This window comes from Suricata suricatta, chromosome 12 (genome assembly GCF_006229205.1).
Source record: "Suricata suricatta isolate VVHF042 chromosome 12, meerkat_22Aug2017_6uvM2_HiC, whole genome shotgun sequence".
Classification (NCBI taxonomy): domain Eukaryota; kingdom Metazoa; phylum Chordata; class Mammalia; order Carnivora; family Herpestidae; genus Suricata; species Suricata suricatta.
Genome location: NC_043711.1, coordinates 20,145,814 through 20,285,092, shown reverse-complemented (window position 1 = coordinate 20,285,092; position 139,279 = coordinate 20,145,814). Strand labels below are relative to the sequence as shown.

The 139,279-nt window shown below is 52.5% G+C and overlaps 3 protein-coding genes and 2 long non-coding RNA genes across 12 annotated transcripts in view; 3 read left to right on the top strand and 2 right to left on the bottom strand.

The window, feature by feature from the left end:
* LOC115273135 (twinfilin-2) overlaps positions 1 to 9,761 on the top strand; it is an 18,070-nt gene extending 8,309 nt beyond the window's left edge. The window contains exons 7-9 of one of the 3 annotated variants that reach the window (XM_029916042.1): positions 1,004 to 1,154; positions 1,296 to 1,417; positions 6,530 to 9,761. In XM_029916042.1, the coding sequence (XP_029771902.1) occupies positions 1,004 to 1,154; positions 1,296 to 1,417; positions 6,530 to 9,622 (3,366 nt within the window). In that variant the 3' untranslated portion in view covers positions 9,623 to 9,761. Of the gene's footprint in view, positions 1 to 1,003; positions 1,155 to 1,295; positions 1,418 to 1,815; positions 2,418 to 4,148; positions 5,645 to 6,529 lie in introns of those variants that run through there. The other 2 variants (XM_029916041.1, XM_029916040.1) reach the window with 2 other exon arrangements.
* Positions 9,762 to 11,683: 1,922 nt separating this feature from the next.
* On the bottom strand, positions 11,684 to 14,761 carry LOC115274619. Of its 2 annotated transcripts, XR_003901199.1 has the most exons (4): positions 14,163 to 14,761; positions 12,429 to 12,578; positions 12,068 to 12,200; positions 11,684 to 11,846 (listed from the first exon to the last, which is right to left on the bottom strand). It is a non-coding gene; the product is annotated as an uncharacterized LOC115274619 (long non-coding RNA). The 2 variants fall into 2 exon arrangements; XR_003901198.1 differs by lacking the exon at positions 14,163 to 14,761 and having other exon boundaries at positions 12,429 to 12,864.
* Positions 14,762 to 15,537: 776 nt separating this feature from the next.
* ALAS1 (5'-aminolevulinate synthase 1) lies at positions 15,538 to 29,124 on the bottom strand. Of its 2 annotated transcripts, XM_029917317.1 has the most exons (11): positions 28,998 to 29,124; positions 27,807 to 28,026; positions 24,477 to 24,704; positions 23,554 to 23,703; positions 22,920 to 23,142; positions 21,579 to 21,763; positions 20,845 to 21,024; positions 20,368 to 20,532; positions 17,751 to 18,019; positions 16,931 to 17,093; positions 15,538 to 15,846 (listed from the first exon to the last, which is right to left on the bottom strand). In XM_029917317.1, the coding sequence occupies exons 2-11, from the start codon at positions 28,003 to 28,005 to the stop codon at positions 15,686 to 15,688; spliced, it is 1,923 nt and encodes a 640-aa protein (XP_029773177.1). In that variant the 5' UTR covers positions 28,006 to 28,026; positions 28,998 to 29,124; the 3' UTR covers positions 15,538 to 15,685. The 2 variants fall into 2 exon arrangements, with proteins under 2 accessions (XP_029773177.1, XP_029773178.1); XM_029917318.1 differs by lacking the exons at positions 27,807 to 28,026; positions 28,998 to 29,124 and adding an exon at positions 26,881 to 27,089.
* A 79-nt stretch (positions 29,125 to 29,203) lies between these two features.
* Positions 29,204 to 31,873, top strand: LOC115273045. The gene is made up of 3 exons (XR_003900634.1): positions 29,204 to 29,439; positions 31,099 to 31,189; positions 31,761 to 31,873. It is a non-coding gene; the product is annotated as an uncharacterized LOC115273045 (long non-coding RNA).
* A 21,479-nt stretch (positions 31,874 to 53,352) lies between these two features.
* Positions 53,353 to 127,346, top strand: POC1A (POC1 centriolar protein A). 4 transcript variants are annotated; one of them, XM_029918514.1, is made up of 11 exons: positions 53,361 to 53,735; positions 56,973 to 57,057; positions 57,978 to 58,149; positions 58,524 to 58,703; positions 59,587 to 59,694; positions 60,613 to 60,728; positions 68,645 to 68,778; positions 79,331 to 79,399; positions 81,805 to 81,903; positions 106,435 to 106,578; positions 110,905 to 111,049. In XM_029918514.1, the coding sequence occupies exons 1-11, from the start codon at positions 53,718 to 53,720 to the stop codon at positions 110,911 to 110,913; spliced, it is 1,134 nt and encodes a 377-aa protein (XP_029774374.1). In that variant the 5' UTR covers positions 53,361 to 53,717; the 3' UTR covers positions 110,914 to 111,049. The 4 variants fall into 4 exon arrangements, with proteins under 4 accessions (XP_029774376.1, XP_029774374.1, XP_029774373.1 ...); XM_029918513.1 differs by lacking the exon at positions 110,905 to 111,049 and adding an exon at positions 126,624 to 127,346 and having other exon boundaries at positions 53,368 to 53,735; XM_029918516.1 differs by lacking the exons at positions 106,435 to 106,578; positions 110,905 to 111,049 and adding an exon at positions 84,347 to 84,535 and having other exon boundaries at positions 53,353 to 53,735.
* The last annotated feature ends 11,933 nt before the right edge of the window (positions 127,347 to 139,279 follow it).

Genomic DNA, 139,279 nt, shown 5'->3' with positions numbered 1-139,279 from the left:
GGGATTCTCTCCTCTCTTTGCCTTTCTCCTGCTCAAATGTGCTGTCTTTCTCTCTCTTTCTCAAAATAAATATATAATCTTAAAAAAAAAAAACGGGGTAGGGGGCCTGGGTGGCTCAGTCAGTGGAGTGTCAGCTTCAGCTTAGCATGACCTTCAACTTAGGTCATGGACTCACAGTGTATGAGTTCGAGCGCCGCCTGGGGCTGTCTGCTGTCATCACAGAGCCTGCTTTGGAGCCTCTGTCCCCCCTCTCTCTGCCCGTCTCTTTGCCCCTCTCCTCACTTTAAATAAAACATTAAAAAAAGAAATCAAGAGTAGGATGCTTGACTGACTGAGCCACCTAGTCACCTTTCTTTTTTTTAGTGTAGACTCTGCTCGGGGCGCCTGGGCGGCTCAGTCAGTTGAGCTTCTGACTTCAGCTCAGGTCATGATCTTGCAGTTCAAGAGTTTGAGCTCTGTTTTGGGCACTGTGCTGACAGCCCGGAGCCTGGAGTATGCTTCAGATTCTGTGTCTCCCTCTCTCTCTGCCCCTCCCCTGCTCATGCTCTGTCTCCTTTCTTCTCAAAAATAGATAAAAACATTAAAAAAATTTTTTTAAGTAAGCTGTATGCCCAATGTGGGGCTTGAACTCACGAGATCAAGAGTCACATGCTCCATTGACTAAAATCAGCCAGTTGCTCCTAGACTTCCCCATTCCAAGCAGAATGAGGTGTCCCCCAAAAGGCCTCTCCCTCAGATTGAGTCCCTCCCCATTGTCCTGTCCACTGCTGCTGGTGGGACTTCCTCCTCTCGCAGAGCTTTCAAAGCAGAGAGATAGGGGCCCAGGAGTGACCTCTTCACAGGGACCCCCATGGTGGCCAACTGGATGAGGAGTCCTGGGAAAGGGAGACCACAGGCAGCCTCTGTCCTGGTTCCTGCCTGTCACCTTGGGGACTTCTTGTTTGCTAGGGTGGGTCTGGCCCTCCGCTACTCAGGTCCTCACATCCCCCTTTGACCTTGGTAGAAGCTGGACCTGGAGCGGGAGACCATCGAGCTGGTGCACACAGAGCCCACGGAAGTGGCCCAGCTGCCCTCGAGGGTGCCCCGAGATGCCGCCCGCTACCACTTCTTCCTCTACAAGCACACCCATGAGGGTGACCACCTTGAGTCTGTGGGTGAGTGCCCATAGCAGGGTCCCCCACCCATGGCTACATAGAAGCAGCGCTGGCCTATGGCTGGGCGGGCTTGCTGCAGGGGGCGTGGGGGGCACGGGCCAGCAGGTCCCCAGCCTCAGCTCACTTCCCCATCCCCTGCAGTGTTCATCTACTCGATGCCAGGGTACAAGTGCAGCATCAAGGAGCGCATGCTCTATTCCAGCTGTAAGAGCCGCCTCCTCGACTCCGTGGAACAGGACTTCCAGCTGGAGATCTCCAAGAAGGTGGGTGCCCATTCCCCAGAGCCTCACCTCCCAGGGGCCTCTCACACCGCCCTCCACATGGGTCATTGGAGTCCCAAGAACAGTGGCAGGGTAGGGGTCATTGTTGCCTTGTGGGATGGATGTGGATGAGGCCCGAGGGCTAACACACATTGTCCAAGGTGCCCAGCTGACGGGTGGCATGGACAAGCCCTCATCTTGACCGCCCATGACTCTCCTCTCCCAGTGTCTAAAAAGCATGCAGAGCAGTGTGTTCTGGAGGTGGCACTCCAGGTGGGGGATCTGGGAGGAGGCCCCCGGGCTGGAGTGTAGGAGTTCGAGGGGCTGTCCCAGGAGTGGAGGTGACCAAGGGTGGTGTGTGTCGGGGGCCCCCCACCAGACAACTGCCTTGCCCCACGCAGATTGAGATCGGAGATGGGGCGGAGCTGACAGCCGAGTTCCTCTACGACGAGGTGCACCCCAAACAGCACGCCTTCAAGCAGGCCTTTGCCAAGCCCAAGGGCCCAGGGGGCAAGCGGGGCCACAAGCGCCTCATCCGTGGCCCTGGCGAGAACGGGGATGACAGCTAGGTGGCCGGACCTGAGCTGCCCCGGCATGCGGACTGTGGGGCTATGCGCCCCACCGCTCCCGGCCATCTGCCTCCTTCCCAACCTGGGCTCCAGGGGAGGGTTACTACTTGTGGGGCAGGAGGGCTGCTGACAGAACACTCTTGCAGCTTCCAAGGGCCACTGAGCTGGCATTTCCTGACCTTCCCCTGTTGCTGTTCTTGCCTCTCATATGTGTGCCCAAGGGGTCTGGGGACCCTGCCTGTCTGACTCAAGGGGGCTGGGTAGGGAGCCTAGAATGAGCTTGGCCCCCAGGGGAACTGAGACTAGGGCCCCAGCACATCCCAGAAGCCTTTGGCCATGGGGGTGGGTTTAGTCAGGGCTGGGGTAGGGGGTCCCTACAGGATAAGATGGTTGAATGCTGTATTTTTTAAAGAATAAAATATTTTTAAATCAAACACCTGAGTCTGGCCCTGAGGGATCCATGTCTGACGCTGGGAATCGGGTATATAACTGTGCCCTTTCATCTTTGAAGGGGCCCGTCAGCCTGTTAGGTGCGCTACAGGTGAGTGGGAGAACAAATGTCTGTGTGCTCGAGGACTCAAACCTCACACAGGTCCCCTTGATGACGGGAATTCAGCCCAAAAGACAGGCACACCTTCACCATGATGGAGCATCTGGGTGTGTTAGTGTCCTACGGCTGTGGTAACAAAATACCATAGGCTTAGCGGCTTGAACCCCCGCATAGTTAATGTCTTAGCGGTTCTTGTGAATCTAACAAGGTCAGAGTCTGACAGGGCTGAAATCCAGGTGCTAGCGGGGCTTGCTCCATTTGAAGGAGGGGCAAGCATCTCTTACCGTGTCCACCTGGGAAGCCTGCATTCCCTGCTCCCATCTTCAAACCAGAGAGGTAGCATCTCTGATTCTGCTTCCCGGTCACATGCCTTCTTCTGTCAGGTCCTCTGTCTCATAAGGATGCTTGTGATTCTTTTCACCTCCCCACTTTCCAGATACTCTCTCCACTTAGGATCCTATGCCTCCTCCCACCTGCAAGGCCCCTTTTATCATGTACAGAAACATACTCCTAGGTTCCTGGGGATTAGGGTGTGGATCTCCTTGGGATATTCTTCAGCCTGCCACACTGGCTGTGCTCTGCCCACTAGGTTTCCTGGCCTCTTTGGGGCTGTGGCATGGATCTTGGACCTGTGGATCTTGGTGGCTCTGGTTTGTGCATGCATGTATGTGTGTGTACACATGCGCATGCACACACATGCATGCAGACCTGTCAGCTCATTGGCCCAGTCCCTCATATTTGGATTTCTGCCCACAAGGGTCTGACTCCTTGGTCCCAGGGTCTCTGGCAGGGTTTCCTGTAGGCTTGGGATCCAACAGGAGCCAGGAATTCAGTCTGTGCCTCAGAGAAGTGGATGGGGGACCCCTCCTATGCCAGAAGGGAGCTGTGTACAGATGGGGATGTGAGGGGTCAGTGGCTAGGATTCAGCTGCTGAATAGGCACTGTCCTTTCTTTGAGGAGCATGTCTTGGGCTAGTGCTCAAGGGAGTGTCCCATTCCTGGGGCCTTTCCCAGCCCCTACTAAAGACCCTGGAAGTACAGAGAGGAGAGCTGGAACCCTCGTCAGGATCCAGAGTGGGCTGTCTGTCCTCATTCACCCCCAAACACTGGTTCCTAGGTGGGCAGGAAGACCATGCCATCACCCCCACACTGCTAAAGCCCTGGGCCTGCATGCCAGCTGGATGCCTGGCAGCTGGGGGCCTGCCTATCATGATAGCCACCCAGAGGAAGGCATGGAAAAGCAGGGTGGTGGGTGTCTAGCCCAGGCCAAAGCCCTATTTGTTCATTCATTAATCCATCCAGCCATGATTTAGAGACATTCTGTGCCTGCCCAGAGCTGAGTGCTGGAGACTCATGGATGCAGCAAAGAGTGACCACTTTATGATGTTCTGGGCACTCTGGGACCTGGGTATACAGACAGAAAGACTATTGCCATTAAGAAGCAGACATTCCAGGGGCGCCTGGGTGGCTCAGTCGGTTAAGCGGCTGGCTTCGGCTCAGGTCATGATCTCACGGATCATGGGTTCGAGCCCCACGTCAGGCTCTGTGCTGACAGCTGGCTCAGAGCCTGGAGCTTGCTTCAGATTCTGTGTCTCCCTCTCTCTCTGACCCTCTGCTGTTCACGCTGTGTCTCTCTGTCTCTCAAAACATAAATAAAAGACATAAAAAAATTTTTTTGAAGCAGACATTCCAGCAGGGGAATAAGACAAAATACAATAAACCATGGAAAATCAATGATATGATGTGTTAGCAAGTAAAAACTTAGGACAAAGAAAAGTAGCAGGTACAGGGGCTTAGGAGTACCAAATCCACGGTGGGAGGTTTAAAATAAGGTTGGGGAAGGCCTCCAGAGGGTAATGTGTGAGCTGAGATATAAAGGGGGCAATGGGAGGGGCCATGTGAATATCTAGGAAAAGAGCTTCCAGGCAGAGCGAACAGTAAGTCCAAAGGCCCTGGGGCGGAGACTGCATGGGAGTATTCAAGTCAGAGCAAGGAGACCAAGGTGGCTAGAGACTAGTCAGGGAGGCAATGGGAGGCCAGATCCCATAGGACCTTTTTGGCCATTATGTGGACTGTGCCTTTGATTCCAGAAAGGGTTAAGGAGGAGTCTGAGTAGAGGAAGGACCTAATGTGACTTAGGGGCTGAATGTGAATAGGCTGTGGGGTTATGAGAGCAGAAGCAGGGCAACTCATGAGTTGGTGGCAACTGCACTGGTCTAGGCAAGAGATGATGGCAGCTCGGGCCAGGCTGGTGAATGTGGCACTAGTGGGCAATGGGCAGATTCTGAAGGTGGAGCCAACAGGATTTGCTGAGGGGCCCAAGTCCCCTGTGGCTTTGGGCCTGAGCAATCTTATGATCTGCTGGGTCAGAGGGAGTGTGGGAAGATCTGCCCAGCTGGCACAGCTGTGAGGTGGGGTGATGCTCAGACGGGGCCCCAGACACACTAGGAATGCAGATCAGGAGGCCCTGCTCCTGGAGGAAGTGGCTGGCTGTGGTGCAGGCAGGTGTAGCCTGACTGGGGCCAATGCTGCCGCACTCCCTGGTATGTCAGGCCCTGCAGAGCTCTGGGGACAGGGCTGCAGTGGCAGCAAAGGGCAGATGTGGGAACCACTGGCCCGAGAGAGAGCTCCCTTTGGGGCAGGGGCCGAGGGGCTGAGGTGTGAGGGTGAGAGTCCTCTTGGGACAAGGGGCCCTGACACGGGTGTCAGCACGCCCAGCCCACATCCGGCACTGCCCTCAATTCTATTTCTCACTGGCCTGAGCCTGGGCTCTGGGCCTCCGCCTTTCCCTGATAACAGGCGTGAGACCCTCTGCGGTGGCAGATTGTTGGGATAGGGTTGGGGGCAGTGGGGGAGTGGAAAGAGGAAGGAGGGAAGGGGCTGTCTACATCTGCCTATGCAAATGGCCTCTGACTCACCACACTGCCACCCCCCTCACTGCGGGCAGGGTGGGGGTGAGGGAGGGGGCTACTGTGTTATTTCTAAATTCTCACTTCCTCTGTTCTCTGAGCTAACGCTGTGGGAAGGGGCTGTGAGCTCCAGGCATTCTTCCCTGCAGTCGCTGCCCAGTCTGCCATCCAGACCCTCTGGAGAAGCCCTTCTCCCTGTCATGGTAGGTCAGCAGCCCTCAGCCCCCCAGGGAAGGGGGGCAGTGGGAAGTGGGGGGGGGGTTGGTGGCTACAAATAGTGAAAGGGGTTATTCCTCAAACTGGCCTTGGGGACATTCACGGAACACTGAAGATTTCAGAGCAGGAGCCTTTCTCTAGGCAATGAGACTCAAACCCATTATGCAGATGAGGAGGCTGAGGCCTAGGGCTTCACTCAGTGGTGGCGTGGGGACTACAAGCAAAGTGGACGCAGCAGGACTGGGCCATGTCTGGCCCATTGCTGCCTACCCCCTCTGATCTGTTCCGACCTACAGTGGGTTGAGTGCTTGGGCTGGGAGAGGTGGGGAGAGGGGGAAGAGCTGGGCAGTGCCTGTCCCAGCCAGGGTCCTGGATGGTCCTCAGCCTGGACCCCAGCAGAAGACCCTCATTCCTTCCTGAGACTCAGCCAAAGGGAGGAGGAAGAGTTGGGAGAGGCTGGTGGAGGACACAGAGCTTTTCAGGGTGGCTGCACGGAAGGGAGCCAGAGGCCTCCATGCTCAGGAAGGAAGAGAAATGATCTCTGAGGAAGAAAAAGGGAAAGTCAGGGAGAACCAGGAGGGCCTGCTGCCTGCCTGCCTGGCTCTCCTGTCTGATGGGGATTTGGTTTTGAGTGAGAGTTCTAGATTGTGAGTCTGGATTCCAGGTTTCAGAAGCAGTTCTGAGTTGAAGGCTGAGTCTGAGACCTGGGTCTAAGTTCTCCGTGAGGCCTAGAGGTGGGGTGGGTGCTGGACAGAGAGGCAGGAGCCTCCCCGAGGAAGGCTTGGGGAGAGGGTTTGGGAGCCCTGTTGGGAGACCCCAGGAAGGGGGGGCAGGTGGAGCTGGGCTGGGGCTGCAAACTCACAGTCCCGCAGGGCCCCTGCGGTGGTGCCCTGCACCCCCTGTCTCTCCTGGTACAGGCCGCCGTGGTGGCTGTGGCGCTGGCCCAGGGCGCCCTGCCTGCCTTCCTGCCCTGTGAGCTCCAGCGCCACGGCCTGGTGAATTGCAATTGGCTGTTCCTCAAGTCTGTGCCTCGCTTCTCGGCGGCAGCCCCCCGCGGTAACGTCACCAGCCTTTCCCTGTACTCCAACCGCATCCACCACCTCCACGACTCCGACTTTGTCCACCTGTCCAACCTGCGGAGTCTCAACCTCAAATGGAACTGCCCGCCTGCCAGCCTCAGCCCCATGCACTTCCCCTGTCACATGACCATCGAGCCCCATACCTTCCTGGCCGTGCCTACCCTGGAGGAGCTGAACCTGAGCTACAACAGCATCACAACCGTCCCCGCCCTGCCCAGTTCCCTCATGTCCCTGTCCCTGAGCCGCACCAACATCCTGGTGCTGGACCCTGCCAACTTCGCAGGCCTGCATGCCCTGCGCTTCCTGTTCTTGGATGGCAACTGCTACTACAAGAACCCTTGCCCGCAGGCCCTGCAGGTGGCCCCGGGCGCCCTCCTTGGCCTGGGCAACCTTACGCACCTGTCGCTCAAGTACAACAACCTCACCATGGTGCCCCGCGGCCTGCCCCCCAGCCTGGAGTACCTCCTGCTGTCCTACAACCACATCATCACCCTGGCACCTGAGGACCTGGCCAACCTGACCGCCTTGCGTGTGCTTGATGTGGGTGGGAACTGCCGCCGCTGTGACCACGCCCGCAACCCCTGTATGGAGTGCCCCAAGAAATCCCCAAACCTGCACTCTGACACCTTCAGCCACCTGAGCCACCTCGAAGGCCTGGTGTTGAAGGACAACTCTCTCCACACATTGAATCCCAGCTGGTTCCATGGCCTGGGCAACCTCAGGGTGCTGGACCTGAGCGAGAACTTCCTATACGACTGCATCACCAAAACCACAGCCTTCCAGGGCCTGGCCCAGTTACGCAGACTCAACCTGTCCTTCAATTACCACAAGAAGGTGTCCTTCGCCCACCTGCATCTGGCGCCCTCCTTCAGGAGCCTGCTCTCACTGCAACAGCTGGACATGCACGGCATCTTCTTCCGGTCCCTCAGTGAGACCACGCTCCAGTCGCTGGTCCACCTGCCCATGCTCCAGCGTCTGCACCTGCAGATGAACTTCATCAACCAGGCCCAGCTCAGCATCTTCGGGGCCTTCCCTGGCCTGCAATACGTGGACCTGTCAGACAACCGCATAAGTGGAGCCACGGAGCTGGTGGCTGCCACAGGGGAGGCGGATGGTGGGGAGAGAGTCTGGCTGCCATCCAGGGACCTCGCTCCGGGCCCACTGGACACCCTGAGAACCAAGGGCTTCATGCCAAGCTGCAAGACCCTCAACTTCACCTTGGACCTGTCACGGAACAACCTAGTGATGATCCAGCAAGAGATGTTTGCCCGGCTCTCGCGCCTCCAGTGCCTGCTCCTGAGCCGCAACAGCATCTCGCAGGCGGTCAATGGCTCACAGTTTGTGCCGCTGACCAGCCTACGGGTGCTGGACCTGTCCCACAACAAGCTGGACCTGTACCACGGGCGCTCCTTCACGGAGCTGCCACGGCTGGAGGCCCTGGACCTCAGCTACAACAGCCAGCCGTTCAGCATGCAGGGCGTGGGCCACAACCTCAGCTTTGTGGCGCAGCTGCCGACCTTGCGCTACCTCAGCCTGGCGCACAACGACATCCACAGCCGCGTGTCCCAGCAGCTCTGCAGCGCCTCGCTGTGGGCCTTGGACTTCAGCGGCAATGCCCTGAGCCGGATGTGGGCTGAGGGAGACCTGTATCTGCATTTCTTCCGAGGCCTGAGGAGACTGGTCCAGTTGGACCTGTCCCAGAACCGCCTGCATACCCTCTTGCCACGCACCCTGGACAACCTCCCCAAGAGCCTGCGGCTGCTGCGTCTCCGTGACAATTACCTGGCTTTCTTCAACTGGAGCAGCCTGGTCTTCCTCCCCAGGCTGGAAGCCCTGGACCTGGCGGGAAACCAACTGAAGGCCCTGAGCAACGGCAGCTTGCCTAACGGGACCCAGCTCCAGAGGCTGGACCTCAGCAGCAACAGCATCAGCTTCGTGGCCTCCAGCTTTTTTGCTCTCGCCACAAGGCTTCGAGAGCTCAACCTCAGTGCCAACGCCCTCAAGACGGTGGAGCCCTCCTGGTTCGGTTCTCTAGCGGGTGCCCTGAAAGTCCTAGATGTGACCGGCAACCCCCTGCACTGTGCCTGCGGGGCGACCTTCGTGGACTTCTTGCTGGAGGTGCAGGCTGCGGTGCCCGGCCTGCCCAGCCACGTCAAGTGCGGCAGTCCAGGGCAGCTCCAGGGACGCAGCATCTTTGCGCAGGACCTACGCCTCTGCCTGGATGAGGCCCTCTCCTGGGACTGCTTTGGCCTCACGCTGCTGACCGTGGCCCTGGGCCTCGCTGTGCCCATGCTCCACCACCTCTGCGGCTGGGACCTCTGGTACTGCTTCCACCTGGCCCTGGCCTGGCTGCCCCGGTGGGGGCGGCGGCAGGCTGCGGATGCCCTGCTCTACGATGCCTTCGTGGTTTTCGACAAGACCCAGAGCGCGGTGGCCGACTGGGTGTACAATGAGCTGCGGGTACGGCTAGAGGAGCGCCGCGGGCGCCGGGCGCTCCGCCTGTGCCTGGAGGAGCGTGACTGGCTACCTGGTAAAACGCTCTTTGAGAACCTGTGGGCCTCAGTTTATAGCAGCCGCAAGACGCTGTTTGTGCTGGCCCACACAGACAGGGTCAGCGGCCTCTTGCGTGCCAGCTTCCTGCTGGCCCAGCAGCGCCTGCTGGAGGACCGCAAGGACGTCGTGGTGCTGGTGATCCTGCGCCCCAACACCCACCGCTCCCGCTATGTGCGGCTGCGCCAGCGCCTCTGCCGCCAGAGTGTCCTCTTCTGGCCCCACCAGCCCAGTGGCCAGCGCAGCTTCTGGGCCCAGCTGGGCACCGCCCTGACCAGGGACAACCACCACTTCTATAACCGGAACTTCTGCCAGGGCCCCACGACGGCAGAGTGACAGCCCAGCACCCCAACCCCCGACGCCCGCCTTGCCTGTCTGCCTTCACCTGCTGGCCCTGCAACACCACTGCTCTGCCGCCCCCATTCCCACCCCTGGCATATAGCTGGTGCTCAATAAATGCTACTGGTAGGCTGAATGGCTAACCATGAGCTCACTGGAGGTATGGGTGGGAGAAGGGAAGAGATAATTCGCCAGGCTTTCCTTCCTAGTGTGAGGAGTGACAGAGGTTTTAGGGAGAATTAGGGAGAAATTAGGGAGAAATTGACAAGTAGAAAAAGGGAGGGCCCACAGAACACAGGTCTGCAGGGGAGGGAAGCTGCTAAGGGCAGCTGCTTGGTCCTTCGCTGAGAACAGGCTGGGTTTCCGTTCCTTTCAACCCCTCTGGTTCCCAGGCTGGGTCAGCACCTCTCTGTTGGGCAGAGAACTTTTTATGTCTGTATCTATATCTATCTGGATATAGATATAGATATACAAATATATAGATATAGACATATATAGAGATATAGATATACACATAAAAATATTTACTTTTGAGAGAGGGAGAGCACAGGGTGGGGAGGGAGCAGGGGGGACAGATGGGAGCAGGGGAGGGGCAGAAAGAAAAGGGGAAGGGGAGGGGCAGAGAGAAAAGGGGACTGAGGATCTTAAGTGTGGCTTGAAGAAGCACCATGAGATCATGAAGGAGCACCACAAGATCATGACCAAAGTTGGACGCTTAACTGACTGAGCCACCCAGGTGCCCCAGGCCTGCTTTATTTCTGCCCCCTGGCAACGTCCAGAGAAGCAGCAGCCCTGGAGTGGGGGGGGGGGGGGGAAGCTTTGTGGGGAGTTCAGAGGGACCTTTGCACCCTCTTGTGGCCATGCGTGTGCTGTGCCCAGGAGGCTGGCCCAGGTTGGGGAAAGGCCCCTGGGTAGCTCCCCACAGCAAGGAGCTGGGAGCCACAGAAGATTCTGGAGTAAGCTCACAATCGATCCCCTTCTGTTTTCACCAGAGTGCATGCTGGGTCTCTCTGTTCTGACATCAGAGGGACACCTGGGTGAGCCACCACCTGGGTACAAACGTGGGCCTGCCTTCCCTGCCCTTGCCTTTCACAGCTGATTGTGCTTAGGCAGGAGACACAACCACATCTGATGAAGGTGAAGTATGTGAAGTATGTGTGTGAATTTCTAGTTCTGATATTCAGTGTAGAGTTCCAGACATTACTTGAAGCACCAATGACCAGTGTTTGACGACAGACTGATAGATGATACAGTCTGCACTCATGTGTGTGGGGAGTTGTGGGTCATGTCAGGCCTGGAGCCTTGGAGGTTGCGGCCTCACTGCCCCCACAGCTGAACCTGCCTTTTGAGGATCAGAAGGGACTCATGCAGCTGGACAGTTGGAGCTGGGGCCTAGGGTGGCAGGAGAGTGGAGCCAGCTGGCTCAGGACAGTTGGAGCCCAGCCCAGCTGCTCTGGGACTCTCAGGTGGAAGGCTGGAGCTGGCCACAGACTTGGCTGATCTTGCAGCCTGGTTATGGGCGGCCCTGAGGTGGGGGGGGGTGCTGCTTTTGCCCCCCTCCAGGGTATAGCTGGCCAAGAAAAATGGGCCACCTTCCTCTTTCTGACTTGGTCATAGGGCCTCCTACGGTAGGCTGGTGGCCCCTGTTATCTGCTTTCCGGACAGAAAGACAGAAAGGTCTGATCCACCAACCAAAAATCCCACATAGGGGTGCCAGGTTGCTCAGCTGGTTAAGCAGGTTATGATCTCACAGTTTGTGGAGATTGAGCCCTGAATTGGGCTTCACGCTGACAGCATAGAGCCTGCTTGGGATTCTCTCTCTCTCCTCTCTTCCCCACCAGCTCCCCCTCCTCAAAGTAAATAAATAAACTTTTAAAAAAGTCCCGTCTGGGCTCTATCCTGCCTCTTTTTTTTTTTTTAATTTTTTATTTACTTTTGAGAAAGAGAGAGAGAGACACAGTGTGAGCAGGGGAGGGTCAGGGAGAGAGGGAGACACAGTATCCAAAGACAGGCTCCAGGCTCTGAGCTAGCCGTCAGCACAGAGCCTGATGCAGGGCTCGAACCCACACAGTGAGATCATGACCTTAGCCAAAGCCAGATGCTCAACCGACTGAGTCACCCAGGCGCCCTGGCTCTGTCATGCCTCTTTAGAAGGCCTCTTCGCTTCTGGAGGAGCAGGCTGGAGGACTGGCATGGCTCTGGGTACTTCCTTGGCCTGTGCCTGGGGAAAAAAGAAAATAAGAAGTTTCCCTCAGGCTGGAGTCTAGGGGAGGCCCCTGCTGAATGGCTCTTAGGCTCTTCCGACCACACCGAGGAGCAGGAGCAGAAAGCCAGGCCCAATCACTCGGCATGTGGGAGTGGGGGCACAATTTGCCTGTATCTCAGGACAGCTGAGTCTGCCCCCAGGCAGTTCCCAGACAGAACTCTCCTGTAGCCACTCACCCACTGACACTCACAGTCCTGGTTCTTTTGGGGCCTCGGATTCAGAAGAGCATTTTGGAGATGAAGCATGGGGGCTATGGTAGAATGACTACTGGCTTAAGTGAGTCTGAGGGTCCGCAGCCCTTGGTTCAACCTGCAGAAAAAAGTTCTGCTGTTGTCCCCGGGATCGGAAGGGGAAGAGTCTCCTTATCCCAAGTCCTGGGCTCAGGTGGGGCTGCTGAGAGGGGCTGCCAGTGTGCTGTGTTCAAGAAGGGCGCCCGTGACTGGCTCCAGGCCCCATCCTCCGCCGGGGAAGGAGCGCGAGCTCCAGCTGAGGCCTGCTCTGCAAGGCTGGGGAAGAGTGGCACTCAGGTCAACTTACCTGGGCTAACTACCAGCTCTGCCCTTTGGATTGTCTCGGGCAGGTGATCTCTCCTTTGGAGCCTCAGTTTGCTCATCTGCACACAGGGGTGGCCAGGGTTGCTCTGCAGGCTGTTAGAAGGCTTGGTGCTCATGTGAAGGTTGGAGAAACCTAGCAGTCCCCAGTCGTCATTATTAGGTAAGGGGCTTATGCTGATGTGGATTTGCTTTTTCATCTGCACCCAGAGACTGACCCTCCACGCAGAGCACTGAGTGGGTCTCGGAGGCAGATGTGATTGGATCAGGGGCACAGGAAGCTGGGAGCAGGACCCTGGTGTTGCCTCCTGTGCTTTTTGCTGTCGCGGGGCAGTGAGTACTAGACAAACAGGGCACCAGACATAGGGAAATCTGATAGGAGGAAACGTAAATGTAAGGAAATTCTCCCCACTAAGATTGGAAACAACTCACTCTTTTCCACCTCATACATTTCTACCCTCAAGTCCTTGTTAGAAGCCCCGCTTCTCATTTTTCTGCAGTTCACGAATCCCATCCACTTCCTGCAGATCGTACCTTCATCCTTTGTTCCCATAACCCCGAGTAGCAGGGAGGAGAGAAGGTGGGTGACCAACCTCGTTGACCCAGGTGGCTCTGGGTTTTACGAGGAAGGGAGGTCTTGCTGAGTGTTCAGAGAGAAACATGACCCACGCTAGAGGAACAAGTCACACTGGGAGGAAAAGAGGTGGAGGGATTTCCCGGCGTGGGAACACGGGGGGAGTGGGGGGACAATGGGAAAGCCCCGCCGCTCACATGGAAACAGGGCTTTGAAAGCGAGTGAGGCGTATTTCCTGAGCAGAGAGGAACCGTGTGGTGATTGTGAGGTGACGTGACTCCCATCATGCTCAGCAGCTGCCTAGACGTGTGGCTTTATGTGATAGGACCAGAACGCGGCCCTTGTCTCCGGCCAGTCCGGAGACAGCACGCCGGGCAGGTGTGCCAGCACAACTGTGTCCAGGGAGGAGAGAGCCACAGCTGCCCTTCTGGAGCTAAGAGAGGGGAGCAAGCCTGGGCATTGTCATTGTCCTCCTGCTGCTTGGAGTTCCTTCAGCTCCCCTATGCTTTCCAGTGAAGTAGACTTGGTTGTCACCTTTGGTCCCTGTTATGGGCTGAATTCCTGTGTCAGAGCCCTGATGGCAGTGTGCTGCCATTCGGAGGTGCAGGCCTTTGGAAGATAATTACATTAGGTTACGAAATGAGGCCCTCATGGCGGGACTAGTGGCTTGAGAGAAAAAGTCTGTAAGCCAAGAAGAGGGGTCCCATCAGGAACTGAATCTGTTAGCACTTTGATCTTGACCTTCCCAGCCTCCAGAACTGTGAGAAATGGATGTGTCCTGGTGTCTGGGGTGTTTTATGACAGCAGCTAGAGTGAAGAAAGCCTCCTTCTATTCAGCACACTCTAGCTCGGTGCCTGCTGTGTGTCAGGTACTGTGCTGGGCACTGGGGATATAGAAGTGAGGAGACAGAGCACATGATCAACAGGGGAAAAGTCACTGAGGGTGGTGACCAGGGCTTTGAAGGGCAGCACAGGTCAAGTGGCAGTGAGAACACTAGAGGGGCTGGGCTGCCTTACCCCGGGGCTCAGGAAAGGTCTCCTCAGAACTCTTGTCCTATATAGAGAGGCAGCCACGCCGTGACCCAGGCTAGAAAAATCTAGGGAAGAAACAATGGCTAACAGCAAGTCCCAGAAGCTGGAGAGTACCTGGGAGGTCTGAGGCCTAGGAGAGTGCACCAACGCCTGGAGCAGAGGGAATGAGTGGAGAATGGCGGTGGGATGGGATCCCGACGGCAGAGAATATGGTCACCCTGTGAGAGCAAGCTCGAATTCAGTCCGAGTGCCACTGGAAGGCCCAGGCAAGTTTTCTGCAGGGGAGGGACATAATCCGATTTAATTTTAAAAGCTCTCTCTCTCAGGCTGCCGTGTGGGGTCAGGGCTGGGGCAGATGCCAGGGTGATGGCACGCCTGGAATGGCAGCAGCAGAGGTGACAGGAAGTGGGCTGGCCTGCCATGTGTCTTAGAATTTACAGGACTGCCAACAGTCTCCTGTGAGGAAAGAGAGCTGACTTCCCCATGAGGGACCACAGTACGTGGGCAGGCCCAGGTGTCCCCTGGACCTGTGCAGTTCGAGGTGTTTGTCCGACAGCAGCCAGCAGTGACCCGCTGGCCCAGAAAGCCCAGGGCTGGGAGGGATCACATGGAGCAAGTGTAAAATGCTAAGTGCAATTAGAGATGAAGCTGGTGAGGGCTCAATATTCAAAAAGGGACCAGTTCATGAGGAGCATGCTGTGAAAAGGCCAAGGACAGCCACCTCAAAGACCACAGGGAGAGCCAATGAAAGGGAAAACACTGGATTTGGCAAGATAAAGGCAAGACGTGGCAAAAAAACCAAAAAAACCCAAAACAGTAGCCTCCGCAGGTGCAGGACAGAGGACCAGAGGGAACCGCAGCAGCTTGAAGAGGATCTAGACTGAGGGAGAGCGGCTTATTTGTAGGTGGGCGACAAAGCCTGCTGTAGCCCAATGGGGATAAATGCATGACCTCATGACCGAGAAGGTTAGAGGTGGTTGCAGGAAGGTGCTAGAAACCATAGGACCCAGAAAAAAAAGCGGAAGGAGTCAGAGGGAGGAGGACGGACATGTGCACTGTCTCTGGAAGGGACACGATCACAGGTAGAGGGGGCAGACGGGTTGAAAGACTCAGCAGGGACAGACAAGCGGTTCCCTTCTGACTGCCCTACTTTCACAGGGAAGCCGGAGGCCAAGGCAGTAGCTGAGAAGGGAAGGCAGGGAGGGACACTGCTGTGGCAGGACAATTAGAGGGGGAGGAACTGGAGTGACAGCCGCTTCGGGGCCAGCCTGCTCAGAGCCCCTTAGCTGCAGGGCTGTGGCGGGCTGGCGGGCAGTGGAGATGAGTTAGGTTCACGCCGTGTGGGAGGGTCTGCGGCCCCAGCAGGGTCCACAGTCACTGCCAGAGGGCTAGGACACACCCATCATTTCACATGTGTCAGCAATACAGACCACAGCGAAAGAGATGAAGAAAAAGGTTTTTCTGATTCAGTGGCCAATAACAGAACCCATCACTTAAACAAGAATTTATTTTCAGGACTGTGCTTTTACTATAGATTAAAATTTAATATAACTTAATTCACATATAAAGACAACTCTGAAGACTATGTGGATACGACATGGCCTGGGGTTCAGTGAGTAACTGAGGTCACGACACACTCAGGCCTGGGCAGATACCAACTTGCTCATGCCGGAGAAGTAGGATCTCTCTCTCTCACTCATCACTTCAAAATGCAGTGGCCTCCTGCAGAAGTTGCACTCAGCTGAGGAATGTGGCTTGAGTTCCAGACCCACTCGCTTCCACGTGGCCAGCAGATTCTCTGTGAGGAAAAAGTTTTTAAAAATTGAAAGGAGTATGTATGCAACAGAAATGCAAACATCGGCCCAAAGAGTCAAACGAAAATGTTGGCAGTGGCGTTATTTTCGGAATAGTCAAAAAGCGGAAAAAACCTAAATGTTCATCAACTGATGGATAAACACAAAGTGGTATGCCCATACAAAAGAAGATTATTCAGTATAAACAGGAAGTGAGGATTCGGGCTGTACCACCAGTGAAGCCTGAAGACGCTGCGCCCTGAAGGAGCCATGCATAAAGAACCATGTAGGGTTCGATGACAGTTACGTGAATGTAAAGCATGGGCAAAACCACAGAGGCGGAAGGTGCCAGCAGCTGACAGAGGCCGGGGAAGTGGGGTGGCATGGCTGCTCACGGGTATGGGGTTTCTCTCTGGGGTGATGAAAATGTCCTGGAATCAGATAGTGGTGACGGTTGTACAGCATCATGATGGACCTAAGACCCCCAGAACTGTATACTTGAAAAGGGTGAAACTTGTGGTATGTTATATCTCAATAACATGGTTTTAAGGCAGCAGGATCACCTGAGGTGGCTCAGAGGGGCAGAGGCAACCTGGGGCTTAAAGCAGCCCCCCGATCTCTGCCTTTAGACTGGACAGGGGGTGCTGGGTTGGGTTGTACAGACCCACAAACAGTATAAAAACACTGAACAGTTACGCTTATCAGAAGGCATTAGGCGGGGTGGTGGAGGGGTGGCTTCAGGGACGGCGCCTCGGGGGAGAGAAGCCCCAGGCTGAGCTCCAGAGGGCCAGGGCACACAGTGCCTTCAGAGGCCACTCTCTGCTCCCCATCACCATGCATCTTAGAGTCATCGGACAAGGGGGCACTGGCAACACTGGGTGGATGAGCGGGCTCCCTCAGAGCTTCCAAAAGCATGTCTACATCCCCTAAAGCAAATCAAACACCTTTTACAGTTTTATTCTATCTGTGAGCATTCTTAATTACCTACAGAAACAGTTCTGAATGCCTTTGAAGGGCTTCAATCATACACACCACCATGACCACTCTACACAAGTCTCCAGTGAGGCCCCGGCGCTCTCCAGTACTCACCAAGGAAGTAGTTCATCATCTGTGGTGTGTGGTGAGGAGTGGGGGCAATCCGCAGGAGCTCCTCACCCCGGGGCACTGTGGGGTAATTGATTGCTTGGACGTAGATGTTATGTCTGCTCATTAATTCATCACACACTTCGGTGTTTTTCGCGGCATCTGCAACCTAAGTTTGACAGCAGAAGGTAAGGTCACAACGGCACGGACCTCCTTTTGGCAGCAATTCTAATGGGCTTTAGAGCACTCAGGAGGCTCGGGCTCCAGCAGCCCTGCAGGCCTGCAGCTTAAAGGGCCCAGTTGTGCTTAGTATGGACTGGGGAACCAAAACTGCCTACGAAGCAAATTTCACAGTGCTTACCCTACCAGGCATCATCTTCAGTTGATGCCAGCAAATTCCCAGATCCAGAGATGTGTGTCCCATGGGAATAAAGCAGCTCTGATTGTACCAGCTATATTAATTCTACTAATTCAACTGTGACACCACAGGGCTACCATTTACAGTGGAAAGAGCAAGACCTATTTCAAAATTAACTGAATAAAAAAGTCACACTTCAAAGCTAGGTTCCCGGAACTTTCCAGACAGAAGCTCTGTGTTTACCCTTCTAAGGCCAGTGTTGTGGAGAAAGAACCTCTGCTCCCCCCTGCTGGGTTCAAAGGCTTTATTCTCACTGTAAAGTCAGCCAGAGGCAGAAACGAGCAGAGGGCCACTGACTAGCAGCCCCCCTGCCCAGCTCAACTTCAAGAAGGCATGAAACAGAATGTCTCACGCATCATGTGCAAGAGGCACAGCCCCCAGCAAGTCCAGTCACGGACAGGTCATTACCCGGACAGGGATGATGTGGCTGGGGCAGTGGACAACCGGGAGGCCTGCGTCCATAAGCATCTGCCTCATGAGCTTGACATTGCGTTGGTGCTGGCGGCGAAGCGCCCGCCCCTCGGCACTCTTCAGGATCCGCACAGACTCCAGGGCTCCAGCCAGCAGCATGGGTGGCAGGGAGGTGGTGAAGATGAAGCCAGCCGCATAGGACCGTACGGTGTCGATCAGAGAACTTGTGCTGGCGATGTACCCTCCAACACAGCCAAAGGCTTTGCCTAGGAGGAGACAGCCTTGTTAACCACAGTGACTGCACCTAAACGTACCAGCAAGATGCCGCCAAGCCTCAGAGCATTTTTCTTTACCCCTTCAATGTGCCCTAAGACTAACGTAAAGGGATGCCCCTCCGTTTCTGAAAGGGAGAAAGTTGAGGAGGTTATGAAGAGGTCCTCCCAGAATTCACATGGCCACACTGGTATCTGACTAGGATCAAAGTACAGGTCCCTACAGCAGGCCTAGCACTGAGTGACCCATCCCGTGCACCGGAAGAGCACGCTGCCGTGTCTCTTCCCATCTGCCTTTCTCACCCAAACTGGCTGCTCTGCTGTGGGCAAGGTGCCACCTCCCACGCTGTGTGTGGTGCGTGCTCTTTGGGATAGGATCAGAATCGTGCTGCTGGCCATGTCCTCTCACTGTTAGCATCCCCCTGGAGACTAGAATGTAACCCAGCTAAGATATGAACTGTTTTGGTGTGACCAGAATGATCTCTTACCTAAGTAAACACTGAACTCTGACAAGCAGCATTGCCCAGAGAAGTGTGAAAACTCAGAACCTGTTAGGGCTGATTTAGGGCCCACCTCATTTTTTTATTCTCCTTAAATCCCTTTGTATAATCTGTAGCTCAGGTTTCAGGATTAAGGGCTCCAGAAGAGTCCTTCTAGATGGTCACATTGTGTTCTGGAATTAACATTCCTGCTTGAACCCCATGCGGGGTTGGGCTGCTATAAGCTCTTACAGTGGAAAAGTTCCCTCTCCGGCCTGTTCCAGCTCACAATGACTATCCCTTCACAGAGCCCGCGTCACAAGAGTTCTTTGAACGAAAATGGTTGTTGGAATTAACACTGATGAACAAGTGCCCTTCTCCTGGCAGGGGCTCGGCCCGGCAACCCGACCTCTCCTGCTTTGCCCAAGGATCTCAGCCCCTTGACAGTGCTGATGGACACTCTTTTCGGCCCACCCTTCCTTTACGCAGGCTGTGAACTGGCATTTTAGTGGAGTGCTACATGGGTCTCCAACTGCCTTACTAACTTTTGGAACCTTCAGATTTTTATAGTTCACATTTTCATCTCCTTAGACTCCTCATAGGCAAAGAGAAGGTCTATGGTAATTGCTTGTACACGATTTATTTATCTTCTCCACAAAAACTGAGGTAAGGGCCTGTTATCTCCCTTATATAGGTATCCCTACTTTTCAAAAGTTGTTATGCCACTTTGGTTTTATGAAAGACCTACGTTAGTACTTGGTTTTCATTCACTGGAAGGGAAGAGGGAAGAAATCTGAAGAGGGCTTTCACTTTTACAAGGAAAAGTGGAAAGTGAAAATAGCCTTCAATGCTTGGAAGTGTGCACCCCAAGCAATGAAAGCAGCCCTGCCCGGCCCCTTTCCCGGGAAGCATACTCAGCACCCCAGCGTCAGGCCGCCACAGCTTTGACCTGGGTCTGTGAGTACCTGTGTCTTTGCTTTATGCCATTTTGTTTTACAAAAGGCTTCAAAAGGACACTCTATTTTCAGGTAGTGGAGAAACCTATATTGGTGAGGAAACTGAGGTGCAGAGAGATTAACTACCAGCCCCAGGCCACATAGCCAGGGAGCTACGCAGATGGGATTTACACCCAGCGGGCAGCATGGCCACAGTGGCCAGCCCCATGAAACAATGCTGCTCAGCTAGGAGGAACAGGCACAAAGCAGCCAGAGTGAACTGCAATGGTCTCCATGTAGTTAGTGGGCACAGAGCTCCGTGTTCACAACACCTGAGCCTGTAGGTCCCAACAAATGCTATAGGACATCACTAGAATTCTTTAAAATAATGGAACACTCTGAAGTACAGAAAGGAAAGGCTGTGGCCATGGCATGTAGCTAGAACCACAACTATGTTTGGAATGAGCTTGGATGGCAACCAATGGTATTTGTCATCTTAGGCTGTAGGATTTAATTCTGGGAATCATGCCTCTATGATTCAAGGGATTCTGCTAAGCTGTGCCACCACTGAGAATACACAAACCCATCCAGAAAGTGGCCCAGACCTTAAACGCTATCACACCGTCTTCTCACCTGACCCCAGTTAGTCCTTGAACCTTGATAGGAAAATATAATTTTATTAAAAAAATTTTTTTTTAAGTTTATTTCTTTTGAGAGAGAAAGAAGGGCAGAGAGAGGAGAGAGAGAATCCCTAGTAGGCAGGCTGTGCACTGTCAGTGCAGAGCCCGATGCAGGGCTCAAATTCAAAAACCACAAGATCATGACCTGAGCTGAAGTAAAGACACGGGATGCTTAACTGACTGAGTCACCAGGCACCCCAAGAAATACAGTTTTGGTGCAGATTACAGAAGGTGCAGAGTATACATACCAAGTGTTCCAGAAATGATGTCCATTTTGGGCATAACTCCGTCCCGATCACCAATCCCTCCACCTCGAGCCCCATACAGTCCCACCGCATGGACCTCATCCACAAAGGTGATGGCCCCAAACTCATGCGCCACGTCACACAGCTCTTCCAGTGGACACACTGCCCCTGAGGAAAGAACACAGACGGCCCTCAAGAGCTTGCTACTTTACAAACTTCTGTTTGGTAAGAGTCAGTCTAAACAAAATAGCATATGTTCTAAAGATGTCATTTTTAATATTGGGAAAGAATGAATTTCCCCCAGTTCTGAGTTTATCTTAGAGCCTAGTAAAAGCCAGAATAAAAAACCTACGTTCACCCAAACCTATACAATGTCCACCAAATACAAAATCCTAGCATAGTGAAAAGAAACTGCAAAGAAAGAGTCCAGGCCCAGTTTTTTTTTTTTAAGGGTTCAGACTGGCCTCTGCTTAGACTTACCGTCCATTGAGTGAACAGTTTCAAATGCGACAATCTTGGGGACTGAGGGGTCAGATCTCTGCAGCAGTTCTCTGAGGTGGCTGACGTCATTGTGGCGGAAGATGTATTTTGGCACTCGGCTGTTCCGAATCCCTTGGATCATGGAGGCATGGTTCCCAGAATCGGAATAAATCTCACAGCCTAACAGGATACAAAAAACCCACTATTTATCAAGCCATCTGCATCAAAGACAAATTATTTCCTAGACAGTCAGGGACAACAGACTCTGCCCTGAAAGTGCTGCTCTTCCCAATAGGAAAGACACTGCTTGCCAGTTTCTCCCTGGGAAAACCATGAACTAGTGCTTCTCTTTTGAGAAGGCCCATCGATGTACAATAGAATTACCACTGGGCAGACAACCAGTCTGCTCTTAAATCTGGCCACCTCATTCCAAACTTTATCAAAAGATAACCACAAATGATTAAGAGAATTCTCCAAAGGATTTTCCTAGTGTACAAAGCACACTTGAAGCAATCAGTTTAAGGGCAAGTCCTTCAAATCTGCTTCTTTGTTAGAATCATTTGCTGCTGGACTTTTCATGTGCAGTGAGCACTTCCTGCTCAATTCAAGGAAAAATGTTCCCAGATACTATCATTGCTCTTAACTGTTTTTGGTAGCCTGTCTTTGTTGTCAATAGCCCTGCTATCACTAGGAAACTCAAAAAACTCTAAGGTGCCCATGACAGGCTTCCTTACCTGGCATCATCCTAGCCAGTGTGAACAGGGTCGAGTCGTTGGCCACAAAGCAGGAGGAAAACAAGAGTGCTGCATCTTTCCCATGTAAGTCAGCCAGCTCCTGCTCCAGGTCCACGTGGAATTTACTCGTTCCTGAAATATTTCTAGTACCACCTGCTCCAGCACCATGCTGTTTCAAAGTTTCCCTTTTATTAAAAAACAAAACAAAACAAAACACAAAGACGGGGGGCAGAAAATAAATCTCATGGGTCGGGATACTATGTGAATCATTCCTCTCTCCAGGAGCTAAGATGCTGAACCTTAAACATTGATCTAGCGACTCTGTCATGGTGAAACCAGGGGCCAGAGGTTTCAACTGACTTTATCTTTAGACTAGGTGGCATTTCGTGTCAACACCAGGGTGATGATACCCTGATGATACCTCTAGGGATCAAGAACAAGTGTTTGTTTATCAGTCACTAAGTACTTAGTATTAGCTGAGTTAATTTACTAAGTCTTCTCTACTCTCCAAACACAACGCCAGTCTCTACAGGGACGTCTTGGATGGCGGTTTCCTGAACCTAAACCCTCTGAAAACCAGTCACGTAATGCTAGTAGTTACCTATCACTACACCTCAGACTGGACTCTCTTTAGCAAGCTTCCTTGGAGACTTTGGCAAGCAACTCTCTCAAGTGCCCCTAGCCAGGCAACCTCCTAAAGAACATGAATGGCAAGATCTACCATTTTTTAAATGTCTTTCTGAAGCAGCTTTTTCCTCCAGGGCTGCTAGATTTATAGCTCTCCACTGAGGCTTTGGCAGGGATGCCTCTGTGCAAGGCTGCCTGGTGTTAAAGGCACACACACTTTTAAAAAGTGGTGGGAGTGAACGGACAGAAGTAGTCAACGAGCCAATAAACTTGAACCCTCATACACAAAGGTGCTCTACCAACTGCTTGTGCATTAGAGTTCTTTTAAAAGTAATCCATAGAGGGGCGCCTGGGTGGGTCAATCGGTTAAAGTATCTGACTCTTAGTTTCGGCTCAGGTCATGATCTTACAGTTCATGGGTTCACGCCCCACATCAGGCTCTGCACTGATGTTGTGGAGGCTACTTGGGATTCTCTGTCTCTCTGCCCTCTCCCCCACTTGCATTCTATCTCTCAAAAATAAATACGTAAACATTAAAAAATTTCTTTTAATTAAAAAGTAATCTGTAGATATTATCAAAGGCTAAGAATGATATTTTGCTATGGTACATTTTCAGCTGCTAAATTATTACCACCATAAAAGATCCAATCCCTCTAAATCATCAATGTCTTGCCAAATAATATTAGTGGCATCTGAAAGCCGAGGGCTACTTACATGACTGCCCCACACACTCGTGGGTGGCGACTCATTCCTAGGTAGTCATTGCTACACCAGACCGACACCTGCTTTTTGGTGATAAGAGAGTCCGAATAGTCATCCGCCATGGGAAAGATGTGCGCCCTCCGGTTCACAGTTTTAAAAACTCGATAGGTATGGTCATTTTTTTTCTCATCAATTTTCTTCTCAAAGAAACGATCATATTGAAAAGTGGAAACAGCTAAAAACCAAAAAAAGATGGGACAGTCTGATGGTTAGGAAGCACATCTGGGCTTTGGCAAAAGACCTGGGTTCCAATCCCAGCTTGGTCACTGAATAGCAGGGAGATTCTGGATGAATTAATGAAGTGCTCATGCGGGCAAGTTACATGACATCTCATCTTGAGATCATGAAGGTCTCAAATGACACTGTATGTCAACCGCACAGTGCTAGGGCACAGAAGGTAGGTATTAAGGGAGAGAAGGCGGGTTACCAATAAGATTTGTATTTACTATGGCCAAGAACACCTACTTGCATCAAGAAAACATAGGTCTTTTAAATCCTCAACTCACCATGCAATCTTGTATTTAGTCTAATGTATGTTTAAGTTAAAAACCCTCTCCTGTATCAGGTAAGTAACAATGAGACTTACATTTTGGCAAGTTATCTTGAAGAAGATGGGACACTCTTTCTGGTCTCTGCTTTCGCATGATATCCTGGAAGTTCTTCAGCAACCCACTCGGCTCCCCACCGTCGGTCTTCACGCTAATCACACTAGGGTTCACTGAGGTTTGGGCAACCTCTGTAACAAAAGTAACAAGTAAGGGGGACCAACATTCTATTGTGAATTCACGATACTTTCTAGAAATATTGTCAAAAATGAATTACTGCCTAGTTTGCCAAAAAAAAGTTAGTAGTAACTGAGTGTTTTCTCCCTCCCTTTTATTTTAATGTCCAATGCCTGGTGCTGTTTCATTTTCAGAGCTGCCAGACAGCTTTAATAAAAATTAAAGTCCAAAGATTTCCAGCCGGTTGGCGTGCCTTCCTCTCCTTCCCACTCCACCCAACCATAATCTCAATATTCTTCCTGGAAAACAATCCCAGTCACATGCATCATTTCTGCTGGGGAGGGTTCCTGGGGACGCTGGGTGCTCTGTGGATAGAGCCACAACTGGGATTAGGGTTGCTTCTTAGTCACCAGCAGTAAGACACACAGCCTGGGAGTCCTAAGGCCATCAATTATTGTAGCAACACTGGTTTTTTACCTTTTATCCCTCCAGATAGTAGGAAAGAAAGAGGGCAGTTTGGTAACAGCTTACGCCATCAGGGTATTTTCAGAAATGAAACAATTACTATAAGAGGTGGTCACATCCTACACGCACACACCAGAAAGAAAGTCCCACGTTTTGTCATATGGTTCTTGGACTCCTATCTTGATGACCTTCTTCCTTGGCCCTAAAAGAGGAAGTGTCTATACAAACACTACCCTAATAATAGCTCATACATAAATCTGGAGGATCAAAAGAACCAAAAGGACCTCTGCACTCTTCCTAATGGTTCCAGTCCTCTGTTTACCTTTCCTCACGGCATGCATTTCCTGCACATCCTCCTGAAGCTCTAGACTGGCTTTGCGGAAGACGCTGCTGCCCTTCTGGCTCATCTGGGCTGCCAGGAAAGGGCATTTGCTCGCAGTGCCCTGGCTTGTGGCAACAGAGGGATGTCCAGACGGAAGCTGGGTGCCATCTGGAGTCTGCTGGGATTCATCAGGAATCTGCTGACCCTCGGCTTTGGCAGTTTTGTCCTCTGGGGGATGAAATGGAAAAACTGAAGCATCAGATCTGGTTGCATAATATGCAAGAAAACCCCTTGTTTCTTATTGCTTCAAAGACAACCTTTATACTTACTCTACTCCTACACTTTACGCACAAGTTTACTATTATTAGATTCTGCTAATTAAACCGTTTTCTCATCTGCCTCACTGGAATCAATCACTGTTCCTGTGAGGAGTTAATTGGCATGATCTAGCTACCTTTCCAATCCACAGTACTTCTCCCTTACAAATCCACCAATAGTAGTATTTTCTAGTTTTAGACAGTAAAGAGTTCTTAAGTTGGATTTCAGTAAATCTATCCTAAAGACACACAACATATTTCAGGAGAGGACACACTTTTGCCAGAACCTGATGCAGGGCCCGAACTCACAAACCCCAGATCATGATCTGAGCCAAAATCAGATGCTCAACTGACTAAACCACCAGGTGCCCCTCTCTGCTTATATTTTCAAAACAAATTCTTGACAAAAAGGCTTGCTGTTGCTTAACATATATACTGGTTTTCTTCTTAACAAAGAAATTAGGCTAAAAGTGAAGTCTTTATATTTTTGTCTAATAGAATTCAAATTATTAGTATGCCAAGAAAAACCACATAGGTATCACATACACCACATCTAGCTGCTCATCTAAATGCATCAAACTAGTTCACAGACTTAACACAGTAGGCTGCTAACTGTGCTTCTAGTCACAATGAGTCTCCTTTCCCCTGAAGCAAATTCATTCACCTTTCTTCTAGTAAAGTCTTATTCTGCATCATCTTGGAATACTGTGAGTCAGAGGCTAACTTCTACTGTTATGCCCAAGTTTCAATATCGTCCCCCCAAACCAGAGACCGCCATGGAGACCGAGTCATGCATGCAAAAGCAAAGGCTCTGCCAGCCTAAGCACGGGCTCACAGACTTCACCAACTGGCAGTGGATCCAGGCTGAGAGCCCCAATCAAAGTGGGGACAGGGCCTTTATGGGTTTAGGAAGGGGGAGTTACAGGAAATTGTGATACAGGTAGTGATCCAATCACAACCTTTAGAGTATTAGCCAATTACAGAGTGGACTCAGGACCCAGGACCTCCAGGGTGTAACTAGCCTTAAGCAATAAGTTTAAGCTTATATAATACTAATAAGCTATAGCTTCTATCTCTAGGCCTGCCCTTAGAAATGTTAAGGGTGTTACAAGGGTGGTCCCTCCTGCCTTGGGCAATGTGTGCCCTTTATTGTCTAATGATTCTGAGAAACCAACACTCAGGCCTCCAAGGTCAGAGGGAAACTTGAAGCCTGTCATGGAGTCAGTTTGATTCAGACCTGCATCCTTACACAACAACTTGGTAAGATGTCTCAGCACAGTTTTCATTAAAATTCTCTATAACATAAAATATTGCTTTGAAGTTCATGTCATTCATTATAAAAATAATACAGATTCACTGTGGGACATCTAGGGGGAAAAAGCATTCTATCATTCAAAACACAACCATTGCAGGCATCTTGGTAAACTATGTTTTTTTTACATATGTGCCAAGTTAAAAAAAAAGTTTTACTTATTCTGTATGTGCTTGCTTATTTTGCCATTTTTTATTACAAAAATCGGCAGCTAGATGTGGTGTATGTGAATATCATTTGCAATGGCTGCAATGTCTGTCAAGGGATTAAGCCACGTTTTACTCAACTTCCTGTATACCAGGGACAGAATAGTAAAAGAGGATTTTGACTGTTCAGTAAAAAAAATAAGTAACTCCTAAAAGAGTAAAGAGGAAAAGAAATCCTACACAGGATTATATCCTTTCTGCTTACAGAAAAAATACCACTCCCTTCTTACAAGAAACACATCCAAAGAACACACCTAACAGAGCTTACAAGGTAAATTATTCTCTAGGATTAAGTGAAACCTGAAAAGCTACCACCTCTCCTGGTAGAGACAGAGCAAAACCAAATCCAACGCTGATCTCTCTATTAAAAACAATTTAGGGGCACCTGGGTGGCTCAGTCAGTTAAGGATCTGACTTCGGTTGACTCAAGCTCCGCGTAGGGCTCTGTGCTGACAGTTGAGAGCCTGGAGCCTGCTTTGTGTCTCCCTCTCTCAAAAATAAATAAACATTTAAAAAATTTAAAGATTCATACATAAAATAAAGATAAATGTATTTAATAAATCACTTACTGAATTCTATATGATTCCATTTATGTGAGGTTCCTAGAGCAGTCAAATTCAGAAACAGAATGTAGAATGGTGTTTGCCCGGGGGTTGGGGAGGGGAATTAGTCTTGAATGAGAACAGAGTTTCAGTTTGGGATGCTGAAAAGTTCTGGAAATTGGATAGTGGTGACAGTTACACAATAATATGAATGTACTTGGGGCACCTGGGTGGCTCAGTCAGTTAAGTGTCCAGTTCTCGGTTTTGGCTCAGGTCATGATCTCACAGTTCCATGAATTCGAGTCCCAAGTTGGGCTCTGCACTGTTAGTGCAGGGCCTGCTTGGGATTCGCCCTCTCTCTCTGTCCTTCCCCTGCTCATGCTGTCTCTGTCTCTCTCAAAATAAATAAACTTAAAAAAATTTTTTTTAAATATGAACATACTTAACACCACTGAACAGTACAATTGTTAAGAGATGGTAAGTTTCATGTTAGGTACATTTTACCACAATAAAAAAAAAAAGTTTAAAAAAGAAAAAAGTCACAACTTCAAAAGTCAAAAGCTTCCACTCAATTTTGCTGCAAACCTAAAACTGCTCTTAAAAAAATAAAGTCTATTAAAAACAAAAGATGAAGGGTCAAATATTTAAGGAAGGAAAGGTTGAAATAGAACATTCCAACTTTATATTTGTGAATGAGGTACTACTGATGAACACTAAAACTCCAGGAGACATTGTATACAACCCAGAAAACTATAAGGCGCACACTTTCCCCAGATGGGAAAAGTGAAAGTGTGTACTTGGTTAGGAGGACAGTGATGAGATAGTCCATGCAAAGAACCGAGCCTGGCACAGAGGAACCCCATCCCTCGCCACCGCAGTGGACTAGAAGTGCCTCTAGTCTGGTGATGAATGCTAACACTGCCACCTCCTACTTTACTGACAATGACACTTACTCTCGTTAGCCGGAGGAGTTTCTTTGACCTGCTGGCAGTGAACTGCTGAAGTGGACAGGGCCCGAGGGGCTGGCTTGGCCCCAACTTCCATCATCTTAGGGCAGTTTTGGGCATAGAACAACAGAGATTTGCCTGCCTTCTGCAGAAAGGCCTGAGGCACTCGGGATAAGAATGGGCAGCGACGAACCACAGTCTCCATGTCCGAGAGGGTGCACTGATCCTACAGAAAGACAATGAGTGACATCAACACTCCTTAGTAATCAGACAACTACTACTGCATGGTCACTGGGTTCAGGTGTTGCCCACAGTTTATAGCAATGGTACCCTGGGATACAACAAGTCTCACTCAATAAAGTCTAAGGGCAGCACTCATGTGGGACTCAACTAATTAGTGGTGACCATACTCTACCCAGGTCACCAACTTCTTTCATTCCCCAGCTCTACACAAAAGCACCTGCAAAGCAACTTTACCAAATGAAGTAAACGCCGATGATTAACCACCAAGGGGCTGAGACAACAAGGGACAAGTCAGGAACAGGTTTGGGAGGTCAGAGGCTCCTTGAGGAAGATGCACAGTGCAGATAAAACATGCTGGCACACACCCAGGTGGAGAAGTAAGGCTAGGGAAGACACTGTCCTCCATCAGGCAGAGGACTCGCAGGGATCCTGAACTTCTCCTGGTCCTCACATCCCCAGACCTGAGGAAGGCACCCAGCTGGGCTCTAGGTCCCTGAGACAAGGACTTCCATGAGGTCATCCCCCACAGCTCTAACAGGACTTAACTGAGAAAGGAGAGGACATAAAGAAGGGCAGGAGTGCAGGGGAAGCGCGGCTGGGGCTAACTGGGGAGAGGCAGGAACTATATATTTGAGGGCGTAGGGTCTGGAGTTAGTAGTCCTGGGCGGGGAGAGGTCAGAGGTTATCCGGGGGTCCAGGGCTTGAGGATAACGGAAAAAGTATGAGAAAGGAATTCTAAAGAAGCGGCCAGTTAAATAGGAAATGTAAGGAGAGAGCTGAATGGGGTAAACTGAGAGGCAGCCCAATGGGCCAAGGATCTGGGAGATGAACGTTGACCCCGAGGAGGCGGGTGAGGTGCGGTGGGGGATGGGGTCCCAACGCCCGGGCGAGCGGGCTGGCAGTACACGCGGGGTCTTCCTTGGCTTGCGCCGCACCCAGAGCGCGGGCCCTCACCTGCGCGGAAGACTGCAGAGGCAGAGGCGGCGGCGGCGGAGTCGGCAGGCACCCAGGCCAAATCGAACCAAACCGTTGCCCTTGTCCCCGGGAACCCTCAGGCCGTGAGCGCTGTCGCCCTAATATACAGCCGGAGTGAGCGCCGCGCATGCGCCTTGGGCGTGGACGTCCTCGGCGCAGGCGTACCGCGTCGAGCTCCTGGAGTAGGAAGGGCGGGGCGCCCAGGCGGGCTCTGCAAGTCGGCTGGGATCTGGGCTTTCCCGGATCGCCTGCCAAGAGGAGGAAGGGCAAGGTGGTGGATCCTATCCCCTCTTCTCGCTCTCTACTAACTGCCCTAGGCTTCAGAACCCTGTAAAAGGGCAGAGTCGGAGGGGAAGTGCCCCTGAGGACAAGTGGGACGTTATAGGGTTGTAGCAACTGGTGCCTTGGATATAGAAGGAGGGTAAGGAAGGGGTTCCGGGCCACGGTCTAAAGCAGGATCCGCCCTGTCTGTGATGAAGGGCTTCCTAGAAGAGGTGGGGTGTATTTGCCCAAGGACCGAGTGGTTCTGGGGGTGATGTGGGGAGAGGGTGAGGGTGGAGGGGGCCCCTTGGATGAAGGGACTTAATCTGAGGCAGAGGAAAGGCGGGAGGAGCAGGGCTGGATAGAACCCGTGTACTGCACAGCTCTGAGCACTGGGGTTAGTGTGGAGGCACAATGCCTGACGTAGTTAGGGTTTGACACTTTATTATTATTATTTTCCATCGCGGACAGTCTAAAGTCCCTTGCTGGCCACCCTGGGCACCAACTGGCTCACAACTCCATCCCAAAGTTCAGAGTTGGGCCATGGCTCCTTTGGGTCTCCCCCAGTCCACACCTGCAGAATAGGGTTAGGCAAACGCATCTCAGGAACACCAACCTGGGCTCCTTGCACCCTTCCCAGCTTAATGTGATGAGCTGGGTTGGTCTGGGCCTGTGCCAGGCACAGCTGCCCTCCTCCACTCTTGAAGGGGCCATCCAGGTTGCTCCTTCCTCAGCAGGGCATTCATACAAGGGATGAAGTCCCTTGGTGATGGTGACCAAGAAGTGTCCAGGTACTTTTTAATTCCTTCTCTCTTGAGTCTCCAACCAGCTGAGAGGCAGGCAAGCTGAGTCTCCGCATGCAGAGGAGGCAGCTGGGTCCAGAGTGGCTCTGGGACAACTCCAGCAGCCCAGGAAAAGGGCTCTGGCCTCGGAGTCCTGGGCCCAGCTCTGCCCCATCCTGCTGAGAGGAGGCATGAGGAATGGTCAGCACTTGGACTCAGACCCAAGGGCACCTAAAAGTGGAAATAGTAAAGCTGGTGATGAGTGTTTTGCCCATCTCTTGGCCTCACTTTCCTTATCTCAGCAATGGGATCATAATCCCTGTTTGCCTGCCTCACAGAGCTGTTTGGGTGATCAGAAGTGAAACAGAAGCAGAAAGAACTGGACATTGGAACTAAATATGAGTTCCAACACTGGCTCTGAATCTCACTTGACCTTGGGCAGGCCACCGCCTCTCTGAGGCTCGTTTTCCTCATTGTAAATCTCTCCCAGCTCTGCCACTTGTGGTTGGCAGGAGGGTCAGGTGAAATGAATTTGAGAGGCTTATTGTTTAAACTAGCAAGTCTCCAGCTCTCGGGGAGTTTCCTGTTTAATAGACGGGAAGGGTTGAGAAACAAAAGAGACTCACTTTGAAAGTGAAATAGAATGTTGTAAACAATTCCAGATGGAGGAGGAGGCTATTAATCCCCAGACACTGAAGGAGGGGAGATCCCAACCACCAGGAAGCCTTCCGGAAGAGAGGTGCCAGCTGGAAGGGTGGGTCTACATGGGACTACACTTCACTACAAGTGAAGCCTTCAGTGGGAAAGTCCCAGGCCCGTCCTGGAGGGTTGATGTGAGTCAGCCTGAATAGCTGGCTTAGTGGATACTAGTGGATATGGCTAGAATGTGAGGTCAGCAGGTAGGAGAGAAAGGCCATTAAGGGGCCACAGAGATTCCAGTGTCAGGGCTCAAGAGCCACCACCAGGGCACTGGTCAAAATGCATATTCCCAGGCAATGCCCCTTTGACTCTGACCCAGGAATCTATGTTTTCACCAGGCCTGTCTCTTGGTGATGTGGGGGTGGCATATCTTAGGGCCACATTTTGGGAAATGCTTCCTGAGTGGTTTCCAGTTTGAGACTTTGAAGGGTGAGTACTAAAGCCGTGAGTTCTAATCCTGGCTTTGCCCCTTTCTAATCCTGAGTTCATTGGCAAAATACCCCAAATCCTATGCCTCAGTTTTTGCATCTATGAGTGAAAGTACCTGCCTTGCCGATGAGTCTGGGTGGGTCCCATTCAGCCTTCTTCCTCCTCCCCTCCCCCCCCCCACACCGTTCTTTTTCCTTTCTTCTCTCCGTTCCTCCTTCCCTTTTCTCCCTCACTGCTGTCTTGCCTCCCTCCTCAGAGCTGCAGTACAAACTCCTCTTATCACTCTGGTTCTGGGCAAGGGAGCCCAAGCTGCTGGAGTTCAGGCAAGGTCAGGCCCCATTCCGGGGGCAATGCTGGGGCATGGCCTCCGTCTGCGTCATCATTGTCGTCACCGTCAGGGGCTGCTGCACACAGCACTCATCTAGCGGTCAAGGCAGAAGGAAAATGTCAACCCCAGCCCCAGAATTCATCCTTCCCACTCTGGGCCCCAGAAGCTACTTGTAGTAGTGCCTCTCTATGAGGGTCAAGGAGCTGACAAGGGACCTTGGACAAACTTACTGCTTTCCTCTAGGCCTCAGTTTCAACATCTGTCAGTCAGACAAGAAATCCTTCCAACCCCTCGGCCCAAGGAGATCCAGATGGTCATGGGACATTTTTGAAGATGAATAAAACCTCTAGCCTGGGCTTCTGATGCCTGGTGTGGCCTTGGCTGTGAGCCAGCCATGCTCCTTGGGATGTTAGTGTCTGGCAATGAGTGGGAGACCAGCTTTGCAGAATGGCTAGGGGTTCTGGAAACAGTTCAGTTCTGTCCTACAGAGTTGGAAATGTGAGCTCCAGGGTTTACAGTAATAGGGCCCAAGAATTAACATAGGAGATGGAACCTAAAGGTTGGGCAGGGTGGGAGGGTCCCTGACACTTGCCTTGTGCTGGCCCTTCCTTTGAAGCCCTTAGGCTTTGGCCCACCCAGAAGATAGGCCTGGGCCTGGGTTTGTAAAGCCAGCTTTGGAGCAAGGGGTGAGTTCTAATTGGTCAGGGGAGAAAGAGGCTGGATTGGGGCAAAGCCTTAAAAATGCTCCAGGAGGTATGTGTGTGGGGAGGGGGATTGTACACAGAGAATAGTATCCTGTACCCCCAAAGAGTAAACACTATTCTCCCAGAAAGCCCTGGAGGACCCCTGAACCTAGCCCTCCAGGACAGAGCCACAAACTGTGTCCCGGACATGTTCTCTTTGACCCATATGGTGCTTTTTAAAAATATGGATTGGGGCGCCTGAGTGGCTCAGTCGGTTAAGCCTTCGACTTTGGCTCAGGTCAGATCTCACGTTGGTGGGTTCGAGTCCCGTGTTGGGCTCTGTGCTGACAGCTAGCTCAGAGCCTGGAGCCTGCTTCTGATTCTGTGTCTCCTTCTCTCTCTGCCCCTTCCCCTCTCATGCTCTGTCTCTCTCTGTATCAAAAATAAGTAAAACATAAAAAAATTTTTTTTTAAATATGGATTAATTAACAACATCTAACAATTAAACTGAAAGATTTCCCACATTTCTTGAGGGATCCGCAGGTCTGGAGCCCCTGAGCTGGCCCAGGCAGAATGTGTTCTCTACTAGCCCTCCTGTCAGTCAGTCCCCAATCCTAAGGACATGTAATGTCCAAGCAATAACATCTGTCTGGCTTTGTAGGCATCTGAGTATGTGTCTGTAGCCCTAGCCCATTTCAGAGTCAGGGTGACTAAGATCCAGAGAGGGGAGAGGACTCACTCAAGACCACATAGCAAGAGAGGTTTGGGCTGCAAGGGGACCCAGATGTCCTGCTTTCTAAGCCACACACTGGGCTTTTCTGCCCTCACAGCCTCTGGAGGACAGTCTGAGACAAGGGGTTAGGGGAAGGATCAGGCTGGTTGTGAGGGCACTCTGGAAGGGACTGACTAAGGGATGAATTCTCTAGTACTTGTCTTCATTCATACACCACCCACAGCCCCTGCATACAGATCGGGCCAGGGTCGGCCCTGTGGGGTGATGGGATGCTGATGGGATGGGGCAGGCTAAGCCCCTGCCCCTCTGGCCTATGTTGGATGCACAGGGTGGAGGAGCCTTGTTCCCTGCCCTCCTGGGCTTCTGGGGAGACAGACACCAGGAAAGTACCTATTTGAGACTGTGACCAGTGTGGGCAAGGGCGCAGAGATAGAGAATGGCAGGGACGGAGACCCACCTCAGAGCTGGATCCTAGTGTCAAGGAGATGCCGCCTCGGACAGGCCAGGTAGGCTGAGGGGGCCCCAGTGAAGGCTAGAGGAGGCTGGTATGGAGGGGGACATCAGGAGGCCAGGGAGGCTGGGGCTCAGAGGGAGAAGGAGGTGTGTGTGGTGGAGGTTAGAGGAGGGTGGAGTCCCAACTAACTGCTGCCAGAATCCCACTGGTATCAACAGTGTGATTATCAACTAAGGCATGGCCCTTAAATTCTCTCTGGCCCCGTGAGCATTTAAAGGCCTGCCCAGCACCCCTTCTGCCCAGACATGGAGGAGCTGAGCAAAGGAGAAGGAATGGGGAAAGCATAAGAGAGGCTCAGAGAAGTGGTACTGGACAAGGGTCACCAGGAGAAGGCCAGGGAGGGGTTATAATACTACAGTGAATGGGTATGGCACCAAGAACAGCTCTGGTCAACATTCTGGCCTGGCGCTGTGATTATGTGCACAACCTCACGTCCCCTGGGAGCAACCCTACAGGTCAGGGGAATGCGGAGACCATCCATGGGGCAGAAGTAGCTTGTTCAAGTTCACACAGCCAGCAAGTGGAGAGCGTGGCTCACCTGTTGGCCTTGTGCCTTCTGGTCTAGCGTTCCATCCTGAGGAGGATGAGGAAGCTGGGAGGAGTGAGACTGGGGCTGTGTCAAGGGTCAAGGTCTGAGTGAAACCTTTTCTCTACTTCTGGGAGATCAGTCTAGTGTGGGTAGGCAAATGGGAGTGCCCAGTCAAGGAGCCAGCCAGCGTGACTCTTAGTAGGAGTCACTTACTTTGGGGGTCCTCTTGGCAACCAGCCATGGTCTCAGGAGGTAAGACTCCCTCCAGAACCCACACGCTGGGGTACACAGTGTTCCCTCTCTATCCCCTGCACCTGGGTGAGCGGCTCTGGGCCCAGATGCTTAGCGCTAGGGCTCACAGCCTGGCAGAGACCCCCTTCTGCCTTCCTCTTTGGGGCTCCTAGAAGGAGGAAAGGGGGCTCTGGCACTGCAGGTTTTCTGTCCTGTACTTCAGAACCCACCTCCTTTCTGTCTCCTCCTCTCCCAGGCCCTCCTGGCCACTCCAGCCTTCTTCTCTGCTAACAGCAATCCCGAAGAATGGCCCCGTCTTAATGAATTCTGCCTTTACCATAGGCACAGGCCTGGCACTTTGCGTGTCTCTGCACCTAATTGCTGCACATGCCCAAGAAACTGGTGGTGCGCAGCCCATTCTTTGAGAATGGAGGCCAGATCCTGCTTGTGTTTAGCTCCCAGCTCTATTCTCTGTGTGCCTCATGGCCTTTGGCACAGCCTCTCTGAGCTTCCATTTCCGCATGCACAAAGAGGGAGTGGTACTTTCAGTGATGGTTGAATGCTGTGTCCACTTGACTAGGCCACAGTGCTCGTTATTTGGTTAAACACCAGTCCAGACACTGCTGTGAAGCTATTTTGTACATGTGATTAATGTCAACAATCAGTTGACATTAAGAGAAATTATCCTTGATAATGTACGTGGCCCTCATACAATCAGCTGAAGGCCTTAAAAAGCAAAAACCAAGGTTTTGTGGAGGCGGCCTTTTGCTGCGGGCTGTCATATAGGAATCCTGAGTTTCCAGGTTGCCAGACTGCCCTACAAGTTTCAGATTTGCCCGCCTCCACAGTCATCTGAGGCAACTCCTTAAAATCAATTTCCCTCTTCGTATATCTATATCTATCTTATTGGTTCTGTCTCTCTGGGGAACCCTGACTGATAAACCTTGTGATAAACACACAAGGTTGACATGAGGGCTCACTGAGCCACTGCCTCCATGCTTGGGGGGGGGGGGGAAGGTATCAGCACCTGGAAACAGCATCCAGTTAGTATTAGCTGGTAGCTTCGGATGAGGGAACTGAGCCTTCGAAAAGTAACTTGTCCAAAGTTTCAGAGCTCGAGGCAGTATTTGAGCCAGGCCTGCCTCTCTCAATATGTCCTTGCCCTGTCACCCTCCTCCTTGCCAAGAACCTTGGGTCGAGGTGGCTCCCTCTCTCCAGGGGTCCCCTTTGGGCCGAAAGAAAGCCTGCAAGCCCTGGTGGGGGAGGTGAGACCAGAGGCACTGTTGGGGCCCAGCTGGTACTGAGTTAACAGGTTCTTGTGCAAGACTAGCAGGCTTGTGACATGCCAACATTCACCAGCCCTAGAACTGCTGTTACCCTGCTGTGGCCTCTGGAATCGTTGGAGTGAAATCAGCACAGGAGTGATGGCCAAATAACGACCCCTTCTCTTTGGGGAAGGCTTCTTAGCCCCACTGTCCACCCTGAAGACCTAGCAAGCTAATCCCTGTGCCTCATAGACTTGGGGTTAGCGGCACAGGGGTCCGTAGGGACCAGGTCAGGGAGGGCAGTGGGTGCCCTGGGATCCTCTCCATCTCCACTCTGCTCATTCTCATCCTTAGGACACAACCTAGTGTGGCCGGGCCTTCTTCCCATTTTTCAAGAGTAGCCTCAAATCCAGATTTTGATGTGAGCACTTGGAATTCTTAAATTTTTAAATAACAAAAACTTAGTTGAGTACATGATATCTGAATACGGTTAAAATGCAAATAATATGACATAGTAAAAGAAATTTTCCCTTATCCAAATCTGTCCCCAGACACAACCACTGCTTCCAAGTTCTTATGGGTCCTTCCAGAAGGATATTACCCAGTTATACAACATTTACCAGTTGATTGCCTACTATAAATGAGCTACATTTATAATACACATTCCTCTTTGCTCCTTGTTTTTTGTATTTAACACTATAGCTTGGAGAGGGCCCCGTAGTGAGCAGAGAGACTTCTTGTGGGCTACCCCCTCTCTAGTCATTCCTTGGTTTCCAGTAGGTTGCTCCTACAAATTTTTGAACGTGCTTCCTTTTATGGGGTGAGGACTTCTCTGAGATATTTAGAAATGAAATCACTAGGTCAAAGGACAAGCCAAAAGTCAAAATCTTTTTTTTAATTTTTTAATGTTTTATATATTTTGAGAGACACAGGGAGACAGAGACAGACAGAGACAGACAGGGAGAGGCAGAGAGAGAGGGAGACAGAATCTGAAGCAGGCTCCAGGCTCGGAGTTGTCAGCACAGAGACTGATGCAGGGCTTGAACTCACGCACCACAAGATCATGAGCTGAACTTGGATGCTTAAATGACTGAGCCACCCAGGCACCCCAAAGGTCAAAATCTTTGATTCCAAGGTTGTTTTTTCTCTCATTGAATTGCATGTGTTCTTGTGAGCAGCCTCAGACCTTTGATGGAGTGAGGTAGTTTTCTGGAAATGGATAAATAGGTTTATTTATTCAGCAAATACTTACTGCGCACCCACTGTTTACCACATATTGAACTAGGTTTTAAGATGGAACAAGACAGATGTAGTCCTGTTCTCGCGGGATGCATGGTCTAGTGGGAGAGACTATATATACATACACGTATATACATGTATACACACACACATAGTATACACAAGCCCATGTTAACATGTGATCACAGGGTGAATGCTCACATAGATGGTCTGAGTGACAAGAAGAGGGACTGCTTTATTTGGGGTTTGAGGGGGGGGATGTTCAAGGTGAGTCCTGATGGATGAGAAGGAGCCAACCAGCTGAAAACTGGGGGTGGAGCAGGCCAGGCTGGGGAGTCCATGCCCTTGGCCGCCCCAGCCCTGGCCAGTGCACTTTATAACATGGAAAGTTGGGAACACCAGCCATCTTGCCCAGGGCTGAGGAAGCTTGGGCTTGTTTCATTATATTACTGTTGTTACGACAAATATGTGAGCAAGGAGGCATGGGCCAGAAGTCTGTGGGAGGTGGGCATGCTCAAATGGCCTCTCTAGAACTTTGAGGACCCTGAGGAGGGAGGGGGGGAGGAGCTGGAAGGCCCTCACTGAAGTCACAGAGGCTGGTGTAGCTGGTGGGGAGGGCCATGAAGGGCAGTAGAGGCAGCCTGGGCCCAACTGAAGGGCCATGAGAGCCAAGCGAGAGGTAGACCTCGTGTGAAGTTTGGGATTGAGGGACAGCTCTGAAACCTTGGGGTTCAACCTCAACTGAGGCTGAGGTATGGGGCGAGGCCACCCATGACATTTGCTCAACCTCCGGAACCCATCCAGCTTAAACACAGCAGCCTGGTTGTGACACCAGCTCAGTGGTTCCCTCCAGCTAACTGCCACTATGCCATCCAGCCCCTAGGTTCCTCTTTTCTGAGCTACCCACATCAAGGTCCATTGGGATTTTGCCTTCATTGCTCTGACTTGGGGAGGGGGCCCTTGAGGGGGTCAGCAGTGCTGGTGGCTCACAAAAGGTACTTAATGAGCATCTGTTGCATGAATGGATGGATGAACGAACAAATGCATGCGTGGATGAATAAATGGAATGGGTAAATAAACGAGGATTTGCTGTGGACTGTGTGTGAATGCGTATGTGTGTGTGGGTTCTCAGGCCCCAGAAACGAGGCAGTTTGTGGGCAGATTGTGTCAGCAGAGAGCAAGTGTGGAAAGCAAGAAGCAGATGACTGGTCAGCAGATAGCCCAGAGAGGGCAAGGGGAATTCGCAAGGTCCTTTACAGGGCACCCGCTTGCTTGGGCATTTGTGGGAGCCTGCCCTGGGGAGATTTGTGAGCATCCACATGCTGAGCATCCTGCCACCACACTTCCTCTCATCCATATACAAGCACGCACGGGGCGGGGGGTGGTCCCTGGGGGCTTCAGTCAGTTAAGTGTCCTACTTCGTCTTGGGTCAGGATCTCATGATTTATGGGTTCAAGCCCTGTGTCGGGCTCTGTGCTGACAGCTCAGAGCCTGGAGCCTGTTTTGGATTCTGTGTGTGTGTCTCTCTCTCTCTGCTTTTCCCCTGCTCGTGCTCTTTCTCTTTCTCTCAAAAATAAATAAACATTAACAAGCAGGCATGGCCCTCACAGGTGTCCACATAGCCTCCTCCACGCCTCCTTCTGTGCCTTCTGAGTCAGGCCATCTCTGATCCTGGGCCTGGTCTGTGGACTGTGTGTGTGGCCGGGATCCCACTGAGGCCCAGTGGAGCAGAGCTGGGGTGGGGTAGGGACCGAAGGACAGACCACAGGACAGGTAGCAAGTCATCCCCATCCCAGACTTTCACCCCCTCTTGTTGTGTTTCTCCTACTGTCTTGTGTGGCCAGCTCATCAGAGGATGACCATGACCATGCAGTAGGAAGGCTCTCATTTACCTCTACGTAACTATATTTAGAAAACGTTTTTTTTCACTGCCTGCATCTCTACTGGTAGCTCTGAAGTGACAAATCAGTTTTGTGACTTCTTAGGGCCAAGTTTCTGCCAGAGCAACCTGCTAGTCACATTCAGAGGTGTACACACAGGATATCTCTCAAGTTCATGCATGGTTTCAGGCCCACAGGTGCTAGAGTCACTGACACCCCCTCTGCACAGCCACATGCCCAGCCACTCTGATCACAGGACACTAACACACATGCTTGTGCCATTGATAGCTGCAAAGTCACATTGTTACAGGCAGGCATGCTAGGACAGCCACGGTGCACCATGGTTGTGACATTGTCATACATGAGATCACACACGTAGGCTGAGCTGTGCAGGGTCACAGGGTTGTGCATATTATTTTGCCCCTCCCCTTTACCACTATCCCAACCTCCCAAGTGCTCACTACCTCCCTGGGACGTGTCACCACCATTCCTTCCCTCACCCACATCCCTGATGAGGTCAAGGCTATCTTGAGCCCTATCCTTCCCTCAGCTTGCCTTTTCTGTAGCCATTATTCTCACAGATGCCCTGATGGTCCTGTACAACTCTGAAAAGTACCCTGCTGGCCTGTGTGGACTCTGGGGCACTACAGTCAAGCTGTGTGACAGTAACAGTCTCTTCTTTCAGGACCTCAATTTTTTCACCTGTTTCATGGAGGCATGGACTTGGTGGTTCCAAGTCCTTTCCAGCACTCGTGATACGGACAGCTGTGATCCTGTGGCCCCCTCAGGCATTTCCTGGGCTGTGGGCTCTTTGGAACCACCTGGGCTCCTCTGAGTTTCTACTCAAACATAAGGCAAATGCCTCTCAATAATGAATGGGCCCCCCAGTGAGGTTTCCTTGGGAACAAAGGAGCGCTCAGCTATGCTCACCACAGGGCTGACACCTGGCTGCCTGTCAGGGTCACCGAAGGAGCCATCCAGCTTGGAGAGGGGGCCAGATAGCCTGACCTCTGGGGACTCTTCCAAGCCTTCTACAAGCAACACACTGACAGAAAGAACCTTCTAGAAAAGCTGCCATGTAACTCAACTGCAAGCTCAGGCAGGGTGTCTCAGCCTAAGAGACTGTCACTGATTGTTCTGGAAAGGCCAAAGAGGTAGCCCCTCCCTCTTCCCCTTCTTGTTCCTGATCTTCCCAGACCCCTGGGTTTCCAGGACAACCAGTACATCCTCCTGAGCTCTGGAGAGGTCAGTCGGTTTATAAATCACCAAAGTCTAGTCAGGGTCACCATAGGGAGATTTGTGTCCTTTCAAAGGGCGGTTGTTGAGTGGCCAGTGTGTTCCAGAAGCATTGCAGAAGCGCAGAGAAAATAAACCAAAGTGCACCCGAAATGCATTGGTGCAGGATGTGTTCTCTGGGGAGAAAAAAAGTTCTGTGGTCAAGTAAGTTAGGAAAGCCTATTATATAATTCAGCTGGGCTGAACAAAGGTAAACCGGGTTCTTGTGGGTTTTGGCAGAGCCTGTATCATGATGGCTATGTGCTGCAATAGTGCTCTGGGAGTGGGTGGGGAGATAGCGTGAGTCTCCTTTCCACCCTGCTTGCTTCTCCAAGCCTCTGGTGGGGTGGGAGACCTTGAGCAACGCTGCTTGAGGGACACCAGGATTCCAGATTCAGCAGGGTGCTGGAGAATCTGTATTTCTGAAAGTTCTCAGGCACTGCTGCCAGGACATCACTTGGAAAACCACTGATCTTAGAGCAGCTGGAGGGATCTTTCTAAGGCTGAAACACAGAGGTCCTCTTCTGCTCAAAGCTCTTCTGTGGCTCCCTCTCACTCAGTGAAGCCAGGTCCTCGTGGAGTCTGTAAGGCCCACCCATCTCAATGAGCCCCTCCCTCTACTTGTTTCTCTGTCCCTTAACCCTACCCAGAAAATCCCCACCTGGGGCCTTTACTGTTGCTGTCCTTTTGCCCTGTATTGTGCTCCTCTCCCAGATGTTGGTGGGACAACCCTCCCCCATCCCTTCATTCTCACCCCCAACCCAGCCTTGTACCCCTGCTCTTCCACGGGGCCCTCCAAGACCACTGCAGTTTCCACACCCCTGTGTGTTGGCTCCATGAGGCCAGGGCTGTCTCATGTGCTGTCTCATGACTTTGTTCCTAGCCCCAAGCACAGTGCTCAGCAAAGGTTGAGGGGACTGTTAAGTGAATGGAGACCAGGACCCCAGCAGGGCCAAAGCTTGGGTCTCCCATGCTAGACAGGCCTGAGCAGCTGGGAGCTCTCTCAGGTGGACTCTGGATGGGGCCCTCTGGTCTGATGCCAAGTCTGGTGCTCTAGGAGGGGCTAGGAAGGAGGGCAAGGGCAGAGATATCCAGGCTACAGCCATGGGGAGTGGCCCTATGGATGCCAGGTTCTGTCACTGGCTCCGTGAGCCTTATCAGTGCCAAACTGTGTCTTATCCTTGGAGCACTCTATGTTCCTGGTGTGTCTCCCCAGAGGTCATGGCAGTGCTGATGAACTTATGATCCTGATGAGCTCAGAGGGTGTCCGTGGCAGAAGCCAGAAAGTTCCGAGAAACGGGCCGGGCCTGTCTCCCCACTGAAGCCTCCAGTGGGTCTGACTTGGCCTAGGGGTAATCCTGGTGGGCAGCTGGGGGAAGGAGGGTTAACCAGGCCTGTCTGACGGCCAAATGCAGAGGAGATATAGGGAGGGTGTGGAGCAGTGGTAGACCCTCCTCTGTCTCTTCTGTAAGGTTGGTGGGGGAGGGGGGTTGGTAGCTGCCCAGAATTTTCACTAGGGTCTCTGAGGCCTGTCCAATTCCGTGTCTTGTGCTGGCAGTCCCCCTGTAGCCCTCCCCCATCATGTCAAGGCTGTATTTGGGTAGCCTTGAATAGCCCCCCACAGGGACTGTGTGAATTTGCACAGGATATCAGTGATGGCCTTATTCAAGATTCCCAAGGAATTTTTCTGGCAAGCAAGGCTTTGACTTTGGGCCTTTTGCCCAGTGAGCTGACATTAGGGCCTGAGCCTTGTTCGGAATGGCTCTGCCTGGTGGGTAGACTGAGGGCTGGGGGTCCCTGGGCCACCTGTCCTGGCCTTTCTGGGTGGGTGTAACTCTCTAAGCAGTGTTTGGCTTCCTGTGTGCTCATACTGCTGAGGCGCACACAAGTGTGCATGTGTGAGCATGTGGGCACCTGCGGAAAAAGCCTGCCAGTCTGAGTTCCTACAGTCTCCCCCAATATGCCCTGCTTTTTAAAACCACTATTTATTGAGAGCTTACTTGTGCCAGTCCTATAGTTTAATCCTTTCAGCAACTCTGTGCCGGGAGGTTGTGTCCCCCAAAAGGGTATGTTGAAGTCCTAAACACCCAGTACTTGTGGATGTGACTATTTGGAAATAAGGTCTTTGCAAATGTAATTACATTGAAATGAGATGATACCAGATGAGAATGGGCCCCCAAACCATGATTGGTGTCCTTACAAGAAGAGGGAAATTTGAACACATAGGGAAGATAGCCACTTGAAGAAAGAGGCAGAGCGGAGTCATGTGGCCCTGAGCCAAGAACTCAGGGGCTACCAGGAGCTGGAAGAGGCCAGGAAGGGACCCTTTCTTCCTCCTGCTCCTCAGGTCCAAATGACCCAGGCTGCTTTGTTCTCAAACCTGTCCCTTTTTCGAAGGGGGCTGTCCTGCTGGGACCTCCATGCTCTCTCTTTGCCAAGCACAACTCCCCCGGACACTCAGACTCCTGTCTTACCCCAGCTCCTTGCCAATGGCCGTCAGACCAAGCCAGTGAGACCTGGCATTTCCTCTTTCCCATTCCATGGGTCTTTGACCCCCAACTCTGCCCCAGAAGTCCTGGATTCCTATACTTTGCTGAGACAGTAACTGGCCACCACCTCTCCCCAGGGCTGGTTACCTGTCACACTTAGGGCTTTGCCCAATCTGCCCAGTTAAGTACCTCCTCTGAGTGCTCAAGTTTCCAGTCTCACAGAGTGGTCGTCCTGAAGGGGAAGGCTGACTGTACCCCTTGCTGGCACACCAAGCCTCTAGAGCTCCCGTACTGCCCATAAGATGGAGGCTAAGTTCCCCCTGTGTGGTCTTTGTGCCCTTTCCTGCTACTGTCCAGGCTCCTGTGGGCAGCAAGTTTCAGGCAGATGAAGTCTGAGTTCTAGTGTTCTGCAATAGGGCCTTCTTCAGTTCCCTGCCCCCAACCCGCTTGATCTCCTGCCTTTACCCTGGCTCAAGGGCAAAACTGCCACTGCCCAAAGCAGGTGCAGGTCTGTTTGGCCAAATATGACACAGGCCTGGCATGATCTGGCAAATCCTGAGCCAGCCTGGTTGAGAGAGGGAAGGAGGGCAAGGCCAGCACTTGCCTGATACAGTGCTGACCTTCCCTGGACAAGCAGAAGATTGCACAAGAGAGGTCACCGGAGTTCCTGTGTCCATGTGGCATAATAGGGCACCAGCACACACAGGGTGTAGCAGCTCGTGTTGGTGCCCTTCCTAGTCCCCTCCCACTCACCACTTTCATGCACACAAGGCTAACTCCCTTGCTGGTACTCCAGGCCCTGTGCAGAGGGCTTTCTTCCCCCAGAAGTCCCTACGCCTGGTGGAGGAGAGCCCGGAGGTGCCAGGCCTCCACCATGGCTGTCGGGAATATGGGGATAAACTTCTTGTCTCCATTATCCTCAGGTGGGAGGGCCCCAAGGCACATTCTGTATTGTGCCCCACAGCTCTCCTGCGTGATCAGGCCCCAGTCACCCACAGTGGTCACTTGCTTAATAACACTTTTCACTGGCTGCTCTCCCTACTGTTGTTTTCCAGAATCACCTCCCAAATAAATTACCCATGAATCCTTTCTCAGGGTGAACTTTTGGAAGAACCTAAACTAATATATGCAGCAAAACTAAGATACACATAAAGAGTCTCACACAGGCACACATACTCATGGAGCCTTGCAGAAGTACTCAGTGACATGGCCAGGCACACACATGGTCAGCCATAACCACACACACACACATATGCACACACAGACACACTCATACCCACAGAAACATGGACGCATTCTCAGTCACCACGCAGACACATGCACACACAGTTCTAGCCGCTCCTGTGTCCATTCCATGTGTGCTAGAGAGGGGACCAGAATGAACTGATGGGACCCTCTGTCCAGAAGCACAGAGATCCTCAGAGGACCCAGTCCCAGTAGTCACAGAAGGGGAGGATCTGCTCTGAGGGAATCTGAGCTGCTTGAGCCTCATGCCCCGCCCCCCCCTCCCCCCCAAGCAGCCTTTCCTTCTACCTGTGGAGGAGGACGGGGGCATTTGAACCAAGGGTAGAGGGTAGTATTTGCCCCAAGGGGCTGAACACTGGGGTGTCCCAGGCAGAGGGAATAGTGTAGACCAGGCAGAAGGGTGGGAAGGTCTGGCCCGTGAGGTGAGGTGGGATATGAGGCAAGGCTGGAGCACGGACAGAGCAGATGGGGGGCTGTGGGGAACCTGGCCTTATTCTGACAGCCAGAGGGGAGCCATGGATGGGTTTTGGGTGAGGGAGCCCATGGCAAGCCCCAGGGAGTACTGACAAGTGTAATCATCCCACATCTACATCAACCCCCTCCCCGCCTCCTCGAGGACTGGAAGACAAATCCCGTCCCCTCTGGAACTCACTGTCTCCCTTGCACAAGGCGATGCTCAGGCCCCAGGCATGTGAGTAATCTGTAGGGGTGAACCTACCTGGGACCCAAGGATGACTCACCACAGGAGGCCCTTGTCACCTGGATGAACCTCTTGGCTCCTGGCAGCTGGGATGGGAGGGGCGAGTCCCCAAGGAGCAGAGAAACAGATGAGTGGTCACTCCCATCTGTGGAGGTGAGTCCACACCAGGCAGGCCTGTCACTGCTCACTTCAGCCCAGAGGAGCTGTGTATCTCTTCCATCCCATACTTTCCCCTTCTCAGGCCTGGGATGCCATTTCTTTGTGGAAGACCTGTTTGTCCTTGACACCCCTGCCCCCACATGCCTCCTCCTGGAAGCCTCCCATCTTGTCCACAGAGGGTCCCCTGATGCTGAGCTGGAACCCCTTGGAGGACACTCACTGGGCTCAGTTTGCTTGACAACTCCTATCTGACTCCCTGATGATCCAGGCACAGGGGCTGCTATGTACCCGACCCTGCAGAATAGGGCTAGGCATACAGCTGGCACTTCACAGATGCTTGTGGAATTAAATTGCCTGTGCCCAACCCAATAGAAAGCCCTTCCGTAAGTCTGAGCATCACTGGGGCCCCTGAAAGGATTTCCTGGTGTCCTTTGAGTCCAGTGAGTCCGGCGACTGAACTGTCAAAGTTCAGGTGATCTTTCCCTGTGTCAGGCCAAGGATGAGGGCCCAGCACTGCCCCTGTGACCAGCAGGGTGTTGTTCTACTAGAGCTCGTATTCCCTGGGGAGATGCACGAGAGAGCAATAGCTCATGAGCAGCGTGAAGGATGGAGGCAGGAGAGGGTGCCTGGGGCGAGGCCAGAAGAGGTGTCTCTGAGGGGTTAATGTTCAGGCTGAGACCTGAAGGTTCATGCATGAGATAAGCCATGATCTCAGGGAAGGGCAGGTCAGCCAGAGGGAACAGTGAGCACAAGGGTCCCTGAGAGGACCTGGGCTGGAGTCGAGAGGCCAGTGTGACAAGATGAGGAGGGAGAGACAAAGGAGGCCTGACTAGGCTTGCCTCCAGGCACTTCCCTCAGGAAGTCTGTCCGACCTCATCCACCCATTGAGACCAGAAGGGCCTTAGAGGTTCCCTATAGATGTCCTTATTGGACAATGGGGACACTGAGGCCTGAAATGGGACCACAGAGCAAGTTAGGGTCAGAGTTGAGATTTGTCTAGTCTTGGGCCCCTGACCAGCACATCACACTATGTCTGAGAGCTCCCTTTGAGGGTAGGGCAAAGCAGCGCAGGGCAGGGCTGTCTGAATCCCTGATGTGCTCAGGGCTTCTTGGTGAGTTACTAGGACCATCACTTAAGAATCACCTAGACCCATGGAGTCAGACTCTATAGCTGGCCTGGGAATCAGCATTGAAACCAGCTGTATCCTAGATGCTGGAAACCCTGTGCCCCAGGCCCTCTGAGCAGGCTCGCTCCCTTTGATGACCAGCTGAGAGACTCTTCTACAGTATGCTTTTTATTTTATTTTATTTTATTTTATTTTAATGTTTATTTCTGTTTTGAAAGAGAGAGAGAGACAGAGTGTGAGTGGGGGAGGGACAGAGAGAGAGGGAGACACAGAATTCAAAGCAGGCTCCAGGCTCTGAGCTGTCAGCACAGAGTCTGATGCTGGGCTCAAACCCATGAACGGTGACATCATGACCAGAGCTACAGACAGATGCTTCACCCGACTGAGCCACCCAGGTACCCCTCTATAGTCCTGCTTCTCACACTACTGGATGGTGGAGGGGGGGCATGAAACTACAGGATACACTGGGGCATATTCCTGACTATCAGCATGACTTGGAGTGAACTGGTCCATCATCAAAACATTATTTTGATATTAAAAAGACATTAAAGGAGAAGTAGATGCTAAATATACTTGACTAAGATAAAATATAAGACAACAAAGGACTTTCTAGTGTGGAGTTGGCCACCTTGGGACTCTTTTGGCCCCATCTCTGCTTGTTGGGGGTTAAAGTCTTAAGGTCCTTTTAAGTTATACTGGGGCCTGAACTATTTAAGTGTTCTTAGTTCTTCCAATATGTGTTAGAATTAAAGGTTCTGGGGGTATAGGCAAATAGACTTGAGTTCTGACCCTGGCTCCCCACCTACTAACTTTGTGCTTCAGTTTCTTTATCAGTAAAATGGGCAAAATACTGCATCACTCCTGGGGTTGGGGCTCAGACTTCATGTGGCATTTGGGGTACAGTGACTGGTAAACTAAGTTTGTCAGTTCTTTATTGCTGACTCTATTCCAGGCCAGGTCACTGCACCACAATTCAGGATTCCCTGGAGGTGGGCAATCTGATTGTCTTCTGACTCTGGACCCCTGGCCCCAGCTTCTCACTCCAAATGTTCTTTGGGCAGCCAGCAGAGTCCTGCTAGGGGCCCAGGGACTGTGACTTGCATCCTTCCATCTTGCCCCACGTCTCTGGAGTTGGGCCGGTGACTCCAACCACCCCCACCCCTCCAGCTGGGCAGTAGGGCACCAGGACAAAGAGTTACCCTGGCTACTGTGGACTGGGCCTGTGTTCCCCATGGCCTCACCAGAAGCCTGAAGTCTAAGACGCTCAGTGACTTGCCTAAGACCACAGAGCCAATTCATAGTCTGGGGCTGTGCTGTCCAATATAGTGGCCACTGGGCACATATGGCTGTTACATTTAAATTAATGAAAATTAAATACAATTTAAAATCCAGTTCTTTAGGGACAGTGGCCACATTTCAAGTGTTCAATAGTCACATGTAGCCAGTGGCTACTGTATCAGACAGTGTAGATATAAAACATTTTCATTATCATAGAAAGTTCTTTTGATCACTCTCGTTTAGAGCAGCCTAGGCCCAATGGCCTCACCTGGGGCTCTTGTAAGACACTGGTGCCTGGCCCTACCTGCCAAGGTTCTAAATGGCAGCCAGGGCTGAATACTGCTGCTCTGAAGCCCTGTCAGCCTTATCTACCAGGAAGGTTCTCAGGTTTGAGTTCAGACCTTTTACAGCATTTGCACCCCCAGCCCACCTGTGCAGAGCCAAGGTCAGGAGGCCTCAGTTTTGTGGGGTTTGTTCTGTCACAGCTGGGCTGCCCTGGACCCTTCTCTTTGCTATGGACAATCTGAAAGAGAGGGCCAGCATCTCCCAAGGGGTTGCTTGGGTCTGTGGGAGGGAGGGAATTAGTCATGCTCGTGGGTAGAAGGACTCCGCGCACAGCACACTCTGACTTGAGTGGATGGTATGACATAATGACTCTATCTTCACACCTCCTGGAAACTGGTCCCAGGTCCACTGACATCACTGCTCCCAGGAATTCCCATGACAGCTCTAGCCATGCCATTCACCATTTGCAATGTGGAAGGACAGGCTCAAGGTGGATGCTCACCTGGAGGGACTCCCCAGTGTCCCCACCAGTGTGGGCTTCTTACCAGAGTGGCCAATGCTGTTGGATGGAGGAGCAGGCCCGAGCAAGGACGAAGGCCTGTAGCCCCTTAAACCTCTCCCTGCTTTGGGGTATTGCTTGTCTTTAGCGAAGTTTGGCCTGCAGGACTGCACCATTTCCACGGTGGGTAAGACTGAGGCCCAGAACTGCAATGAGACTTCAGAGGGAAGGTCCTCCTGCGGGGGTCACTCCCCTCAACTGTGAGGGGTCTCTTCTGGTTCACCTCAGCCCAAGGAAGGGATAGACATGTGGCCAGCCCCCTGACCCATTGAGACTGTTCCCCATGATTCTTGTCAACATTTGTGACCTCATAATCTGGCCCTACTTCTGAGCCCACCTGCTTTGTCCCTGCTCTCCAGATACTCCACCCTCAATCCTGTCACCAGACCTTTGCCTTGTGTGTTCCTTGCGCTGGAATTGTGCCTGTCCTCTCTCCTGTCAACCTATGCCCTATTTGTGCTCTGAAGTTCAGGTTTCCCTGCCCCCACAGAGAAGCTTTCCCCAGTTACCCTAATCCCTCTCCCTTCTCTCCTGCTGAGAACAAGTCCTGCCCTTCACAGACCCATTACCTTCTGTGAGCAATCTTGTCACAATGCATTCATTTAACTGGCAGATATTTACTGTGACCCCACTCTGTTTGAACCCTATGCTGGGTGCAGGAATATAGTCACATCCTTTCCCTGGAGCTAACGTTCTAAGAGGGGAGAAGATAACAAACCAACAAGTCCAGTGTGCCAGGTGGCAATGCCACCAGTGGAAAATAAAGCAGACAGATGACAGACGGGTTGGCATTTTAAGTAGTGTGGCCAGGGGAAGCCACAAAGAGAAGGTGACATATAAACAAAGTCCTGAGAGGTGTGCTGGGTTGAGCCAAGTGGACACAGGAACAATAGCCAATGCAAAAGTCCAGAGATGGGAGACTGCTTGCACATTCTTATTCAAGGAACAGCAAGAAGTCCAGTGTGGCTGGAGCAGAGGCAGCCAGGAGAGAGAGGTGGGAGCAGAGGCAGAGAGGTGTCAGCTAGATAGTTGGAGCAGAGGAGGTATGTGATGAGACTGAGGGCATAGTAAAAAGTCAAATGTATAAAGTGGCAGCTCAGAATCAAGCTCTGACATTCATGAATAGCTCATCGAATCCTTCCTCCCCCATTGTGGCAGGGATGTTATGATTATTTTACAATGAAGGAGTGGAGGCTCAGAGAAGGTGGTGTAACTCCTGCTAGATTACCCAGTTTAGAGGTGGGAGGGCCTGGGCGCATCCCAAGATATGCCTGACCTTGGGACAAGCCCTGAGCTGCCTGCTCAGTGTTTCAAGCCCAGGCCACACTGCAGGGCTGAGTGACAGAACTGATGGGATTTTCCAGGCACAGGTTGGACTGAGCTATGTGGCTGGGTGTGATCCTGCCTTTCCTTCTGCTTTCTCTGCCCCACCCTGAGGTGTTGACTCTTGGGCTGGGGGTCTGGGAGTGATGACAGGGGGATAATCTCTTGCAGGGTGCCTACCCATGGGCTTTATAACAGGATAGAAACATTCCTGCCACAAGGAGCTTGAAAAAGAAGCTCTCTTCTAGTCCCTCTCAATATGAAGGTCCCCCCAGTGTTGAGGCCAACAATGTTGGCTCTGCAACAGTGAACAAGCTCACCCCCAACATGAGGGACTTAGAAATGGAGTCCAATCTGATGGAGGTGGCACACAGTGGGGGATATTTGGTCAGAAAGCAGAGGCACCAATCTTGGTTTACGCAGGTTGTGGCAGTGGTGGATCCTGGCTTGTCTGTGTGGTGTTGCAATTTTGGGGAGAATAAATGAGCCAGAGTGGGTGGGGCACCCCAGCTCCTCTTCTGATGGGTAAGAATAGAAAATAGTGGGATCTGGAAACACTGGGGAGAATGAGCGAACTCTTAGAGTGCCTGTTACTTTGAGCAAGCATGACATTTGAAAAATCATCTTACAAAAGGGTTTTCTAAATTCAGTTTTGTAGATTGTGAGCTTTTATAGACTGGGCATGTTCCACAGCTAAAATTATACAAACAAAACATCAAAACAAGAACAAAAAATACTATCAATAACAACGATCTAAGAACTCTAAGTTTAATGGATAGATTTTTCTGTATTTAATTTTTTTTCTTAATTTTTTCACCTTAAGTGTTTGCACAGCAGGCAATCAAATAGCTGAATAAGGTGAATGTTGGTGGGAAGACTTTAAAATTATCCTTTGAACAGCGTTGAACAACTTCCAGGTATATGAATGATACAATACTTGTATTTTTAAAAATGTTTATCTATGTTTGAGAGAGAGTGTGCACACCACGTGCATAGTTGGGGCAGAAAGAGGGACAGAAGATCTGAAGTGGCCTTCGCACTGACAGCAGAGAGCCTGATGTAGGGCTCAAAACCACGAACTGTGAGATCTGACCTGAGCTGAAGTTGGATGCTTCACTGACTCAGCCACCCAGGCGCCCCACAATAAATGTTTTAAGGAGAATTTCAGTGTCTAAGTTAAATGAGCCTGAACATTTGTAATGTTAAGAAACCAATTCTATGCCAAATCACAGTGAAGATGAGATTAAATGTGCTTCTGTTTCTTCCTTGCGGCCCCAGACTTTCCAGGTCCAAAGGAGACACCCACTCCTCTGCATGCTGGCTATCTACAGGTGCCTTTTACTGCATTCGGTCTGGTTTGGAGGTCCACGTAGACACCATCTTAGTTCTCAGGAAGTAGTAAGAAACCTCAGGGCCTGGCCAGATCCTAATCAGTGTTGGAGTCTGGCCAACTGGCCTGTCCAGGAGAGGTGACAGAAGGTTCCTGAATATTGCAAAATATCCAGTCCAGGTCAGTTCCAGGTTGGGAAGATGCCCGGAGTGAGACAGGGTAGAAAGGCTAGACAAGGACAGCCTGGACTTTACGACACCATAAAGCGAGCAGGGATGGCCTCTAGTGGCCAGACCCCTAGAAAGTCTCTTTCCTATTTTTTAATTTTAATTCTAGTGTAGTTAACAGTGTTATATTAGTTTCAGGTGTATGATATAGTGATTCAACAATTCTATACATTTCTCAGTGCTCATCGTGATAAGTGTATCCCTTTACCTATTTCACCCATTCCCCTACGCACCTCCTGGCTGTTAACCACTAGTTTGTCTCTTTTTTCCTTTGTTCTTGTTTTGTTTCTTTAATTCCATGAGTGAAATCATATGGTATTTATCTTTCTCTGTGACTTATTTCACTTAGCATTATACTCTCTAGATCCACTGATGTTGCTGTAAATGGCAAGATTTCATTCTTTTTTTTTTTATATTTTATTTATTTTTGAGAGACAGAGAGAGACAGCACGAGCAGGGGAGGGTCAGAGACAGAGGGAGACCCAGAATCTGAAGCAGGCTCCAGGCTCTGAGCTAGCTGTCAGCACAGAGCCCAACGCGGGGCTCGAACCCATGAACCACGAGATCATGATCTGAGCTGAAGCCGGATGCTCAATCGACTGAGCCACCCAGGCACTCTGACTTCATTCTTTTTTGTGGCAAGGCAACATTCCATTGTATAAATATGCCACATCTTTATCCATTCATCTATTGATGGACACTTGGGCTGCTTCCATAATTTGGCTATTGTATATAATGCTGCACTAAAATGGAGAGGGGCATATGTCTTTTCAAATTAGTGTTTTCATATTCTTTAGGTAAATAAAAATATGGTAGTTCTATTTTTAATTTTTTGAGGAAACTTCTACTATTCTCCACAGTGAGTGCACCAGTTTGCATTCCCATCAACAGTGCATAAGGGTGCACTCCACATCCTTGCCAACACTTGTTGTTTCTTGTGTTTTTGATTTTAGCCGTTATGACAGGTCTGAGGTGATATCTCATTATGGCTTTAATTTGCATTTCCCCTATTGATAAGTGATGTTGAGCATCTTTTCATGTGTCTGTTGGCCATCTCGATCGATCTCTTCTCTGGTAAACTGTTCATGTCTTCCACCCACTTAAAAAGTTTGCTTAACCAACTGAGCCACCCAGGTGCCCCCAAATTATTTTTTTAATGTTTATTTATTTTTGGGAGAGAGAGAGAGAGACAGAGAGAGAGAGAGAGAGAGAGAAAGAGAGAGAGAAAAAGTGGGGGAGGGGCAGAAAGAGAGGGAGACACAGCATCCAAAGTATGTTTCAGGCTCTGAGCTGTCAGCACGCAGCCTGATGCAGGGCTCAAACTCATGAACAGTGAGATCATGACCTGAGCTGAAATCAGATGCTTAACAGACTGAGCCACCTGGGCGCCCCTTTCCACCCATTTTTAAATTTTTAAAAAAATTTTTAAAAATGTTATTTATTTATTAATTTTTTTTTGAGAGACAGATAGAGACAGCGCCAGCAGGGGAGGGTCAGAGAGAGAAGGAGATACAGAATCTGAAACAGGCTCCAGGCTCTGAGCTAGCCGTCAGCACAGAGCCTGACGTGGGGCTCGAACCCACGAACCATGAGATCATGACCTGAGCCGAAGCCAGACGCTTAACCTACTGAGCCACCCAGGCGCCCCACCACCCATTTTTTTTAATGTTTACTTTTTTTTGAGAGAAAGAGCGTGAGCACGCACACAAGTGGAGAGGGGCAGAGAGAAAGGGAGATAGAGAATCCAAAGCAGATTCCATGCGATCAATGAAAAGCTGGATATGGGTCTTGAACCCATGAACCCATGAGATCATGACCTGAGCCAAAGTTTATCGTTCAACTGACTGAGCCACCCAGGAACCCCCGCCCATTTTTAATTGGATTATTCAACTTTTTGGTGTTGAGTTGTATAAGCTCTTTACACATTTTGGATAACAACTCTTTTCTCAGATATGTCATTTACAAATACCTTCTCCCATTCAGGAGGTTGTCTTTCAGCTTTGTTGATTATATTCTTTACTGCGTAGAAACTTTTTAACTTGCTTTTGTTTCCCTTGCCTCAAGAGACATATCTAGAAATGTCTCCCTTTCTTTTAAAGATGTTATTTCTAACCCCTTCTCAGGGCTGAGGACTCCGGAGAGGGCCAGGGTGCATCACACTCCCTCCAATTATAAATGGATAAACTGTAGCCTGGAGCAGAGGTATTCCCCTCCCCAGGTCACAGGTCACACAAGGAAGCAGCAATAACAGAATAGAATCTAGGTATCTTCACCCATGAGTGTGATTCTGAGTGATTGGTGTTCTAAATGGACACTTGTTTGCTTTTCTTAATGTGTATTTCTGAAAGAGGGAGAGAGCTCGTGAGCGGGGGAAGGACAGAGAAAGGAGTACAGAGTATCTGAAGTAGACTCACCGCAGACAGCACAGAGCCTAAGGTGGGGCTAGAAGCCACCAATCGTGTGATCCTATCTGAGCCAAAGTCAGACACTTAACCGACTGAGCCACCCAGGCGCCCCTAAATCAACACTTGTTTTGAGAGGAGCGAACCATTTAAAGAATCTCTGAGGAGCGACTAATTGGCTCTTAAGGTATTAGGAGAACACCTGGCCTCAAGGGCCCTTTAAGAGAACAAGGCTACAAGACCCACGTGTCTCCCATTTCCGGGATCCTTGCTACAAGCAGTTAATCCCGGCCTACCCTCAAGGTATCTTGGGAAAAGTAGTTCTACATTCCGGCCGACAGAAGGCGGCGGCCGTCTTGAAACTGCATATCCCAGAAGGCTCTGCTCGGCGTCTCGTGGACCGGCCTATGGGCCGGTGGAGTGAACGCCACATCCTGGGTTTTTTAACTTCCCAGGGGATGAGTGACGGTGGACAGAGGTCTTTGGCGACGGCGGCGTGAGCTGCCTGACCTATAGGCGCTGCGCGCGGAGACCGTGGAACCAGCCACACAGCTCTGCTTCCGGCCGGGGACCAGAAGCCGAGGCGCTGCGTCTCCTTTAATCGTCGTGGGCGGGGCGTGGCAACACGACCCGCGTTGCTATTGGCGGCGGTTGGGGGCGCGGAAACTGAACCTGCTGCAACGGCCGACGCTGCCTCGTCCGGCGCCTTGGGCACTCCCGGCCCGCCATGGCTGCGCCTTGCCTGGTAAGTTTCTGCCCGCCCGGACTGTGGGCTCCTGGCAAGGGCGATGGCTTAGAAAGGGAAGCCGGGTTCCGAGCCAGTTCCCTCCGGCCACAGTTTACCGTCTGTGCAAGGGACGCTGGGTGGGGACACGTAGTGAGTACTTTATTGAGTGCCAGACCCTTTGCGGACTCCCGGGGCCGACCAACCAGTCCTTGCTCCCAGGATTTGCATCCTAGCGAAGGAGATACTGGTACCTGTATGTTCCAACTGGAGGTCGAACGTGGGGTCACCTCAGGGCCTCCCTTGGGCTCAGTCTCGCCATCCTGAGCAGTGGATGGTTGGGTAGGGGCTTGTTTAGCGTACACCTTGATCGGAAGGGGCAACCCAGTTGTGCACCATGATCTGGTTCTGGGGCCCTGAGTCTCTAGTTCCTCCAGAGGGAAGCACTCCTAAACCCCTTTTTTTGAGGAATTGTTTAAACATGTCTGGCCTTTGGGCTGGGTTGAGAGGAAGACTGGGTGGTACCCTTAGGCGTGTGGGGAGTTGAGCAGAGGGCCCAGGCTTAGGATCCAGGCTTTTTGACCCCTAACCTAGTTCCCTTCCGTAAGTCCCTCCCCTCTTCCTTCCATATATAAACCACCTTTGGGGGAGATGAGGGACCACAGAGGCTGGTGGTATGAGGTGAGAAGAGTGTTAGATTTCAGAGGCCCTCTGGTCACAGAGGTGCATCTGAACTTGCTTCTTCTCACTGAGCCTAGAGGTGAGCATTATCTTACCCTTGTTCTCCCTAGAGGTTCAGGTGAGGCAGTTGCTGTTCTGTTGGGGGCCCTCCCCCAGCTCTCTCCCTTTCTTGTTGAAAAGGACTCCAGCAGGTGTGCTGTGGGTGGAGCTAGGCACAGGGTCTTTATTCCGGTTACAGCTCTGTGGAGGTGGCCATGGCCTTGCTCTTCCCCAAGGACATTTTCCCCCCAAGAGGAGCTTTTGCTGGCTTCCCGGGTGTGCCTGAAATGCTTTTTTGATGTTCCTGATATTCGGGATAGGAGGAGATTGTTTGCATGGCAAGATTGGAATTCTTCAGATTCTAAGACAAGCTGCTGTTGAGTGGAGAGAGTCTCTGGAGTATTATCTCCATGCCTTCCTGAGTAGTGTCCTAAACTACGGTTTTCTTGACAATCAGCAGAGTGGAGATGGTGGCAGTGGTCCTTGGGTTCACATTGGGACTGAATCCTGAGACTGGGGTTGCTGAAAGACTCCCATTTTCTCTCTTTGGTTCTTTTAGAAAAATAGCTTTATCGAAATATTATTCACGCGCCATAAAATATACTCTTTTAAAATGTAAAATTATTGGTATTTAGTACATTCACAGTGTTGTCCAATAATTGTTACTGATTCCAGAATATTTTCGTCACCCCAAAGAGAAGCCTGTACCCGTTAAACAGTCATTCCCCTTCTCCTCACCAATCTAACTTCATTCTCTATAGATTTGCCTATTCTGGGCATTTCATATAAATGGAATCCGACAAAATGTGTCCTTTTGTACCTGGCTTTTTTCACTTAACATTATGTTTTCCAGGTTCATCCATGTTGTGGCATGTGTCACTTTTTTTTCCATTCCTTTTACAGCTAAATAATATTCCACTGTATGGAGAGACCACATTTTGTTTATGCATTCATCTCTCTCTCTTTTTTTAATGTTTATTTCTTTTTAAGAGAGAGACAGAGTGTAAAAGGGGGAGGGCTAGAGAGACAGAGGGAGGCACAGAATCCAAAGCAGGCTCCAGACTCTGAGCTGTCAGCTAGAGCCTGATATGGGGCTTGAACTCACAAACTGTAAGATCATTACCTTAGCTAAAGTCAGATGTCCAACCACCTGAGTCACCGAGATGCCCCTTTTTTACCTATTCATCTCTTGATGGACCTTTAGGTTTGTCCACTTTTTGGCAATCATAAATAATACTGCTATGATCACTTGCATGCAAGTTTTTGTGTGAACAGCTTTCATTTCTTTGGGGTTTTTACGTAGAATTTGATAACTGTAACTTTTCGAGGAATAGTGAAATTTTTTCTTTAAATTTTTTTTAATGTTTATTTTATTTTTGAGAGAGACAGAGACAGTGCAAGCAGGGGAGGGCAGAGAGAGAGGGAGACACAGAATTTGAAGCAGGCTCCAGGCTCTGAGCTAGCTGTCAGCACAGAGCCTGACTCAGGACTCGAGCTCATGAACCGTGAGATCATGACCTGAGCTGAAGTCAGACACTTAATCGATTGAGCCACCCAGGCGCCCCCTGAAATATTTTTCTATAGTGACTTTTTTCATTTTTTGGTTAAGATTCTTTTGTCGGTTCTGGTTGTTTTATACTTTCATATGAATTTTAAGATCAGCTTGTCAATTTCTGCAAAAGGAGGCACCTGAGATTTTAATAGGGACCATTTGAATCTGTAGATCAATTTAGGAAGTATTGCATTTTAACAAAATTGTTTTCCAAACCGTGAGCATGGATATTTTTTGATTTATCAAGGTCTTTTAATATTTCTTTCAATGATGTTTTATAGTTTTCACTGTATAAGCCTTTACTTCTCTTGCTAATTCTCTTTGTTTCTTTCTTTGTTTCTCTTTCCTCCCTTCTTCCCTCTTTCCTCTCCCCCTTTTCTTTCTAGATTTTTAAAAATGTTTTTATTCTTTACTGAGACAGAGAGAAACAGAGCATGAGTGGGGGAAGGGCAGAGAGAGACAGGGAGACACAGAATCTGAAGCAGGCTCCAGGCTCTGAGCTGTCAGCACAGAGCCCATTGCAGGGCTTGATCCCACGAACTGTGAGATCATGACCTGAGCTGAAGTCAGATGCTTAACTGACTGAGCCACCCAGGCGCCCCTCTAGATTTTTTTTTTTAAGTGCTCTTCGTCCAACATGGGGCTTAAATTTACAGCCCTGAGACCAAGAGTCATATGCTGTACCGACTGAGCCAGCCAGGCACCCCTCTTGTTAAATTATTTCAAAGTATTTATTCTTTTTCATGCGTCATAAATAGAATTGCTGTCATTTTTCAGATTGTTCATTGCTGGCGTGTAGAATAGATATTTGTATATTGCTTTTATTTGTATAGTTTTTTTAGTAGATTCCCTAGGATTTTCTGTATCCAAGATCATGCCTTGGGCATTTTTTAAACCCTCCTAGGTGTTATAGGAAAAGTCTTGGCCCCGAGGCCAAGCTCCATCCTCATCCAAGTTTTCACTCATTTGACCCTGGCTCTTCACAGGAGGACCCCTCGCTGGAGAGGCATTTTAAGGGCCACCGAGATGCAGTTACCTGTGTGGACTTCAGTCTCAACACGAAGCAGCTCGGTAAGAGGAGCCATCTTTTCCTAGGCACTAGGTTATGAGCTGAGAAGGCTGGGAGGTGTGGTGTGGGGGAAGCAGGGCGCAGTGAGGATGCAGGTGCTTCATCTAGACCTGCATCTCACGTCAGCTGGCCAGCTGTCAGGTGCTCCATTCTGCATGCAGTGTGTGAGACTCTGAGGTTGGGGGCCTTGCCAAGGTCACGTCGCCTTTGAGGATGGGACCAGGTTCTGGGATTTTCACTGCATATATTCCAGCCACCTCTTAGGTCTGGCTTGTGGAGTGACCCTAAATAGTGGCTCCTTTTCCTTGGGTCTTCCATTCTGTTGTCCATAGTAATATGGGAGCATCTGGTGTGGAGCAGAGCCGGGTATGCCCGTCATACCACTGCCCTTGCACAGCAGCTGGGTACCCCTGCTTTTTGGCCACTTGGGGGCTCATACATAGCTGTCACGGCTGCAACTTTCTTGTTTCTGTGGACAAGGCTCTCCCTTTATCTTATGGTCAAGGTCCCCTGTCAGAAGCTGTTGGGCTTGTGGTCAGTGTAGACTAAGAGCACACTGAAGTCATTTGATCTGCCTTGGGAATCCCTAGGCTTCTGATTGATGTGGGCCCTCTCAATGGTAAAAGGCCCATTGGGTTGGACTGACTCCCCTGTATGGGGAGGTCTTGCTCTCTAAGGCCCTTAGGGTGTGACTGTGCGGGGCCCTGCGGGGTTGCCGCCTGGGGCTGGCATGTGAAGGGCACCTCTTGGTCTGGCTCCCATGTGGGCCTGCTGCTCAGAGAGCTGACAACTTGTAGATTCTCCAAACCCCAGCTCAGCGGTCACTGGAGGTGTGGCCTGTCGCCTGTCTCCTTACCCCTTCGCCTTGCTAGAGGCTCAAGGCCCACTGGACCTGAGGGTCACAGCATCCCTACTTTCTCAGCCAGTGGCTCCATGGACTCATGCCTCATGATCTGGCACATGAAACCCCAGTCACGCGCCTACCGCTTTGCGGGCCACAAGGACGCCGTCACCTCTGTGAACTTCTCCCCTTCGGGACACCTTCTTGCCTCAGGCTCCCGAGACAAAACTGTCCGGATTTGGATACCCAACGTGTGAGTTACAGACGTTGAAGGGCTCATCTGAGCCTGGGGCCCTGGTGCCAGAGCTGTCCACACTCAGGTCCCCATCCTGGCTCTGGCCTTGTCATAGTGGGACATCTGCCCTACTTCTAAAGAAGTGCCATCAGAAGCTGGGGATCCAGCTAGGGTGGGGCCCTCCACCTGGTGTTGGGAGAGGGATTCAGCCATCTGGAAGGGGTCCCCTCTTGACGCTGTTCACACACAGGCAACCTGTGGGGCACTGGGGTGCTCAGGCCTGCGTCAGCTTGGAGGGGCTCCTGAGGGTGGGAAGAGCTTTGATGTGCTCCTGGGCCCTTGTGTCGCTGTTATGGGTTTCCTGAGTCGGAGCACCCCCCGCCCCCCGGCAGCAAAGGCGAGTCCACTGTGTTTCGGGCACACACGGCCACAGTGAGGAGCGTCCACTTCTGCAGTGATGGCCAGTCTTTCGTGACAGCCTCCGACGACAAGACAGTTAAGGTGTGGTCGACTCATCGCCAGAAATTCCTGTTCTCCCTCAGCCAGCACATCAACTGGGTCCGCTGTGCCAGGTGAGCGCTGTCCTGTCGAGACCTGGGCTTGAGAGGCACAGAGATGGCACCAGGTGCCAGTGTCCTGACCTTGGGCAAACTCTTTCACTACTCTTTCATATTCCTGAGTCTCAGCTTCCTCATCTGTGAAGTGGGAACGAAGAAGTTGTTACATTGTAAATTGTTGAAAAGCTTCAAGCTCATAGGTGACAAGTAAGTTAGTCCCTTGCCAGCCATGATTGACCACCCCTGACATCTGTGTTGATCAGGCCCAAAGCAAGTCAGCAGGGGCTGTTTATGAGCAATAGCAACAAGATGATGTCACGGCTGCCACTATACGTTTTCTTGTCACTCTTCATGGCAGTTCTGCAAGCTTAGTGGTGTCATTCTCATTATGCAGATGAGGACGCTGAGGCTCAGGAGAGTGCAGTATCTTGTGGGGTTAGTGGCAGAGTTAGTGTTTGAACCAGAGTGTGACTCTCAGAAGTTGATTTTGCTTGAGCTGTCAGATGGGGGCCCAGACTTCTGAGGGGGCTGGTCTGGAGGCTGGCTCTCCCTTTTGTGTCTGTGTGAGGAAGTCTGGAGACTCAGGGGACCTGGGAACAGGATAACAGTGCTGATGGTGGGCTTTGGACCACCTTCATGCTGAAAGCATCAGACGTCACCACGCGCAGTGCGGGGGGCCTTGTGCGCCCGACGCTGCTCCCTGCTCCCCATGAGTTAGGCGCCGTTCTTACCCATCTCACAGAGGGAAAGCCACTTGCCAGGATCACTCAGGGTCTGGGCAGGGTGTGTAGCTTTGGTGAGTTCTGAGATTGGGTGGTGGGCGGTACAGAAAGATGGCTGTGGATGACAGGGTGCAGCACCCATGATGGTGGTGTGACTTGTGCCCTCCCTGGTTCAGGTTCTCTCCCGACGGGCGGCTCATTGTGTCTGCCAGTGACGACAAGACAGTCAAACTGTGGGATAAGACTACCCGGGAGTGTGTCCACTCTTACTGTGAGCATGGCGGGTAAGTCACCAGACCCTGTCCCCCTCTGGCACTTCAGGGGCCCCAGCAGCCTCATGCGGAGCCACGCCTCTGCTACGCTCTGTCTCTGAAGCTTTTGCTATGTGAATGGGAGGTTCAGCCTCACCCTCATCCCCACAAACAACAGGGGTGCTTAGCTTCAAGGCGTGTAGCTCTTGGGGCCTCTCCAGTTCTCCGAATTGTGACATGTCTATCTGAAAGCAAGTGACCCTGGCCCTGGACCCCCCTAAATTATGTTAGTATGTTACCTATGGTGATGGCTTTCTGAAGGAAAAAGCTTGTCAGGTTCTTGTAAGTTCTTGGAGGCTGTTCATCTGGTGCCACGTCACCAGGAGAGGGACTTGCCTGCTCTGGGCTCAGCGAAGCCCAGCGTCTGCCCTCCTCAGTTGGGCTTGGGGCCCCGAAGACAGGCTCCTCCTGAGAGCTGGCGGTGATACCACCCTGGCTGGTAGGTGTGGGTGTATTGAGGGCCCTTGGCCTGTCTCCTGGAGATGGGTGAACCAGCGACCCTGGGGCACTGTTGGCCCTTTGGGACTGGGCCTCAGCTGGCAGGGCTTGCCCTGCCTCCTGCTCTGATGAGGGCACCAGCTCCACCTCTGAAAACCACTGAGCCATCGGCTCACATTTGGGCTGAAGACCATTTTATCTACTTGTATTTAGAAGTAGATGTTGGGATTTGCTCCCTGGCGAGGCTACCTCTGCTTACTGCTAGCCACTGTTCTCACCCTTTCCTTGCTATTCCTTAGCCATCTGGTAAAGAAACAGGGCAGAAGAGAGGTATTCTGGGTTGAGAGGACAGCCTGAGCAGGCACGCAGGGGTGGGAAAGTGCCAGATGTTTTCAGGTCTGTTCTGAGCCAAGACAGCCCTCCTATAGCATGCGGTGGCCCCTGTCTTTCCAGCTTTGTCACCTACGTGGACTTCCACCCCAGCGGCACGTGCATTGCTGCCGCCGGTATGGACAACACAGTGAAGGTGTGGGACGTGCGGACGCACCGGCTCTTGCAGCACTATCAGCGTGAGTGTCCGTGAGCAGCCACGGCGGGACGGTGTGGAGCCAGGCGTCGGGCTCATTGCCGTGCTGCTTAAATGGGCCTGAGGGTGGCCCTGGTCAGTGCGGAGAAGTCCCGGGCCTGCTGGCATCGCCAGGGGCGAGTAGTCTGTGTTGTGGCCATGCCCAATTGGGACATTGGCGGATCATGGCACTGCCTGGTGTCCCCAAGCCCTTTGGTGCCTGCTCACGAGCTGACAGTGTCTTGTGCACTGCAGGGCCGGGTGAGGAGCTCTTAGTGGCTCTCTGGCGGGGCTCTGCTCAGGTGCCACTACTCAGGGGCTGCCCACGCTATTTGCCTCCAGGTGAAGGGGACAGATCTCTCAAAAGAGGTCAGTGTCTGGAGACCTTGGCCACTTTTGGCCTCGTGATGTCCTCCACAGATATGGAGCCATGAGCCATGTGGAGGGTCAACTTAGGCTAGAGGCCAGGACACAGGCCCTGCAGTTGTGTCCCTGATTTAATTGTAGCCCTTGGGAGGCAGAGCAGGAGGCCCTCACTGTGGGCTGGCGTTAGGCTGCAGCTGGGAATTGGAGCAGGAGCTGACTCCGGTGTGATTAGGAGGTGCCCGCTGAAGGTACTGGCGTATGGAGCTGTCTTGAGAGCAGTGTGACTGGGCAGGGCCATGAGTCACCTCAGTGGTGGGGATGTGGCCAGGGAAGGAAGCTGGTGAGGCGCCACAGGATGGCCCCTGTGCAAGGAGCACACAGAGGGGGGCCTGGGGGCCTGGGGCTGAGACCAGGGAGGGGTGGAGCTGGAGTTGTTTGAAGACCCATGGTTGTTGACTTAGGACTGGGCTTAAAGTCCATGGGCCACTTCTAGAATTCACACCTGAAAACAGGACAGATGCATCTGAACAAAGATGTGAGGCTTGGCATTCAGACCTTTCCTTTAAGCCCTTTCTAGCTCATTCTCAGATGATGAGGACAGCACTTTCTTGAGGTAACCCTAGCAAACAGACCTCCTAAGAAGGGAGAGAGGCTCCTGGTCTTGAGAAGCACACATAGTGGTGGTGGGCTCCGCAGCCAGCCTCAGCGATGCTAGTTGTGTGACGTTGGAGAGGTCACTTGACTCCTCTGAGCACCTTGGGGCAGTGTTAGGGCTGCTCTCAAAGGTCCGTTGGGAGGGTTACGAGTTGGTCTGTATGAAGAACTTAGAGAGTGCCTGGCAGAAAACAGAAAACGGGCACTATGTTCATGATGATGCTGGCTGGTGCTGCCAAGTCTTGGTTCTGGAGTCTGGTCTGTGGGCAAGATGAGCCCCATCAGTCAAGGCCTGCACTACCCTACACCACCACCAGGTGGCAGAGGCCAGCCACTTAAGTGGTTCCTTTCTCTACAGTGAGCCCTGGGGTTTGTCCCAGATACCATTTCAGACAGAGCTTCTAGAACAAAGCAAATATGGGGTTTACCTTGTACTTGGAGACCACACCTCTCCTTCCTCTCCTTCAGGGTTAGGGCCCTCTCTTCTGGGCCAGGCCTGGATTGGAGATTGGGCACCATCTGCACAGTTGACTAGGGGAAGTTTGGCAGGTGCAAAGGAGTGCTGGGCAGAAAGGCGCCTCTGAGTGTGGGTCAGGAGAGATGGGAAGGTTAGTGGCATAGGCTGTTTCCTATCTGTAAATGGGGTGGTAATAGTACTTTATGGGGTTTGTGAAGAACTGTTGGGAATCCACATGAGGATTATAATAGAGTGCTAGAAACATGGTTTGTGCCCTATAAGACTTCATTTATTTATTTTTTAAATTATTTTGTACCACATAAATCTTCACATTGTGGGGAGAGGATCTCTAGCTGACCCTGGGAGGGTCCAGCCTCACCTCTGATGGATCAGGAGCCTGGACCTGCTGTTTGAGGGGTGCACCAGTAGGTATCCACTGGGGAGGACCTTGAATGCCATACTCTGGCCCATGGTCCCAAAGATGCAGCGTGGCTGGCAGTGGTGGGACTGTCCCATGGTTTGCAGAGTGAAGGTACATCTGAGAGGACAGCAATGCTGAGTGCCTGTGTGGGTGGATCTCAGCACTGCTGAGTGTCTGGGTGATAGTCCGCCTACACTGCATGTCTGAGTGAGAGCTGGGCATCCAATAGGGCAGGGTTCAGGCCCAGGGGATGGGTTTTGGAGAAGGAATAGAGTTGGAAGGTGATGCTGTGGGTAGAGGGGCCATTCCTGGGGCTTGAGAAGGTCTCAGGCCATATCCTGGGTCCCTGGGATTGAGGGGCCATGAAGGGAAAGGTCCACAAAGCAGTTAGTGTGAGGGGTGGGAGCCCCCTCCCATCATGGCAGGGCGGAGGGGGGCAGAACCAGTGGAGGAAAGCAGAGTCTCCCAAAGAGGGTGGTCAGGAGGCAGAGTGATGCAGAGCAGTTGAGGGGGCAGCAGATGCTGGGGAGAGGTCCCTGGGGTTTTTGAGTGAGGAGCAGGCTTGGCATTGGGGGGAGGGATCTGTGACTGGCAGGACTGGGGAGGCAGTGGGAGGTCTCAGGTGGCATCAGGAGCCAAGTCCTGAGGGGGCCTTGGGTGCATGAGGTTGACGGGCTCTGCAGAGAGATTTCAGTGAGTTTTTGCTTTTGTCCTTTCCTCTGTGCCAGAGCTACTCAGTGTCTCCTTCCTGAGCCACCCCATTATAGATCAGAGGCCTCGCGTGGCTTGGAATACCCTGTACACAACTGGGTGTCCTCAGCTCCCTGCCCAGTGCATGGCGCGTGGTAGGTATTCACGGGGCAGCAGTGCTTCCCACTGCTTCTAGATCACCCTCTGTGCTGCTAGAGTGCCCCGGCCAGGTCTGCTCAGGCCTAGTGGCTCCCCTTAAGAGCTCCTCTACCTGAGAGGCTCTCCCTGGCCCCTTCGTAGCAGCTGCTCCCCCACCCTTGGAGGTGCTGGGGCATCTGTTTGGGGGCCGATTCCCCCAGAAGGTCTCCTGGCCCTCTGACAGCAGACACCTGAGCTATTTTCTGTCCCCGATTCCTGGGAAAACCAGAGGAGAGTTTTTAGGGACACCATGACACTTGGTGACTCTGGGTGAGAACCAGGCACTCCTGAGTGGGCTGTGGGCACATGAGACTGTTGGGCTTTTCTGAGACAGTTCGATTCATGCTACTGCAGTATGTGGGCAGCAGTCGTAGGCTGCCCGTGTCCAGCTACCCCATGGCTGTGCTTTCTGGAGGACGCTTCCTGTCCCATGTTAGGTTGTTGGGAGTTGCTCTGGGCAACAGTGCGCAGCTGGCACCATTTTGCTCCGGCAAGGAATTTCTTGGCTCTGGCCTGTCACTGTGGGGAGCAGTTCTGGTTTCCCAGTTCTGCAAGGAGCCGGTGGGGCTGTTGGAGCCCTCGGAGCGCTCGTCCCCATGGAGGTGAGTTCGGCTCCAAATGCTCTGAGCCCACATCAAGGCTGTTTAAACATCTGAGCAGCAGCCCCCATCCGGAACCCATAATGTGGTTTGCCGTTTACAGGCACGTGCAGGTCCCAGGTAGATGTTAGGGCTGCTCCCCATTTCAAAGATGGGGAGTTTAAGGCTTGCCCACGATCACACAGCTGGGAAGTTGGGGGTCTGCGTCTGGCATTCTGTCCACCACCCCTTGCTGGGTTCTTACACTGTGTTGATTCTAGTTATTTACTTCCTGAGGCCTCTGGGAGGCCTTGGCTTGAGCCTCTCCAGAAATTCCAATTAGAGCTCAGTTCCAGGTTCTCTGTCCCTCGGTTCTTTTTTTTTTTTTTTTTTTTTTTTTTGACATTTGTTTGTTTTTTGAGAGAAAGAGACAGAGGGGGAGCAGGAAAGGGGCAGAAAGAGAGAGAGAGAGACACAGACTCTAAATCAGGCTTCAGGCTCTGAACTCTCAGCACAGAGCCCAATGTGGAGCTCGAACTCACAAACCTTGAGATCATGACTTGAGCCGAAATCAGTCACTTAACCGACTGAGCTGCCCAGGCAGCCCCTCCATTGGTTCTTAACACACCCCTCTGTCCTACCTCACATATAGTCATGAAGGATTTTAAGGCAGCTGTGCAGCCGGTGGGGCAGGCCTGTACTCTTCGCTTGGTTTCTGAGACCACAAACGTTCGTCAGGAGGCAGTGCCCTGTCCCACCTGATCTGGCCAACTCATTGCCTCCTTTCCACCATCCCCAAGTGGGCATTTATGTGACATTCACAAAGAGGGGAGAGTTTTGAGCATCCTTCCCTGCTAGGATCAGAGCACCTTCAGTGTATGAATCTGTAGCCCCTTGTAAACCCAAAGTCGTGGGTAGTGCAGTTGCATATCATGAGAAGCCCCCCCTGGGTGAAGTGAGCTGAGCCCTTTGGGATGAAGGTGGGGTAGGACTCAGTCCGGTGCGGCCTGCTTTAGAAAGGCACCTCCTACTTGGGTACCTGGGGGTTCTCTGGGCTCCGCAGTCAGTTTGGAGCCTACTGGGCAGTGGGCCAGATTTGCAGGGGCTTGTACTCGTGGAGCCATGTGGGCAGAGTGGATTGTGGGTACCTAGGACTCTACGTGCTGCCCACAAGCCATGGCCAGTTCTCAGGGCACGGTCTGCAGTGGCCTCGATCCCACCCTCTCTGGGCTCCTGGTGGCGTGTAGAATCTTGATGTCAGTATACCTCTGACCTTGAGTTGGAGTCTCTCTGTTGCCAGGAGTCCACAGCTGTGCCCAAATGGCAATCTGCCATCAGATAACTGCCATGGAAGCAAGAAGAGGGCCTGTGAGCTTTGGGCTTGATGAAATGTGGATTAATCCTGCACAGTCACTGCTTAGGACTTAGTGGTGGGAACCTACCTGGGGGACTCTTAGGACAGGGCCTCCCTAGAATGGCTCTCCCACCTCTATAGAGCCAGAGCGGCTGCCCCAGGCTGGTGGGGCTGGTGGGCAAGGCAGGAGAACGAGGAGGGAAAGGCAATAGGTCTTGGCGTCTGGTATATCCTCACCCCCCAATCTGAGCCGCCTTCTGGAGTAAATGGTTCCAGATGTTTCCACCCCAGCTAGGAGGCCTTGGATAGTTCTGCCATTTATAGTGGAGCTGGGCTCATGGTGCCCTTCCTCTGGAAGAGATTCCCTCCCCCGGTAGAGCTACCCAGGTGGGAGGCCCTAGCATGGTATGCACATTCTGACCCCGCCAGCCTGGTGGTGCTGGGAAGCCCTGGGCTCCCGAGCTCACCCTCCCTGATCCGCCCTCCAGATCCTGGCTGCTCCTCTGCCAGCTTCATCTCAGGTGGGCTGGGGTGGCGTTCTTTCCAGTACAGGCTGCCAAGTGCCGCAGAAACGAGAATAGAGTGCCCTTCTCCAGGCTCAGGGAGGCAGACGTGCCAGGGCAGCATTTGGGGAGATGGGGTATAGGACGGCTGTTCTGCTGTGAGACTGGGGGAATCAAGGCTCCCCTGGGGGCAGCTCATGGTGTTTTGGCCCTCCTCGCACCTCGCTTCACCACTAGTGTGACCCAGCAATCTGGTGGGCACAGCTGGCCCCTCCGGAGTACGGGGCACTAACTCTTAGCCTACAGACTCACAACCTGAAGTGCTGGCAGGGCGATGCCAAGCTAGGCCTGGGCTCCGTCTCCCCGGACACAACTGTCTGTTCAGGGGAGGGAAGGATCTATTTTGTTTTTTAATGTTTTATTTTTGAGACAGAGAGAGAGAGAACACAAGTAGGGGAGGGGCAGAGAGAGGGAGACACAGAATCCGAAGAAGGTTCCAGGCTCTGAGCTATCAGCCCAGAGCCTGATGTGAGGGTCAAAGCCATGAACCATGAGATTAAGACCTGAGCTGAAGTCAGACGCTTAACCGACTGAGCCACTCAGGTGCCTCCACACCACACTTTTTTTTTTTTAATTTATCTATTTTGAGAGAGACAGCACATGTGAGTGGGGGAGGGGCAGAGAACGAGATAATCCCAAGCAGGCTCTGCACTGTCAGCAAGGAACCTGATGTTGGGCTTGAACTCACGAACCATGAGATCACGACCTGAGCTGAAATCAAGAGTCAGATGCTTGATAACTGAGCCATGCAGGTGCCCTGGGAAGGATTTGCTTTCTATTATTTACCCAGTTGTGTAATCACAGTGACTATATACTGATGGTTAAAAAAACATTTCTGGAAGTATGCAGAGTAAAAACTCCCTTATTTCTATCCAGCACAGGACTATACAGGAGGGCCCTACCTGGAGCTTCTCTCCACATCCCTCTGCACGTGTGTGTGCCCCTCCACATGTGGGTGGTGACAGTCACACTCTGCATTGCTAATGTTCTTTCTGCTATTGCCTGTGGCTGGCACCCATTCGGTTCCTGCTGGGGTCAGCTCTGGCTGTATTCTTTTGCTCTCTGTGCCCCAAATCTAAGTAAACATTGAGGATGCTGACCTCCCCCTCCCCAGACCCCATCAGCCCCTCTGCAGGCTGGCTCCTGGAGTTCTGGTGCTTCAAGAGTGTTCAGGCATAAATATCATGTTATGTAAAGCCCTGGCTGTCTCCCCTCGGTGTTCTCGGAACACGTTCCCACATTCCCCAGGCATATGAGCACATCAGCTGGGCTGGTATCTGAGGGGCTCCGTGGACCTCTGTGGATTCCTCTGAAGGCCATTTTGTGGTGGATGTGTTTACTGGCCTTCTTACAGCCTCACAGGGCCAGGATGAGGGGTTGGTTTTAGAAGTTACCTTTCTGTTTGTGGCTGTCCTGATTCGGCGAGCTGCGGTTACCTTCCCCCCGCTGGTGTCCCCCACCAGGCCTGTATGGGGGGAAGTATGCCAACCATGGGCTCTTCTTCGGCGGCTGCTTTAGAAGCTGTGATATAGCTGGTCCTCGCATTGTTGTCCCCATGTGGCCTGCGTGGGTCCACTCACCCACTGCTTTCTGCAGCCTGCTCAGTGCCTGACTCTGAGGCAAGGACCCAACACAGCCCCTGCCTGACAGAGCACACAGTCTCATGGGGGACCAGCCCTGAATCAAATAGTTACATGTAAATGTAAAATACTGCTGTGAGGCGTGCACAGTTCAAGGGGGTGGCCCCAATGAGGCCAGGAGGCTTCTCGGAGGAGGTAACTGAACAGTGAGCTTCAAGGTCAGGGGAAGAGGTGGGCAAGAGTCCCCCAGGCGCATGGGGAACACCTGGAGAGCTGGTCGCGCTGGGCTGGCTGGATCTTGCAGAGTGAGGGACACCGGGATGGATGGTGGGGCTTGTGTCAGGCCAGTGGGGGAAAAGAAAGTCACGGATGAGGTTGAGCTGTTGAGTGTTGGGTAAGGTCCCAGGACCTAAAAGCTGCGTGTGACACCAGGGGCAGCAGAGAGACACATCTGAGGGCTCACTCTGCACAGAGGGCTCATAGGCAGGCTTATCCCCCCAGCACCCCTAACATGTGAGTGCCATGGTTCAGCCGGAGAAACTGGCTCAGGTGTGTCAGGGTGCCTGCTCAAGGCAATAGGTGGACCAGTGGGGAGGTCCCCAGGCCTGACTAGCTGCTGAGAGTGTGTCTTATCATCTGCCCGCCTGCCCCACACTCTTGTAGGGCAGGGGCATGGTATCGGCCCTTCAGGGGCTTTCTTTTCCATCCACTTTGCCCTGAGTAGCAGTATGAAAGACAGATGGAGCGTCTTGTTGGAGCTCAACGCTCTGTGTGGTGCGACAGGTGGGGGAATCCCCTGATTCCACCAGCCTTGTCGCCTGTGCGCCTGCCTGCCCTGAGTCTCCCGCTGCCAGTCCTCGCTCTGGGCGAGTCTGCTCTTGTACTTTGGCTGTGCTGCTCTCCTGGGAAATCCTTGTGGGGCTCCCCACAGCTCCTTGGAGCTGTGACCACTCGGCCCAGCCCTGCATCGAGCCTCGGTTGGCCCCGATTGCTGGTGTCTGGGCTTCAGCTGTATCCCCCAGCCTCCTAGCCAGTGTCTGACGGATGTCCCTTCCCTAGTGCACAGTGCAGCGGTGAATGCACTCTCCTTCCACCCATCTGGAAACTACCTGCTCACAGCCTCCAGCGACTCGACCCTGAAGATCCTGGACCTCATGGAGGGCCGACTGCTCTATACTCTTCATGGGCATCAGGTGAGGCCATCGGCCTGGCACTGAGTGGTGTGGAGGGAGGCAGAGGTGCTGCCTGGAGGCGCATGCAGGGCTGGGGTTCCCCTGAGGTAGGCCTTGTCTTGGAGCCTGTTAGGGATGGCTTCTGTGGTCCCTTCACATTCTGGGCAGTGGAGTGAAAAGCAGAAACAGGTTTGCCCCTCATGGGACCTGTGAGCTCTGGCAGAAGTGCTGGGCCTGGTACAGCAGTTGAGAAGAGGGTGCAGGAGCTAACTTGGTTGGGAGTGGGCTGGAGCCATCCCGACATGGTTGGCATACCTCCCCCCAGGGAGCTGCATGGAATCTGCCCCCAATGACCTCAGGCATCCCTTGGTCCACTAGTTGAATAGAGCCCTGGACCCCATGCCCTGAATTGCCCCTGGGGTCTCTGGGGGGTTCTGCAAACATTGATGCCTTTGGAGACAGAAACTAACAGGTGTATCTCCGAGGCGAGTGCTTAGAGTGGACATCTTCCTGTGTATGTGTTTGGGAATTCCTGGGATTGAATCAAGGGACCTCTCTGAGCGATCTTTGCCAATGCAGCTGGTGCCCTGGACTCCCTCAGTGGGCATTGGCCAGGCAGTGGGCAGTGGTAAGGTGGGCTGCCTGCCACGCTCCAAGCAGCTGGCCTGGAAGTCACTCTCACCGACCCCCTGAGCACGGTCCCCCAATTGTGGCTGAGCTGTCTCCTGCTGGACAGAGCAGTCATTGGAATGTCTCCTGTTGGGACATAGTTGCCACACCCAAGTTGGACATGATGTGCAGAGACCAGAGCTTTTAATTTGTCCCCTTCTCCACCTGTGAGCAGGGGGCAGGCAGAGTGGAGGGTAGGCATAGGCTCTCAAGGGCTGAGGGAGACCCTAGGGTGCCGTGTATCTCGGGCAGGAAGCAAGGTGTGAGGTGTTTAACTAGAGCTCTGGATCCACGGCCATCTGAGACAGGTACGTGCAGGCCAGTGGCCAGGGCTCAGCATGGGAGCATGGGCCTTTTCTTCTGCTTCCTTGCAGTGGAAGGCTGCTTGCTGCCCTCAGCCCGTGGTGGCCCCTTGTTTTCTATGTCACATGTCTGGAGTGCAGGACACATCCTACCCGCCCCGTAGCTGGCACATCCAAGTGTAATATCTGGCCACTGGGCTGGGCAACCTCTGCTCTTGGTGCAGAGCCACCTTTGTTAGTTCTTTGGCAAGTCAGTTATTCGGATCCAGGTGTGACCAGTTTGAGATCTTATGAACAGGAGGCCATTTGAAAACCACACAAATGGTGCTGTCTCTCCTCCCCACAGAAAGAAAGAGAAAGCAATATCCAGAAACATCATGCAAACAGAAAGAAAGAGAAAGCAATATCCAGAAACATCATGCAAACAGATGCATGCCCAGGGCTGTGCCGTGTGTGTGTGTGTGTGTGTGTGTGTGTGTGTAAGGGTTCTTTAAACAGCTGACTCACTTCTTAGCCTGATAACATTAGAAATGGGGTGTCTGAATGCCAGTCCCGCGTTTGGGCACAGCATCAAGCACATAAAGGAAACCCACTGGTGGTGTTCTGGAGAAGTGAAACAGGGACCAAGCGAGACAGTGCAGTTGCTTGTCTGCTGTTGAACCTGGAAATGTGGGAACTAGGCCAAAGGACAGCTGGGTTTGCATAGCCCCATGCAGATGGATAGTCCTCTTGGGCTCCCTGCTCATGAAGTCCATTCCCTGGCCCGTCTTTACAGGAAGATGCACAGCAGGGCTGTTTGGTGACTTGAGCGTTCACGTTCTGTGCTCCCATGAGGCCCAGCTACCACTAGCCAGTTCTTGAAGTATGTGACTGAGTGGCCCCAGGGATCCCCACTGGGTCCCCAGTGCCCAGGGGTTCTGTCCCATAGATGAGGGTCACTGATTTGAAAGTACTTTTGATCCAGGTGGGGCAACTGAGGCCAAGAGAGTGGTATGAATTGCCGGGTCCCATGCAGCTTGGGGTGGCAGAGCTGGGACAAGTATCAAAGTCTCTATGGTTTCTAGCATACTCACTTGCCTCACACATCCACTTTTATTTTATTTATCTATTAAAACAATTTTTTTTCTGTATCTTGAGAGACAGAGACAGTGAGTGGGGAAGGGGCAGGGAGAGAAGGAGACACAGAATCTAAAGTAGGCTCCAAGGTCCGAGCTGTCAGCACAGAGCCTGACACGGGGCTTGAACTCATGAACCGAGAGATCATGACCTGAGCCGACCAAAGTCGGCACCCTTAACCAACTGAGCCACCCAGTCACCCATTTATTTATCTATTTAAAGTTTATTTATTTTTGAGAGAGAGCGAGAACGCATCCACAAGTGAAGGAGAGGCAGAGAGAGGCAGGGAGACACAGAAACCGAAGCAGGCTCCAGGCTCCAAGCTGTCAGCACAGAGCCTGACATGGGGCTTGAACTCATGAACTGTGAGATCATGACCTGAGCCAAAGTCCCGAACACTTAACCCACTGAGCTACCCAGGCACCCCCTCCCCCACCCCTCCTCCAGGCTTTTAGATGTCAAGTTGTGATTTCACTCTTGTTTTTAGATCACTGGTCTGTGGAGGGGACCAGCAGGCCTTGTGGCTGCTGTGCCCTAGCCTTGCTGCTACATGACCTCTTTCTGGTTCAGCAGGAGGGAACCACATGAAACTTTGATTTAGACTTGGAGGACATCCTTGTGACTGTCCCTGGGCATGGCCCAGAGAGAACTGTGGGAGGGAAGGCTACTGAGTTTTTTGGCCAAGTGGAGCACACCCCTCTTGCTTTCAGTTCCACACCTGGGAGAAAGGCAGGGCCGGCTGGGCAGGAGGCGGTGCACCAGCTGACAGAAGCCAGCCTCAGGAAGCCGACACTAGGGGTGAGACAGCCCTCAGCTGGGAGGGGGCTCTGGGTGTGTGCCAGGGAAGTGCCTGTGTCTCGAGAGAGGGCAAGGCCCAAGCCAGCTCCTCTGAGGGGAGTGCCGAGGGAGCATCAGGGAGGAGAAGGGTCGGGGGAAGCAGTGTTGTTGGGCTGACACTCTCTTACCTGGGTTGAGGCTGGAAGTCTGATAGGCCATTTAGTTGTCTTTTGATGTTTGTTTTTGAGAGAGAGCGAGAGCACGAGCTGGGGAGGGGGAGGGGGAGGGAGGGGAGGTGTACACAGAATCTGAACCAGGCTCCAGGCTCTGAGTTGTCAGCACAGAGCCCTACATGGGGCTTGAACCCACAAACTGTGAGATCATGACCTGAGCCAAAGTTGGAGGCTTAACCTGCTGAGCCACCCAGGTGCCCCATCTGTTTAGTTAGTTGTCTTTTGAAGGCACAGGGGCACCAGGATGGAGGCACTTACCAAGTGCCAGAGCTAGGATCAGGGTCACCCAATGCAGTCCGGGTCTTCTGGACTGCATTGAGGGCAGCTTGTCAACCCAGGTGTCTGACCAGAGCAGCAGTTTGGTGGTTTTCTAGCATGCTTGGTCACACCTCCCATTGGCCCATGTGAGGCTGACTCACTTGGTGAGGTAAGGGGTGGATGTCAATTATAAGTTTATCATGGGCCTCAAGGATTCTGGTGCTTTCCTTCTGAAGTCCTGGCTTTGGGACTCAGCGACAAAGGGCCCTTCAGGGGATGTAGCTGGGGACAGAGAGGCTCCTGCCCCATGGGAGCCTGATGCCACACAGCCTGTACCCTGGAAGTAGTTCCTTGGCTGCAGCTGTGGCCCATGTGGCCCTGCAGAGGCTTCCACATGTGAGTGCTTTCACGTTATTGGCTACTGGGTGGCGGGCCTAAGAGGCGAGCAAGCCCTTTGCTGGCTCTAGCCCTTGGGACCCAGCCCCTCAATAGCTCTGCTGCTCCATCTGTGAGGGGCCTCAGCGATGAGGAGGTAGCGCGTGGCAAGTTCCCAAACACAACCCAAGCAGACGCTGACCCCTTTGCCAAGGCAGGGGTTGGGCTGAGCAGTAGAGTATCTGTCTGCCTCCAGCCTGATCTGCCCAGGTGGACAGAGAAGGGAGGGCGCTGCCAGCCTGGCTGTGCTACATTGTCCTCTTTCTTCTGCCTTTGTCCCTGGGAGCATGGAAGCAATTTCTCTCTCCGTGGCTTGAGCTGGTAGAGTCTGCACCAGTCACCTGTGCCAGCTTCTTGTTTTGAGGCCACATGCTAGGATGCATTCAGTTGAGAAGGGTTCATACAGCCTTACCTGGTAGGTGATGGTGCCCAGCTTTTTAAGGAAACACCGCAGTATTTCCAGGAACAAATAGCTTGTAGCCACCTGTTTCTGGTTTGGAAAAGTTGTGGGCACTCTCGCATCTTGTTCAGCTGATAAGTCTGAACTTCAGGAGGCTGCAGATGGGAGGAAAGGCCTTGGGCATCAAGGTCAGACCATTCCAGCATTGCCTCTATCCTGGGACATTGGGCAAGACCTTGACTTTGGTAAAACTTTTGTAAGTTCATTTGTAAGAACTGCTGTATCTGCCTCATAACAGGAGAGGATGTGTCTACGTTTCCCAGCACCAGACATAGTAGATCCTCACAGATGTTGGTCCCTTTCCACTTCAACTCTTGGAAAAGATCCTGTGCTTCAAAAGGCAATTGAATGGGACGCTTGGGTGGCTCAGTTGGTTAAGCGTCCAACTCGATTTTGGCTCAGGTCATGATCTCAAGGTCCATGGGATCAAGCCCCACGTCAGGTTCTGCCCTGACTCACAGAGTCTGCTTGGGATTCTCTATGTCTCTGTCCCTCCTCTGTTCACACACTTTGTCTCTTTCTCTCAAAATAAATAAACATTTAAAAAGAAATAAATAAAAGGCCATTGAACGTTTCTGTTATGGGCATGGTCCTGGCACCCTGGATGGGCAGTCAGTCTTAGTAGGAAGATGAATCCATGGCAGGGGACTCTGATGGCTTCACCCCCTTTGAAGGGCACAGGGCCATAGCCATCAGCCACTCCCCCGTTGGGATGGGCGTGCCTGTTTTCCTTCCACCCACTTACCCACAGAGTGTTTCAAGGGTTCATCTGGCTTTTTGTTTGGTATAGGCTTGTCCTCATCTCCCCCAGAACATCCTCTTGCTTTGGTTTCTCTTTTGTCACACACCTCCTGAAATCTGTCCCTGTGGTGACTCCTCTGAATGTACTTGTCCCCACCAGTTGCTCTGAGTAGGTGTGGCCTGCTGGTGCCGTGGTCCACAGGTCTGTGTGCCGTGCCCTTTATTAGTCCCGCCCACCAGGCCGTGTTCTAGGGCCCAACTCCTGGAAGATAGGCCAGGTGTCTGCTGGCAGGGGGCTGGCAGAGGTGCCACCGACCTCTCTGGGGCTCTGGAAGGTCTTATTCTGGGGATCTGCGACAGCTGGGACACTTATGCAAGAGGAAAAGGAGCCTCTGCTTTTGCTGGATCCAGTATAGACTTAGGGGTATCAGGGCACACGGGCCTCCCCATCCTGTCCCACCCCTCACCTTGCAGCAGGGAAGAGCAGGAGAAGGAAGGGCTTCCCCAGCAAATGCAGCTGTTGTTCCAAGCCTTGTGCCCTGAGTGAGGCCCCCATAGCTCTGGGTGGCAAGTGTGGGGGCAGTGTGCTAGAAATACAGATTTATTTTTCTGTATTTTCTGAAACATAATCTTGAGCCATGCTCATTTGGTTTGAGTCCCCAGAGCTATTTGGGAGAGGATGGTGGGCGGGACGTGGGTGGGAGTTAAATCTGGTGTTTATGGCTATGCAGTTGGTGTTCGGGTTGCTGTGGGGCGACTGAGCTGCACGGGGATCACTGGGCACCCCAGCTGGCACGTGGTGCAGGTGAGCAGCATCCAACTAGGGCCTGGTACCCAGAACTAGGGCTGCTGCCTGCCCCGGGGACTGTTCTCCGGGGCTTGGTTGCTGTGAAACCACAAGCTCAGGGCATAGGATCCACCCGTGTTCCTGGGAGCCTGTGCCATGCCAGAGCCTAGGCTGGGGCTGAGGAAGTGGCAGTAACGGGGTGCACACAGTCAAGGAGGAGAGGCAGCAGTGTGACAGTGGCCTGGGACACATGGGCTGCCCCTCAGGAGGCTCCCAGTGGAAGGAGGCTCTCAGAACATGCTCCCCCACCCCGCATCCCTGCCACCTCATTTCTTCCAGCGCTCTGCGGCCCCTGTGTAGTCGTTTCATTCTGGAGAATTACGTTTATGCTTGGGAAGCTCGGACCTGGTTTGGATGGTTGGGCACCTTCTGGGAGAGGTGAAGGGACATCACGAGGGAGAACAGCTCATCTACTCCAACCTGAGTAAACCAAGAGGTCTGCCTGGCCCTTTGTCCCCCGCCAGCAGCTCAGGGGTGAGGATTGGGACCAGGTGTCCTTGGCCAAGGTCGAGAGCAAGTCTTAGCATTTCTGGGCACCAGCTCTTCCCAGAGCCCACTCCTTGTCCATGGGGCCACTACTCAGACATAGGAGCCGGCCCACAGCAGATGCTGGTGAGGAAGCGCAGGAGCCTCCCTGGTGTGGGGGCTTGTGGAAGAAGCAGCCGGGGAATCCGAGACCAGAGCACTCGTGCCAGAGGCTGCTTAGGCCTCCTTGGTCTCCGCATCTTTGTTGAGTGGCCACACTTCTGTTACTTTTGACTCCAGGCATGTGTTGTGACATGAATGTTTGTTGGCTGGTAGCCAGTGAAAAGCATTACAAAGCCTTGTGAGGCGGTGGTGGATGGGGTACCTGGCTGGGTCTTTGCCAGCATAGCTGTTGTGGGCACAGTGGTTAAAGTTCAGGTGTGCAGGGGCCTTCGGTAGCTTGGTGGAAGTGAGTAAGGAGAACGGAGGGGTCTGGACCAGCTGTAGGGGCCCTGGAGGGAAAGTCACCCAGAAGCTATGGAATCTAAACACCGTGGGCTCGTTTGTTTTGCCTGCCTGCTTGCCTTGCTTGCTTGTTGCTTGCTTGCTTTCACTTTCTTGATTGACACTTTGTTGTTCAAGAGTGAAGAAAGCACTTGGGTCTGAAGGTTGTCAAGGCAGAGACCATATGTGGTGAAATAACTGGGTGTGGGTCCAGCTAACCTCAAGGGCCACGTGTGGCTGCGTCGGGAGGGAGAGTGGGGTGGGAGGCCAGACTGCATCCAGGGCTCGTGACGGCCAAGCAGGATGAATGGTCTCACCAAAGACTGGCCAGATCTGGAAAGGGAGGGAAGGATCTGGTTGAGCCTGTGAGGCATCCCTGCCTACGGACCTGACCTGGAGCCAGAGGGGACCAGGATCTCAGGCAGGTGGGCACCTCTGGCAATCAGACCACACTGCTAAAGTCTCAGCTGAGAGCTCAGAGTCATGCCCAGGAGTCTCTGGAGAGGCCCCGGAGTCTTGCCTGGGAGAAGAAACAGCTTGGCAACATTCCTGTCCTGAGCTGGTGAACTAATGCATTCAGAGTGACTAATCAACAAAAAAAGAATAAGCCACCTTGAAGGCAGAATGATCTCAACATGTATCATGTTGAATCACTGTCAGTGATAAAAGTGCTGTCAAGCCCTTGTTTGGAAGCTAGAATACACTCTTCAATGTAGCTGCTGGGCTAAAAGAAAATCGCAGTGGAAACTGAATGTTTGGAGGTGGCCACCAGTGAGAATATTGTACATTGGAAACTTTGGGGATATATCTAGGGTGGTAATCAGAGGCAAATGTGTAGCCTTAAAGGAGTTTATTTAAAACTGAGAGAGATTAGAAGTAACTGAGTTAGGAGCTCAATGCCAGCGGTCACAGAAAGATCCTAAAGCAAGAGAAGACTGTCTGGAGCTCACAGTGAGGAGCAGTGAGTAGGCCAGTGGGGCTGGACCACCAGTGAGGGCAGGAGGAAGGGCCTGGCGAGGTGGGTGGGGGCCAGAGTTGTCTGGGTGCAGAAGGGTTGGGATGATGATTGTCAGTGGTGGAGAAGCCCAGTCTGCATTCCAATCCCTGCTGGTTTTGTCCCATAACAGAGCCCTGGGCCAGCTGCTCCCTGCGGCTGCTTTTGTGGCCCACAGAGGGGCAAGAGCCTTTGTGGAATGTTGCTCTTTCCAGAAACACCAAGGTACCTGGTGCAGGAGCGAGCAATCCTCGGGGTAAATGGGCACTGCTGGGGAAGACTGTGGGTCTCACCCCCAAGATTCCCCTTACTGCTTGTATGTTGCTGGCATCCTCCCCAGAGAGTTTCCTTGTATTTGGACTCTGGAGAAAGCTCTAGCAGTTGCTTTCTGGTCCCAGTCTCCCACCAAGCCACAGGCCACTGGCCGCCTTCTTCAGTGGTGCTGCCACTGCTTGGCCTCCAGAAATTTTTTTTTTAAGTTTATTTATTTTGAAAAGAGGAAAGAGAGCGCGAGAGAGGAGGAGACAGAGAATCCCAGGCAGGGTCCGCTCTGTTTCAGTCCAGAGCCTGACACAGGGCTAGATCCCACATATCGTGAGATCATGACCTGAGCCAGAATTAAAAGTCAGACACTTAACTGAGTAAGCCATCCAGGCGCCTTTGGCCTCCAGAATCTTGTCCCCAATTTGGCATGTAGTGGTTGAGTGACAACAGGAAAGGAGACTAGCTGACGAGTATTTGTTTGGTTCCTTAGTTGCTGTGACTTCTTGGAAACCCGCTATTCCTCAGTGAGCTCTGGGCGGGCAAAGAGCCCATCTCTGTTGACACTCCGTGTCCTGGTTTCCTTCTCTTTTCTCTCTTCCTTTTTTGTTTTTCCTCAAAATGAAAATAGATTTGTTTTGTTTTTATATTAACATAGCAATACCATATACTCATTGTTTCAGAGTTCGAGGTGTGGGGAATTAACAGAGTTCCAAGAATCAAGTAAAAGTCACCTGAAATTTCCTTCCCGCACCCCCCTGTAAGTCCTGTTCACCTTGTTAACCCTTGGGGTTAATCCTTGGGGATTGTTCACCCGGAAGAGTATTAGAGTGATGCCTGACCCGCCCCCTCCTGCACTCAGCCCTGCGCTTAGAGCATGTGATGCCTTCCACCTGGGCATTTCGTACTCACTGGTGCAATCAACATTCCCCATCATAAGAATGGATCTCCTTTGTCCTATTGGATGGCAATGTAGGACTCCCAACTGCCCTCAACCCCATGCCCTTGGAGACCCATCTACGAGAGAAGGTAGAGAGAGGCACAGGCTGGAGGCTTTGTCTGTGACCTCTTGGGCCTTGGTCTCCCCTCTGGGACACGTCACCTATAGGAAGGGTAAGCATGCAAACCATCCTCTGAAGATGAAGTGGGTTAGTGCAGGTTAGTGTTAGCTGGCCTTGTACTTACTTTCTTCTTCACCACCTTCCTTCTGGGCACCGTGGAGAGGAGGAGCCACGGATAGATTGGGGAAGTGTGGGGGGACATATTCCCTCCTGCTCAGTATGCCCAGGGGCAGCTTTCCACCTGCCTGTCTCTTCTGGGCAAGCAGAAGCTGGTCTTGTTCCATGACTTCAGATCTGTTTTCTAGCCCAGAACTTCTCTGGTCTTCTCCAGTATCGAGTGGAAGGTGTGTCCCAGTGTTCCTCTTGTCCCCAGCTCCACCTCTTAGGTGTGCCCCACGGCCGGAGGCATCTCATTTGGGCAGGTGGGGCTCTTGCTGCTCCCTGCTCTGGTCTGGAGGAACTGAGGTGGCCTTTATAATAGTGGCCATGCTGTCATCAGTTAGGAGAGAATCTCTTTTATCTGGTTTTGTTTTGGGGATGCCCAGTACTGCCACGCTGAAAGTTTGGCCAGGAGGAAGAGATGGTTCACGGTATTGTGGGAATAGATTTTTGCTCCGTGCATCTTTCTGCAGTAGATTTCAGACATGTAGGGAAGAGCCCTCCCTCTTTACTGGGGGAGTATGCCCCTCCCCACTGCTCCAAGCCTGGATGTGCTCATGGGCCCTCAAAGCACTGCTTTGATGGCACAGGTCTGGCATCTCCCATCTGATGGTTGTGCGGACCTTCACCACCTGGGAAGCTGGCGCAGGCACTTCTTTCCCCAAGGTCCTAACATAAAGAAAGTGATTTGCACATTAAAGAGAGGCATCTCTCATTGCTCCACTGCTCAGACACCTTTCATAACTCCCTCCTCAGCCTCCTTCCTACCCCAATTCTGGCCTCTTGTGTCACCTGGGCTCCCTGACTGCACTCTGTTCTGCTCATTGGCTCCCCTTTGGGGCTGCGCACTTCTCTGGTCAGATGCAGGGCGGTGTGGGGGAGGAGCATGGCCTTGGCCAGGGGGTCCCAAGTTCTGGTGCCAGTGCTAGGCCTGGGATGAGTCAGTCCACCTGTCTGACCTCCATGTTATCCTTGGGAAGTGGGCACAGTGATAGCTGCGCAGCAGCGCCATCAGTGTGCAGTGTCCTGCTCACTCCTCTCTGTCCACCCATGACGCCCTGGCCTGGCCTTCATGCTGTCAGTGGTGCTGGGGGACAGAGGCCTCAGCAGTGGCACTTATGGCTGAGCTCTGCAGGTGTCTCTGCCAAAGGTGGGGAGGACTAAGGGCTCAATGAGGCCCTCAGCCCTTTGTCCTGCTGCCGCTCCCATCCAGGAGCTTCTGGTTTTCTTCCTGTGCGTTTGGCATCTACAGTGACCTTTGGTGTTTATTTTTTGTTGTTTGTTCTGACAGGGTCCAGCCACTGCTGTTGCTTTTTCAAGAACGGGAGAGTATTTTGCTTCTGGAGGTTCTGATGAACAAGTAAGTAAAGATTGGTTGAGGCGTGTTGGCTGATACTTCTCAGGAGAGAACAGGAGGCCAGAGCATCTTGAGGATGAACCAGGTTTCACCGGCTTCCTTGGTGGCTTTCAGTGACCATGAAGGCTGAAACATGGGGTGGGGTGCTCAGACCCAGGGTGCTTGTCTCCCTAAAGCAGGTCTCCTAGGGGTGCTGACCCCGTGGCAGCAACTTAAAACCCTCACTGCTCAAACCAGCGTGGGTTGGAAGGATCCTGAGCTATGGTTGCCATGAAAAACTTTAAATGAAGGTTCTTAGTAATTCTTTTTCCTGGTTAGAAATGAGTAATGAGGTGATTGGGGGATACATACATACATAGCCTGGCAATGTGGGCAACAAGGCAGAAGCTTCATACTTCAATCAGTCCTCATGGCGGCCCTATGGGCGTGGTCTCCAGTCCCTCCATTCTGTGGATGAGGACACTTGAGTCCCAGCAGATGACAGAGATGAGGCTGCCCTGGAGCCCCCAACTCTGTCATCTGTCCCCTTTGTTCCTGTTCTACTTGTGTACTATTGGAGGGGTCAGATTTCCGGACTGCATGGCTACAGGGAGAAGACACGTGTAAGGAGGTCCTGTCCCATCTTGTCACCTTGTGTGCCCAAGCTTTCTGCCTGTCCCGGCTACCACCTGCCCAGAATGTTCTCTCTCTCTCTTTTTTTTTAATGTTATTTATTTATTTATGAGAGAGCAAGAGAGTACAAGTGGCAGAAGGGCAGAAAGAGAGAGAGAATCCCAAGCAGGCTCTGTGCTTTTGGCACAGAGCCCGACATGGGGCTCGATCTCATGAACTGTAAGATCATGACCCGAGACGAAATCAAGAGTCAGATGCTTAACCGACTGAGCCATCCAGATGCCCCCAGAATGTTCATTCTCTTGATGCTGGGCCTTTCAGCTCTGCTCAGCCAGGAAAATCCCATTGACCTCCCAGTGAGCCCCAGCCCTATCCCTGTGGACCGATCTGGATTGAGTTTCTGCCCAGAAAGCAGAGGGTTGTTGGAAGCTCTTTCAGCATGGCCTGGATAAGAGGCAGTGAGTGTCACTCCCCACCAGCACTGGTTCCTGTGCTAACCAGACAAGGAAGGAGGAAGACCAAGGGGACCCGTGAGCTGTCCCTGGATGCAGAGGCCTGGTTCATTGCTTAAATAAGGGAAAATACTGCAGTAAAGTCACACTAAAAATAGTCATGGTAAAAGAAAGTCTCATAGTACGAGAGGCGACCTGGCAGAAAGTAGGGCTTCCGCCTACTCTGGGCCCTCCTCAGGCGGCCACTGCTATCAGCTCCTTGGCTGCTTTATTAAAATCTGCTCTGAGCCTTTTTGGAGAGACTTGAATCTTCACATTCGTAATACTGTTCTATTCCCAGGAATGTTTCAAGACCAGTACAGTTACAAATGGCCCTGTGAACAAGGGGGAGGTGTGCTAATTCAGCTTGTAGGCGGGAGGAATGGGAGACCGTAATGGCCATGATTCAGGGAGCAGCCTCAGGAAAGTGTCTCCTTTGCTGAGTTTTCATCTTACCTGGACACAGGTCTTTTCTGGGGTCTCACTGAGCACTGGCCACGCTGTACTAGAAGTGACCTTGGCAGAGGTTAGCCACACGGGGCTGATCCCCTCCAGTAGGATCATTCTTGTTCCCCAGCGGGGCTGTTTGCCAAGCTTTTGTTGGAGGAGCCTTAGGATAGGAACCCTTCAAGTGGATCATGGAATAATGTGTGTGTTGCCCGTGACTCCTTGGGTACCAGTGTCTGTGCCAAACTGTCTCCTGTGAGGTCGGAAGATCATCCCCTTCTCACAAACGAGGGAACTGAGTCACAGAGAGGTGGAGTCCCTTGCCTAGAGCCACACAGTAAGGCATGGAGCCAGAAATTTGACCACAGTGGTCTGGTGTAACAGGCCAGGCCACTACCCTCAGGAGCTTCTATTTCAGTGGGGAGACAGATGAATAAAGGAGGAAGAGGGACAAATTAAATAACTACCAAGTCTGATGGTATGAAGGAAATAAGTAGAGAGTTATGATAAAAGGAGCCCGAGGAAGCTCTCTCTGAGAAGATGCTGTGGAAGAGGACACTTTAGCTTGAGGAGATGGCTGCACTTGGGGTGGGACATTGCAGGGAGGGACCAGCAATTGCAAAGGCCTTGTGGCAGCATGTAGTGAGTCCGTCCTGATGGCGCACCCAGGTCTCCTCGAGGCCTGTCCAGAAAGCCTGGGAGGTGGGGCAGGTCCCTGAGTTGAGTTGGGGTGTCTGGTGGGGACTCTTCTGCCACTGGCCTAGAACTTTGGGGTGGCCTCTGGGCCATGTTTTCCATGAAGCAGGACTGGCAAGGGTTTTTCTCCCCCTGATTCTCTGTGCCTGTGGGTCTTGGCAGGTGATGGTTTGGAAGAGTAACTTTGATGTTGCGGATTATGGAGAAGTCATAAAAGTGCACCGGCCCCCAGCCACCCTGGCCACCTCCTCCGGGAATCTGGTAAGTGGCTCAGCAGGTGTGTCCTGAGCCCTAAAACGGGCGGTCATGGTGAACAGTGAATAATACTTTGGCGCTTGTACTTTGTTTCAAATCTAGAATGAACGAGCAAGACACAGGGACTGCGGGTGCTGAGGCCCCGTGCCATTTGGTCAGGGGCTGTTTCCACGTGCTACTGTTGGTTGAGGAAAGGAAGGACCTGTCCCCTGCTGAGCCTTGGGCCACAGGACCCTGTGGAGGGTTCCTAGAGGGCGTGGGGCCTGGGCCACAGCTGGGACGGATGGGAAAGGCCCAGCCTGTTGCTCTCACTTCCCTTTTTTTTTTTTTAAACCATGGAAAGGAAGTTCCTCAGCCACAAGCCATTTTTAGTACTTTTGTCGGTAAAAGGGCATTTGGTGTTCCCGAATTAAAATAGGTGGGGGGAGGTTCGAGAACTGATACAATCTCATTGAATAAAGTTGCATTCAGCTTTAGCTGAAATAAGCTTTGAAGCTAAGGCTGTGGAGCCCTGAGGATATTAAGTGCCACTGGCCATAGGCTGTTTGAATCTCTCCCTCCTGGACCCTAGAGGCAGTGTAGCCTCTCCCACCCACGGAAACTGGCTTGAACAACAGGAAGCAGCTTGCCCAAGGCCCCCAGCAAGTCAAGGCTGGCCCAGAATAGAACCAGGAAGTCTGAGTCCATCCCAAGGTTTCTTTGGCTCCAGCAGAGGGATCCCCCACCCCAGCCTGAGACACCCATGCCCCCCACACCCCTCTAAACATAACCCATCCTGTGTGTTGGGGCTTCCTCTAGGAATGGGCCAGCTTGAGATTTAAAGTTTTCCTCCAAGGGTTGCCCTTGGCCGGGAGGTTTTGTTCTCTTCCACATTTGCTAATGAGAAGCCAATTCTCAGCTTTGGGGTTTGCTGGGGGATGACCCGGTTGCAGGGTGGTCTTTTTGTTGCTATTTGGTCCACCTGGAAAGACACTTTTCTTTCTTTTTTCTTTTCTTTTCTATTCTTTTCTATTCTTTTCTTTTCTTTTATTTTCTTTTCTTTTCTTTTCACTTTCCTTTCCCTTTCTTTCTTTCTTTCTTTCTTTCTTTCTTTCTTTCTTTCTTTCTTTCTTTCTTTCTTTCTTTCTCTCTCTCTCTCTCTCTTTCTTTCTTTCTTTCTTTCTTTCTTTCTTTCTTTCTTTCTTTCTTTCTTTTTCTTTCTTTCCTTCCTCCCTTCCTCCCTCCCTCCCTCCTTCCCTCCCTCCTTCCCTCCCTCCTTCCCTCCCTCCTTCCTTCCTTCCTTCCTTCCTTCCTTTCTTCTTTCCTTCCTTCCTTTCTTCCTTCCTCTCTTTTTTTCTTTCTTTCAAAATGTTTATTTTTTAGAGAGCATGCAAGCTGGAGTGGGTCAGAGAGAGAGGGGACAGGATCCGAAGCAGGTTCTGTGCTGACAGCAGCGAGCCTGATGTGGGGCTCAAATTCACAAACCATGAGATCATGACCTGAGCCAAACTCAGTCAGCGAAGTCCAATGCTCAACCAGCTGAGCCATCCAGACACTGCTAGAAGGCATTTTTCAAACTGTAGTACTGGGATTCTGCAGGGTCTGTGCCATCTCCCTGTAGCTCCCAGTCTGTTGGGCATTTGCAGTGAACCAAGTCCAGCCAAAGCCTTTACGTGTGCTGCCCTGTTTATCCCCTACCTCGTCAGGCTGAGGGGACAGAGTTACTACTCTTACAGATGAAACACCTGGGCTTAGTCACTTGCCCTAGGTGCCTGGACCTGTAGGCTCACCACACTGACCCCTCTGAGCAAGGCTGACTGAGCTAGAAGCTGCAGGGGACAGAGGGCTGTCTGGCAGTTCTTCCCCATCCCGGGGAAGGGCACTGCACCTGTCTCTTAGGAATGGTCAGTAACCATCTGCAAGAGTAGAGTCCCGTGCTCCTTTTCTTGTGGCCATTAGGAAAGTAGCTTAGTCAACCTGCCTCTTGTCCTTTCAGTCCTGCTCAGATATGGGGTATGGAGCACTCTTGCATCCTAGGGCTGTGGGACCTGATAATCTAGCGAGAAGGCGTTCGGGGTGAGGGAGGCCAACAGGACAGGGCAGGGTTTGGTATGATTGGGATAGCCGCTCACCAGTGCTCGGGGAAAACCATCTGTCCCCCTACTACCTTTAGGCCCGTGGTAGAGCTATAGTCACAGTTGCACCAGGTGTCACCACGTGGACTCAAACAGAGGAAAGGATATGGCCTCTAGGGTCAGAGAACTGGGTCTGAACCCTGGCTGTCTGGTCCCAGGCCAAGCACCCGCTCTTCCCAAACCTCTGTTTCCATGATGGGACCAGCGTATCCCGATAGGCAGGCTCTGAGGACCCCATGTATGACATAGCTGAACTCTGCTGACCCATATAGCAACTTGACTTATTAGTCCTAAAATTGTTCTTTGTTTATGGCTCTTCCCTTATTTATCACAAGCCCCTTTGGGACGCTGAGGAGATGTATGGGCCCTCATCCAGACACACACCCACGCCAAAGCAGACCACGTGGAGTACACTTGTAGGAGTGTCTCTGATCTCAAGACTCCCAGGACAAGAGGAGCGCTAAGGGTTTTTTTTGTTTGTTTGTTTTGTGGCTTTTTATATACATGACATAAAATGTCTCCTGTTAACCATTTTTACGCTTACAGCCCAGTTGCATTATGTACATTCATGTTGCTACGCAGATATAATCGCCAGCATCCATAGAGTTTTCTCGTCTTCCCAAGCCCGGGAGAGCCAGTTGGTCCAGCACTGCCTGGTGGTTAGGTTTGCCCCCGTGGTGGGTAGGGAAGCTGACGAGTATAGTCTCCCCTTCCTGCCCCAAGGCTTTGGTGGCACGGAGATACAGTGACTGATTCCATGGCTGGCCAGGGCGTCTCAGCTCCTCCGGGACCCCAGGTGCACTGCAGCCATGTGCCGGGAGCCGGTGCATCTGATGAGCCCCTGCCCCTCACCTGTCCACATACTGTCTCTCCAGTCAGCCTCGGTGACAGCTAAATCTTTGCTACAGGGGCTGTCCTGTGCATTGTAGGGTGTTTAGCAGTATCCCTGGCTTCCACCCACTAGATGCCAGCATCTCCCCACCCCTCTACTTGTGACAACCAAAAATGTCCTCAGGCATTTCCAAATGTCTCCTGGGAGGCAGAATCGCCCCCAGTTGAGAGTCACTGCATTAACCCCTGCCTCAAGAGTGAGCCCAGAAGGGAGGCTGCTGCAGCAGCAGGAGGAGAGTGGGACTGAGGCTGGGGTAGGGATGTCCTCGTGGCAGGAGGGGCTGGTGACAGCACAGAGGTCAGGCCGCTCCAAGTGGGAGGTCTCTGGAGCCCCTGCGTCTGCTTGATCAGGCCGGATTTGGGCTTGCCCCTGCAGCTGTGGCTCAGGTCTCTAGCCTATTTCTAACAGAAGTCTATTTTCTAAAAATGTCATTTGGCCTGTCACACTTTGGAATCTTCCAGAGGTGATGGTAAACAACAAAAAAAGACCTTTAGCAACTTGATATTCTTCACTTAGAATTGGAGTGTTCTTGCCCTTCCTGCCTGCCGGCTTCCCTGGCTGAGGTAGTAACCGGTGAGCGGTTTGGTGGCTGGCCAGGGTGGCTTGGCTTGGCCGGTGTCCCAGGAGCTCTTGACTCTTATGACCCCTCCCCCTCCAGCGCCCTTGGACCCTAAAGCTGCATGAGACACACCTGGGCATCTGGGGGTCTTAGGAAGCCACCAGGGCAGGTACTGTGTGTCTGGTGGAGTATGGCAATCTAAAGCCAAAGGCAGGTCTGCCGATGGAGTGTGGCAGGGGCAGCCCTACAAGCACATGAGAGCCCCTCTGCCCTGGAAAACCCCCTGGCCAGGACCCTGCTCGGGCCACAGCATGCAGCTCTCACTCTTGGAATGAAGGCCATCCTTGAACGCACTCTGAACAGAGCTCTGTTCACTGCCAGAGCTATTTTCACCCTCTGGTTGAAATTCACAGCTTATTTTTAGGCACATTTCATGTTGAAAAGCACAAGCCATTTCCCAGCCCTCCAGAATGAGAATAATGGGTTCCGTTTTCCCTCTGTTCTTGGCTGAGTTGTGGAGGAGAGGGTTGAGGCCTGTGGCTGGGGGGCTTTCTCTGCCTGGAAGGAGAAAGCAAGGACTCCAGCCTCCTCGCTGGGCCGAGGTGGGCAGGAAGCTCCATGCTCTGCACCGTGACATGCTGCAACGCCAGAGGGAGGTTAGGAGGGCTGTTTGTAGGCAGATGAGTGCCTCCTGGAGGGGCGCATATTGTGGCAGGGGGTGGGATCCCCACAAGCCATCTGCAGTAGATGCTTGTGCTGGTGTTTTTAAGGGCCTGGTGCTTAGCTCTGTCCTGTGCTGCAGCCCTAGCCTCTCTCTCTCTTTCCTCCCTGCACTCATCTACTCAGGTTCTACCTCCCTCCTGACATTAGTGCTTCAGAGCCATCCCTGAGGTATCAGGGCCACTGTGTCTTGGCTCACCTTGGATTTGGCCATTGATCCCCAAGTCCCAGCTACCATAAGACTGGTTTTTACTTCAACCATAGAGGCATTTTAAAACCACTTTTAATAGCGAGGATGCATTTATTCTGATTTACTCTTATTCTTGCCTTTCCTCCAAATACCTGAGAGCCCATTATGCGATTGGGAAGGAAGGTTGTGCTAGGCGGGTGAGAGGGGAAGAATGCAGAATTCTAGGTAATTCAGGAAAACTGAAAACCACGTCCTGAGTTGTCAGGGCTGGCTGCCTTCCAGTTCAGACAGTAACCTTGAGTTCTGGGGCCGAGGGCTTTTCTCCCTCAACTTTTGATGGGGAGGCACCAGGCCCTCCTTCCTGAGATTTCACGAGTTGGGACACGCCAAGCAGGCACTTGGAACTGTGCCTGGCACTTGGCAAGTGCTCACCAAGCTTTGGCTATTTTTAAAACGTTCCTCTTCCTTCCTCTGCCAGACTGAGGGCTGGATAAGCCCCTGTCCAGTGGGATGATTGTTGTTGGAGTGGGGGGATAACATGCCGGAAAGGGGGTGATTCTGACCTAGATCATTTTCAATGTTGACTCATCTCTGCAGGTTGTCTTTGTGAGGTCCAGTGAGGGTTTTAGACCCTTGTAGGAATCCACTGTGCTTCCTGATGAGAGACCCAAGTCCTCTGTGCTCCGCACCCCCATGACTCAGAGTAAAGTGCCTGGGACCCCCAGAGCCTCAGTGCTAGAACTGTCCCCAGGAGGAGGAGGCTCAGTTAGCTAACAGTATCTGACCTGAGCCTCAGCCTTTCCTGATGATGGCCTGTTTCTTCTTCCTAATGCCTCTGATTCTGAGGGTGAAGCCCCACCACCTCCTGCACCCATGTTTCTGCTTCTGCATTTCTATCTTGGGGTGCTACACGGGACTTGGCTTAGGGGTTCTTGGGCTCTGATCCCAGGCTTGGCACTGCATCCTGCCCCATGCTGAGGATCGGGGGGTCCTGGGTTCCTACCCCAAGCACTTAGCCAGAGGAGTCCTAGAGTTGAGGCAGGAGATGGGGTCCATTTCCACCTGCTTTATGGATTTCCATCAGTTTGTGAGTGTGGAGGCCTGGGGCCTCTTGTTGACAACACAAATTTCTGGCTGGCCTTTGCTTTTAGTAGCAGAGAGAAGTATAGATTCAAGGGGACGCTTGGCAGACAGGGCATTGTGGGTGTTTACAGCAGGGGTGAGCCCCAAATTTATGTGTCTTGGAGGGGAGCCTCTCCTTTCTCCCACTGGTCCCCATTCTGGCTTTGAATTTCACAAGATTGTTGTCTGGCTCTAGTCAACAGGGGAGTCGGAATCTGCTCACACACTTATGTGTCTTGGGAGAGGGTTGGTTTCATGGGACCCAGATTCTCCACAGCCTTTAACGACTTGGTGGGCAGTTTAAGAGCTGTGCCGCCCCCATGTGCTGGTCCAAAATGAAGCTGGAGCCTGGCCTGGTGTGGCAAATCTCTCCTGTAACCTCAGTTACAGGCAGTTCGTCTTGATTCTCTGTACTCAGGTTTCTCCCCACAAGCCTACATTACGTCCTTTGGGCATTTTCCATTTTAGGGGCTCACTTTGCAAAAGATCATCCTGCAGAGGTAGGGGTAGGGTGGCCATGGCAGCCTTTGCTGACTCTGGGTGGCAGAGGCCCTAAGACAAGATGTCTCACTTCACTCTTGAGTTTCATTTTCTGCACCTTTACCTGAGAGGAAGCCATAGAAAGTGCTCTGGGTTTCTAGTTTCAGTGGGAAGACAGAGGAGACTAGAAATAAAGAAGATTCAATATTTGTTACCCAGCTACAATTAATTAATTAATTTATTTATTGTGCAAGCGGCGGAGGGGCAGGCAGAGAGGGAGAGAGAGAATCCCAAGCAGACTCCTCACTGTCAGTGCAGAGCCTGATGCAGGCCTCAGCCTCACAAGCCATGAGATCATGACCTGAGCAGAAACCAAGAGTCAGATCCTTAACCGACTGAGCCACCCAGGCACCCTATGAGCTACAATTTAGAGGAAGTTCCTGCTTGAATCAGAGCATCCTTGTACAGTGGCCAGGGGGTAACGTGGCTGTGTCAAGTCTAGGAGCACCAAAGATTCTGATGCTCTCCGCAGAGGGACTCCCTGGGTCCGGGGATCAGTGTGGGGAGCTGGGTGCCTTCCGTCAGGGTCTGACTTGTGTCTGCTACTGGGAAGCAGGCAAGATCTCCTCTCGTCTTCCTTCCAGAGGCTAAAACCGACTTTATTGGGAGGTGGGTCAGGGCTATACCAACACATGTTAAATAATTACCGTGTTTACCAGAAGGGAGAGGTTGCCTTTGGCAGTGTAGTGAGGAGACAGGCCCCTTAACATTTGACATAGATTCTAGTAAGCCTCTTGCAGCGGTTCTCAGACTTTAATGTGCTTCGGAATCACCCTGAGGCCTTGTGAAACACAGCCTTCCCCATCCCCAGAGCATCTGATTTGGTAAGGAATTTGCAGTTTCTAGGTGATGTTGATGGTCCAGGGACCCATTTTGAGAGTCGCTGGTCTACTGGAAAACAGCCTAGCCAATTGTGACCATGGCAGCCTGGGCAGGGCTGTAGGGGGAAGAAGAGAGTCTGTCCATCTTGGGAAGTTTCCATGGCTCGTGGGGACTATATAGTTTGGGAGAAGCACTTGGGGGATTGGGGTCCCTTTCAGCCCAATTTGGAGAATGTGGTCTGCTTCTTTCCAAAAGAGGAAAAGTGGCATTGCTTTGGTTCTAATCTCAGTCTAGTGTTAAATCCCACTGCTTCCTTGTGGGCTCTTTAGACCCAGAGGCACCCACTAAGCCCCACTCACAGGTGGGCAGGCAGATGTGTGGTTTTATTAGCAGCCAGGATGCACTAGGAGGGAGGATGGTACCCAGCTGAGCCCTCTGAAGGCCTCTGTCACCTGTCTTCCTGTCTCGCTTCCTGTTCTGCCCGTCAGTGCTGCTGCACCAGTCTGGTCACCTGCTCCTGAATCCACGTCCTGCAGGTCACCTGCCTCCTACATTGTCCTCAGTATCCCTGACTCCTGCCTCTTACCCTACAGACAGGGGTTCCTATGTCAGCTCCTATCCTCCAGGCCTCCTGTGGGGCCTTTAGGGGAGCTGGCAGGAAGATCTCCGGCACCTGCGCTTGAGATGGCCTGGTGCTTATGGCGCAACATCTAAGCCCCCAGGTGAAGGTCTTTGCGGAGCCTTTTGGGGAAGTGCCTCCAGGCAGCCAGAGTAGGACCAAGTGCCAAAATAGCAACAGTAGTGGTAGCAAGAGGACGGGGTGGGACAGAGGCTGCTCCCCCTTCTCTGAGCGGCCCCTTTGAGTGGTAGTTTCTTGCCACTGGAAAATTCTCATCCACTCCACAAACAGGTCCCTATCCAGAGGAGAGTGGCATGATGTTTAGGAAGGAAGGCCTGTTTAGTGGCTTAAACCAACAGAAGGCATGGTTTCAGAAATCCTGGGCAAGGCATGGTAAGGTACTCACAGTGTCATGAAGATGACTCAAATCTGCACAAGGCCCGGAGGGCCCTTGTGTCTAGTTCTGTATGCATCAGGATACATCCGGAGCCTAGACCTGGGTGCTCACACACACCTTGAGAGCTCTGTTATCTCATTCAAAGCTCTCAGAACTGTCTGCTTTCCTTTCCCTCTGGCAGCCATAGTGTGGGTGCATGGTCAGTGGAGATTGCACGTTGCATGTGGGGAATGAGCCTAAATCACACGACAGTGGGCCGTGGGATCCTGATACTGTGATGACCCAGGGCCACTGCTGTGATGCTGCCATTTTGCTGACAGCGGTAACAAGCGTCTGCAAGCCTGTCAGACCACACTGATAAGTCTCCCTTCACAGAAGGGCCAGCAGAGGCCATGTGTGGTTGCAAAACAGAGAAGGTGGGCAAGAACTGAGGCTCTTGGGATCTGAGAGTCTTCTTCAGTTCCATGCTGAAAACAGAAGACAGAGGAAATGAGCCACAAGTGGAAATAGACCCAGTTGCTTGAATCTGACTTAAGAATTTGGGCTGCACCCGCTCTTTCCCAGCAGAACTATACTCAGCCTTTCAGCTTCTTTCCAGATGACATTTCTTCCCGCCCCACCTACCGGAGCGCTCGCCCTGCTTGCTGGAGCAGCCCCTCTGTCCTGTAGTCAGTTATTCGCTAGTCTGTCTGGACTCCCCGGAGCACTGGGGCCTTGGCCTCTTTGTGGTGCCTAGCATGTAACTAGAACACAGAATGCTCAGTGGACACATGCCTGCAGTCTGTGGGCAGCATGGGTTGAACCTGTGAGGCAAGAGGCAGGCTCTGGCTCTTTCTTTTGGCATTTTTGATGGTCCCAGGCTAAACAAAGGAAACCACATTCTGGCCTGGTTTGCCTGTTTGGGGGCAGGTGCATGGGGTGGTATGGGCAGTGACTGGGCACTGGAGGGTGTAGAATCTGCATGTCTGGACTAGAAGTTTCAGTACTTCTCATTTTCAATGGAAAAAAGCCCTTTGCAGTTTATATTTTTCCAGATTGGATGGCAGCATTGGCCCATGTGGTGTAAGGGTGTTAGATAGTGCTTGTGTTTATGTTCTCATTGGTTACCATGGAAAAAATCAGAATAGATGGTTTCCATGGAGATTATCTTAAAATTAGTTTCTTTGAAGGTCTGGACATTGCTGCAGGGTTCACAGAATGCTTGTGGTGCCACTGGGGGTTTTCTCTGTGGCATTGCCAAAGGCTGGTCTGAACATCCATGGATGCAGACAGATCTACCTCCTGGGCTTGTAAGTGCCAGGATCCTTGTCGGCTTCTTCCTGGGGTCCTGCTCGCCTGGCCTCAGCTCCACCGCTCATTCCAGTCACCTGGGAACTTTTTTTTTTTATTAAATGAAACAAAACAAAACAAAAAAACAAAAGATAGAGAGCATAGCAGAACAGACCCCCATGTTCCTTTCATCTAGCTTCAGCATTTTGCCCATCTATTTTGTTCATCTCCCCCACCCCCACCCTACACACATTTTTTTAGAGGAGTTGGAGTAGTTTTGTTTAATCCCAGATACATTATTTTACCCTAAATAAAGACTTTCCTTGGTTATGTAACTGCAGTGCTCTTTTCACATCCAACAAAATTAATAATTCCTTACTATCAAATGCCTAGTCCATATTCACATTTTTCCACATTGTGTCAAGAATACTGCTTTGTGCTTTTTGTTCAAATAAAGGTGTGGGAGGCTTTGAGAAAACCCAGTCTCTGCTCCCCACCGTTGTTCTGCTGCATGGAGAGATTGAGCAGTCTTGGCCCAGAGGTGCAGTTGGGCTGGGGCGCTACTTCCCACTGTCCTTAGGGATATTTGTACTGTGAGCTCCAGGACCCCCTTGCTCCAGCCTTGAGGATGGTGTCAGCTGCTGCCAGCTGTCCTGGGGCGGGCATCCGCTGGGGGGCGCTGTCCCTCTTTGCAGCCTGCTGGGGGAGGGAGGCAGAGAGGTGATGTAACCTTGGTCACAACAGCTGTGTGCAAGTTAATTTTCCAGGAAGGGGAGGCTGAGAGACCTCACGGGATGCACCCTCCCTCGACTCCTCCCTGAGGGTGAGGGCTTTGGCCCATGAGAGTCCCGCCGCCTCTGCAGGGTGGGCAGAGCCAGTCTTGGTTATCTGTCCTGGCAGGCTTTGCTCGTGTCCTGAGATGCTACACAAAATATGAATTGCCAAGCTTGGAAGTGATGCCTGCCCGGGTGTGGTCGTTGCCTCTAACGCTCTCCATTGAACTAAGTGCAAGGAGAGTTTAAAATAGCCAGCCTTTGTTCCCGAGGTTTTAAACATTCAACCCCAGTAGTTACAATGAGCTGTCTTCAAGTGGATCTATAAATAAACTGCTACTGTTCCTCTTTGTCACCGAGAGCTTCGGCGTCTTCCAGAGACGTCGGCTCTGCCGCTCATCTTCATTAGCTGCCTCTCATCTGTGGGGCAGCTGCAGCCAGCAGCAGGCTGGGCTGACGGCGTGGAGTTTGTAATGACAGCAACACATTCCCTCTTAAAAAGCCACGTTTTAAAAGCCAAGATTAACAACACAGAGAAAGATGTATTTTCACATAGGAGAAACCTGGGAGGGAGGTCACCATCGCCATTAATCAAGGTCAGCACCACTATAATACGTCTCGTTCACATGAGTTCTGTGATGTCAGGTGCTTGGCTTTTGTGGTGTTCTTGTCAAAAATGGATAACCTCGATCCAATCATGAGAAATCATCAGACAGACCCAAATTGAGGGACATTCGACAACATAGTTAATCTGTACTCTTTGAAAGTGTCAAGGTCATGAAAGATAAGGGAAGACTGAGGAGCTGACCCAGGTTGCAGGAAACCAAGGAGAAATAGCTAAATGCAGCACGAGGCCCTGGATGGGATTCTGGAAGAGCAGGATCCAAGGACGTTAGTAGGAAAACTGGTGGAGCTCAAATGGGGTCCTTAGTTTGGCCAGTGGTATCATCCCAAGGTTGATTTCCTGGTCTGATCATTGTACTAATGGTTATGTAAGACGCTAGCACTGGGGAAGCCTGGGGGAGGGATATATGGAAATTCTCTGTACTATTTTTTGCAACTTTTTTCTGAGTCTAAAATTAGTTCAAAGCAGTTTAATTTTTTTTAAGGAAAATCTCCAGTCAACACTGGCTTTAGCTCCCTTCCAGGGTGCCTCCGTTCAGGTGTTTGCTGTGGGAGGGTAGGTGTTTCTGGCTCAGGGCAGGGGGTGAGTAACCTGAGGTGCTCAGCGCCCAGCCTGGAGTGGGCCCTCAGTAACATCTGTGGAATGGAACCGAGCAAGAGCTGGCCCCGGGAGAAGCAGGTCGTGTTCAGAGGGCACGCGCTGCCAGAGGTGGTGGTCACCGGCCTGGAGACCACGCAGTGGCTTCGTCTGCTCATCTGTGTTGTCGCTTGTGCGAATGCTTCAGAGGCGCATCGTCTCCAGGAACCCTGGGGCAGGCTCAGCAGATGTTCTCTAGCAGGAGCACAGGCCTGTGACCGGCCTGCCTTCTCCTGAGGCCTCCTGGGGTTGTGTGGAAGACTCCACCCTCACCGCTGCCCGGTTCCTTCCTGGCCCTGGCCCTTGGCTCTGCCTTGCGGCCCACCTGTGTGTGTTTCTAGCTGTACTGTGGGTGATCTCCTGGAAGGCTTCAGCTCCTAAAGCCCTAGGATGTTTTCTTGTTCCCCCAGAACCCTCCCAGAGGGGAGGGTCAGGGGCCCCCTCTGTGCCAAGGAAAGTTCTACTGCGAGATAGCCTGCTTGCTTTCTCCCAGCCTCCACCCATTTGTAGTTGCCTAGTCTTCCTCTTCTGGCTCATCCTTGCTCCTTTCTCCCCAGAGCTTCCCTTACCTGGCTGTGGCCCTGCAATGAGACACACCTTTCCAGCTCTGTGGCTTTCTCTCGGGGGCATATTTGAATGTTGGAATGACTTCCCAGGTCCTGTTTACCAAGGCAATGCTTTCACTTCTTTGAAAACTTTGGCTTTTATACATCAGCCCTCTTGTATTTGGGGCAGTACTGGGAAACCCCCAGAGAGAAGAGGTGCAGCCTGGGAACAGCTGTTAGACCCTGGGTATGGGGGCCTCAGTCTTGATTTGGGCCTGGGTGAGGAGAGGGGGCACCTTGGTTTGTGCATTTAGCATCTCCCATGTACCAGGTCTGTGAGTGACACAGGTGTGACAGGATGCCACCTGCCTCAAAGGGACTGCTCCCTGAGGAGAGGACTGTGAGGTGAGAAAGTGGGCGCCGAGCTATCTGCAGTCCCAGGGTGGGTCAGGCATGTGGATCCCTCATCCATTTTGGACCCATCCTTTGACCCCTTTACAATTCTTAGTTCAAAGGACATTCTGTCCTCTTCCCATCAGCAGGGGCCTGGAGTCAAGGGGTGGCTTTTAGACTCTAATGTGATCCGTCATCATGGAGTGTTTGATTCAGTTCTGAGGCTGCCCTGTTGGCCCCAGGCCCCTGTGTCGCCGAGCCTGTTGGCTCTCTCTGTACACACAGATGACCCAGCACCCTGCCTTCCTGCTGTGGGGAACACACGAAAGCACCCTGCACATTCATGAAAGCCAACCCAGAAACCAAATTCCATACTGATACGTAGGCTGGCTTGGAAGAATGTTGGCAAGATTGCCGAACAATTAGATGATTTTAAGACACCAGAATTCCTCTTGGGTTCAGAGCTATGTTTAGAACCAGAAGTTTTCTCTCTCGTTGGACTCCAGGCCGGAACTCTAAATTATAGGGCAAACAAGACTGTTATGTATCTAGTCCACAAATATGTGTGGTGGATTCAGTACCAGGTTTCTTTTGAGCTCTGATTTGAGAAAACAGCCATGCCTTTTTCCACTTGAAGAGCTGGAGAGGAGGGTGAGCCCAAGTGAGCTCTGTCCTGCTTTCTGCTCTCCCTGTCAGCATCAAGTTTAGCAAACAGAGGCAGGCAGTCATAGACACCTATTAACTTTTCATGAGGGCAAATTGTCAAAGCCAAAGGCCTGAGGCAAAGATGTAAGAAACGTGTCCACGAATCTCTGTACCTTCACTTAGCAGACCGTGCAATGAGCAGTTGAATGAAAGATTAAGTTGAAAAGATTTAATTATGGTACGTATGTCTGTCCATTTCTTTCAGTTTTGTGCTCAGCCCTGGTTTGGAAACACAGTGACACACTTTAGTGTTTTAAGTGGGCGGTGGCCAGCCGGGCTGGGTCTATATGAATTGGGTACCAGTGAGGCAGCCTAGATCTTGGGGCCAGGTCACCTTCCTCTCCCTTTTGTGGCCCAGAGTCAAACGGTGGACCAGTTCCTGGATACTTTGGTCTATTACAGTTTCAGTTTCCAGAACAGGCTGAGCAGGGGGCAAGGTCCAGTGTTAGAGATTAAGAGAAAAGGAGAAATTTCCATCTTGATCAGGTGCTAATAAGTGACCACCCCACTTAGCATAGTGGGGTGTTCTGTCACATGGATTCACAGCATCTTTATGGTAAATCTCCAGCCACTCCTGGCTGCTGGCCAAGTGTTTGCAGACCTTGTGTGTTCATGACCATCAAGCTGCATAGGGACCCCTGAGTGGCTGGGGCTTAACATTCCATAGACCTGGCAGCCACTGCTTAGGAAATGCAGCCTGGGCACCTCCACTAATGACCAGGGAGATTGAGGCTTTGGGAATTGAACTGCACTGAAATGTAAGTCAGCTTTGGGACCACAACCATCAGACCCATGGTGGACCTCATGGACCTCACCTGGGGTCTTCAGCCTTGGGTTTTTGCCCACTGGTAATGTCCAATGGAGACATAGTGATTTTCACCTTGAGTACAGAGTGGCTGTGATGGGTCATGTCAAGCAGTGTCATGATGGACAGGTCGAACTTCCAGGAGCATTTCAGTTATAGTCGCATCTTTTTTTTAAACTCAGACTAGCTTGTTTATTTTGAGAGAGAGATTGAAAATGTCAAGCAGGCTTTGTGCTGGCAGCACGGACCCCAATGTGAGGCCTGATCCCACGAACTGTGAGATCATGACCTGAGCCAAAATCAGGTGTTGTATGCTGTGCTGACTGAGCTAGCCGTGAGCTCCAGCATTCACCATTTTACAAAGTGAAGTGCCCTAGGAGTTTGGACAAACACATACCATTATGTAATCACCACCATGTTCAAGGTGCAGAATATTTCCATCATCCCAAAAGTCCCTTTTTGCCACTTTGTATCAATCCACTCCTTCCACCTCCAGCCCTCGGCACCCACTAATCTGCTTTCTGTCACTACAGATTAGTTTGTGTTTTTCCGGATTTGATGTAAATCGAATCATGTAGTTATATATTCTTTCTGGTATGGTTTTTTTTGCTCAGCCTAATTATTTTGAGATTCACCCATGTTCATGTATCAGTAGTTCATTGCTGAGGATAAACCACAATTTGCCTGTTGGTGAACATTTGGGTTATTTTTAATTTTTGGCTACTACAAATAAAGCTGCTGTTAAATTTTTACGTGCTTATCTTTCTGTGGACATAATTTCCCTTTTTCTTGGGCACACACCTTGCTGTGGAATGGCTGGGACAGAGAGGTATAAGCTCAGCCTGTCAAGTAATTTTAGACTGTTTTCTGAAGCGGTTGTACCATCTTCCATCCTCCCCAGTGGTGTCTGAGTTTGAATTTCTCTACCTTTTTGCCGGCATTTGGTATGGTCAGTTTTTTTAACTTTAGACTGTTCTAATAGGTGTATACTGCTATCTTACTGTGATTTTAATCTGCATTTTCTTAACGACTAATGATGTAGAGCATCTTCTTATATATTCATTTGTCATATTTATATGTTTATATGTGAAGTATCTGTTCACATCTTTGCTTATTGTTTTTTTGAATTAGGTTTTTTTCTCATTGATTTTGACCGTTCTTTCTTGATATATGACGCAGAAATATTTTCTCCCAGTCTACAATTTTCATTTTCATTTTATTTTCTTTAATTAATTTATTAATGTTTATTTTGAGAGAGAGACAGAGTGTGAGTAGAGGAGGGGCAGAGGAGAGAGGGAGACACAGAATCAGAAGCAGGCTCCAGACTCTGAGTTGTCAGCACAGAGCTTGACACAGGGCTCAAACCCACGAACCATGAGATCATGACCTGAGCCGAAGTCAGACACCCGACCAACTGAGCCACCCAGGCGCCCCTCTTTTTTTTTTTTTTTTTTTTAAGTTTATTTATTTATTTTGAGAGACAGAGAGAGTGCATGGGGAAGGGACAGAGAGACGGAGACAGAATCCTAGGCAGGCCCATGCAGGCAGCATGGAGCCTGATGTGGGCTCAAACCTATGAACAATGAGATCATGACCTGAGCTGAAGTCGGACACTTGACTGAGCCACGCAAGCGTCCCACGTTTTCATTTTCTTAACTGTTTCAAAGAGCAGTTTTGAATTTTATTTATTATTTATTTTTAATTTTTAAATGTTTATTTTTGAAAGTGAAGGAGATAGAGCGTGAACGGGGGGAGGGGCAGAGAGAGAGGGAAGCACATGATCCAGAGCAGGCTGCAGGCTCTGAGCTGTCACCACAGAGCCCCATGTAGGACTCAAACCCATGAACCGTGAGATCATGACCTGAGCTGAAGTCAGACGCTTAACCGACTGAACCACCCAGGTGCCCCGAGTAGTTTTGAATTTTAATGAAGTTTATTTAATCAATGTTTTCTTTTATGGGCCATTCTTCCGGTATCCTATCTAAGAAATCTTTGCCTGATCCAAGGTTACAAAGATTTTCTCCCATGTTTTAGAAAAAAAATTATGCAAATATTATAGTTTCAGGTTTTACATGTAGGTCTGTGATCCATTTTGAGTTACTTTTTGTATATGGTGTGAAGTACATAACAACGTTCATTGTTTTACATGTGGATATCCAGTTGTTCCCACAACTGTCTTTACTAAGTTGTTTGTGTAACTTCGTTAAAAAGTAATTGACCAGATATCTGTGAATGTATTTCTGGACATTGTTCCATTGTTCTATTTGTCTGTCTTTTCACCAGTACCACGCTGTCTTGATTATTGTAGCTGTAGACTAAGTCTTGAAATCAGGTAATGGGAATTTTCTAATTTTCTTCTTCTATTCAGAATTGTTTGGCTTCTCTAGTTGCTTTGCTTTTTCATACAGATTTTAGAATCCACTTCTTGATTTCTATAGTTGATTTCAGGGAGAATTGAGATCTTAAGAACATTGACCCTTCAGTGTATGAACATGGTACTTCATTGATATTGATCTTCTTTGGTTTTATGGTAGTTTTCAGCACACAGATTTTACATGTGTGTTGTTAGATTTATCTCTAAGCATTTTGTTGCGGGTTGAATGGTGTTCACCCCCACCCAAAGATACGTCTGTGTCCTGCCTCCCAGAACCTGCAAATGTGATTTTATTTGGGAAAAGGATCTTTGACAATGGAATTAAAATACATTTTGAGATGAGATTTTCCTGAATTATTGGGTTGGCCCTAAATCCAATGACAGGTGTCCTTATAAGAGATACACAGAGAGAAGAAGAGAAGGCCATGTGAAGATGGAGGTAGAGACTGGAGTTATGCAGCCATAAACCCGGGAATGCTGGAGCCACCAGAAGCTGGAAGGGGCAAGAGCAGACTCTCCCTTAGGGCCTCCGGAGGGAAGGGATCTTGTTGATACCTTTATTTTGAACTTCTGGTCTTTAGAACTCTGAGAAAATAAATTTCTGTTGTTTTAAACCACCAAGTGTGACAATTTGTTACAACAGCCATAAGAAGGTAATAGCAAATTTCATGAGGGGCACCTGGATGGCTCAAGCGGTTAAGCATCCAACTCTTCATTTCAGCTCAGGTCATGATCTCAACAGTTTGTGAGATCAAGCCCTGAGTTAGGCTTTATGCTAACAGCATGGAGCCTACTTGGCATCCTCTCTCTTCCCTTTCTCTCTTCCCCTCCCTTACTCATGCTCATGCTCTTTCTCTCTCTCTCTCTCTCTCTCTCAAAATAAATAAACTTTTTTTTTAAAAATCGTGATTTTTAGTGCTATTAAAAAGATAATGACCAAGAATTTTTGAAAATTAATGAAAGGTGTCAAACCACAGATCCTAAAAGCTCAGAGAAAGGACAAGCAAGCTGAATAAAAAACAAAAACAAAACCCTGCATAAATTATATTCAGGCTTTTGAAAATCAGACATTAAGAGAAAATCTTGAAAGGAAAGAGACATTATATACAGAGCTGATCAAAGGTAAGAATCACAGATGAATTTCATATGAAACTACACAATCCAGAAGACATTGAAGTAACATCTTAAAATAATAAGAAAAAACTGTCAACCCAATATTCTGTACTTAGCAAAAATATCTCTTAAAAATGAAAGAGAAATAGACTTTTTTCAGAGAAAAGCTGAGAGAATTCACTACCAGCAAATTTGGTCTATAAGAAGTGTCTCTTTTCTCTCTCTCTCTCTTTTTTCTAGGCATTCCATTCATACATGGTAGACAATTTGATATTGTCTCACAGTTTATGGATGCTCTGTTCTGGTTCCCCCCCACCCCCGTTGTGTTTCAGTTTGAGGAATTGCTTGATGTTTAAGCATACTGATTTATTTTCCTCAGCTGAACTGAGCCTACAAATAGCCTGTCAAAGCCATTCTTCTTCTCTGTTACTGGGTTTCTTATTTTTGGCATTTCCATGGCCTCTTTCTTGTAATTTCTACCTCTGGTGGAATTCCTGATCTGTCTATGTGTATTGTTCACATTTTCCAATACAGCCTTTAACATGTTATTCATTGTTATTTTAAATTGTATGTCTGATAGTACCAACATTGAAGTCACTTGATTCTGCTGATTACTTTCTATCTGACAGTGGGGTTTTTTACCTTGCCTTCTTGTGTGTCTCGTAATTTTTGATTAAACACTATACATCATGGCTAGGACCTTAGAGACACAAGTAAATAGTCTTATCAGGAGTTGAGCTGAATTTAGCATTACTGTGTACTTAGGGTGAGGTCTGGGTGCTGGAGGGGTTTTCTCAATGTTCCTGCTCCACCCTCCAGTTTTCAACCTTTCCCGGGGTCCTGTCCCTCAGAGGGCATCTATTTCCATGCTCTAACACCTCCACTAGCAACAGGCTGCTGATGGCAAGGTTGTTGGTGCTGGCTGGTTTGGTTGTAGGTCTTCCCTGTTATCCTGGCCCCAGCTTTAGTCTTAGGCAGGCTCTGTATCCCTGGGTCTCAGAAGTAGGGCATTCTTAGCAATCCATCCCTTCCCTCAGCCATAGGAAGCCTGAATGATCTTGGCTCAGGATGGTTTCCTGCCTCTCTCCACCAAGGGCAGAGAAGTTTTGTTCTTCTCCCAATATCTTACAGGTTTTATTCTATAGGGGAGAAGGGTTTTGTACCCTTTCTGTATCAATTGCCTTCCTCTGGGTCTGCACCCTCAAGGATGGTTTTCTCCCATCTCCTGCCCTGTCTCCAATCTTTTTCATGAATTCCCAGTAGAGGTCTTTGAAAAACTTGTGAGTGGGTACAAACTCCACTTGTGTCTGTGGCTCCCAGGGGTTCTTCACTATCATCCTCTCTACACTTGCCTCTAGCAGTTTGTTGACTTAACTCAGTTCTTACCCGTGTATATAGCACCCAGTGTCCCTTCCTCCCATGCTTTACCAGAGTAAGCTGATGTTCACTTCCTGTTTTCCTTAGATGAGTCTGCCTTTCCTTAGATTTCAGGCCTACTGTTTGCTTTGTGACTTCAGTTCTCCGATTTAAGAAAGTTATAATTCTTTTGGATTGTTGGTCTCTTTCTTGTTAGGATGCGGTTAATGTTTTACCCATCATTCTACATCCTAGGCAGAGGTTCCTTATCCATATCTGCATCTTGATGATGAATAATGAGACCACAGTCAGTCCAGATGAGTTGACTTCTTGTCCTAAGGAAGACCTGAAAGCTGTTTTGTTGTTGTGTTTTTTTAATGACAAGTTATGGATTAGTGACCCATGTGCTCGGGTGGCTGAGATCAACTACAGATATTTCTGCAGTTTCTACTGTGCGAAGTGTGAGTTCCTGGTGGCCTGTGATAGGCTGGCAGCAGCAGAAACTGAGACAAGCAGAAGATTAACCTGCTGGGAGAGCCCAGGATCGCACATCAGGGTGGATTGAGGGGGGACACCTCCAGACCCCGAGTGAGATTTCCACAGAGTTAAATAGATTTGTCTAATCTGAGTTTTCACCTTTTTAAAAATATTTTTTAATGTTTTTATTTTTGAGAGAGCATGCAAGTGGGGGAGGAGCAGAGAGAGAGAGTCCCAAGCAGGCTCCATACTGTCTGTGCAGAGCCCAGCACAGGGCTCTACCTCACAAACTGTGAGATTATGAGCTGAGCTGAAATCAAGCGTTGGACACTTAACCAAGTAAGTCACTCCACTCAGGTGCTCCCCCCCTTTTAATGTTTGTGTATTTATTTTGAGAGAGAGAATACAAGCAGGGGAGGAACAGAGAGAGGGAGAGAATAGAGAATTCCTAGCAGGCTCCAGCACTGTCAGCATAGAACCTAACGCGAGGCTCGATCCTACGAACCAAACCATGAGATCATGACCTGAAATTAATAAGAGTTGGACCCTTAACTGACTAAGCTGCCCAGACACCCTACCTTTTTTTCTTTTGAAGTTTAGCTGTTTATATTTGGAGTACCTGGGTGGCTCAGTCAGCTGAGTGGCTGACTTGATTTTGGCTTAAGTTATGATCCCAGGGTCATGGGATCAATCCCTGTGTCGGGCTCTGCTAAGCGTAGAACCTGCTTAAGATGCTCACGCGCGTGCTCTCTTTCTCTCTCTCCACACCCCCCCCCCCACTGGCACAGTCTCTCCCCCTCTCTCTAAAAATAATAATAATAAATAATAAGGTATTTATATTTGGCAAAAGAGAAAGATGGAAACTTGCTGCAGCTCTGTAGGTATGTACGTGTGGGCTGATGGGACTCTGCCCATGTGTGCTGAACCTGCTGACCACCAGGCAGGGCCCCAGGACCCTTCGATGTTGAACGAGCAAAGCACTGATAGGATTTTCCTCCTTCAATGCTGCTGCAGTTATTCCATCACTGTCATTACTCACAGCCCTGGCACGTGTGTCCCTTCCCACTCTTGTTCATCACCTTCTTATCTCAGTTTATCACGTGTTTGCCAAGCTCTGGGAAGTGCCACATCTCCAGGGTGCTGGAGTGCAGGTGAATGGCTGTGATGCTGTGCCGGGTGGGGCTGCTGGCCCTTTGCCTTGGGAAGGTTTCATTACACAGGAATGTCACTGTGGTGAGCTCGGCTCTTCGAGGCGTCCGGTGTGTGTGAAGGGCCTTCTCTGTGTTCAGCTCTGTGCCAGGCAGGCATTCCAGGGCAGGCAGGTGGGGGAATGATGCAAAAAGTGTTGAACACAGGATGTAAGAGAAGCTGAGTCTGTGGAAGCAAAACTGCAGGCCCTGTCACCTGTCAGAAGCTGCCTGGCGTCAGGGAACTGCCTGTACTTTGGGTTCTGATCCCAACTCTGTCATTTCCTGGGTGACTTCAAACAAGATTTGAACTTCCCTGAGCCTGCTTCCCCATCTGACAAATAAGGTCAAGGGGCGCCTGGGTGACTCAGTCGGTTAAGCATCCGACTCTTGATTTCGGTTCAAGTCATGATCTCACAGTTGTGGGTTTGAGCCCCGCGTTGGACTCCATGCTGCCAGCTTGGACCCTGCTTGGGATTTTCTCTCTCCCCACTACCCCCCAGTCTCAAAAATAAATAAACTTTAAAAAAAAAGAAAAATAAGATTAATAATACCTGCTGTGAAGGGCTCCGATAAGGATTAAGTGAAGTGACATGTCTTAACACTGGCACAGGGAAGGTAACAAGTAGACAGCGGTGACTGCCACCTTTATGTGGCCTGGTGGTGTGTTAAGTGCTATAATGTCTGCTGTTGAGAGCGGACAAGGAAGCAGAAAAGGGCCATGTCCTGGTGGACAAGGACCAAATGGCATGGCCAGAGGAGTAGCCCAGGGCAGACAGGCCCCTGGACCTCATGAGTGAGACTTGAGGCTGGGAACCTTATGACAGTCATTTTCTTTCTGAGCCTCAGTAATCTTGATTGTAAAATAGGTGCAGCCTGTGAAAGCTGGAGTAGGCAGGAAAACATGGTGGCTCTTGCTTCCCTTTCCTCCCAAGGCTGCCTCCCTGGCTTGGCACATGGCTGCTGTCCTCAGTGCACCTTTGGAGCTGGCTCAGTTTGGGCTCAGAAGGAGGGTTCCTGTTGCGAGTTGGTGCTCACCACTCCCCCTCACCACCGGGTCCAGAGACTCAGCTCAGCACTGTCAGTTTCTGGGCCGTTTTTCAGAAACACTCAGAATTTCCATTCTGTCCTTCCCAAGCAGCAGGCAGCGCCTGTCTGACCACTCCTCAAGAATGCTGGCTATTGGGACAGAGGGCTGCCTGTCTCCCAGTCTCCTTCTCATGGCCTTTCCTGAGGGAGCCCCAGGGAACTCACTGTCCACGGAAGAGTGTGTGTGTCCAAAAGGTGGGGGGCCTTTGGAAGTAATGGGCACAGGGCTGTGGCCACTTCTCAAGAAAGGCCCCCCTGGTGATTTCAGAGAAGTGCCTTTTGCAGCCCAGCCCTTTGCGGGGGCAGGCCCTTTCATCACCCCCATCTCACAGATGAGGAAGTGGAGGCCCAGAGAGGTTAAGGCTCTTTCGCAGGTCCACCATGCGGGTGAGTGGTGGAGCTCAATGTTAGCCCTGCCTGTCTGAGTCCTGCTCATCCCCCCTGGTCTCTGCTGTGTGTCTCCTGACATTGCTGCCTAGGCCTAGGGGCTGCTTCATGAGGGAGAGGCTGGTCGAACCTTCTGAAATGTTTCCTTTTGGGATGGACTTCTGGATAGGCGTTGATATCTAAAATTGTGTGCCAGTCTCTCTGAATAACCAGTGTTGTGGTTGGACCGTCGCTTGTAGTTCTTATATGATTACAAAGTGCCCGTCTGCAGTAACTATTGGGAAACTTTGAAAAAATAAAGGTTTATTACTTAAAGGATCTAGAAATAGCACATGTGAGGTCACGCGACTTGGTGGAGAATGGAGGGTAGAGAATGGGCATGCCTAGGCATAGGAGTCTACTTGTATTGTGGTTGAGAGTGGGGCCTGGGCATTTTAAAGGCTCACTATTGGTGGATTTGAAACTTAAGAATGGGAATTTAAGAAAAACAAGTGGCCCAATGACAGTTCCCAAAATCTACCAAGATCTCTAAGACAAAGGAGCCTCTGTGGTGGGAGGTGGCCTGGCTCTTTATCTGGTCGTGCGCTGGCAATGTGTTTATTCAAGATAGCGCTCTTCCAGCAGATGACTCTTTGAAGTGGATGCCTGAGTGATCAAGCTGAAGTCAAGCACTCATGTTACAAAAAAGTAGGAAAAAAAAAAAACCCACAACTGTCAGGGCTTTCATTAGCAAAGAGCATTCATTCCCGGAGGCCTGGAGCCACAGCTCTGGTGGACTAGGGTCTGACAATATGGCTGTAGCACCACAGCAGACATGCCCATGGTGGGCTTGAGCCCGCCATGGCACTGTTCCCGTTTCCACGAATGTGCCTCACATTCACATTCTCTGTAACCTCCAAAGCCTGTATTTGACCAGGTTCAAATGGACATGCACTGGAGAGTTTGTTATCTCTGAGATTGGAACACTTTCCTAATAAAGGAAGATATGCAGTAGGCTCCATGTGCTAAACTGCCCTCCTTGGCTGGGTGGGAATCCTCTCCTGGGGTGATACTTTTCAAGGACTCTGATGCCCACCCAGGCGAGCATGTCCAGGGCAGAGCTTCTTTCTAGGGCTCAGCCACTGTGGGTTCATCCAAGAGATGGGCATACTCCGAGATGCAGCCTAGCTGCTGGTGGCAGGTATATAGGCAGTCTTTTTGGGGGCCAGACAGTGGGCGGATGTGCAGGCATCATAGGTGAGCCCTGTCATAACCAGTATACTCCACTGGCCATGGCATTGGGGGTGGAGGGGTGCCGGGTGGAGTAGCCTTCGCTTTGTGGGATCTGGGTGGTTGGCAAGCTTTAAACTCAGCAATATCCTAAATTCAGAAGAGAGAAGGGTGATAAGTGTGGGCAGGAGAAAGAGGGACACAGACGTGTGGATGGGCAGCCAGTGGGCCCTGTGCGCAGGCTGGCATTGGTTCATCTCACTCATGTGTCCTGGCCCTGGAGATGCAGTGGCTGGCGTGGGGCAGGCGCAGGTGTGTGGGCTCACAGAGGAGCTTCTGATCAGGAGTTCAGGGTTGCAAAGCGAGTGGAGGAGAGGATGCCGAGGGCAGAGGAAAGGAAGGGCGAATGAGGGGCCTTCCCAATAGGGAAGACCTTGGGAATTGGGAGAGAGGGTGCAGAAGCAGGAGGGGAGCTGTGAAAGGAGATAGGCAGAAGCAGGGTGGCTTGTCAAGGGGCTTGAATTTTTTCCCAAAGGCAGCGGAGAGCCCAGGAGGACTAGCCAAGTCAGGGAGTGAGGTGGTGACATTTGGGATGTCTTTTAGTGCTGTTAGTGAGGTTATTGTTTAAAGCCCTGAGCCCTAAGTGTGGCTGCATTTATGGGTTACTGGGGCTTTTGGGCCAGGCCAAGAGTGTGAGCCTCAGCAAGTATGTCATGTCCGCAAAGAAATCGGAGGCTCCAAGACCAAACTGGGGCATCTGCTGACTGTGTCCTTGGGAATCCCACCCTGCTGAACACATGCACAGCTCTTCCTAGGCTGGGAGCAGCATTCATCTGTATGTAGACTGGTGCCTGAATTTGGGGGGGCTCATGGAGGACTGGGATGAGTCCCCTTTAGGAAATCACTTGTGCTCAGTGGTTGTTGGGGTGGGGGGGGCAGGTTAGGATGGCTTTTGCATTTGGGAGCGGAAGGATCTTCGGCAGAAATACTGATTCCTCACATTCCCAGAACCCTGTTTAAGGAGACCAGGGTGCCTGTCCTGTGGATTTCGACTCCCACCAGCCATCTGGCCAGGATGTTCACACAGAATGCCTGTTTTCCCAGGGGATGTGTATTAGGGCGGGATTGGAACATCCCCCCAGTTCTAGGTTCTCCCCGCGCTGGGGGTGGGGAATTGGCATTGAGCTGACCAGGAAGAGGGGTGGCTTCAGAGCCAGGCTGGGCTTCGGTCTCTGGACTCTGAGAGGCCTACTGGAGAGTGTAGGCTGCGGGAAGAGCCAGCAGCTGGCCTGGCCTCCCTGACGGCCCCCAGGAGCCAGCGAAGGGCACTCACCGGCCCACTGCACATCCCTCCCAGGCCCCTCTGGCCCTCACTGCCAAATGCTCTGATTGTGGTCCTCACTCACAGCCTCTCCTCAGAAAGGAAGTCCTGGAAGGGGGCGTGGGGCCCGGATGTGGGAGTACCACCTCACTATGTTTCCCACCAGTATTTGGAACTCATTTTCTCCAGTTTACTGGTGGTTTCTTACTTAATCCTTCAGAGGGGCTGTTCCTCTCTCTGTGTTTCTTTAAGCACTGAATGAGGACTGAAGGGCTCCCTTTCTTTTCGTTGTCTTTAGCCAGAAGTGGATTACCCTGTCCCTGCAGGCAGAGGCAGGAGTCAGGAGTCAGTGCAGAGCCAGCCCCAGGAGCCCATCAGCATGCCCCAGACGCTGACCAGCACGCTGGAGCACATCGTGGGCCAGCTGGACGTCCTCACCCAGGTAGGTCGTGACGCGCGTTCACCCCACCGTCTACACTTGGCCTGGCATTTGGACCATTTGAACTTGGCCAGAAAGTGCTGGATTTTTAAAAAACATAATCATAATGGACCTACTTTTCAGGCCAACTTAATGAAATGGCAGTGCCTCCCCTGAGATCGTGGTTCTTAGAACCATCCGAGCCCCAGCCAGGCCACTGGACCCTAAAATCAGCCATGCTGGATCCTGCCAGAGTGTACCCTCCGGGGCCTGGCCTGGGCTGCAGCAGAGCTCTGAAAGAAACACTGTCCATTCATCCTGCTCATCGCCAGGTGGGCACTCCGGGGATGTGCCAGGGAAGTGTAAGCAGTGACTCAGGCATCTGGGAGCCCAGGCTCTGGGTTCGAGCTGGCACCACTCTTTATCCTCTGAGCAACCTTGGCGAAGTCCCTTTGGCTCTCCAAGCCCTGGCGCACTCCTCTTTGATGTGCAGTGCTCATGGACTCCACATCCCTCGTTTGTGGTCGGGATTAAAGGAGGTGAATCTGTAGGAGGTGTTTGGCTTATGCCTGGTTCTAGGTAGCTGCTAGGTAGCTGCTCGTAAGTGTTAGCTGTGATTCTGACCACCGTCATCAAGACGGATGTGGGCCCTGGCCTCTGGGGCATGCGTACGTCTGTCAGGTCTTAATACAGAATTGTAGTGCAGCGGTTTTTGTGAGAGCAAAATGCCCTGGCGAGAGGTGGCACCCAGCACCGTGGGCGGGAGAATGGCCCTGGCAGAGGGAAGGGCCTGCCTGCAGGACTGGAGGGGGCCACAGGCACATCCAGGCAGTGGGCGAAAGGCCCAGCATGGCTGTCTGTCATGGGCGTATAGGTGGTGGTGGTGGCGGGGCCAAGGCAGGATTTAAGGGTCCTCAGACCCCTCCCCCACCTCAGCTGTGGGTGCAGACAACCTTCTCCTGTGCCAGCTCACGGGTAGAGCGAGAGTGTGGAAAGAAAGCAAAGGATCTGTGAGTCTCTGATAGAAATGGAGCTGAAGTGGCATGGCATCCTTTCCCTCCCTCTGGATCTGGGGCCAAGTGAGAAAAGCTCTTCTCCATCATGTCGCATGGTCCATGGCGTGACCCAGCATCCGGGCCGGTACTGCACACCTTGGGCCCAGTGGGAAGGACATTTGAAGGGAAAGGTCAGGCATCAGTGGCTGGGGGCCGGGGGACCGCGGGCACATCATACAGACCTTTTGGAAAGCCTGTTCACCCTTGAGGAAAAGGCACGTGCTTAGAGAGAGGTATGAGCAACGTGCACATCCCCCACCTCAGATGCGTCAGAAACTGCCAGGCCCGCCTCAATGTTCTTCACAGCCTTGTCAAGTGAGAGATCAGGGGAGGTGGAATCCATTAGAACTTTATAGGATAAAATTGGAAATTAAGTCTGAGAAGATGGTTAAAAATAGCTTCATTGGATCACTTCATTGGAGTATAGCACTGAAAGCATTTCCCGTTGCTGTATTTTCAGGAGTGCACATGGGAGGTTTTGTTATGTGTTAGCAGTTCAGATTGTGATAGTAACTTCGTAGGAGACTGGCATCACAGAGAATAATGAAGGCTCTCTTGTGGCCTGGGCCTTTGGCCCAGAGTTTGGATGGCTCTCTGGCACCCTTGTCCTGCCTCATGCTGTCCAGCCCCTTGGTAGATCCTATCAGCACTCCCCCTGCAACCAGATGCCAGGCCCGTCAGTCAGTCACCTGCTTTGCCAAACGGTGTGCATTCCTGAATGCCACCAAGTGAGACATCTTCCTGATGGACTTGACACATCCTGAGGAAACTTGGATTCCACAGATGAAGCCCCCAGTTGAGACCTCAGCCCATTTTCAAAGCAGTAGGAGGTGCATTTGTGCTAATTTGATGCTGTCTTTGAGCTTGGTTGCTGGTTTTTCCAGGCCTACCTCTTTTCTTGGATTTGGGGCTCTAGCCGAGATGTCCTAGCCACAGCCAGGGCTGTTCCCAATGGCGCTGGGCGTTCCCTCCTCTTGGGACCAGCCTGGCCATGGACAGTCCCATCTCTGGAGGCTCCCCTGAGGCCTAGAGCCAGGTAACCCTGCCGTATGTAGCTACCTGTGCAGGTTTTCAGTGGGCTCTGAGCCTCCTTGGTCTGTGGGTATTGGCCTCGCATGCTGCCTCCTCAGTCAGGGCTCCTCCTCATCCTGACGTGCTTCTCTGCTCTGGAGAGGTGCTGTCAGCCACCCCAACACCAGCTCCTACTTCATAGTCATCTGAATCATGCTGTTCTCCTCTGTCTTGCCCCTTTGCTGCCCCTCCCCTCCCCCACAATGAAGTGTACTTCAAAGAGGCTTCTGGGGCGCCTGGGTGGCTCAGTCGGTTAAGCCTCCGACTTCGACTCAGGTCAGATCTCACGTTTGTGGGTTCAAGCCCCGCATCAGGCTCTGTGCTGACAGCTAGCTCAGAGCCTGGAGCCTGCTTCCGGTTCTGTGTTTCCTTCTCTCTCTGCCCCTCCCCCTCTCATGTTCTGTCTCTCTTTGTATCAAAATAAATAAAACATTAAAAAAAAAAGTTCAAAGAGGCTTCTGAGAGAGAAGCTGCTTTCCGGGTCCTTCAGTCCTCCCATCCTGCAGAACATCCTCCAAGGAAGCACTGTGGGGGCTGCAGTGACTGGGGATGTTTGCTGAGTGAGTCACAGAACCTCCAGCCCCTGGGTGACACAAGTAGGACACCCCGTTGCGGAAGCTCACAGTCCTCAGAGCCTGGCTTCCTGCTCAACAGGCTGGTGTGGCCCAGTGATCGAGTCCTCCTCTGGGATTTTGTAACCCATTTAGGCCAGTGTGAAGGCCCAGGACCCATTCCCAGACCTCTTCAGTGGCACCTCTGTGCAAAGCAAGGGCCCAGAGGTTGGGCAGCTGAGTGTGCCCATGGAGAGATATGACTCAGCTCGCTTGGGTGCTGATCTCAGTAACCTTGGGCAAGGTACTTAACCTCTGTGCCTCAGTTTCCAAATCTGGAACACAGAAGGATCATAGTACCCACTTCATGGGCCTTTCGTGAGGATTAGATGCATCAGCTTGTGTGAGGTTCTTGGAGTGGGCCCAGCAGTGCCGTGTGCTGCCCCTTGTCATTATTCAAGGCCTGGCAGGGGTGGCGGGGATCACAGCGGCACCAGAAATAGCTCTCCCAGCCCCCCACTACCTCCCTGCCCAGGAGAGCCATTCCTCAGCCCTCGCAGTGGGGATGGAAAGTTCCCTCCATTCCTTGAGCCTTTTCTGTGTCTAAGGCCAGTGAGCGAGCTGGGTGGCTTCTCTCCCAGGCCAAAAGGCCTGTCATCACAAGGAAAGCAAACTGTCCTTAGGGCATGTGCGGCATCCAAAATGCAGCCATTTGACTCCCAATTTGGGTTTATACTGTTTTCTTTGTTTTTTACCTTTTTAAAATATTTATTTATCTTAGAGAGAGAGAGATTCTACACACGAGCTGGGGAGGGGCAGAAAGAGCGGGAGACAGAAGATCTGAAATGGACTCTGTGCTGATAGCAGAGAGCCTGACTCGGGGCTTGAACCCAAGAGCTATGAAATCATGACCTGAGCTAAAGTCAGAAGCTTAACTGACTGAGCCACCCAGGTGCCCCTTTACCATTTTATTTCTTTAGGAACACCTTTTCTATAAAGTGCATACATTGTTTTTTCAGAACTATACCCATTTGGGGCAATAACTTTGGAACACGTTGCAAGGGCCCACAGGTCTTTGTCTCCAGAGCAGGTATGCTCTCTGGAGGACTGGCCTGGTAGGTCTCCCTGTAGTGTTCTTGTAGATGGGAAGTCTGCAAAGTGTGGGGATCATGTCCTTATTGTCATCTTCCTTCTCCTGCTGTCTATCTGAGACCTACTTTCCGAGGGCTCTCCTTCGTGGCCCTCATGTCATCCTCCCACCTGGTGCCCAGCAGCTGGCATCACGCCAGATCGGATCAGGAGAGAGTAACTGCTTGTGCCTGGGCCAGCCCCAGGGGCCGCTCAGCCTGGGGCTTCTCCGGGATGCTGGGTGATCTCGAGCTCAACCTGCTGTAGGCTGGGCCTCCCCACCTTCCTCTGCTAGACAGTTTTGGTGTAGTCAGGGATGGCTTCATCGAGGAGTCCCTCTGTAAGCCAAACTTGATCTTCCTGACAGTTAAGGCCAGACATTCTTGCTCTGTGATCACAGAGCTGGGCAACCCTTAGGTAACTGGCCAGAGAGTACACCCCTTGCCATGGCCCTTCTTTATATAGGAGACACCCCTCCTTATTCCTGTGAAGTTGCTGTTGGGGGCTTCACGGATTCCTCCACTGAGGGGTGTACTCTCTCCTAGGGACCCTGATCCTAGCTGGATGCCATGTTCTGAACAGCCGGGGTCTCTCTGGTCTTACACACCCCTACCAGCTTGGGAGCAGAGTGAGCCACCTGCCCTCCTGGATTTGAGGACCAACACTACCATCCATCACCTGGGTGACTTAAGGCAGGTGACATTGCTCCCCAGAGCCTTGGTTTCCTCCCTTGAAAGTAGGGACAGTCAAGCCACCTCATGTCCTCTGAGCACTATTGTGAAGCTCTTTTTTTTTTTTTTTTAACATTTATTTATTTTTGAGAGAAAGAGAAAGACAGATCATGAGGAGGGGAGGGGCAGAGAGAGAGGGAGACATAGACCTAGAAGCAGGCTCCAGGTGCTGAGCTGTTGGCACAGAGCCCCAAGCAGGGCTCGAACCCACGAACTGTGAGATCATGACCTGAGCCGAAATCAGACGCTCAACCAACTGAGCCACCCAGGCACCCCTATTTGAAGCTCTTGGTTAGCTGACCACCACCAGCTATTTCATGAACCACAGCACGAAGTCGATGTGCTCCCAGGAGAATGTGGGAAGGTAGCAGGGCGGCCAGGTGACACGGGAGTGTCAGGAGTGGACATTCCACAGGCCTCTGCAACTGCTGGACTTGAGTTCCAGGAATGCTCTTGAGCTGCCAGTGAGACTCTAGTGGTCTGGCTGGGCACTAGTACAAGAGGGAGAAAAAGAAGAGATCTATCCCCAGGTCCAGGAAGGGGAGCCCAGGAGGTGACAGGGAACTGGGGTGCCCAGGGGCTGGTGAAAATCAGGGATGGGTCATGGGGTCCATTAGATGGGAGCCTTGAACCCAGACCCAGGCATTGGGCCAAGATTGAACCCTTCAAAGATGTATACTTTCTGTGATAGCTGTTCTTTGAATCCAGTTATCATAATGGTTGTTGGAAAAAATGTTCCCAAACAATGGAGTTTAGTTTAGGTTTTTCTTTACACTTTTTGCTTCTCAAAACCTCCTCATGGGAATTCTCAGGAACTCCTAGGACTGAGGTCATGAGTGGGGGGCTGTGTACCCCTACTTCCTCTCGTGACCCTGTACACACACACACACACACACACACACACACACACACACACCACACGCCTGGAGAGCTAACACACACCTGTCCTATGGCTACCGTGGGTCCCTAACCTGCTGGGCCCGCCCCAAGTCTTCTCTTCCTGAGAAAGGTGGCTCGACCTTGGAGGCCTGTGGGATCCAGAGAAAAGCCCTGACCAGGAGTCAGAAGCCTCTGCTGCTCAGGCCCAGCTTTGCCTGTTTCCATCTGTGTGGATCTGAATAAGGCTTAGTTTCTTCCTCTACACAGGGGAGCCTTAAAGCACTGCCCATCCACTTGTCCCATGGGATGAGCAGCAGAGGTCAGCACCTCACACGGGGCCAGGACTTCCCTCAGGGCCTTCTTTTCATGAGTCGCCTTTATATCTCCTTTCCCTGGAGGAAGGACTCCAAGGTGGGCCTTGTGGCTGCCAGGCCTGCCTGCTTGGTGATGGGCATTTGGCATGTATCCAGACAGAGACCCTGACCTTTCCCCTCATGTTCCTGTGGGAGTGGGCTGGGTGATCTAGGGGTCCCTTTCACAGATGCTGGAAAATTCACCAGTGAGCAGGGAGAGGCTGCTTTCCACAACTAGCCCTATTGGATGAGCTCATCTCCCGCATTGGCTCCCTTCGCTTCCTTTGCGGACTCCTGAGTGACAGAGGTTTGGGTGGTGTCTGGGAGTTGCAGAGCCCCTCAGTCTTCCTCAAGGGCGAGGGGTGGAGCGCAGAGGCATGGACTGTGCCCAGGAGCTGGGGAGGCTACAGCGAGGGGCCCCGGCCCAATAAGCGGCTTGGTGGTTTTGCCTCAGAAGCCCACAGCAGAGTTATTTTCGACTCCAGTTTCACATCTTGCTGCTTTTTAAAAATACCAAGCCATGAAAATTCCTGCTCCAACTATGTTTTTTTATGGCATCCGTGCTTCAGGCTGGCCACAGCGATGCTGTGATGTCACGTTCAGGTTCCTGTGACTCACCGTGGGCTGCTGGGCTCCGGGGCTAGAACATGCGTGTGGTAGGAAGCAGGCGGGGGCAGGCCCACCCAGCCCTGCCAGTCTGGGTCTCTGACATTTGAGTTTGTGCAATATCCAGGTTATTGTAGCTCTGCTAACCTAACTCAGCAAGGCTAAGGACTTTTGTCTGTGTGCTTTGGGGAATTGGATAGAATGTCCTGTTTGTTTTGAGATATCCTGACTTCCCCCCATCCCCCGCCAACCCCCACGGTCTTGGGGGTTCCCTATTTGATGCGCCGCCTGTGTGAGGTGCCTGGGTGCTGGTGGGGAAGGTGGGAGCGCAGGGCCTGCCCTCACAAGAGCCGGGTTGTCTGGCCGCTCTTTGGGGCTCTTCCTGGTCTACTTCTTCCGTGGGCAGCCCAGCTGTTGTGTGTGCAAACACGCTCCAGGTTTAAAAGCAGTTCTGCCATTTTAGCTGGCGGCCAGTCCTCCCAGGTGCGCCCAGACTGAACTTGTTGGGAAGGTATAGAGTGAAAGGCACCCTGCTCAGCCACCGCCCCCTCCCCCGGCCAGGATCCCTGTTTAGAGGGCGTGTGCAGTCCCCCAACATCACGCGCACACATGGGCAGTGGTGTGGGTTGGTGGTTGCTGGTTTCCACAGAAGTGAGCTCTCTCCCCACGTCAGCACGTCTGGCCACCTGGCCTGCATGGTCCAGAGGTTGTCTAGCTGTCCTGCTCTGTATAGACATTCAAGAATTACCCTTGGACAAAGTCAAGTTCAGGACAACCTGAACTCCCGCCACTTGGGGTTTGGAGATGAGAAACTTGTTTTTCTTCTGTCAAGAAGCTACTTCCTGGGGATAGGACAGTCTCTGGTCTGTGTCAGAAGCATATTTGGGGTCTGACTCTAGCCATTTGCAGAGGGGCTAGGACCTCGCCCTTTCCTAACCCTGTTCTTTTTTGGCAGTTTATCCACAGGCTTCCCTGGCTTTGCAAAAAGCAAAGGCTGGTGCTGCTAGCAGCACTCAGAGACAGGACAGGCTCAAACTCCGTCTTCACTGCCATCTGTGGTTGTGGCAAAACGCACCCCTCCCCAGAGAAGCTGAAGATGGAAGGCCCCCGCCCACCAGATGGGCCTGGGATGGCTGCGGTTACCTCTAAGGCCTGGGAATGTTCACAGTCTTCTGAGATTTTTCCTGTGAGGCCCCTGCAGGCCTGGGGCTGGGGGAGGGCGTACAGGGGCGGGAACAGGATAACAAGGCTCATGCAGGGGCATCTCATTCAGACCGGCTCTGGGATTACGCTAGAGGAGGGAAGATGTGGACCCCAGGTGGTTTGCTCTCGCTCCTCTGCAGACCCACAGCCATCCAAGGAAGGGTTAGGTACAGGCCACAAGAAGGGGCCTATGATTATTCTGATTGTGAAAGGCAGTCCCAAGTAGACCTTCATGGCTCTGTGATGAACCAAGTCACAGTTGACCGTGTGGCCATTTGGCACTCTCCTCCCACTAGAGCAGCGTCAGGTCTGCCACTTCCTTCCACCTGCCCTGTGGAGGGCCCTCTCCCTGGGTGGAGGAGAAAAAACCAGAGAGAAGCTTTAAACTCGGTGGTACATGGCTTTTGGGGGAGGGGTTTCATGTCCCCCTTTCTGATCGGGGCCTAGCTGGTGGCTTTAGAAAATCATCTAAGATGAGAGGCTAGATTTCCTCCATGGATCGCTGGGTCCTTAGCAGGTCAGGGGGAGCCTGCAAGCCCTTCTTCCCCAGGGTGGTCCTGTTGGGCCAGGGCTACAGCCTGACTTGACAGGCTGTACTGAGGCCTCCAGCAAGCTACCTGACAGTCTCTGACTTGGGATGATTGTGTTTTATCAAGTTGTGGTAAATTAACACTTCAGATTATGGATTGTTGGGAAAGTCGACTTCTGAAGAAATGGAATGCAGGAGGCGGCCAAAGCCAAGGTTCACAGTCCATGCTCAGCCCTGTATGGACTCACCCAGGAGTCAGCGTACAGCAGAGCCGCTGGGTGAGCAGTGACTGGCCTCCTGCACCTTAAGACCTGTCCCTGGTAGACCCTTGCCTCCCCCGTGGCCTGCCCAGGGCTGACAAAGAGATGAGCTTGAACTCAGGCCAGTTTTGGCAGGGTATGCAGCTCAGAACTTTTGTCCTGGTATGGGTAGCACCCCGTGGGTCCCAGGAGCATTTGGTTTTATGGATAATGGTGAGTGGATCTACTTTTTATAGCTTCTCTTTTGGAGGTAAGCAGTAGTAGGGAAAAGCCTGTGTTCATTTAAAAGGAGTTGCTCTAAAGCCACAAGGAAGGTAAATTAGCCAAGATTCTTTAATCCCATGGCTAATCCACCAATAGAAAATAGTGTTTCATGTACTTCCTGAAGAGAGCAAATCCTCAGTAGTGGTGGGGGCTGGGGGATGTAAAAACGTCAGAGAAATCCTATATCCCTGAGATAATGTGAAACAGAAACACGGACCTGTGGGCTCGAGGGACAAAGGCTCATTTTGTGTTGTTAGCAGCAAATGTTTGGATGAAGGGGGTTGGTTAAAAAGACAGTTGCTGAGCCCAGAGAGATTGGGAGGAATTTCTCTAGAAACACGTTTTGTTGTGTATCAGCTGTGTGTGATCCCGGACAAGTTAGCATGTCAGACGTCAGCAGGGAGGGAATCTCCCATTTCTTCCCCTCTGAAGTCCAGGCCTTGAAGCTGCCTAGCCCTCATCAAATCAGGCCCGAGGTGGGAAGGGGAGGAAGTGGACTGCTTCCTGGACTCCCATCCTATTTTGCGTACCCCCACATCCTGCTGTGGCCAAGGCCAGCTGGCAGGGGTCCCTCTGGCCTACCTACCCTCTAATCCCTCCCCCACTGTCCCCTCAAGCCTGCCAGGTCCAAGGCCCTAGCTGAGGGGAGCATCCCTCACTAGCCAGGCGGGCTCATCCCCAGAGTAAGGCTGCCCCTAGTTCTTGGAGATGTGGGCTTGCTGGTGTAGTACCTGAATTCCTGCATCTTCATGAGCTCAGGCCCTGGCATTTGTCCATCCAGCATTCAATGTGCACCTAATATGTGTCAGGAACTGTGCCTAGAAGCAGGAAGACCGCAGTGAGCAAGAATAGACAAAAACTGCTGTCCTCATAATGCTGGCATTCAGACTGATGGATGTCAACAGTCAATGAGGGCCAGCATTTGCACCTTTGACTCGAAGGCCCCTGTTCCATGGACCACTGCGCCCTGGACAGAGCTGGGGCAGAGAGGCAGAGCCTTGGCTGGTGGGAAGCGCTGGGCTCAGACCAGCAGCTCCCCAAAGCCAGGCTGGCCCTTCCGGCCCCCATTCACCCCTGACACGTGGCAACTAACTGGCCAAGCCACCATCAGCAAGACAGGGCCCTGCGCGTGTACACACACACACACACACACACACACACACACTCACACTCACACTCACACACTGACATACACCAACAGACAAAGCTGGAGCTGGCAGGAGAGAAGGCAGAGCTGGGCGGGCGCTGAGCCCAGCAGCCCCACTTTGTTTTGATAGCTCACAAGACCCCACAGCAAAGAGATTCCCCTTTTATTGCATCTGTTTTAGATCTTTAGAATCTGAGTGAAGTCAAAACCATGCTAGAGGGGAGATTAATTCCACATTTTTCCATCTTTGCAATGAAACAAAAGGAAAGTTAGACAATCTGTGCGGCACCGTCAAGACAGGGCCATTGAGCCAATAGTCAGTGCCAGGATGTTGCCCAAAGCCTGGCACAAGGGCCCCCAGTGGTAAGGCTGGGCAGCTGCGCCCTCTCCCTAGCCCCAGGCCACCTCAGACACTACCACTGGTACTCTGGCTTCTGTGTTGGGGGGAGGGGGTTGGGATGCCCCAGCCCCTGTGGGAGACCGCCTAGTGGAGCCAAATCAACCACAAGCCTGGAAATGATTAAAAGGAACTTTCCGTCACAAGAGAACTTTAAGGAGCAGCCAGACCACCACGTGCCCTGATGGCTCAGACCCTACCAGGCCTGACCACAGGCTGCCTTCTTCGGGGCCTCATCAAGCCCCATCTATGCCCAAGGCCCCCTGCCGCTCGGAGCTTAGCCATGGCCCCCATGAAGTGGGGAGCCATGTTGCCCACAGTGCACCCCTGTGTCCAGAGCAAGGCCACATGAATATTAGCTATTGATACAGTATTACAATGGAGCCTCGAGCGATGCAGTATACAGATGAGGAATCTAAAGCCTTGAGTCCAATAACTTGCCCAAGGCCACTCCGCAAGTTAGCAGTCAAGTTCAGATTTGAACCCAGGCAGCACAGCTCTGGAGCCTGTGCACTTACCACACAGGACAAAGGTAGGGACCAGCGGTCACCATGACAGCATTTTCCAAGGGTCCTCACTTGTGCTATGGTCAGGACATCCTAGGAGAGGAAGAAGGCAGGTACTGAGCATGGGGATGAGCCTAGGGGGACTTCTGGGGATAGACAGCTGGAGTGGGGCTTTCGGTAGGTGGCTTTTGTCAGAGAGCAGTAGGAACAGGCAACATGAGTGCCATGAGAATGCTATCCAAGGGGTTCGGCCTTTATCCCTGAGTTCCTAGGCAGGAAAGGGACACAGCAGAAGCAGCATGGAGGTGGAGGGTGACGCAGGAGTCCCAGGAAGCTGAGGCAGAAGGTGGAGCCTGAGCGGAGTAGTCACCAAGAGGGAAACACCTAGGGCCTAAGGCACCCATCTCATGTTGGGGGCCCTGGGGCAGGTGTAGCCTGCCTGGGCCTGGTGAGGACACTCGGCAGGTAGAGCTCTGATGTGAGGGCGCTGCCCAGCCCAACTCAGCAGCCGGAGGGGTTGAGAACAGCATGGTCCAGTGATGCAATTGGTTTCCTGCACCTCGTCAGCCCTTTCTGCAGCACTCCCCTGCTCTGGCACCCTGCTGTGTTAACCACCCGCACTGCCCTCTCCCAACCCTGCTTACTTGATGGCTCTCTACCTGACTTTCTCCCCACGCCACATCCCTACCGCATGCCTGCTTGGGCAGCACCCTCCACCCCAACTACTTAACCCTTTCACCTCACTGCTCCCCTGGCCCCTTTCAGACACAGGTGGTCCAATGTCCCGGCTTCCTGCTAACACTGCCGCCCGTTTTAGTTCTCGCTGTGGTGCCCCCAGCCTGGCAGAGCACTCGAGGGGGCCTGTGGCTGGATGATTGCTCTCTGTCCCAGCTACCCTGTCCACTTCTGGACCACGTTCCAGGAAGGCCCAGAAGGGGATTCTGACCATAGAAACCACCTAAGAGGGCCAAGGCTCTGCTCAGAGCAGAAAGTGGACATGGAGAAGTGCCCTGGCTGGGGTCAGGGGCCCAGGGTAGAAGGGCTGCACGGGAGCTGGTAGGTATGGGGGAGTGCTGCAGGGAAGCCTGGAGCAAGGCCTGCATGTGCAGGAGCATTCCAGAAGGAACTGGCTGAACATCTGAGAAATGCACATAGAACGGCTGGCTGGTTACCTTCCGTCTTTCCCCTTTCCTCCAAAATGTTACTCACGGTCGTGGTTGAGCAGTTTTGCCGAGAGCCAGCCCAGACAGGACCGCCAGTGCCTGGAAGCCCCTATGAGCCAGAGTCTCTTGGCTGCTGTGTGTGGCAGACCTGACAAACGTGTGGGGGTGGATGAGGTTGTCCGGAGGGCCCCACTGGTATGCTGTGGCCCCTCAGGGTTTTGTGGAAGTTATGGCTCCAGTCTTCCTGCTACATTTGCGCGTGGGCTATACAGGAGAGAGGCTTTCGGCAAAGGCCATAGTAGCGCAGCGCTCTGGGAGGAGGAGCAGCTGCTGGAAGGCCCCTGGCTCACAGGGTCTGCCCTTGGTCCGTGTTCTGAAGTGCCAGTTCACTCCCTTCCATTGCACCTCCAGCTGTGGTACCTGGTGGCTGTGGCCAGTTCCTAGGCTGAGCCTCTTCTCCCAGACTCACTCTAGAACCAGCTCTGAAAACTGGCCACAGGCATGCAGGAGCAGCACCACCCTCCTGGCTGTACTTGCTCAGACCTGTGAGTGTGAGAAGGCAGTGCCAAGGTGGAGGCTTCCCGGTTCCTTGTCTCTCTTTGGCTAAGGGCCCTGGGGCCCCTCCTCCACCTTCCTTGTGGCCTTCACACTCTCTGCCCTGTTTGGCTACTCCACACTGACCTCTTTGATAGTGCCATGTTCTTCTGTGCCTCAGGGCCTTTGCACCTGCTATACCTTGTGTTTGGAACACATTTCCTTCAGCCTGTCTGAGGTTGTTGTCTCCTCACAGAGGCCTCCCAGGCCCGGGTCAAAGTCAGAGCTTTCCTTCCCAGGTCTCTCAGCCAAAGTAGGTGAGCCATGTCAGAGGTCTGGGCTTCCCTTGGAGCTCACTCTCTGAGCACATGCTGCTCCTTTTCTTCTTGCCTTCTCCCCAAAGAAGTGAAAAGGGGATGCAAAAGAGATTAAAAAGGAGGTAGAGGGGTGCCCTGGTGGCTCAGTAGGTCAGGCATCTGACTTTGGCGGCTCAGGTTACAATCTGGAGCCCAACCCCTGTGCTGACAGCCCAGAGCCTGGATCCTGCTTTGGATTCTATCTCCCTCTCTCTCTGCCCCTCCCCTCTTCACACCCTGTCTCTTTCTGTCTCTCTCTCAAAAATAAATAAAACTTTTTTTTTTTAATTAAAAAGAAAGGAGGTAGAAATGAACACTAGGGAAAAGAGCTGAGGAACAAAAAAATTGCATAGGACAAGCCTGCCTCAAGAGAAAATCAGTCTGGGGAGAAAAGAGGCCAGCAGGGCTGAAAGAAGGGGAGGTCATGCCATAGGAAGTGGGGGGCTGGGAGGTAGGAAGTCCACTCGAAGAAGGGACAAAGGAAAAGCCCACCAAGTCCAGGGAAGTGTGGTGGCAGGACTGGCAGGGGACGAGCAGTCATGAGAGGCACATAACTCCATGAAGCAAGTGGGGCCTCCGTGCCCACCTGCCCTTCTGCTCTGTTGCACCACTTCACTTCCAGGGATGGGGGATTCGTTCTCTCAGGGAGCACTGGGCTGGCGTCTCCTCCATGCAGTGCCCACACCGAGCCCGTGGGAGGATCATGGCTCCCCAGCCCTCTCGGGCAGCACAGTCACGCAGAGGCCCTGTAGATGCACTTTGGCCTCTGGCAACACTTCAGATGCCTAAGTCCCTGTCACACATCAGGAGTGGAGGCTCTCCCCTTGGCCACCTCAAAAGTCAGTGGAGATACACACCCCTAGGCCCTGCCCCCACACGGGGCATCTAGACTGGCCAGTTTGGGCCATTGGTGGGCATGGTGCCAGTGTGGGAGCTGGGCTCAACTCTTCCAGCTCCCAGAGTCCCGCAGCCGTGGGCAGGCATCTGATACCTTGATACCGGTAGGGAAAAGGCATCAAAGGCAGCGAGGTACAGAGTCACAGTGTCTGTTGAAATGTCCCTCCTATTGTGTTGTCTCCCACTTGGGGTTAGGGGCCCCGGGTGCCTATGTGTGGCAAGACTGGCATTTTGGTGCAATTTCTTTGGGTGTCACTACAGTTCTTAGGGGACTAAAAAAAAAAAAAACAAGTCTGTCACTTTAAACTCAGTTATTTTTAGGCCCCACTCAGAAGCCCTTCAGGGTGTTACATGAACCGTCTTACACATCTTGAACTGTGAGTGAGAGAAGCCACTTGCCCTCTTAACATTGCCCTGACGGAACAGATCACACTGTCTGCTCTCCCCGAGGCAGGAAGGTGAAGATTTGACGAAGATGCCCTTGCTCAGGCAGCCAGTCTGCCTGGGAATGCTCCCCCACCCCCAGCACCTCCTCCCTGTCAGGCCCCCTGCGTCGGGCTGTCCCTTCCTTGCCACCCACCGAGGGGCCAGGCCACTTTCCGGTGGGCTTCAGCGACATTACTGGCATCTTCTGCCCCAGATTCTGCCTGGTGTCCAGGGGTTGTTCCTTGGCTCTCCCCACCCTCTCCTCCCTCGCTCTGTTCCCAGCAGTGACAATGGTGTCAGCAGTGCCCCTGCCCAGCCCACCCAGAAGGTCCTCACACTTAACCTGTCCTGCCTGGAGTCCATACTCTGCCACTTGTTCGGGTTTCCCTGGCCTGTGTTCTGTCCTATGTTTGGAGCCTCAGGGAATGGTCCCTTCTCCCCTCTGCCTCCGACTTGCCCCCATATGGTGGGGGCTCATACTTTGTTGGTATCTCCGGTGAGGCCTCTAAACACCTAACCACAGCCATGTGCAGAACATTTCCTTGTGGCAGCCAGAGGCTCCCCGCTTGGCCTAGGACCACCAGCACTGTCCTCTGCTCTGAGGCTAAAGGCAGGGCCGCCACCTAGTGTGGCCTGAAGGCCCGGGCTCCATCTCCTGCCTCAACGGGGCTCTTCCTCACCCCGCACAGGCACCCCCATTGATCCATCCCTCCTGCTTGTTACCTCCCCGCCACCTCAGGGCTCCATGCTCGGTGATCCTTCAGCCAGAGCGCCCTTCTTGCCCCACTTGCCTGGTGAACTCCTCCTTAGCCTTTGCTCACCCCTCCAATTCTAGGGCTGCTTGCCCAGGCGAGACCCCTCGGTTCTTCCCAGCACACCCTGCTGCTCTGTACGGCCGCTTGGTACTGGCCTCTGCAGACTGGGTGCGCCATGCAGGCCCAGCAGAGTCTTTGGGCACCGTTGTCCCCCCAGGTGACACGGGCCAGCACAGGGGTGCTCAGGGAGGTTGAATGAGTGAAGAGAGTCTGGGGCAAAGGCCGGTAAATATCTGGCTTTGTGGGCCATAGGCTCTCTGTCACAATTATTTTACCTGCCATCATAGCCAGAAGGCAGCCATAGGCAATACATAAACAAATGGGCATGACAATAAAACCTTATTTACAAAAATAGCAGGCCAAGTGCACCAAGCCTCGGTCTAAAGAAACAACAGAGTACATTCAACAGCAAACAGGAATGTTTCTAAGGGTACATCCCATGACAAAGCAACTTCCTGGAAGTTGCTGGTAATAGCAGCAGAAGATGGTTCAGAAATGAGCCCCCAGGTGACCCTCTGACAGGTATGACTTTGAAGACAAAATTTTGAGTCTTCCTGTGACTGACCCATGAGACTTCCCCATGACTGGCAAGCGAAAGCCATGACCTTGGAGGTGGACAGTGTTGGGCGAGGGTGACAGTGTCCAGGTGTGGGGTCCAAATTCTGCTTCTTATCCCCATGGTTCAGGGAGGGGTACCTTATTTAGTTGAGCCCAGTCTTTGAGGGGCAGGGCACCCAGCAGTGACCAGGGCGAGTCCCACAGCGTGTTCGGAACTACTCACTTAGGCTGAGTGACACCGCACTCCAGTGAAAGGAAGTGTCTTAAATTCTGGTGTTAGGGAATTTTCCCATTGCCTGTCTATTAAAGGGTTCTTGTGAGTATGTCCCCTTTATCCTTACAATATTTTTATAGCTCAAAATCCTGACTTTTGTGGTAATTCCAAACCTAAGTGTTGAGCAAGGTAAGAGACTGCTTTATGGGGGATTGGAGGTGTCTGAGGCCTAGGAACTGTCTCTGAGTGTGGCCTAATGGTGTGAGGGGACTGCAGGTGACCCTGGGGGCATGTCCCTTTTCACTACTTCTGCTCATTTAGTCTGGAGCCAGGTGGCCTAAACAGGACAGAGGTGGCTGCTGCTGGGTAAGAAGAGATCCTCAGGTTCCTCCCCAGGTTGCTTGAGTTTGGGCACTGGGTGGGGGACACGGAGGCCTCTTGGAGTTACCTGGCTATAGCCCTCAGGTGTGGCTGGAGCGAGTGCAGAGGAATAAGGCCAGGCCTCACCTTATACATGCTTGATGGGGACAAAGCGAAGGTGCAGTTCCCAGTGCCTTAGTCCAAACCCTGGAGCCAGGCCACTGTGGTTCACGGCCTGGTTTGTCATTTATAAGGTGTGACTCTAGGCAAGTTGCTTAATATCACTGTGCCTTGATTTCCTCATCTGAAAAATGGGGATGATGAAGGCTTTCACCCTGAAGGATTGTCGAAGAGGTCTTGGTGTGACCCTGTGTGCTCCTTGAACATCGCTGCCGAGAGCAGCCCCTGGAGCAGTGTGTATCAGCAGTCGTCAGGATGAGCCCCCACGGCCTGTCCCGTGTCCTCCCCACAGTCTCCCCTGGAGTCTGGGCTCCACACCTCCATTATAGAGAGGCCTCGAGTCAGCAGCCCGGATGGCACGGGTGCCAGGGAGAGGGGATGAGTTGCCTGGGTTCTCCAAGGTCAACAGACAGGAAGGACCTTGTAGAAGAGTTTGGATCCCACCATGCAGGAGTCCTGGGAGATGGCTCAGACTGGTCTGCCCAGCAGTCAGAACGCTGGCCTCCTCAGCCCTTTCTCCACATTTCCTTTGCCCTGAGGAGAAGCCAGAGGTCCACAGACACCCAGGTCAAGCCTGGGTGCTTCCCTCAGTGCCATCTGCCACAGACCCAGCCTGTAGCTCCTCGGGGACTTTCTCTCGCCCCCTGCTCACTGGATAGAGAACGGTGAGGGGCTTGCTAGGCCAGCTGTCATTTGCCCTGAGCAAAAGGAGGGTGAGAAGGCTGGCTGGGAGTTGGGGGTTATCAGGAAGACTGGAGCTGTTTGCCTCAGTAGTGCTCCTCCTCCAGCTCCGGGGCAGGCATGCCTTGTCTGCAGACGCTGTGTGGCAGGACCCAGTGCACAGGGCAGCACAAGCAGCCTGCTTGGCATGGCCCTAGGCAGCAGAGAGGAACGGGCCACGGCCTCTGCCCTCTGGATGCTGAGGCAGCACACGTTTACTGGGGCTTGCTGTAGGCCTGACACTTGGTGCCGGCATGTTGCTTTGAACCAGCAGGTGAGGTCACACTGAGAACAAGGCCAAGCAATATGTCCCGGAACCAGTCCTTGCTGGGCATGCCCTCACCCGCCCACACGCTCTCCCAGATGCTTTCCCCTCCTTCCACAGGCCCCAGCAGCTGGGAAGCCTGGCAGCACCGTGGTGGCCTGGACTGTCCCTGCAGGTGGCCCACCTGCCCTCTTGCTGTCTGCATCTCCTGCCCTGAGCGTGTTTGACCTCTGGCAACCTTTCCATTGTGGTGGAGACCCTTCCCATGGTGGAGGAAGGCACATCAGCAAAATCAGACGTTGGGATTTCTGGGTTTCACCTTATCATGAAAGATACCATTTTCCATGAATATTAAGTCCCATGTTTTATTAGAGTAGGATTATTTAGGAAAACTTGTGGAGCAGAGAACAGCCAGACAACATTCTAATGTACAGAAATCCAGAAGTTGTCCTCTCCCTGGCCCATCCTTCTGGCTCAAACAGGGCTTGGGTGGGATTAAATGTGAGCTGGAAGAGCCTGGTGGACTCCATCCCTGGGTGGTGACTGCCACCCAGCATCTTGGCAGAATATGCCAGGGGGCACAGGGGAGATGGGAAATAGAACACAGAGATGATGACTCTTCCAGAGATTTTCTCAGCTAGAAAAGGAGAGAAGTGGGAGAATGTCAGGGAGAAGAAGGACCTGCAGGTTTGGGGCGTAGTGGACTTGTGAAAGCCTTTTTGTCTACAACATGCCATGAAGCACCCCGTCAAAGCCCCCCCAGGAAGGACCCAAAACTGGGCTGGCACCTTCCTTTCAGGGGGCTGGATATGAAAAAGGTGTGTGTGCTTCTGTTCAGAGAAATTTAATCTTGACAAATGGCCCCATTTCTACTAAGCTGAAGTATGCTACCCCCCCCACCCATGGAACTAAGTGGAGGCCTCATGAAATGCATGGCACCCCTGGTATTGACATTGGCCCAGCACCCACTGCCTCCACATTTGAAAATTCGGTCCCTGTGAAAAGTTTGAAGGAGTGGGGAGTGGGTGGGCAGAGAGGAAAAGCAGGCCAGCTCCCCCACTGTGGCCTGGAGTCCAGGACCATCGGAAAAAGTCTGGATGAAGAATGATTTTGGAGCTTGGCTCGGCACGAGTTTCGCAGCAGCCAGTGGAAACTTCCAGGAATGCTGCTCTGGACCAGCCAGGGGCTGTTTCCGCCACCACTTTTACGAGGTACAGACCCCTCGACGGCTTCTGGCCAGCACGGGGGGGTGTGACTCTATTTCAGCTCGGTTCAGCCTCGCAGGGGGCAGTGCACCTTTTCAGAGCACTTGCAGCCCAGGCCAGCTCAGTTAGAAAGGGCCGGCCGCTAGGAGGAGCAGCCTCTGTGAGCGGCTGCCGTCCGAGCGGGATGCTATGAGAATTTATAGCAGCCTTAGAGGGGACACTCCATCCCAGAATGTTTCAATGTTTTATTAAATGTATGAAAGGAAAGTTTCCTTTTCACTGGACCAAGGCCCATAGCCTCCATGGAGCCTCAGGGCAGGCGGCAAAACCTCTTGGGAAAGCCCACAGACAAATGGGTAAAATTAATAGAAAGTATTGTTTCTTTTTTTTTTTTTAATTTTTTAAAATGTTTTTTATTTATTTTTGAGAGACTGAGCGAGCAGGGGAGGGTCAGAGAGAGAGGGAGATACAGAATCTGAAGCAGCCTCCAGGCTCTGAGCTAGCTGTCAGCACAGAGCCCAACGCGGGGCTTGAACGCACGAACTGTGAGATCATGACCTGAGCTGTAGCGGGACGCTTAACCAACTGAGCCAACCAAGCGCCCCTAGAAAGTATTGTTTCTTAATCTGAGCCCTTTCTGCTGGCTGTAGCCTGCACTGCACAGGAGCCGGGCCTGCCTCACTCACTGTGGACTCACCCAGCTCTCGATGGGGTGAATGTGAGCTCAGCCATAATGGCCAGCATGGGTCAGGCTGGGCGAGGGCTGGGGTTGGTTGTGTGACTGGTGGGTGGGCCCGGGGTGGGATTCCTTGAGGGCAGGGGACCAGCTGCTCTCTGGGGCGCACACTGGCTCCCAGAGATCAGCTGCCCTGAAGCCAGAGGAGGCTTTGCAGCCATGTTTGAAGACTGGCCCTGTACAGGCCCATGAGGTGCATGTAGCCCCAGCAGCTGGGGGCATGGGCAGGCTGGACAGCTAGGTCCACAGGCCAGCCATCGTGCCGGGTGTGCAGGACAAGCCGTGATGATGAGCGTCGCCAACACAGGTCCAGCTAGGAAGTGCTGGGCACCATCCTGAGTCCACCTGTAGTCTCTAGGACTCCTGTGAGCTTGGTGCTATCCTTCCATTACAGAGGGAAAAAGGGCTCAGAGGCGAGTTAGGGCCAAATTCCCAGATGGTATATTCCTGCAGTGGTCCTCACTGGACTTGGACTGGCAGAGGCCCTCCTAGGCTCAGGGTCACTCAGTGGCTCACCTTCTAGTCTGGGAAGGCGTAGAGGTTAAGGGCCTGAAGCATAGGCAGGACCCTTGTGGGGTGCCTTCATTTGGGAGTGTCGTTTTCTTATCTTTGGAATGGAGCTGAGTGATGGTCTCCAGTTGATTATGGACAGAAGCCTGGCCCAAATGAGGACGTTTTTCTGTTCCAGACCCAAATCTAAGTGCCAGACCACCACCAGGGCCAGGGATTCTGACCTAGGGCTGTGGGACCTGCTGCTGGCCTTCCCTCCCCGTGTCCTCCCCCTGCCTGCAAACATCAGAGAACAGCCATCCAGAGCCAGGAGGAGACATGAAGGCAAGAGAGGTCCCAGCCGTCACCAGAGCCAGGGACCAGACAGAACAGCAGGCCGAGCAGCTGAGCAGGACTGGCTGAGGGGATCCCTAGGACAACCCTGAAGCCTGCCCACCATTTTTTTTGCAGACAGTCTCCATCCTGGAGCAGCGGTTGACACTGACGGAGGACAAGTTGAAGCAGTGTCTGGAGAACCAGCAGCTAATCATGCAGAGAACAACACCGTGATCAGGGGAGCAAGAATCAAGAGCTCAGTCGATTTTGGGGGACGGCAGGCTGGGGATTGGTACTGTGGGACTTGGGTAAATAAATGAAGGGGATTCCGCTCTATGGGCACCACATCCATCCCTGAGCTCCAGAGATGATGCCCCTGTCTCTGCCCTCCACCTGCACTCTGCACCTGGAGGCGCTCCACCTGGCAGTGGAAGCCCCGTGGGCAGGGCCCACACGTGCAGAATGGACTGTGTTTGGTTTAATGTGAAGGAGTCACTTGGAAATATTCGCTACCTCAGAGTCCTAGTGAGCCCTAAGATCGCAACTTCCCCCGCCTCCGGAAGAGCCCATTCCTGGGCTTCGTCTGCCTTTCTGGCATATGACTGGCTCTTCCCACCCACAGCGATGGACTACACATTGGGTGGGTGAGCCAGGAGTTTTCTCGAAATCTGACAAAAGGCCCAGTGAGGGCCCATCGGAGGTTTGCCTGGGAACAAGCTCTCGGAGGGAGGTGGTAGCTTTGCAGTGGCCTTGATTTCTGCCTCACGCATGCTCACTGGGGCCTGGTGGCTTCCTCCTCTGTATACATGAGGGTGAAGGAAATCTGAAATTAAATTGGCCTTTATTGAGCTTCTCATAGAAGTGGCTTGTTCTGAGTGAGACCTTACCAGTGCCCCCATCCCCAGGGCCCACAAAGGGAGAATGAAAGCGGTGACTTCAGAGAGCCCCTGCCAGTCACCTCGAGCTCAGGGTACTGGGGGAGCAGGGACAGCCAGAGTCCCGGCACAACACCCACCTCCCCCTGGCTGGCCCGCCAGCTGACTTCCTTGATTGGATCCTGGAGGACTCAGGCACCTGCATTTCCACTTACTCCTGAGGGTTCTCATAGGCGCCTTCCTCTGCATCCCTGCAGGGAGCACCAGGCGTTTGCCGTATGTCTCGGTGCTGTCCATGCCTTCAGCATCCGGCTTCTTGGGGCCCAGCCAGCCAGGGAGGTGTTTATCCTTCAACATACCTGCCTTGCCCTGGGGTCCGGGGAGTGGTGGTGGTGGGCAATGTTAAGAATGTTATCTTCTAGGGAGCTGTCAGTACCGCACAGCTAATGAGGTTCCCAGCCTCCGTGGCTTCCGGGTGGGAGCTGACCCTGAATGCCAGGAGCTTGGGCTGCCTCGGAGACAGTCTTTGTGGAGCCCGGATACACGATGAGAATGGGGAAGCTGCCTCCTCCGGCTGTGTGGGGAGAGAGCCTCAGTCCCGGGTCAGGCTACAGATTCTGCCTTTAGCCAGCTGTGTAACCTCCACATGGTGACATAACCTCTCTGAGCCTCAGCTTCTTGTGTCAAGTGGTGGTGGTGGTAACCACCCCTCCAGGGCCCTGTGAGGGAGGCACGCTCCGCATGAGCTGGGATTGGCAAAGTGGGGAAAAGGCTGCTGGCTCAGGCCCTTCTGGAAGTCCCCAGGGACCTGCTGAGGCCTCCCACGTGGCCCTGCGAGCATAGATGAGTTGGGCGGGCCTGCTGGTCTGAACTGGCAGGTGAAGAGCTCAGCTGCCTCGGGAGGTCCTGGGCTTCCCCTCTGTAAAGGCCTTCAGGGCCTCCGGGCTCCCTAAGTGAGTCTGCTCAGAGAGGATGCAGCCTGTGGGACCAACATTGTCACCCCCTCCCGTGCTGGCTGTCCTGCGGTAGATTCCAGTCGTGAAGCTGGAGGTCCCAGTGTTGGTGATTTGAGCGGCCATCCCAGGGTGAGGTCATCTCGAGAGACACAGATGGCACCGCTCACTGGGGACAGTAGGACAGGGATGGGGGCCAGGGCCAGGCTGCCATCTCCCTGCCTTCGGTTTACGCCAGGATTGAGGTTTCTCTGTGAAGAAAATGTGGATGGAAAGCATGTTAGGGTTTTGGGAAATGGCCTGAGGGTAATGGTGTAGAGTTTGACCCTGGGAGCCGCACCCTAGTTTATCAGCCCGCCTCACCAGCCCTCTGGTAGGCCGGTGTCTGCGCGTTCTGAGGCAGCCCAGCCTGGGCTCTCCTGTGCCGGGCAGCCGCAGACCCTCTGAGAGGACTCTGCTGGAGGGGTTCCCCACATGCTCACACACCTGCCTTGATGGAGCCACCAGCCAGACCCAGAACTGGGGGGAAGAAGGTTCTTGGAGAGCTGCGCTTGTCTTTGAAACATCACAGAGAACCCGCCTCCTCCAAGCCTCAGGGTCAGTGTGTCACACACACACAAGGCAGAGCACCGAAGGGCTAAGTTCTTCCCCCAGAGTTGCTTTTTGAAATTGCTCATGTGGGGCCTGACTTGGGACCTTACTGAGTAAGGATCTAGGGCCCTAGATTGTTCCTGAGGAAGAGGGGACAGGAGACCCTAGGATACTCTGACACCCCCCCCCCCCCCCCCAGCCCGTGAAGGTGCTACAGGACCTGAGCTGGCAGCACTGACAATGGGCTGTTCGGCTGTGCGGACCCTCATGAGCAGGGGTGGAGCGTGAGGCCTTCCTGGGCTTGAGGCAGCTTGGCAAGGTTGGGGGCCGAGTGACAGGGTCTTTCTCGTGGTGGTGTCTCCTGCCAGCCCTTACCACTGGCTCCCCTGTCGTAGGGGCTCCTACCAGTCCCCAGTCCCCAAACTGGTGTTGGTGCGCTGCTAAGCTCAAGGACAGCAGCCTTCTGGAAATCCAAATGGCTCTGCTCAGCCACCATATTTTCTGGTTTTAGATTTTGATAACAGCTCCCAAAAACCCAAATTGCAGGTCTCAGCACTCATGCGCTCGCGCTCTCTCTCTCTCTCTCTCTCTCTCTCTCTCTCTCTCTCTCTCTCTCTCTCTCTGTCTCTCTCTGTCTTCTTTGCTAGGAAGGTGAGATTAGGTTACTGGTTTTGTTAGGAAGTGTATCTTAGCAGCAATTCCCACCGCCCCCTTCTCTCATGCCCTAATTTTCCTACCGTGAAATAAAAGAACAGGTGTCAGTGATTAGTGATTTACATTGTGATCCCCCCCCTACCCTTTGCCAGATTCTTGGGGTTCCAGGGTGAACCTGTACTTCTGCCAGAGAGTGAGAGAGGCAGCTCGGGCGGGCTGGACCACCAAGCCAGAGAGCAGCAGCAGCTGTGTCCTGTCCTGACCTGTGGCAAGCCTGCTACCCTCTCTCCTGAATCTCCACTCCCCACGAGTCCCTGACCATGTCCCTTCAGAGGTGCCATCTGACCTGGAAACTGCCATCCTCCCACCCGGCACCCTCCTTGTCCCTCTGTCCCCGGATCTGCTTGCCACAGATTGATGATTTCTCTGTGGTGGTGGGCTATGTGCAAGCAGGCTGCCAAGAGGTCAGAGCAGTGGAGTCGGGTTGCTGTGTGAGTCAGAGGGTTCCTGGGCCACTGCCCAAGTCCAGACCCCGGACTTGCCACCTGCTAGCTCCGTGTCTCGAATCAGTTCCCTAGTGTGTAGACTCTGTTTATGAGATTATATGCCTATGTCTTCAGGCACATGAGGCGCTCCGAGCAGTGACTGGCACAGAGCGAGAGTCTGGTCAATGTGTGACTGTTGATGTGACTTCCTGCCCCAACCAGCCTGGGGTGAAACTTCCAACAGGTCAGGCCCCTTCCCTGGAATTTGGTCCATGTGTCAGTAGGCTGGTGGTCCCACCATCTGTCTGGCTCTGGAATTCTAGATGGCTACAATTATGAACTCCTGATCCTACGGCCCCTGCCATGAGCATGCCCGGTGGTGAAGAGGGATTTGGGCCAGCAGGCAGGGGGACTCAGGGCAGCCCCTTCCCTACTGAGGAGGCAGGCACTCTAAGGCCACCTCCCTGCTGTCACCAAGGGCTAGCACAGGCTTGAGGGTGGGTGTTTGTGATTACCCGGAATCCCGGAAACCCAGCCCACTGAGAGAGCGGGAGCGGGAGCGTGGTGAGTCACACTGGCCCTGTTGTCCTGGCTCCCTGTCATTAACCTCATTTTCCTAAATGATTTGCTCAAGATGAGCCCCTGATGGCTCCCGCCTTAATTGGTGTATGGCCATTTAAGGGGGCCAGAAATCCACCTGGGCCTTGTCACTGAGCACCCCTGCTCCCCCCCACCCACCCCAGGCTGCTGAGAAAACCACTTTGCCAAGACGGCAGTGCAGGCTGTTGGCAGCCTGCTGTCCTGGGGTGTCCTGGGGTGTCCTTCCACTTCCTGTGAGCACCGCACCCTGGCGCGGGGCCTTGTCCCCATTGGCTGGTAGGCTCCAGCCCACCGTAGGCTGGAGGCGCTGGCAACCTGGGCTCACTCGCTTGCTCGGGAAGTCTTTTAGAAGCTTTGCCCCTGACTCCTGACCCCTGAGGGCCCAGCCTAGCTCAAGATAGGACTGGAGCCAGGCCAGAGAGCCTGGGGCGAAGCCATTAGGAAGCTCTCCTGCCAGCCCGCCTGGCTGGGAGCTGCTGTCCACTCTCCCAGAACCTATTTATAGAGCAAGAAGTGCTTTCACTTTAGGTGAGGCCACCTTGAGCCCCATCTGCCTGGGAGCCCTTCTTGCTGCAGGAGTGCCAGCCCCCCACCCGCTGTCCTACCACTGATCAGAAATCTGAGCGCTGGGACAAGGAACCTGAGCAGGAGAGGAAGTCAGGTTCTGCCAGAGCTTCCCTTTCTCGGCCTCGAGCTTCTCCTTCGGGCACAAGCGGTTGCCCAGTAGGCGGAGGGCTAGCCTGCAGGAGCCAGAGCCCACGCTGGCAGTGTTGCTCTGCTGCGTCCTGACATCAGCCCTGGTCATTCTCCATTCTCTTCCCATTGGGTGCCTGGACTCAGCTTTGGAATCAAGACTCTCTCGGGGCCATGGATGTCCCTGAGCGCTGGGGGCCCATGTCTCGCCAGTCCTTGTCGCTCTCCTGGTCTCAGGCCTGGCAGAGGGCACACACACCCCACAGATGCTCTACTCATCTGGCCTTTTCCAGACCTTTGCCTTCCCCCTGCCCTCCCTTGGCAGGTCTCTAGAACCATCTAGTTCTCCCAGAGGAATTGTGATGCCCCATCCCACCTCTGCACTGAGTCCCGTAATCCTGACCCCAGCCGGAGCCACCCCAAAGACATGCCCTCCTGCCCAAGGTTGGGATGGAGATGCTGCCCGTACTCCCCACTCCCAGACCAACCCCTAGAGTCTTCTTCCCATGACAACTCCTCCTGGATTGGCCCCTCGGAAGCCTCTGAAACTTGGAGCCAGAGAAGCAGTGTAATTAGTCCTCCCAGACCCTCCAGGCAGCAGCTCACATGCGTCTGCTAACTGGAAACAGAAGGTGCTTTCTGTCGCAGAGGCCAGGGCCAGCCCACGTCTGGGCTACTTCCAGGGACTTCTTAGCCGAACTGGGAAGCTGACCTTTGGTCCTGGGGTTGCCCTGGTCCTGGGGTTGGGTCCTAGCTCCCCTGGTAGTTAGGGTGTGTTTGAGATAGAGCCATTTGTGAGACCCCACAAGGATGCCCATGCCTTTTGAGAGGTATCCTGAGGTCTCCTGTTGGGGGATAAATGCCTCTGGCCTGGGGTAGCCTCCCCTCTACAGGCTCCTCTGGTGAGGGATGGAGCCTCAGGCTTGTGCAGGTCAGGTGAGGGCCCTGTCAACCTCCCCCACTCAGGCCATCCCAAAGCTAAGCCCCCCAAGGAGCCAGAACCCGCTGAGATACCTGATCGTTCCCTGCCTGGCCTCCCACTTTCGCTCTTGTCCCACCCCATCTGTTCTTACCAGAGCAGCCAGAGGCTACTAAGCTATCAGAATAAAAAGAAATAATGAGAAAGCTGGTGAGATAGCTTGGGCCATCCCTGCTCAACCACTCCAGTGGCTGCTTCCCCAGCCTCCTCCACAGTGAGTGGAGGCCCCAGTGCTCACCATGACCACGAGGCCCGACTCCATCCTGCCTGTCCCCTACCCCATCTCTTGCCACCCTCCACCCTCCTCTCATGCCCCTCCAGCCACGCCGTCCTCTCTGCTGTTTCTTGAGCACACCAGGCACGTCCCAGCCCCAGGACCTTTGCAGGACTATTTCTGATGCCAGGAATGCTCTGTGTGCACCTCTCTGTACCTCAGCCTCCTCCTCCATGACATGGGGTAAGAGCAGGAGTGACCTCATAGGGCTGCTGGAAAGACTCACTGAGGCAATTCACACAAAGCTCTAAGAGCAGACCTTGTCCTTGCTGGGCTCCAGTCCATGGCCTGGGGAGGGGGCTGGAGGTGGGGGCTGAGGGCTGGGCTCCTGGCATCAGAGTCCTGCAGGCTGGCCAGCTGGCTACAAGGCCCACTCCAGGCTCCACCTTGGTCAGCTGGCTGGAAACCTGGGGCTCAACCAGTGCTCCTGGGGAGGGGGGAATCTGCCGTACCCCGCAAGGCCCTGAGATTCTGCTCCCTACCCACCGCGGGTCTCTCTCACCAGACACCCCCACCCCATGTGTCAACATCGCTCCTGCACAGTCTTTTTTTCTTTTTCTTAATGAGGTTTCCAGCTACCAGGCCAATCCTGTTGCCCATGCATGGCCCTACGTGAGTGGGGGTGGGGCAGGGCAGCCAAGACCGGTAAAGGTGGGGGTCAAGGTTGACAAGTCTGTGACTCTGCTGCACTCAGGGCTCTCCAGTGGAGTAGGGAAAGCTGGGTTGGATCTGAAGGAATATTTTGCTGCTGGCTGGCACTGGGAGGGCTTCCTTGAGCCCTCATGGCCCCTCCCACCCAGCTGGCTCTATCCTGCCCCTCCCTAGTGGCTCAGAACCCCCACCAAGCAGGGCTAGGAGGTTGGGGCTTTTTCTAAGTAAAGGAGTAGGCCTTCTGAGGTCCCTCCCATCACTCTCCCAGCAGAGTGGTGGCCTGGGGCCCTCTGACAGGGGCTTGGGGGCCTGGCAGTCAGCCTCGTGGGGGGTGGGCATCAGGACTTCTGGGAATAAAGTCTCCTCTTGCCGCTCCCCCTCATTCTCTCCCCGCCATCCTTCCCATCCTCCTCCTCCTCCACACATGTTTCCAATCCTCAGGTCCCTCTCCCTCGCCCCAGCCCCTTCCCGTTTCCTCTCCGAGGCATCCACTTGCATGTGGAACTCATTAGGAGACCCTCAGGGCTCGTAACCCAACTCTGGCCTGGGCTTGGGGAGGGGAGCCTGTCCGCAGCTCCCAAGCTGAGACACCACAGCCCCTCCATCCACCCCGCCAGGCCCTGTGCAGCCTTGAGCTAGAGGCCACCAGAGCTGGTCAGAGCCAAGAGTTGGCAGCTGTTGGTTGGGGCAGACATGGCTGGGTGTCTGGCCTACCTCCTTCCTCTCCAGCCCGTTGCCCACCATCCATTTATCACCCTCACCTTCCCATCAGGCTAGCTTATGATCCCACAGGGGTGACTGGATCTGCTGGCAGAAAGCAGATCACAGGGCAGTCCAGAAGAAGGGTATGGGGTTCTGAGTGATCACCTTGATAACCCTGAAGATGGGAAGCACAGTCCAGGGAAGAGAATGTGGTGTGAACAGCCACTGGGCAACATAAGGCCACTTTCTCCCCTGAAGGACATGCTGAGGGCACAGTGCCATGAGCCGATAGTGGAGGTAATGCCGGAAACTCATGCTGTGGCTGCCAAAGTTTGGAAAATGCTAGATAAACAAAATAAATCCAGTTTGATCCTTACAGGACTTGTCAGAGCCTTTAGCACACTCCTATGCTATGCAGCTTGGGCCACAAAGCTCACAGTGTTTTCCAGACATTTGACCACTTAACCTTTTTTATCGAGGTGTGCTGGGCCAGCCCAGTGTTCCATGGATCCCATGTTGGACAGTGCTATAGGAAAAGCCCTTGAGGAGGCAGGAGGTATAGGTTAAAGCCCCATGATCGGAAAGGCTCTCTTGAGTTCAGAGCAGGGGCTGTTGTCTGCTGGGTCTAAGCAAAAGGTGAGAACTGAATGGGGGTGACAGCTAAGGAAGGGTGCACAGAAGGCACCAGGGGGCTGGCATGGCCAAGCTTGGGGGTAGGCCCGTGTTCGAGCCATGTTGGGGTCCTGATGACTCCGATGCCCTCCCTGCCCTTCATCATGGGAGGGCAGCCAGGAGGGTGGGAAGGCGTGGCCGCAGAGTCAAAGGCGGTAGGCTGGCAGGCAGGGCCTTGCCCGCGGGATGGGACCTGCACAGGCAGGCCCCAGGAGTTGGGAGCATCCATGCCACCACCCCCAGCACGACATCAGCCTCAGGACAGGGCAGCCACCAGCTCCAGGTTCAGAAGAGAGGCTCTGTCTCCTCAGTGTCTGTTTCACCTCCCTGTCAGGGCCAGCCTCTCTGCTCAAAGCCCACTCTGCTCACATTCCCTGGCACAGCTGCTGCATGCCCCCTTTCCATCCCTCTGCTCCCGGAGACCTTACCCTGGGGGGCCATTGCCTGCCCCCAAAGCCCTCTCCTGACTGTCCAGGCACAAGAGGGTTGATCCAGGGGACATGTGCTCAGCCCTCGGCTGGGCCCGTCGGTGGTGGGCTTCCTCCTGCCTCAGAGCAGTTTGCCTGGCATTTTGCACCTCCAATTCACAGAGGAGGAAACTGAGAGAGAAGGGACACTGGCAGTGGAATCAAGATTAGAACCAGACCTCTTGGTCAGTCCCCCCAGTCTCCACCCACCACCCTCCTCTCACTCCTGCCCTGTCCCAGTACATGTGGCACACTCACACCTTGACTCCTGCTTGGAGCCCTAAGAGTCAGAATCCCTTAGACTCCTCTCTCCCAGGAGACCCTAGTCTCTGCAGGGTTGGATTCTCCCAGGTCTGGGGGCACGTGCCCCTGTGGTAGGAGTAGGGCTGGGTAGGGCCAGGCCAGGAAGGAGAGTCCTCTAGACTGTTTTCTGGTGCAGCTACGGGTGCCCATGTGCCTGGCAGCACAGCATTTCCAGCTCCAGGCAGGCAGCCTGACAGCTGAGCCCATGTGGGACAGCGCAGGCCATGACACCTGGGATGGGGCTGGATGCTGAGACCCCAACCCAGCAGCCTTGTGCCTGGCCCAGCCAGCTGGCTCCCGTGCCGTTTCCCCAGCCTTGTCATGATCATGTGGTCACCGTCACTGTCACCGGTGCCTCATAGGAAGGATTCCTGAAAAACAGGGCTGTGTGGGCCATTGGGGAGGGAACCAGACAGGCCCGGGCAGCAGGCAGATACTAATGAGGCAATTAGGCCTGGCAGCTACAGAGAGACCTAGGAGTCTCCACACCTTGGCCCACCAAAGCTGACCCAGCCCAGGCCCCTGGCACTTCCGCCCTACTCAGATACCCTGGGAATTCCCAGCCTCCTCCACCCTCCCAGCCTCCAAGGTTGGACTGGCTTTACTGTCAGGAGCCTGCCACTGCTGGCTCTCCCAGTCAAAAAGCCATAGGCTAGTTCAGCAAAGACAGACCCAGGACGGACACACACACACACACACACACACACGCACGCACGCACACGCCAGACCCCATCACTGCTTCCTGCCTTTGCTCTGACTGGGAACCCCTGTCCAAGATGCGCTCCACCTTCCCACTCCTGCTCAGGCCCTTGGGCTCCAGCCCTTCCTGGTAGAGGTGGTCTCAGAAGGATCAGAAACCTGGAGCAGGAGGTCAAGTACAACATGGTGGCCAGTTGAGCAGGTTGTTAAGGACTCCTACTCCCAAGACCCTGGCTTCCATCCCTCAGAGTCTAGGTGGGCTCGTGAGCTGCCACCCATAAGCCCCAAATGTCACAAGAGTGAGGGGGATCAGCTCAGAGTAAAGCCTCAGAGGAAAGACCTGTGGCTTTGGGGCAGGGAACTGGCTCACCTGGACTTATCTGGACTCTCTCTCCTCAGCCTTCTGAGCACCCAGGAAAGCAGGCCCAGCCAGCCTGGCTTCCTGAGGCTGGTGAGCAGCTTCTGGCCCTGTAGGGATGAGCTCAGTGTCAGTGGATGGGGCTCCCAGCTGAATCTAGCCCCCAGCCCAACCCCTCCTCCAGGATAGCGCTGCGCAGGATTAGAACCCAAGCTTGGGACCTCTGAATCCACCAAGAGGTGGGAGTTTGGGCTTAATTTTTGGAGAAATGGTAAGCGGCACCTGGATCACAGGGTAGGCGAGCCCTCTCTGAAACAGGGAAATTGAGGCCTACAGCCTGAGGTTGGGGACGAGGTCCTGCTAGGCATGTTGAGAGCAGAAATCCATCCCTTCATGGCAAGGAGCCTCTTCTGGCTCCAGCTGATCTCACTGAGTGACTCCGGGCGACTCATGCAGGACAGGCTGAGGCCTAAGTGGGAAATGGAAGTAAGTGGCTTCCAGAACCATCCAGTGTGCAAGGGAGAGCCAAAGGCATTTTAAATCATATGTCCATCAGCCCGGGGCTGACAACACAAAGTCTAGAAGGAGAGGGGTGTTCCAGTGCTGGCCCAGCCACTTCCTAGATGCCCATTCTGGCTCTGGAGGACAAGTGGGTTTGGGGAGAAGGATAAGAAGGTATTTAAGGGCAAACGCTGGGGGAAGAGGTTTCCAGCAAAGAGACCAGTGAGTGCAAAGGACCTAAACACGGAGCAGGAGGACAACATAGGGACAGGGCTGGGAGTGTGAGGACAGTCAGAGAATCTTGGGCCCTGAGAAGAGGCAGGGAGGTGGAGAGAGGGGCTGAGCCACACCATCAAGGGCCACACTGGTCACAGAGAGAAGCTGGGACTCTGCCGAGACAATGGGAAGCTCTAGAGCAGAAAGAAGCCAAGTCTGATTCACATTCTCAAAAGATCCCTCTGGTGGCTGCCATGTGGGGAATGGAGCAGGGGCTGGGAAGGAGGCTGGGAAGATGGGCCAGGGAGAAGTAGGAGGGCCTGGGAAGGCAGATTCTGAAACTGGGTCATGGGATGGATGAGCCAAGCACGCCATGAAGGTGGAAAGAGAGTTCGATAGCACATCAGCTATGTTCAAGATATAGCCCCCTCTCGTTGTGGGGTAAATAGCTGCACATGCCCCCCGTCTGTCCCCCACCACCCCAGGAAGAGCAAGGGCTCCCTGTGGGCCATGCTTGGGCCTCTTCCTACAGGGGCCTAGAGCCACAGTAAGAGCCAGCTGGGAAGCCCTCACCTGGGGGAAAGGAGCTCTGGGTTTTTAGTCTGTGGCCTAGCCCCTTGCCATAGCTTAAGTGGTAGCCATGGGCCTCAGTGTCCCCATCTGTCAAATGCACTGATAGTCTTTCCAGAGCTGATGCAAAGCCTGGACACCCAGCCAGAAGGGAACAGGAATTGAGACTGTCAGGTGTGCACCTGCCCAGTAAGCCTCCTGGGGCCTGTGTGTGGGAGCTCATAGCTGGGAGTCCCAGGCAGGCACTAACTCCTGTCTCCAAGATTGTCCTTCCCACTTCCCCATGTTTATGTGTTTCCTTCCCATCACCTGGGCCACCATGACTCACCCCAGGCCCAATGGGTAAGTGAGTAACCGGCTGGGCCTGCAGCCAGGCCCTTGGGCAAGACATTTCCCTTCCTAGGCCTCAGCTTCCCCACCTGTAGAAGAGAGAGCCCTGGTCTCCTCACTAGAGAATCTTGGTGCATGCAGAGCTGAGGATGTGAAAGCTGCCATAGGATGAGGGCAGCACAAGGTGTGGCCTTTGTGCCAGGACAGAAACCAGGTCTGCTTGACATCAGTCCCAAATCAGTGCTGAGCAGAGAGCAGCCTAGTAGACCCCCATCTCCCTTAAGGGGCCCTCATGCTGGGGAGAGCTTGGGAGGGAGGGAGGGCAGGGCCATGAGGAAGGCCTGGTTGGGCCCCAGGACTCTGGGTGACCACAGTGGGACCCCAGTGATGAAAGGGGAGCTCACATAGGTGAAGTTACAGGTGAGGCTCCATGACTGGACCTGCTCTACCACAGATCCCTGCAGGCTGAACTGCCCTTAAGTGGGGAGAGGGCAGAAAATGTGGATGGCACAGGGAGGACCAGGAGAAGGAGCAGACCCCGCTGAGATCAGGCAGGGCAAGCTTCCTGAGGCTGAGGCTCCTCAGAAGCTGGAGATGATTTCAGAGACTGGCGATGTGGAATGAGGAAGTGTGTGGAAACAGAGGTGCTATGTCTGGGCACTGAGTAGGGAGCAGGGGGAGGTCAGGGTGAAGTGAGCTGAGGCTGGGGACAGAGAGGCCATGGCTGGTCAGGCTATGAATTGAAGCCTTAGCAAATAGATTTTATCTCCCTTGTCTAGTACAATCAATCAGCTGGTCATGCCTGCTTGGAAGGGTTTTGAGGCCATAGGATGGCTCAGCAGGAGAAAGTGCTGTGATCGACTAGTGATGCCTGCTAGGGACAAAGCATGGCACAGCCCTGTGTTTGTGTCCTGTAGTCTCCTCAGTCTGGCCCCAGTGGGCTGGGTATGCAACTGGGAGAGGCACAGTCTCAAGTAAGCCACAGGAATCCACATGAGGAGGTGGGCTGAGGGCCTGCTTCCGCTGGGTGGGGAGCTGGGAGAGGGAGGAATTGCATTGGCCTAGCTCCCCTCTCTGGCCCCAGTTGCCTTCCCTGCACACTCCCTGGCCCAAGGCAGGTGCTCAGGAAACGTCTGAGCACGAATGGTGGGGGAGGTTCCATAGCCGCCTGTCTTTCCTCACTTCTTCCCCTTTGCCTTCTTCAGGCAGCTTTGGGGA

What these genes read in the sequence shown, in the direction of transcription:
- POC1A (XM_029918513.1), top strand. An exon ending in TCTCAACACGAAGCAGCTCG is followed by an intron (nt 57,058 to 57,977) that starts GTAAGAGGAGCC and finishes CTACTTTCTCAG; the next exon opens with CCAGTGGCTCCATGGACTCA. An exon ending in AACTGGGTCCGCTGTGCCAG is followed by an intron (nt 58,704 to 59,586) that starts GTGAGCGCTGTC and finishes TCCCTGGTTCAG; the next exon opens with GTTCTCTCCCGACGGGCGGC.
- ALAS1 (XM_029917317.1), bottom strand. Translation starts at nt 28,005, where the DNA reads ATGGAGACTGTGGTTCGTCGCTGCCCATTCTTATCCCGAGTGCCTCAG. An exon ending in CGAGTGTGTGGGGCAGTCAT is followed by an intron (nt 21,764 to 22,919) that starts GTAAGTAGCCCT and finishes TTTTAATAAAAG; the next exon opens with GGAAACTTTGAAACAGCATG. An exon ending in GCCACATCATCCCTGTCCGG is followed by an intron (nt 17,094 to 17,750) that starts GTAATGACCTGT and finishes TGTCAAACTTAG; the next exon opens with GTTGCAGATGCCGCGAAAAA.